At 45.6% G+C, this 144,179-nt stretch overlaps 3 protein-coding genes, 3 long non-coding RNA genes and 1 pseudogene across 45 annotated transcripts; 2 read left to right on the top strand and 5 right to left on the bottom strand.

Moving 5' to 3' along the window:
- The first annotated feature begins 9,685 nt into the window (after nucleotides 1–9,685).
- On the top strand, nucleotides 9,686–12,859 carry LOC125525127 (disease resistance protein Pik-2). Its single transcript, XM_087535341.1, has 2 exons — nucleotides 9,686–9,904; nucleotides 10,149–12,859. The coding sequence occupies exons 1-2, from the start codon at nucleotides 9,789–9,791 to the stop codon at nucleotides 12,691–12,693; spliced, it is 2,661 nt and encodes an 886-aa protein (XP_087391467.1). The 5' UTR covers nucleotides 9,686–9,788; the 3' UTR covers nucleotides 12,694–12,859.
- A 10,297-nt stretch (nucleotides 12,860–23,156) lies between these two features.
- On the bottom strand, nucleotides 23,157–24,898 carry LOC147957229 (disease resistance protein RPM1-like; annotated as a pseudogene). The gene is made up of 3 exons (XR_015610704.1): nucleotides 24,703–24,898; nucleotides 24,421–24,611; nucleotides 23,157–24,222 (listed from the first exon to the last, which is right to left on the bottom strand). The product of XR_015610704.1 is annotated as a disease resistance protein RPM1-like (transcript).
- Nucleotides 24,899–28,670: 3,772 nt separating this feature from the next.
- Nucleotides 28,671–35,026, bottom strand: LOC125530377 (putative disease resistance RPP13-like protein 3). 36 transcript variants are annotated; one of them, XM_087537919.1, is made up of 11 exons: nucleotides 34,812–35,025; nucleotides 31,374–34,319; nucleotides 31,118–31,273; nucleotides 30,892–31,001; nucleotides 30,545–30,823; nucleotides 30,302–30,438; nucleotides 29,976–30,214; nucleotides 29,644–29,718; nucleotides 29,478–29,548; nucleotides 29,322–29,409; nucleotides 28,671–29,184 (listed from the first exon to the last, which is right to left on the bottom strand). In XM_087537919.1, the coding sequence occupies exons 1-3, from the start codon at nucleotides 34,925–34,927 to the stop codon at nucleotides 31,189–31,191; spliced, it is 3,147 nt and encodes a 1,048-aa protein (XP_087394045.1). In that variant the 5' UTR covers nucleotides 34,928–35,025; the 3' UTR covers nucleotides 28,671–29,184; nucleotides 29,322–29,409; nucleotides 29,478–29,548; nucleotides 29,644–29,718; nucleotides 29,976–30,214; nucleotides 30,302–30,438; nucleotides 30,545–30,823; nucleotides 30,892–31,001; nucleotides 31,118–31,188. The 36 variants fall into 36 exon arrangements, with proteins under 36 accessions (XP_087394045.1, XP_087394051.1, XP_087394053.1 ...); XM_087537925.1 differs by having other exon boundaries at nucleotides 29,322–29,385; nucleotides 29,478–29,552; XM_087537927.1 differs by lacking the exon at nucleotides 29,478–29,548 and adding an exon at nucleotides 29,812–29,848.
- Nucleotides 35,027–43,988: 8,962 nt separating this feature from the next.
- LOC147957230 (uncharacterized) lies at nucleotides 43,989–50,453 on the top strand. Its single transcript, XR_015611577.1, has 4 exons — nucleotides 43,989–44,364; nucleotides 44,453–49,618; nucleotides 49,878–49,993; nucleotides 50,102–50,453. It is a non-coding gene; the product is annotated as an uncharacterized LOC147957230 (long non-coding RNA).
- A 5,530-nt stretch (nucleotides 50,454–55,983) lies between these two features.
- LOC125522172 (putative disease resistance RPP13-like protein 3) lies at nucleotides 55,984–61,251 on the bottom strand. 3 transcript variants are annotated; one of them, XR_015611404.1, is made up of 5 exons: nucleotides 60,967–61,251; nucleotides 57,509–60,463; nucleotides 57,201–57,323; nucleotides 56,512–56,789; nucleotides 55,984–56,358 (listed from the first exon to the last, which is right to left on the bottom strand). XR_015611404.1 is itself a non-coding variant. In XM_087536412.1 (3 exons), exons 1-3 carry the CDS (start codon nucleotides 61,080–61,082, stop codon nucleotides 57,305–57,307), a joined length of 3,090 nt encoding a protein of 1,029 aa, XP_087392538.1. In that variant the 5' UTR covers nucleotides 61,083–61,251; the 3' UTR covers nucleotides 56,838–57,304. The 3 variants fall into 3 exon arrangements, 1 of the variants encoding a protein (XP_087392538.1); XR_015611403.1 differs by having other exon boundaries at nucleotides 56,512–56,803; XM_087536412.1 differs by lacking the exons at nucleotides 55,984–56,358; nucleotides 56,512–56,789 and having other exon boundaries at nucleotides 56,838–57,323.
- A 6,839-nt stretch (nucleotides 61,252–68,090) lies between these two features.
- Nucleotides 68,091–105,324, bottom strand: LOC125522462 (uncharacterized). Of its 2 annotated transcripts, XR_015611020.1 has the most exons (4): nucleotides 105,071–105,324; nucleotides 104,845–104,928; nucleotides 104,187–104,479; nucleotides 68,091–68,252 (listed from the first exon to the last, which is right to left on the bottom strand). It is a non-coding gene; the product is annotated as an uncharacterized LOC125522462 (long non-coding RNA). The 2 variants fall into 2 exon arrangements; XR_007289770.2 differs by lacking the exon at nucleotides 68,091–68,252 and having other exon boundaries at nucleotides 103,378–104,479; nucleotides 105,071–105,321.
- Nucleotides 105,325–139,244: 33,920 nt separating this feature from the next.
- On the bottom strand, nucleotides 139,245–142,675 carry LOC147957231 (uncharacterized). Its single transcript, XR_015612021.1, has 4 exons — nucleotides 142,410–142,675; nucleotides 142,184–142,267; nucleotides 140,969–141,819; nucleotides 139,245–140,867 (listed from the first exon to the last, which is right to left on the bottom strand). It is a non-coding gene; the product is annotated as an uncharacterized LOC147957231 (long non-coding RNA).
- Between the last annotated feature and the right edge of the window lie 1,504 nt (nucleotides 142,676–144,179).

Consider the following 144,179-nt stretch of genomic DNA (forward strand, 5'->3'; position numbering starts at 1 on the left):
CGAGAGGTGTCGAGGGGAGAAAAAATATTTTATCAGGGACGAGGGTCATCGAGGGGTCGAGAGAGGGATGAGGGGTCGAGAGAACTAAATAAGAAGAAGAAGAGGAGAGGAAGAAGAGGAGAAATAAATAAGAAGAAGAAAAAAGAAGGGGAAGAAGAGGGAGAAGAAGAGGAGAGGAAGAAGAGGAAGTCTTCTCCTCTATTCTTTCTTTTCTTCTTTTTTCTTCTTCTTCTTCCTCTTTATTTTATCGGGAACGAGGGTCGTCGAGAGGTCGAGGAGCGGTAGAGGAGAAACCCTAAATAGAAAGTATCGTCGGTGTGAGATACATGTACCGTCGGTGTCAGACACTACACCCACATCCCACAAGTGGCGCGGGCTTCGACGCCCACGTCACTTGTGGGACATGGATGTAGTGTCCGACACCGAAGGCCACATGTATCTCACACCCACGAAACTTGCTAGCTATTTAGGGTTTCCTCTACCAAAAAGAAGAGGAGAAATAAATAAGAAGAAGAAAAAAGAAGAAAAAGAAGAGGAGAAGAAGAAAGGAATAGTGGAGAAGAAGAGAAAATAGAATATATTCTATTTTCTCTTTTCTCCACTATTCCTTTCTTCTTCTCCTCTTTTTTTTCTTCTTTTCTTCTTCTTATTCTTCTTCTTCTTCTTATTCTTATTAGCCGGAAGTAGAGAGAGGTTTCCTAGTGTCAAAGTATTGAAGAAATCCATGCCTTCATCATTAACCGGAAGTAACCAGGGCATGTTGGTACGAAGTTCTGCAAAGTTGTTTTGGAATGGAGTCCCGGATAGAATAATCCGCCTTTTGGTACCAATTCAGCAAAGGCCTTCCAAATAGCGATATTCGGAAGGCTCTTGCTGAACTTTGTACCAAAAGGCGGATTATCCTATCTGGGAGTCCGTTCCAGAACAACTTTGAAGAGCTTCGTACCATCATGCACATGTTACTTTCGCCTAATGATGAAGACATGGTTTTGTCGAATCCTGAGACACTACGCAACCTCCCGACCCCTCGGCGATCCTATCGAACATGAGAGGAAGAAGAGGATAAAAAAAGAAGAGGAAGAAGAAAAAAAGAGGAGAAGAAAGAATAGAGGAGATCTTCTCCTCTATTCTTTCTTCTCCTCTTATTTTTCTTCTTCTTCCTCTTTTTTTTATCCGGAACGAGGGTCGTCGAGGGACATAGATGTAGTGTCGTCGTTGTCGATATATACCCCCTCCCGATAGCTTACTATGATTAGGTAGCTAGTTCTACGTTTGGCACTAATATATCCATCTATCATGTTTGAATAATAATTGCCATCTTGTAAATATTTGTAGAAACTATGGACACCGCCCTAGACGAAGCAACAAAAGAAGCGTTGTTGAGGGACATAATCGCAGAAGGAAGTGATGCCATCTCGTTGTTTCTCAACGAAACCGATGGTCTGGAAGGAGAGGGTGAACAAGCTGGCTATGGTGACCTAATGCCGGTGCAAGAAGAAGAACATGAGGACGGCTCCGGTGACCGAACCGAGTCCGGCCAGGTATATATATTAGTTAAGCCTATGCTGACTAGCTGATTGATGCATTCATTGTTTTGGTATGTACACATATTAATTAAGTCTTTGTTCTTTTTTCTAGCCCTCCGGATCGAGCACAACTTCGGTAAAGAGACGAGGCCCGAAGAAAAAGTTGAGCTCGGATGAAAAGTTTGAGATCATAGCAATCGCGCCCGACGGCCAACCTATTGAACCCCTCCGGACAAAGAGCGCATTTGTTGCTCAGTGCGGGGTTCTGGTTAGGGACAAGATCCCGATAAGCATCCAGCAATGGTTTAAGCCGGCTACAGAAGACCCTGAGGTCTCTTATGTCAATGATATGCAGAAAAATGATCTTTGGACTGAGCTGAAGTCAAATTTCACCCTACCGCCTGAGGATAATCCAGAGAACCCAGTTAAAGAGAAATTAATCAAGTCTTTTGCTCTGAAGAGGATGGCAGAACTATTCAGGAGGTGGAAGAAAGAGCTGAATAAGTTTGTCGAAAATAATGAGACACCAGAATTTAAGGGCAGATATGAGAATATCAGAGATCACTGGCCCGCATTTGTGGCCCACAAGACATCGGAAAAGAGTAAGAAGATGTCGGCGACAAACAAGCAAAATGCTGCGAAGAAGAAGCTTCACCATCGCACGGGGTCAGGTGGCTACCTCGTAGCCTGGCCTAAGTGGTCCAAGACTGAGAATGATCTGGTTCATAAAGGGATCGAACCAGAGACAATTAACTGGCCAGACCGTTGCCGGACTTGGTTCTTCGGGGCTGGCGGAACACTGGACCCTGTAACAGGGAAGTGCATTTGGACGAACGATCAAATGGACATACCAGTCAGTAAGCTTAAGCAGTATATCGAAGCAGCGCAGGAAGGGATGTTCTTTCCAGACAGAGAGAACGACGAGCTCACAATGGCCCTCGGGAATCCTGAGCACCCTGGACGGACACGAGGCACGCCAGGCTCCATTCCGTGGAAGGTTGGGTTTCCGGACGCAGGCGGTTACAAATCCCATGAGAGGAGGAAAAAAGTGCAGCAGACCCAAATGCAGGCGCTGCAAGCAAGGGTAGACGCGATAGAGGAACGAGAAGCAAATCGCAGCAAACGTACTGCCGAAGCCTCCCCGAAGCTACCCCGCCATCTCAGCGCAGAAGCAGCGTGGCTTCCACCGAGCTGCTTCAGCCGGAGCATGACTTGACGGCTCCTGCCAGCTATCCCGTGGATGCTATAACAGAGTCTCAAAATTGCCACCTTATGACGCAATGGATGAATTTGAAGGTCAAGGCGGCTGTTGGCTCTATTTTTCCTACTGAACTCGGCGCAACTTTTCACTGCCGGCCGATTCCAGAAGGATATGCTAGGGTGATGGTGGATGAGATAACGGAGGGATTTGAGGACCTCCAGCTTGACCACCCTACCGGTGAAGGGGAGACTCGGCTGGGGTCTGCTCTGAAGACTCCATGCCTATGGCGGAAGGAGCTCATCAACCTTCCGAACTGGACGCCACCGCCTCCTCCTCCTCCAGCGAGTCAGGGCACTCCGCCTCCACCGCCTCCTCCTCCGGCGAGTGACGATCAGGGCCCTCGGCCGGCTCTTTCTCCGGCGCGCGGCGGCACTCCGCCTCCTTCTCCGCCTGCGCCGACGCGCCCGAGCAGCCAACCTCCTCCTTCTCCGCCTCGTCAGCAAGGGCGGAAGAGACCTGCCGCCGCTCCAGCTGCTCCGGCGCGTCGTAGTCCTTCTCCTCCGCCTCTTAAGCAAGTAAAGAAGACAACCGCTACGTCTGCTCGGTCGGCGTCTAGCAGTACAACCAGAGGCGGGAGGACATACAGATTCGGTCCTTCTCTGAAGACTCCAGAGAAGTTACCATACAAGAGGACCCAGGAGGAGAACGCCGAGATCGCGCGAGAAGAAGTGAAGAAATTCTTTGAAGGGGTGAAAGCAAAGAAACATCCACCTCCGGAGGAGAAGGTAGATCGGGTGAAAGTGAAGCGCACTCTGGCTGCCCTGACAAAACCACCGAAGTCTGATTCGCCGAAAGGAAACTATGACCGCATTATTGGAAAGGAATTTGCCGAAGCGGAGCGGTCGGGAAGTACTATCAGTGATCAAAGGCTGAAAGAACGACGAGCTGGGAAACAAATTGCCCAGCTCGGCGAACAAGCGAAGCAATCGTGCCCCCCGCTCAAGGTGCCTAGCCACAACGTCGATAATGATCCGAGGATGGTGCCCGGTTATAGCAATCTTGCAGATTACCTGCCTGACGAAGTACATTATGAACCCATGGATGTGCAGATACAAAGATACGAGTACGGGAAGCCTCTCGTCAAAGATGAAAGATCTCTATCAACGATGATGCAAAGATTGCATGATTGGTACTTGAAAATCTGCAGAGACTCTGGGGGGAGGAGTACTTTCTATGCGAGAGTTAAACCGGAGCATGACCTCGTTGGAATTGATCTGTTGCCTGTTCCATTTGAGGAGTTCTATCAGTTCTTCAATCAATTGGCCCTCGATAAAACAACGGTCGCCTGCTACTGTCTGTAAGTAGTACTACTTCTGTCATTAAGTTTCTCTATATAGCTTAGCTCTTTCATTGCATGTATTTATAATCATCCTCACTATATTATGCAGATTGAAGATCGTCGAATTGAAGAAAAGACAAGTCGGTGATATTGGGTTCATTAACACATATCTCATAGATGCAACTCAGGTTAAACTTCATGCCGCAGCTACCGAGGCCAGCTTGCTACGATCGTTCGTAATAAATCAAAACAAAGATATAATACTCTTTCCTTACAACTTCAGGTGAGTGTTACTGTCTTGTGCGTATTCGGTTTCCCTTATATATTAGTCAAGGTTATAGTAATGTAATTGATGAGTTATGCATGTGTGTGTAGTTACCACTATATTCTCCTAGAGATTAAGCTTGAGCAGGGAGTAGTAACCGTCTTGGACTCTAAACGAAAAGATCCCAAGGAGTATGCGGACATGACTGAAATCCTCAAGAAGTAAGTTAAATCGATCATTATCCACCATATCAGCAACTTTGTTCATTTCCTGATATCAAGTAATTGTTTTCTTTGTCCGGCAGGGTTTGGAGAAAATTCACCAAAACAGTTCCGGGACTGCCGAAGGAGCTGGAATTTAGACACCCGAAAGTAAGTACTATAGTAGCATGTTCCGCGCATCTCCTAGTGATTCAAGCGCTAGTTTCATCAATACCATTTAGCATTCTTGCTTATCAGTTTGATTGACCTCTATTTCTTGTAAAGTGGTTGTGGCAGGAACAAGGGAATGATTTTTGTGGATACTACATCTGCGAGTCCATCCGCCACACGACCTGTGAGCGGGGCGGGTACTCTAACGAACAATATGAAGTACGTAAATAACAACATTCACAATTTTATTTTATTACCATCATTTGTGTTGAGTTTCATTCATTTATATATATATATATATATGTATTGACCCCCTTCTTTAAATTAGATGTTTCGGAAGCGGGATGAACTCCTAGCACCAGCTCGCATGCGAGCAATTCAAGAGGAATTGGCGGTATTCTTTCTTGACCACGTGATCCCTGAAGACGGAGAATTCTATGTGGACCCTGAGTCCGTATGATTACATTTGTAAGAGATAATTATTGTATATATGTAGCCGGTAGTGTCAGATAGATATACGAGAACTTGTTGTTCGACCAATCTCTCGGAGAAGGAGAGGTGGTCGATATCACTTCTCTCTGTATATATGCATATATGTTCATGACGATCTTCTGTTTCCTTCGTTTGCTTACTAGCTAGCTAGCGTGTCTAGTCCTCTCTATATACGTATGTATAGTACGTAGCGTCGACCAAGCACGGACATAAGAGAGGACACTTCTCTCTATTAATTATAACTAGCTAACACAATATATGAAACACCTAAATTAACCCCGCAAAACCCCCAACCCCCCTTTAAAAAAAAACAAAAACCCCATCCACAGAAGTGCTGACGCGTGGATGCCTATTGGTCCCGGTTGGTGCCACCAACCGGGACCAAAGGGTCTCCTGACTGGGCTCTGCGCAATGCCCATGTGGAGGGCCTTTAGTCCCGGTTCTGGATTGAACCGGGACTAAAGGGGGGAGGTATTAGTACCGACACTTTAGTCCCGGTTCTGGAACCGGGACTAAAGGCCCTTACGAACCGGGACTATAGGCCCTTTTTCTACCAGTGGTCGTGCATAGCAATGACCAGATCCGCTATTGCCGCCGGGACATTTTATTTGTTTTGCGGGGAGCATATAAACTAGCAAAGCATGATGTGGAAATCCATCTCTTCACCCGAGCTTATCTGCATCCGCGCTGACGAAGAAAATCAAAACAAATACTAAAAATCTCAGCATGGTGACTCTTTCTACCGTCCTTCTGCTCAGGCCCGGACCTTCCTTCTGCTCCTGAGGGTACTCCACTAAAATCCTAAATCCGTACTAGTCTCTGTTTTGAAATGTAAACATCTAAGTTTGACAACAAATAATAGTAAACATCTCAAGATTCAAACTGAATTCACAAAACTGGAATGATTAGGAATTATTGTTCAATAGGAATCTCATGCAACCCTTGAGTATTTTTCATATATACGTAACTACAAGTTTATATATTGTACGGCCTATCAACGGAAAAACCTTAATTGGATTGTGCATATTGGTTTACATTTTGAAGTTTGAACACAACAAAAAACTACATTTCTCTTGGCTAATTACTGATCAAATCGAAGTCATGTACAGGCAAGCAGTCAATACAACTGTGCACATAGCCATTGTGTGTGACATTGCAACTGCATATAGCTACAGTTGGCTATACTATTAACCATGCTATGAGTGTGAATATGCATAGTACGTACAGTACGTAGAAACCTGGGCCAAATTAATTAGTGTTAACTACACATGGTCCTCGGGATGTTTAACGCATCTCCCCACTGCTTCCTCACACGAAGACCACGGCACTTTAGTCACACGCGGATTTGTTAAGGCTAATGTGTCAGATTGATTCCTGCCGCATACATCTCAATGTTACAAGTGGACTATTGTTTTATCTCAATGTACGAACTAGCGCGCTCTTCTGGTTAAAAAGAAAACAAGCAGCAAAGATCGTTGTAGTCTCCCATAGCAACCTTGCCTAATTATTTTTGTGCACGGGCTAGAGTAGTCTCAACACACCTAGACAGCAAATTTGCTCTGCTTACGAGAAAATTACGTGTAATTTTCATAGGATGTTATCCCAGCCCTAGAGAGAAGACAATGGATGGCAGCGTTGTACGTAGATCGTACAAAAATGTGGTAAGTGTATCAGGACTCCCTATACAGCTGAAGACTAGTGACTGAGAGCTCAACATGCATAAATGGATAATCTAGCAGACAATGGGTCCATTGACAGCTCATCGCTTTGCTTCACTTTTGTGGGAGAAGAGGCTTAGGCCGAGCTCAAGAAAATACTCGATCTATCCCGATTTTGAATTAACGAAGCCATCAACTTGCCAGGAAATTACAACCAACAATTTATAGAAATAAAAATGAGAAACAAGGAAAGATACAAAGTGTTGTGATAATAGTTTAAATGGTCCATACACACTACTCCCTTTGTTCCCAAATGTAAGTCTTTTTAGAGATTTGAGTGAATTCTGGTTTTTACCCTCTATTTTGATGTTTTTGACACTAATTACCCTATTTAGCAGGATTTCATCCATTTTACCCCATTTAGCAAAAGTTTTGCCACAATTTACCCATTTTAAAATTTTGCGAGCATTCTGATGAGCAGGTCCCAATTGTTAGGTCCACCTAGCATGCCCCATCAACAGTTTTTACCTACCTATTTTTCTCCACGTTGAACCAGTCCTCGCAGCTTCGCTCGACTGGGCTGGCCTGATATGATCGCCAGAGCAGGTCGCTCGCGTCCAACGCACAAGGCGTAAGTTGGGCCGCACCACTCTGGCATCCAATATTCATAGCACACATTGTTCGCCTTCCTTCGAATCACACACACGCTGCAAACAAAGAAAAAAAAGGATTTCAACAATATTTAAAATGGTGAAAAAACTTTAAATCAATGTACGTCAGTTATAGATGGGTGATATGTATACACGTGATCTTCTAATAAGCATTTTAATTCTGTCTGAATCAAACGCCTCACCGGCCAATGCATGAGTCAGGAAAACTTCATAATACACATATGATGGAGATGGTCAAAATCATGTGGAATGGGGTACGACGTGAGGGCTTGCTTGTTCACCAACCTCGCTGATTTGTTGGACGAGCAGCCCCCATAGATCTGCAACCGAGCACAACCTGATGGGGGCATGTACATGGACGCGCCCACGCCGACGTCGGCGAGCTTGATGGAGCCGGGTTACAGGGGGTCATTTCTTGCCTTGATGTCGCGCCCAGACGTCGGCGAGATTGACGGAGCCGGATTCCACGGGGTCATTTCTTGCCTTGATGTCACGACCATATATAACGCCGCTCGAGGAGGTATGAAATCATGCCGCTGCCGTTGCCTGACAATCCCTAACCATAAGTTCGAGCGAGCCTGGACGGGCGATGCAATCTATTAGGCGTGAGTAAGGAGCGTGGTCGACTCAGGCATTATGCGTTGGACGAGACGCAAGTGACCTCCATCGGGCCGGTCCGGTCGGGAGAAGCCGTGAGGACTGGTTCACGAGAGAGAAAAATAAGCAGGAAAAAACCATCGATGTGGCATGCCAGCTAGACTTCACAATTGGGACCTGTCTGCCAGAACACTCATGAAATTTTAAACAGGGTAAATCGTGGCAGAACTTTTGTTAAATGGGGTAAAATGGATGAAATTTCGCTAAATGGGGTAAGTAGTGTCAAAAATGTCAAAATAGGGGGTAAAAACCGGAATTCACTCTAGAGATTTCAACAAGTGACTACATACGGAGCAAAATGAGAGAATCTACACTTTAAAATATGTCTACATACATCCGTATGTTGTAGTCCATTTGAAATATCTAAAAAGACTTATATTTAGGAACGGAGGGAGTACAAGCAAAGATATGGGAACTATGTCCCTAAGCAGCTTGGAGTCAATAAAGCCCTCCAACATGAACCGCCGATCGACCAAATAGAAGGATCAGCAGGACCTCGACCTCAGGAGGCAATCAGCGGGTGCAAATGCGCTCTCGTCCGCACCAAGGGCTCTGGAATCAACTGCCTAGACCACCACCACCACATTCACGCACCAATGAACTACACTTTGAAATGTTACATGTCAGTAATGATGCTCACGATGAAACTGCTGATATCGTTGCTGCTGCGCTTCTGTCATTACTGTTGAATCTCCTCCTCTGGAAGAATTACTTGATGGTCATCTTTCTATATTAAAGTAGAAATAAACACTTGAAAAGGAACCACCTATGAGAACACCACCTACTCGACCTATGGGAACACCAGTACACCACCCTACTCTTGTCATACTCACTAAAGTTGAATTAAACTTTGCTACACCTATTAGGGAATGTGACCCTGATAATGATCCACATGCTTTTTCAAAATTGTTTGAAAGAAGACCTTTAGGAGACATGGTTTTACGTGATGATAATTTTAAGCTTCTCCTAGATATGTTAATTAAGATGATGGTTATGATTTTTCAGTGGAACCTAAAGTCATTAAAGTTTATGAATCTGTTAGCTTGCTAGGATTAGAGTCATTGCTAATTGAGATGTAGCGGATAGAGACGTTAAACATGACCTGGCTGGCCAGCTGGTGGAGCTAGTCTCTCCATAGAAATTCAAGTTTGTTATGATAATGAAGATGCTACTAGTCGGTAGCTATTGCTTCCTGGCAACGGTCATCCATAATTGAGCCACAAAATGACAAAGTTTATGTGTATTACTAATTTCATGTCGAGGGGATGCCACCTAGCTGCAAGCACGTGATATTTTTTACAGTATATCACAAGATGCTCTAGCTGTCAAAAGTTTATTGGAGTGTAAATTATTACTACTAGGGAACCGGCCTAAAGCATGTGATCAGATCCGCTTTAGTTGCCTAGTGTTGAGGTGCTAGCTAAGACCAAACTCAAGCGATCCTGTGGGTTGCCTGTGTGGTAGCAAGAAAACAGCACTGCAACCTTGCGGCACCCAGTCCTTTGTCCTCAACATCCACCTAGTGTGAGGCTGTAAGCTCAACTTTTGTGACGGTCTTTCACAAAGAAAAGGAAGAAGTCTTCTGCGAGGATCCAGCCAGAGCCGGAGATGGCGGAGACGGTGGTAAGCATGGCGAGGTCCATGCTGGGAGGCGCCATCAGCAAGGCCGCCTCTGCCACGGTCGCCGAGCTGAGCTTGGTGATGGGTGTGCAGAAGGATATCTGGTATGTACGGATGCATCCATTTACATGCTAACTCTTTCAAGTTGTTATATAGATCAACTTACTAATACCAAATCTAGGAAATTTATAGGTTTTGTCACGCATGTTTCAGATCTCACTCCCATTGTTTGATATTTTCCGTTATTCATGGATGCGGCATATTTTCTCATGCATTGTCACGCGCACGCCACCAGCTACAAAATGACAATAGTGGTTGTTCTGGATCTAAATTTAATTTGCTTGACAGGTTCATCAAAGACGAGCTAAAGACGATGCAGGCATTCTTGGCAGCCGCTGAAGCAACGAAGAACAAAGACATGCTGCTGAAGGTGTGGGCAGAGCAAGTAAGGGACCTGTCCTACAATATAGAAGATTGCCTTGATGAATTTATGGTTCATGTGAGGAGCCAAAGCCTAACAAAACGGCTGATGAAGCTCAAAGACCGTCGTCGGATTGCTATCCAAATTCGCAACCTGAAATCAAGAGTTGAAGAAGTGAGCAGCAGGAATGCACGCTACAACTTGATCAAGACTGAGGCCTCAACGACCAGTGACAAGGAGGTTTCTTACATAGAAGATGTGCGTAATCATTCAGCAAGCAACACTGATGAAGCAGAACTTGTGGGATTTACCAAGCCTAGGGAGGAGTTGATTAAGCTGATGGATGTCAACACTAGAGATGGTGATGCCAAAGTTATATGTGTCGTTGGCATGGGTGGTTTAGGCAAGACTACTCTTGCAAGAAAAACTTATGAAAGTAAGGAAGATATTCTGAAGAATTTTTCTTGCTGTGCATGGATCACAGTTTCACAGTCATTTTTCAAGATAGAAATGCTCAAGGATATGATCAGGCAACTTCTGGGTGGAGATTCACTGACGAACTTGTTGAAAGAACTTGAAGGGAAGGTGGTGCAAGTAAAGGACCTCGCCGAGTACCTCAATCAAGAGATTAAGGATAAGAGGTACCTTATTATTCTTGATGACTTGTGGACCATAGATGCATGGAGGTGGATTAAAGATATTATTTTTCCTAGTAGTAACAAGAAAGGTAGTCGGATAATAGTAACAACACGTGATGTTGGCTTAGCAAAGGAATGTACTCTTGAATCCCTTATCTACCACCTTAAAACCTTAGAGGTAGTCGAGGCCACAAATTTGCTACTAAAAAAGAGTAGGAAAGTATTTGAAGAAATGGACAAAGTTGAAAACTTCAAGAGCATAGTTGAAAAACTAGTTAAAAAGTGTGGTTATTTAACACTGGCCATACTCACAATTGGAGGGATCCTTGCCACTAAAAAGATAGTAGAGTGGGAGCGATTCTATAGCCAACTCCCGTCTGAGCTTGAGAGTAACCCAAGCCTTGAAGCTATGAAGATGATGGTTACTTTGAGTTACAACCACTTGCCATCTCATCTTAAGCCATGTTTATTATACCTAAGCATCTTTCCCGAGGATTCAGAAATCCAGATGAGGCGTCTAGTAGAAAGATGGATTGCCGAGGGGTTGATTAGGGGTGGGACTGGGGTGAACATTGATGATGTGGCAAAAGGTTACTTTAGTGAGTTAATCAACCGAAGCATGCTTCAAGCATCAAGGGTGAACATAGAAGGAGTTGTGAAGAGCTGTCGAGTCCATGATATTGTGCGTGATGTCATGATCTCAGTTTCTAGAGATGAAAATTTTGTGCATGTGGTGGGAAATAATGTAATTGGTGCTATGGAGGAGACCTTCCGACATGTAGCATACCATGGTAGCATGTGCCAAAAGATAGATATGGATTGGAGCCACGTCCGGTCAGTAACTGTGTTTGGTGTGAGATCATTGGGGCCGTCACCTTCAGTTTGTACACCTGACATGAGAATGCTCCGGGCCTTGGATCTAGAGAATGCACAGTTTCAAGTCACACAAAAGGATATCGGCAACATAGGATTGTTTCGCCACTTGAAGTATCTGAATTTTTCTGATCCTCCAGGATATTCACTTATTTATAAACTTCCTAGATCCATAGGGAGATTACAAGGCTTGCAGACTTTGAACATTAGAGACAGTTATATTACAGAACTGCCAACTGAGATTAGTAAACTCCAAAGTCTACACAGTCTCCGTTGTACCAGAAATTATTCCTGTGACTTGTTTGACATGGATGACCGAAAGGAATTCTTGCTGGCCATATCTTGTCTGCCGATGCAATTCACACCTTGGGCTGATCCTAGTGAGCGTGCTAACGTAGTTGCTGAGCTGCACATGGCCTGGTATAGCCGTTGGTTAAAATCAAGAGGTGTGATGGTGCCAAAAGGAATCAGCAAACTGAAAGTGCTGCAAATACTAGAGGTTGTGGACATCAGCCGAACTAGTCGTAAAGCAATTAAGGAGCTAGGTGAGCTTGTGCAGCTGAGAAAACTAAGTGTGGTAACAGAAGGGGCCACCAAGCAAAAATGCAAGGTACTTTGTGATGCCGTTCAGAAGCTCACTTGCCTCCGCTCCCTTGTAGTCGACGGTTCACTCGAGTGGCTGCATGTTGTTTCCTCTCCTCCTTCCCTGTTGAGGAGCCTGAACTTGGATGGATGCCTTGGAGAGGTTTCTGGCTGGGTTGGCAGTTTGATGCATTTGGTCAAGCTTTACTTAGTGGGCAGCGCAATAAAGGAAGAAGGTAATATCATGGAAGTACTAGGGCCACTTCCCAACCTCATGCAGCCACTACCGGACTCGCGGGCTATGCCTACGGCCCAGGGCCGTCGGCATAGGTCCTTTGCCGTCGGCATATATCTATGCCTACGGCTGCCGTCGGCATAGCCCCGTCGGCGTAGATCACGTCAGCGTAGATGTGTCAGACCGTCGGCGTAGTATAGCCGTCGGCATAGGTGTGTATGCCGACGGCCTCGGGATAGCCGTCGGCATAGTTTAGCCGTCGGCGTTGTTTTCCGTCTGACGGCAACGGACGGCGCCGTCAACAGCGCTGGCGATTCAGGGGACGACACGTGGCGCAGGTATGCCGACGGCCTAGCCAGCCGTCGGCATACCTGCGCCACGTGTCGTCCCCCGGCTTCTCCTGGCGGCAGGGCTATGCCTACGGCAAAGCCGTCGGCATAGATGGAAATCTATGCCGACGGCTTTGCCGTAGGCATAGCTCTGCCACGTGGCGCCTCCTTCATATGCTTTTAGTTGATTAAAAAAACAGCGTCCGGTTGGCGACCGGCGAGCAGCGTGTCGAGCGTCCGGCGTACAGCATGTCCGGCGTCCCACGTACAGCATGGTCGGAGCAACAGAGGACGACTGCGGACATGGCCGGAGCAGCAGCCGCGGATGTGCAGAGGTCCCTTGCATCCGTCCAGAACCCAAGTCGCCCCCGTGGTCATCGTGGAGGTCGTCCGCGCGGCGTCGTCGTCGAGGTCGCCACCGTGGTCGTCGAGATCTTGGGAGAGAGGCAGACGGCCTGCACGGGCTCGATGGCGCAGCTGGTGGTGCGGCGGGCCTTGACTACTGCCCCCGACTAGGAGGTGGCTGCGGGAGGAGACTGTAGGCCGCGGCAACTCCAGCGCTGCTGCTTCTCCGGCGGTGCCGCTGCTACTCCGGCGGTGCTGAACGGAGAGAGGGAGATAGAGGAAGATGGCAGAAAGAGAAGGAGGAGGTGAGATGCATGGCAGGGTCCAGCGAGGGGCGTTGAGGGCGCTGTACGTGCGCTGCTGCTGCGCTTCTGTGAGGAGAAAAAGAGATCGAGGAGTGGTTGGACTGTACGTGCACGTGGGCTGGGTTGATAGCTGGTGTGTGCGATGCGTGGTGGTGGTGGGCTGCCCCGCCACGTCATCGATCCAGGGGACACTGGTTCCAGCCAATAGGAACACATGAAATTTTTTGTGTTTGTTTAGCCTACTAATGTTGACCAAATAAACATGTTAAAATACAGTAAATGTTCTCAAAAAAAATTCATGCATTTTAGGACTCATAAAGCTGTACCACGCCAAATTTCATATTCTTTAGACCTTGTTTACATTTTCAAAAAAATTAAGAAGTTAATACAGTTATGCGTGGGCTGTGTTTTAATAGTTTATATTTTTCCTTCTTTATGTTTTTTATTTCATATAGATTTTTTAATGTCTTTTATAGTTATAATTTTTCTTTTTTATGTTTTTTAATGTATTATTATTTCATATGGATTTGTAATGTCTTTTTAACCACTCGGCCCTGTCCTCTCCGGGAACCACACAGAGGAGAGGGGAGGCGCCGAACTCGAGCAGCTTCGTCTGCCGAGGCCATGGCCTGGTCGCGGGTGTGGGAGCGCATGGCCGCCGCCTCGTCATCGATCCGTGGCACAAATGTTTCCACCAATAGGAACCAATCTCATACAATTGTGTTCTTTCTCTTTTTTTTTCTTCTAATTTCTTCTACCATCTTGGACCGATCGACGACGATCCGTGAGGGGAGAGGAGGGCGGCGAGGAGGAGATGGTGAGGTGAGGTGGGGAGGGAATGGATCGGCGAATGGTGTGTTCGGTATGACGACTATGCGGAAAATTGCAGATCTGCACGGCGGCCACCTGAAATGATGTCCAGAAGTGGTTTTGTCAAATCATATATGATGTCTTTGCGGTATGTGTAGGCCTAGTGCAACCCAAGGAGGGGCAGACCCCACCACAGGGAGGCGAATGTACCTCGGCGGCATGCCGGATCCAGCTATTAAAATCGAATAAAAATCACACGATGCAGGAAGTACTCGGGACCTGGCACGGTGTCGTCATATGGCCCTTGTAGAGTGTGGTGAAATTTTGAGCACGTTTCGCAGAAGCCTGACCGGAGGTCGCTTGTAAACTACACCATCTCCGAGGTAGTATCTGGCTATTGAGAGAGAACGTGTCCGATTCGTGAAGGAAGTGCGTTGCCCGTTGCTCCGTTGACCTCAAAACTTCTCGTGCTCTCAAAGGGGGCCATTGCATGACACGTGCCAGGACATGGCATTTCGGGCCCACCTGCAATATTTGAGACATTTACTGCATCCGTAGGGTTTCAATGCGGGAAATTGCAGATCTGCACGGCGGCCACCTGAAATGATGTCCAGAGGTGGTTTGTCAAATCATATATGATGTCTTTGAGGTATGTGTAGGCCTAGTGCAACCCAAGGAGGGGCATGCCCCACCACAGGGAGGCGAATGTACCTCGGCGGCATGTCGGATCCAGCCGTTAAAATCAAACAAAAATCACATGATGCTGGAAATACTCGGGACCTGGCACAGTGTCGTCGTATGGTCCTTGTAGGGTGTGGTGAAATTTTGAGCATGTTTTGCAGAAGATTGACTGGAGGTCGCTTGTAAACTACACCATCTTCGAGGTAGTATCTGGCTATCGAGAGAGAACGTGTCCGGTTTGTGAAGGAAGTGTGTTGCCCGTTGCTCTGTTGACCTCAAAAGTTCTCGTGCTCTCAGAGGGGGCCATTGCATGACATGTGCCAGGATATGGCATTTTTCGGGCCCGCTTGCAATATTTGAGACATTTAGTGCACCCATAGGGTTTCAATGCAAGAAATTGGAGATATGCATGGCACCACACCCCCGAGCCCCGCGCTAGGTGTTTGAAGTTGCCACCACACTTCATGGCATGTAATAGGAGCCATCACAAGATTTGGTGGCATAGCTCACCGACCACACCCGTAGACACACGAAGAACAATCTGTACATATGCAGATGTATCTATGGCCTATGTGGCATGCCAGCGTGGCCAGGGTCCACTGTCAGCCAATGTCACATTGTAGATATGCAAAGAAGCCCTTTGACCAATGGACTTCTCCACCTCGTTGTGATGGGGTCAGCCCATGTGAAGACTCTAGAACAAGGTCCGGGCCCTACCCGCCACAAGATTCCCTCTACGTCAACCCGACGGAGACGTTTCCCCCCTCCAAGTGTCGGCGGTAGCGCCGTCCGTGAAGGGGGTCACACTTCGGAGCCCCGCGCTAGGTGTTTGAAGTTGCCACCACACTTTGTGGCATGTAAGAGGACCCATCACAAGATTTGGTGGCATAGCTAGCCCCTGAAGGCCACCGACCACACTCGTAGACACGCGAAGAACAAACCGCGAAGAACAAAATGTTATTAACAATATTTCGAAATGCCTGAACATTTTTAAAATGCAACATATGTTTTTTTATTTACACAAATGTGTTTTACAATGTTTATTTTTTCAGAATCACATACTTATTTTTTGTAACACAGAAACATTTTTGGCGCTTATAATACATAAAAAACAGATTTAAATTAATCATTTTTAAAATAAAAACAATTTAAAAGATAAAAAACAGATAATATATATGCCTATGGCAAGACCGTCGGCATAGTATTGCCATGTGGCAGTTCCTGAAAAAAACCAGATAAAACATATGCCGACGGCCGTCGTGAGGGCCGTCGGCATAGATTTGACAGCATTAGGCTGCCGTCTGAGGCCGGGCCACCAGGGCCACCTATATGCCGACGGCCACACGTCACCGACGGTTGCCGTCGGTGTAGTCGGAGATATGCCGACGGCCTTTCTATGCCTACGGCTGCCGTCGGCATAGTCTGAGGTATGCCGACGACCTTTCTATGCCTACAGCTTTCCCTAGGCCGTCAGCATAGCTCCGTCTATGCCGACGGCCCCGACAAAAGGCCGTCGGCATATAATAGGCCGTCGGGGTAGCCAATTATTCCGGTAGTGAGCTTCGTCTTAGATACAACTCTTATATTGGGGAGAAGTTGGTGTTCAAAACGGGAGCATTCCCAAATCTCAAGAAGCTTGATATTTATGATCTGGCGGGACTGAGAGAGTTGAAATTTGAGGACGGCGCCTCACCCCAGCTGGCAATGATAGATATCACTGCGTGCTATTTGGCATCAGGAATTATTGGAGTCAACCAGCTTCCAAAGCTCAAGCAGATCTCACTTGGTATGTGTGGTCAAGTGGCGAAGCTTGCTATGCTGGAAAGTGAAGTGGACGCACACCCCAACAGTCCCGTGCTGCGACTGTCCAAGGAACGGAGCCACCACGACCTGGGAGGCACCGTCGCCCAATTGGGAGAAGCAACGGGGGAATCCTCATCTCTCCGTCCTGAGCCTGCAGGTGCAGGAGAGAACTCACGGTCACAAGCGGTGGGCATGGCGACGGCAAACATCAGGTCAGCTCAGCTAATTGCTTCTCTTTCGTTCAACTAGTAGCAGCTATGGAGTGCGATGTGCTAATTAGTCTGTACTCTGTTTTCCTTTTTGTGCGTAACAGCCAAGATGATGTGCTTTACACTTACAACTCGTGCTGACTGAATCGCCTCCTACTGGTACAGCTCAAATATTGCACTATTTCCTTTTCTTGGGTTGGCTCGATTTCTAGGTAGCTTGGTCTGTTCAGTTTGTGCTCAAGCATTTTAAAGCTGTGCATGCTTATATATAACGCAAGCATGATCTCAGTCACACTGTATTCAGTTTGTGAACACATATATTTTGCATGTACCCCTGTTTGTAGCATCTCAGGTTTCACATCTCAGGTTGTCGAAATAAGCTAGTGCTCTGTGTAGTGCATTCGGATTCAGCTGGGCACCCAGGAACACCACCAACCTGCATTGTCCATCCCAATGTCGACAGTTACAAGATGGGACCCAACTCCAAGAGAGGCCAGATGCTTTCTCCATACGGCCGAACATCACAGTGGCATTTCCTTCTAAAAATCAGTATGAGTACTGGTGCAAGCAACGGAGGGATCATCTCCACTTCCATGGCCTACAGCAGTGGGAGAGAGCTCGTCGCAGATGGTCATCCTCCTGCGAACGAAGAGCATTATGAGGTCAGCTAACTTCTCTTTCATTCAGCAGTAGACACTATTAAATGAGATTTTAATTTCTACTGTATGCATTTGTTTTCCCCTATCTCATCTTCATATAAAAGACACACAGATTGTGTGTTGTTGATTTTTTTTACACTTAATCTCTCTGTCTTGTAACGAGATGTCATGTTGTACACGTACAATTCAGGCTGATGATGCTAGTAGGTGGTCGTTTCCCTGACTCTGATCTTCATCTCTACCTGGCACTGGCCTCGGAGTCTCCACCATGGCGCATGTATATCTTGGAAATGCAAGCATTCTGTTTCCAGCATGTTTTAGTTTCTATGGAAAATTCTAGCTTATTCTTTGCGTCAATTTCATCTAGTTGTACAACAGATACAGTTCCCTATATGTAAGAGCTCTCTTAAGACACCCCAACGATCAAGTCTTTTGTTTGCATGGTAAACATTATTAGATGTTTTAAGGTCTGACTATATCACATCTAGATGTGAGATAATATCTCACATCTAAGATGACATCATCCTACATCATATAAAAAAAGTCTCACAAATTATATTGTTTGTTTGTTTTCTATCGTTTCTCGTTGTTTTTTTTGTTTGCCCACGGTGCAAAAATCCGCAGAACAAGAATGCGCCGCGAATGCTAAGATTCGAACTGCAGACCGCTTGTTGGTGCACGCATGCACAAACCAGGCTAGAGTAAAATCAATTTTCTGCCCTGCTAGGCTGCGCGAGTCGCTGATGCATGGTGCGATCTGATTCACAGTGCCACAGTGACTCGGTGTGGTACAGGATTTTGTGCCAGCGATGTACTAGTGCGTTTACTTCTTTTCTCAATGCACACACACGTCCAATACTAGATCACTTAACATGGTAACAAGCACTTGAATGACAGAGTAAGCATTTTCTTCTAAAAAAAGATTGGTGAATAAATTGTAGAACGAAGTGAAAGTTTTTCTAGGATGATGTGAATTTTTTTCGAAAAATATGATCAACATTTTTATAAAGTAAAAAAATTGAGCATATTATAAATATGCAATATACATTTTTCAAACTGTGGTGAATGTTTATTGAAACACACGATGAAAGACTTGCAAAACATCATGAAATGTTCTTAAAATGCAACAAACATTTCATATAACACGGTGAATATATTTTAATGCGTGGTGACCATCTTTTAGTATGCTTTGAACATATCTAAAAAAATGTGATGTACATTTTAAAACATGATGGATACTTTTGAAAAATAGACTATGAACATTTTTAAGTAAGCGTTGAGTAAAAAAACTGACAATCAAAAGGAAAAACTAAAAAATAAAATTATGAAAATAAAAATGAAATAAGATAATGATAAAAGGAAAGTAAAAATATTTTAAAAATAAAAAAATGTCTACGAATTTGGAAACAAGATCATGATTATTTTTCTAAACTACAACATGAATTAAAAAATCATAATTTTGGAAAATGTTCATAACTCTATAAAAAATAGAAAAATGACAAAATACCATGGAATATTTTTTAAATGTGGAGATGAAACTGGCTGACAACCCCTCCTCCTACTACTAATCAAAATCTCGTTGCGGGCATGCAGTTGCATGTTGAGAGGGGACTTGCAACTAAGATAAAAATGGGTCGGGCCCAGCTGCGTGTCGAGTGTGGACTTGCAACTCAGACAAAAATGGGCCGGGCCCAAGTTGCGTATCGGGCATGGAGTTGTAACTAGGATAAAAATTGGTTGCTCAACCATTGGAGGTCGATGTGAATTTGTAATTGCGTCAAAAAAACTTTGAGCCTAATTGCAAGTCGGTGGTGGACTCGCAACTCGGGCGAAGAATAAGAAGTGATGGCTTGCAAGCAAAAACTAAGGCAACAAATAAAAAAGGTCAAAAAAAGCCTTATTACAAGTAGAGGGCGGGCTTGCAACTAGGAGCAGAGAACAAAAAAATGGTCGGTGCTAGTTTTAAGCCGAGGGTTGACTTGCAAAGAGGCGGAAAAAATAACTTCGATCCCATTTACGAGTCAAGCGTGGAGATGCACTGGGGATGAAAAACAAAATGCATGCCATGTTGCAAGTTGAGGGTAGAATTGAAACTAGGAGAACTATGCAAAACTACGAGACTAGTTGCGCTTCCATGACAGACTTGTAACTGGAACAACTACGAGCCTAGTTGCGAGTGGAGGGTGGACTTAAAATTGGTATGAAGAACAAACTACATTCCTAGTTGCAAGTCAGGGATGTACCTGCAACTGGGATGAAAAACAAACTATGGGCATAGTTGTGAGTCGAGGGTGGACTTGCAACTAGGACAACTGCATAAAAATACAATACCATTTGCGAGTCAAGGGTGGACTTGCAACTGCAATGAAAACAAAACATCCTAGTTGTGAGTCAGAGGGTGAACCTGCAACTGGACAACAACAAAACTATGGTCCAAATTGCGAGTTGAGAGTGGACTTGCAACTGGGACAACTACGAAACTACGAGCCCAAATGTGAGTCAAGGCTGCACTTGCAACTGGGATGAAAACAAAATACTAGTCTAGTTGCGAGTCAAGAGCAGACTTGCAACTCGGACAATAACAAAAAAATATGATACCATTTGCGAGTCGGGAGTGGACTTGCAACTGGGATAATAACAAACTACAAGCCCAACTGCGACTCAAGGGTGAAATTGCAACTGGGATGAAAAACAAAACAGATGCCCAGTTGCGATTCAATAGTGGACTTGCAAGTGGGACAACTACGAGCCCATTTGCGAGTCGAGGGTGGACACATGAACTGGTACAACTACGAAACTACGAGCCCAGTTGTGACTCAAGGTTCGACTTGCAACTGAGAGGAACCAACTATGGGCCTAGTTGCGAGTCGGGAGTGGACTTGCAACTATGAATAAAACAAAAACATAGGCTCCAGTTGCGAGTCGAGGGTGGGCTTGCAACTCTTCAACTACAACACAAAAAAAACAGGCCACAAAAAATAGCCCACCAAAAAAGACGTGTGCGGTGGGCAACAGAAATGGAAAACAGATGAGTGACGCCAGAAGCGCGGGGCAAAACAACCCCGATCAAAGAATTGCTTCAAATTTATAGTGCCGATCAATTAAACTAAATCTTAGATGAGACATCACTAAAACTCTTCTATATGAGTTATAGCAATTCTGATACATGGTTTACGGTTCTGTGGACACGTTGCATAGATGAACACAACTCGAAACAGTGACTTGCAACATGGGCGGCTATACTACAAAGCCCCCAATTGTGAGTCAAGGGTGGACTTGCAACTGGGGCAAACTACAACTACAAAAAACCGCTCATTTGCGAGTCGGTGGTGGACTTGCAACTGGGACAACTACGCCTAAACAAAGCCCCCAGTTGCGAGTCGAGCGTGGACTTGCAACTGGGGCAACTACACGAGTACAAAGCCCCCCAATTGCGAGTCGAGAGAGGACTTGCAACTAGAGAAATTACAACTACAAAAATACCTAGTTGCGAGTCGAAGGTGAACTTGTAACTAGGGAAACTACACTACTACAAATCCCCCAGTAGCGAGTCGAGGTTGTACTTGCAACTGGGGCAACTTATACACTACTACAAAGCCCCCAGTTACAAGTCGAGGTTGGACTTGCAACTGGGGCAACTACACTACTACAAAGCCCACAGTTGCAAGTCGAGGTTGGACTTGCAACTGGTGCAACTACACTAGTACAAGCCCCCACTTGCAAGTCGATGGTGCACTTGCAACTGGAGCAACTCAAACTAAAAAAAACTAGTTGCAAGTCGATGGTGGGCTTGCAACTAGGTAACTACAATTACAAAAAAAAACAGTTGCGAGTCGATGGTGGAATTGCAACTAGGGCAACTACAACTAGCACAAGACCCTAGTTGTGAGTGAGGATGGACTTGCAATTGAGGAAGCTGCACTACTACAATCCCAATTGCGAGTCGATGGTGTACTTGCAACTCGGACAACTAAAACTACAAAAATACCCCAATTGCGAGTGAAGGGTGAGGTCCTCCAGTTACGTGTCAAGGGTGTACTTGCAACTGAGACGAAAATGGGCCAAACCCAATTGCATGTCAAGGGTGGACTTGCAACTGGGGCAAAAAATTGATCGGGCCCAGTTATGTACCAATGGTGGACTTGCAATTGGGGAAAATTGGTTGATCCACCTAGTTGCTTGTCAAGGGTGAATTTGCAGACAAAAAAAGGATTGGATCTCCAGATGCATGTCGATGGTCAACATGTAACTATAGAACAAAAATGGGTTGGACCTTAGTTGCATGTCGATGGTTGACTTGCAACTGGGACAAAAAAATGAGGCGTGCCCAGTTGCATGACACGGGTGCACTTGCAACATAATCTAAAAATGTGTCAGGCCTAGTTGCATGTCTGTGGTTGACTAGCAACCGCAACAAGAAAAATAAAAGATATGGGCTCGAGTTTGCATGTCGATTGTCGACTTGCATCTAGGACAAGAAAATAAATAGGCCGACCCAGTTGCATATCGGGAATACACTTGCAGCAGAGACCAAAGTCGGTTGGACCCAGTTGCATGTCTGTGATCGACATGCAACTAGGACAAGAAAAATAAAAAGAGACGGGCTTCTTACATATTAGGGTTAGACTTGCAAACAAAAACAAAAAATGGGTTGTTGCCCGTCATTATAGTGTTTACAAGCAGATTAATCCATGGGTCGCCTCTGCTCCAAAGACAAAGAGGAATGGGATAGAGAGAAAGAGAGAGCGAAGAACCGAATTGATGAGCCAGTGGTCAGCTTGTCTTTTTATATGAGCAACGCATCTCTTCAACTACGACACAGGAAAAAAAACATACCACAAAAAACAGCCCAACAAAAAAAGACACACGGTGCGATGGGCCGCAGAATGAACAATGGACGAGTGACACCGAGCGCGTGGGACAAAACAACCCTGATCAAAGAATTGCATGAAATTTAAAGCGACGGATCAAACGGACTGAAACTTAGATGAGACATCACTAAAATTCATCTATATGAGTTTTAGCAATTCGATACATGAATTACTGTTCCATGGACACATTGCATAGATGAACACAAATAAAAAAGGCAACAAACAAACAAACATGCATGAACGATCGTATGTATATACACGAACAAAGGAGATGCATGCACACAGCATATGATACGTGCACATCATAGCATCTCATCGGGGAGAAAAAAGAAATGAAAGACAGATAAGGAAGCTCACAAAATGCAACAACGGCTGTAGCGAGACAGTTCAAAAAGTAGACAAAAAATAAAAAATAAAAACAGAAAGACAAAGTCAGCCCGCGCTGCCACACACATGGACCAGCCCATGCTGCCACGCTGTACCCACGCCCAGTGCGGGGCTTCACGCTGCGCGAGCGCACGCAGTACGCTCGAACGCGGACACCCGCGAGCTCAGGCTGTCCGTTATTTTTAAAAACAAAACAAATACAATAGTAGAGGACTTAGATGTGAGATAGTATCTCACATCTAGATGTGAAATAGCAAATCTGATCTTAATAACTATTTCCCTCATGTCCTTATCATTTTCCATGTCTTCCTCACTTCTCCTCATCTTCCTTAGTAGTAACTTTATGGCATCAATTGTTTCTAGGGATTGATGGCGCGCGGTAGATAAGTGATCTAGAAGATTCCAAATTACACTTCTCGGCTAAGTCAACATCTTGTGTCGTTACTATTATCCGCCTACCTTCGTTGTTACTAAGAGGAAAAACAATAGATTTGATCCAAATCCAATCATCTATGTTCCGTAAGTCATCAAGAACAACAAAGTACCTCTTCTCAAGTAGCTCTGTCCTCAGGTAGCGGGCGAGGTCGTCTTCTCGCATCACCTTCCTCAAGTTGCTTCTTGAGTGCTTCATCACCGAAGAGTTTTTTTAATCATATCTTTAAGAAGCTCAATCCTACAAAATGACTGCAAGATTGTGATCCAAGCACATGAAGAAAATTTCTTCGCAATATCACTTTCATAGATCTTGGTTGCATGAGTAGTCTTGCCTACACCACACATGCCAGCAACTCCCAACAACACATATCACATTGGCTGGACCATGTTTGGCGTTGACATTCATCAGCATAATCAACTCCTGTTTAGGCTTTGAAAAGCCCACAAGTTCTTCTTCATCAAGACTATGGGAATAACTGTGGATAACTTCCATGTCAGAATTGGCCTCATCCTTGTACAATCTCCTGTCTTCCATGCTGCTAGGGGTAACGGGCTTCATCAAATGACTATAGCGTTTGATCCTGTTGCTTACTTCTCCAACTCTTACTTTCAGGCTGCGAATCTGCACAGCAATTTCATGGCGGTCTCTAAGCTTCGTCAGCCGTTGCAAGCAACCTGGATGTCCCAAATTAACCTGGAACTCGTCCAAGCAATGTTTAATGTCATAGGATAGATCCTCCACTTGCTCCGCCCAAACTTTGACAAGCTCATCTCTATCCTTCATTCTTTCAGCAGTTCTCAAGAAAGCTTGCATTATTCTTAGCTGGTCTTTGATGTACCTGTTAATTAGATCAGAAATGAAATTGATGGTCACGGTTTAATTTGTCCCATGGTTATGTGTGTCTTACCATATTTCTGGCATATTTGTTAAATGCTTTTCAAAGAAGAAGTGGGCAGCATCAAATTAAGGCCTCAGCAAAAGATGAATACAATGGATAATAAAAAATTGCAAAGAGAAACGAGTAATTGATCCTTACCATATTTCGTTCCTCACTCCCATGAGCAATGCCATCTCATCCATGGCCTCGGAGGCCGCCTTGTTTACGGCACTTCCCACCAGGGATCGCGCGACGCTTAGCGCCATCTTATTTCCTCGCCCTTTCGCAACAAGCTCTTGAAGCTCTCTACAGTATTCAACGCTGGCTCGCTGGATTGGATCTTTTCGGTGCTGGTAAAAGAAATAGAGATTAATTGTACTAGACTAGAAATCAAATTAAACATGCACAACGGAGAGTTAAGAAATGACAAAACACCAGTACATGAAAAATCGATCGGCTGCCTCTTCCTATTCCGGGCAAATTGCAGAGAAGTCCAAAGTACCGAAACTAGAAACTGAGCTCCTTCACCATGTCACCAGGTCTTTGCTTTCATGTCGTTTAATGGTGGAGTAGGTCGGAGAAAGTCGGACACTCATGTAAATCGATTGGCTGGTGTATCTTGCAGGTTGCCCTCTGCCATGTATATATAGCTATTAGGTGCAAATCTGTTAAATATTCTTTGGAAATCTATCTTAGCTATGCAGGTGCATCTACTGGGTGACCGACACGGCACGGCACGAAGCAATCTGGGTTATTCTTATGAACACGATCGACAAGGCATCAGCTTTAACAAAACTGAATGCTTTAACAAGGCATCGTGCTTTAACAAAGCTGAAAAGCGTCTCGGAAACAAAAGTAGAGCAGAGGAGAAGCCTTTGCATCGTCACCACGCAAGGCACATATCCATGGATGCCATGGTCTAAAGCAAAGCAAATAAGCATGAACGAGTATGCTTAGTTTGAGGCCAGGTTAACTCCCTTCTTAGTTACAAAGCTTGAATTGATTTGCCACGGTATGTGTTTAGTCAAATGGATTCATCAACTTTTCTTTTAATTACAGATGGTTAGCCGATGCATACCTCTAGTCTAGTACTTCCATTTGTTTATACCTTCCTCCAGTTGACTCCTTTCTGTTATACAACCTTCAGCCGGAAATCAGGTAATGCGCCGCTATAAGTCGCACTAATTGCATCATGAGCTTGATCATGCCATGCTCCAGCTTTCCCCGGGTTGAGAAATTATAATTTCCTGTAAAGGTGTGGCAATAAAAGGGTGCTCGTATTATAAAAAAACCAACAGCAAGAGGAACCCAATTGGTAATGGATGGTGAGAGTCTAAGACACCAAAATGATAGTATAAAGAACTGGTTCTGTTTCGAGATGAAAAGTAACAACTCATAGTGCATATCATACTGTTGTGGTCTAGTTTTCAGAAACAAAGTGTGATGCTTTTTATTTTCAGAGGAAATAAAAGCTAAAAGCAAAATCAAAGCAGAAAACCATGGATATAAAAATATGGTGTGGTAGGTCTCAGTCGACTGAGATTTAACCAAGTCTTAGTCAAGTGACAAAACACGCAAGAGATAAAAAGAAAAAAAACTGAAAATAAATTTTGCATGGATCTCAATGTACGATCGCACGAATATAGCATCGACTGAGACTTAGCAAGACTGTAAAAAAACATTCACCTGCAGCTGCCTGGGAAACTCTATGTTACTCCCTCAAGCTCTTTTACGGTGATTGGCGTAGTACTTTCGGTACTACCCAGTACCGACCCCTCTGGTTTTTTTAGCCATCCGATCTGGTGCGGGATTAACAATGATTAAATTTAATTTGTTTAATCCGAGAAGGGCATAATGGTCCAGGGAAATATAATGTGCTTTCAACCGATCACGTCCACGACCAGAACCACGTCAAGTCAATGTAGATCGAGGTCAAGTCGTCGTCCTCGTCCCCTTCACTGGCTCCGACGTGCCCGGCGAGAGGAAGCAATTCACCGTCGTCGGCCTCGTCCTCCAAAAAAGCCCAACTACTGTAAAACTTGTATACTACCTCTGATCGAAAATAAGTGTCATGGTTTTAGTTCAAATTTGAACTAAGACAACGACACTTATTTTGTATCACAGAGAGTATATGATACTGTGTACATGTCCAGCAAGTAAATAGGAATGCAACATCTTACAGACACTGAGATAAATAGTTGGCGGTGTGAATGAAAGAAAGTGCAACGAAGATCGCGAGAAATCAGATGGAATCATACAAATCAAAGGAAATCATCATTCATCGTGTACAAACAAGCACAGGCATAGTGGCAGCAAGAATTTGAGAGGAATTAATCTTCTTCAAGGAAACAGAGTGCTAGAAACAGAGCAAGTCTGTATTCTCTGCTCTGCTCCACGCTGCTGACTCCATGGAGTCAGAGCGTTCCCTGCCGTTCTGGAGTGGAGAGAATTCAAACAAATCTTTAAATTTGCGGAACTCAGATAACAACATATGCAATCCTCATTCTTTTATTACAAACAGGCACAAGCGTAGTGGCAGCAACAAACAGAGAGGAACTAAGCATCTCTGGAAGAACAGAGTACTACTAGAAAACAAAGGAAGTCTGTATTAAAAATTGTAGGTGTTCTCATCAGGCATTCCATTCCATGCTGTTTCCTAAGAAGCGATTTTTATCGGGGCCAACAATTGCAACTTGTGAATTCCTTCTGAGTAGCGGTGCAGCTTGCTACTACCCTCCATTATACGAAGCCCTGAGATCAATGCATTCCTCCTCCATTCACAGTGGAGAAATGCCGTGATCCCTCTCAGCTTCACCTTACACCATATCAGCGGCTGTCGTGATCCCTCTCAGCTTCACCTTACACGATATCAGAGGCCACAAGCCAGCAGAGAACTTGGAGAGCTGAACGTGATGGCCAATTGCAGCATAACAATACATGCAGCTTCATTGGTAGCAGCTTCTTGTGAGGTGTAGTCCATTGCATTTTCCACGAGTTCTCCTCAGCTAAAATGCGATTACAATGCATACATTAGTTTTATTTCATCGGGAATTTTATTTTAGATTCACAAGTTCAAAACAACAAACGAATTGCAAGTATATATGAAAAAATGTAACATGATAACTACAAAAAAAAAAACTGACCAGTTATCAGCATGAACACTTCACGGTTCACGTTCAGAGGCACTTTGACTGTTGAGCAGGGCCGGCTCTGGGGGTAGGCCACCTTGGCCTGGGCCAAGGGCCCCGGTCTGGGGAGGGGGGGCATCATCAGATACATATAAGACTATACATCTATTTTGCTGAAAAAAAATGAATCAGTACAGGCCCAGCCCAACTACGGGAGAGGAAAAGGCACGATGCCTGGCATACTACATCGATCGATTCGATCGATTGAATCGCATCTCGGCATCTGCGTCTGGTCCTGGTCGCCTCGGGGGCTCGTCCGCCTCCGCCTGCTGCTCTCTCTGTCTCTCGAAGACTCGCACGGACGCCCGGCCGGCCGGCCGCCGGCTGCTGCAATCAGGTGGTCCTTTAATCCTTGATTCCGTGATTCCCGTCTTGATTTTTTTGGTACGGTTGATTTTCTTGCTTTCTTGGCATAAACGTATTTATCTTTTCAGTTTTATCATCTTTCTAGTCGTATTGATCTATTGATTTTTTTGCAGCTTTAGGATTTAGGTGTTACAATGACGAAACCTAAGTCCGGTTACCCGAAGAAGTTTTTTCGTGAAGAATTGAAGCATTATTGTCTATGAATTAGAATTTGGATCTATTTAAGGTAATCAAACTAGCAGGGAATATTGTTTCTCATATTTAATATTTTGCTACTTTATTAGTCTTCCTTTCCTGATATGACATAGTCTGCGTGATTATCAATTTTTTATATGTTATACGTCTCAGAATAACAAAATATGATCGGATATGCGTACATACATATTACCTATAAGGGCCCTTTTTTCAACTTGGCCAAGGGCCCCGAAAAACATAGAGCCGGCCCTGCTGTTGAGGCACCGCGAACTAGCTCTCTCCTGGGTCGGAAATGAAATTCAAGCTTCAGATTCACTCGAGATCATTCCTTGGCAGAAGAAGATGTTAGGACGTTTGTTCACTCCAGGTCAAGGATCTGCCACCAAAATCCCAGTCTGTATCATAGTCGGTCTGCTGACTGCTCAGTTCGGCCTCCAGGCTCCCGGCAGTCTATGAAACTGCTGACAGTGTGCAAACATGGTCACTGACTATGGATGGAAAATACTGCACATTCCAAAATAAAATTGTGGATGTTCGATACAGTCGCAAGGCCTTTTTGCTGGCAAACTGTAGTTTGCAAAACCAGTCCGATGAAAATCGCAGAGTTAATACCTTATGTAGCAGGGCAGCAGGCGTATTGTTTCATCAACTCAAATTCGGTTGGAAAATGGAAAACCACAGATGCAATCATCATTATTTGTTTACAACCAAGCACAAACATTGTGGTACCAACAAGCGGAGAGTAATAAACTATCTCTACGAAAACAGAGTACTAATCAGAAAACAGAGCAAGTCTGTTTTCGAAATTGAAGGTCTTTTCATCAGGTTGATCATCTATTCCATTGCATGGTGTTCCCCATGAACCCAATTTTCCATCTGGGCTAACAGTCTCAACTTGTAAATTAACCTACTGAGATATCAGAATGGTGTCGCCGCATGCTTCTCCACTTCGTTACATTGAAGCCCCAATATCAATGCACTCATCTTCCATCGCAGCTGCGAAATGTCAGGATCCCTCTCAGCTGCACCATATTAGGGGCCGCCAGCCAGCAGAGAGAACCTAGATAGCTGAATGTGATGGCCAATTGCAGCTTAACAGTACGTACATGCAGCTTCGTTGGTAGCAGCAGCTTCTGGGGTGTAGTCCATTGCACTTTCAACGTCTTCTCCCCAGCTGAAATGCATTTACAGAGCATGCATTAGTTTTATTTCGTCGGCAAATGTATTATGCGTTCGCACTTGAAAACAATGTAACAAAATTGCAAGGATTTGAAGAACACGTAACATGATAACTACAAATAAATAACTTGCCAGTTATCAGCATGATTACTTCATGGTACACGTTTGGAGGCAGTCTGACTGTCCAGGCTCTCTCCTGGCTCGGAAATGGAGTCCCAGGCTACAGATTCAGTGTCATTGGAGGCAGAAGATGTAAGGATGTTTGTTCACTACAGATTGAGGAGCTACCTGGAACAAAGTTTTTTTTTCGAAAAGGAGGAATACCCCCGGCCTCTGCATCTGGACGATGCATACGGCCACTACCTGGAACAAAGTGGATTATACGAAATAAATGCTTGATGAAAAATCGACGCAGAAGACCATGACAAAGTTTACAGTATAAGATAGACCTTACATGTCCATTAGATAGGTGGAAACAGATGGTCGTATCATCATCAACAACAAGTGCAAACGAGCCGAGCAACATCTCCTGTTATAGAGAGACAAACATGGTCAGAAACCCAAACTGAATCAACTAATCAAAGCATGCAACCAAGGTGTTCCAGTTAAGGCTCCTGGTGACCTGAGTGTATGGCAGAACAGGCCAGCATGCGGCAGAGCTCAATTGAGGCGAGCAAAGAACAGAACAATGGAACATAGAAGAGATCGATCATCAACTACTACTAGACACTCATCTTTGCTGTTATAGAAGGCAATAACGCAGAAGAGAATAGAAATGTATTGTACCAGTTGATAGTTACATGCAGGTATATGGTGAACTGAGTAAACAAAAGACCAATTGAAGGAGCCATCCTCCAGCATTTGTATGCTGTGAGAAGATCAGAGAATGCAGGTTGCGTTTCTTCATGATGCATGAGTTGATTGATAATGTCAACTTCCAGACCAGGTTGAGAAAGAGGGGCTATATAACTGAGCCCTGGTGGTGATGGAGAGATTCCATGAGAGCACAGTGCTACATCAAGTTCCTGTCAGAAATAACTGATAAGCGGAAAAAAAAACAATTTACCAACATTGCGGATTGAAAGAAACAAAGAGGGATGTTCGATCTGTACCAGAGAGTCTGTACCGGGAGCAGTAGGAGCGGCAACAATGGAGCTGAAGAAAGAAACGAGCAGCATCGATCGATCATCAAGCATCGTAGTCATCGTCAGAAATGCAGGAGCAAAAATCATCTTCAGAATCTTGGATGCTACAACAATAACAGGAGAGCAGGAGCATGTTCAGTTGTGCTAAGTGTATATAGGACATCATCAGTTCAGTGAGAAATTAGCTGAATGAAAGAGAGATTAGCTAACCTGTCGCTCCGCTTGATTACAAGATTCCGGGGAATGGAAGCTGTTGAGATTTGACATCAAGTTGATCCTCTCCATGGTAAAAAAAAATGGATACGATTGCCCTCTAGGCGAGGGAATCAAGGCAGCAACTCCAGCTTGCAAACGCAGTGTGAGTTTGCTCCATCGCTTCGGCATGAACTTACGAGTGTGTGTGTGTGTGATCCATGTAGCACATCAGAGCCACAGAACTGGCAAGGTTGAGGTGCCAGTGTCGAGCACCACAGCAAGCATCATCAGTGCCTGAAAGGTTGCACATATATCATAATCATCATCACCTTATAATACTTATTAAAGGAGAACTAACCTACCAGGTTGAAGGTTGCCCAGCTCCACACATGCTGAGACAGAGCTTAAGTAGTAATGGCGAGATTTCACCAGGGCAGACTGAGACAGCAAGTTTCTGGTTCGGAGGCTCCAACTGCATGCAACAAATATTATAGACTACGCCGGAAATAATGTATAAGCCAAGGAAAAGTAATATTGAGATAAACAAAGGGCATCTGTACGACTGTACGTACTAACAAAGGTGTAGACCTGTGCGGGAGACTTGAAATTAGCACCAGGAGCAGTAGGAGCGGCAGAAACGGAGCTGAATCGATCATCGATCATCGAGCATCATCATTGTCGTCACCGGAATTGCAAGAGCAAAAGTCATCGTCGTCAACAACCCAGTTAGGACGGCCTTGGCTGCTATAGCAACAACGGGAGAGCATCAGCATGCATGTTCAGTTATATTATCAGGTGGTAATTAGCTACTGCTACTGAAGGAAAGATAAATTAGGTAGCTGACCTGTCGCTCCCCGACTGCATGACCACCACCGGCGAGGAGGAGGTCTCTCCCGTTGTTGCAGGGTCAGGATGAAGACATAATGATTCCTCCCCCTCCCCCGTTGCTTCCTCCACTTGTACTGCAGAAGTGGAGCCTTGGGCGACGTCACCCAGGTCGTGGTCGCTCGGGTCCTCCTCCAGTCGCAGCACGGGATTGTTCGGGTGCGCGTCCACCTCACCTTGAAGCGCACCAAGCCTCGCCACTTGACCACCGTCAAAAAGGACAATCACGGTGAGCTTGGGAAGATATGTGATGCCAGTAATCCCTGATTCCAACCTGCTTTTTGTGATTGCTACCGTTTCTAACAGGGGCAAGGTGCCCTCCTCAAATATCAACTCCGTCAGTTGCTTCAGGCGATAAATATGAAGTCTCCTGAGACTTGGGAATGTTTCTGCTCTGAAAACCAGTTTCTCCTTAACATAACAATTCTCACCAAGACGAAGGAGCATGAGCTTGGGTAGTGTGCCTAATAGTTTCATGCTTTTATCTCCATCCTTCAGATTGCTCGACCATAAGAGAATCTCCACCAAATTTACCAGATCCCCAAACCAATCAGGCATCTCCCAAAGATCACCAAACAAATGCAGCTTCCTCAGGAGCGGGGGAGGGGAGGAAATAGACTGCAAACAATTGAGTGAAACACCGCTTCTCTGAGAAGTGTAGTTCACAGAGAGACAAAGAGATGTGAGGGAAGTGAGCTTCTCAAGGGATGTGCAGAGTATCTTGCTTTTTTGCTTGCTTGACCCTACTGCGACACTCAACTTTCTTAGCTTTATAAGCTCCCCGAGCTCTTTAACTGCTTTTCTGCTTGTCCGTTCAATATCCACAATCTCTAGTATCTCTAACTCCTTTAGGTTGCTGATCCCTTTGGGCACCCTCACACCTCCAGAGTTGGTCAAACGACCAGTCCAGGCCATGTGAAACGACATCATCATTTCTAGACGATCTTCCAGACTAAATAAAGGAGTGAACAGAATAGGCATACATAATGTGGACAGGATCAAGATCATGGGGTAATGTGAGCATAAATATCCCATGGTCATCCACTTGTTGCTGCATCGGAGGCTACGAAGGCTTTGCAGTTTAGTGATCTCAGTTGGCAGCGATGTCACATAACTTTGTCCTATGTCCAAAGTCTCTAAGGCTTGTAGTTTCCCTATTGATCTAGGGATCTTGTAAATATATGTTTCACCTTTATACGAAGACCCAATATGGACATATTTCAAATGACATAACGACCCTATGGTGGTTATGTCTTTTTGTCTAATTGCAAAATGGGCATCATGTAGATCCAAGACTCTAAGCATCCTAAAGTCAGGCGAACAAAGTGAAGGTGCTGGCTTCATGGGTCTCTCACCAAACACAGTCAATGAACGGACATGGGTCCAGTCCAAGCTTTTATTTGGGCACCAACTGCCTTGGTATGCTACATGACGAAAGTTATCTCCTGCAATCCCTGTTATATTGTCCCATGCCGAGCATGCAAAATTTTCATCCCTTGATATTGCGACCATAACATCGCGAACAATATCATGGACTCGACAACTCTTCACAGTTCCTTCTATGTTCCATGTTGAGGGTAGAATCATGCTTCGGTTGATTAGTTCATTAAAGTAACTATTCCCAACATCCTCAACATTTACCTCAACCCTCGTGATAACAAACCCCTCGGCTATCCATCTTCCTATTAGACGTCTTCTTTTGATATCAAAATCCTCAGGAAATATGCTTAAATACAAGAAACACGACTTAAGATGAGAAGGCAAGTGGTTGTAGCTTAGGGTAACCATCCTCCTCATTACTTCAAGGCTACAGTTGTTCTCTATCTCTGAGGGGAGTTGGTTATAAATACTTTGCCACTCACTGACCACTCTGGTGGCAAGCATGCCTCCTATTGCGAGTATTGCTAGAGGTAACCCTCCAGACTTCTTTACTATCTTAATGACTATATTCCTCATATGCTCATCAGTTTTCATGTCTTCCTCACTTTTCCTTGTCTTCCTTAGTAACAAATTTATGGCATCATTTGGTTCTAGGGGTACATGGTGGTAGATATGTGATCCAAAAGATTCAAAAATGCACTTCTCAGCTAAGCCAACATCTCGTGTTGTTACCATAATCTGGCTACCTTTGTTGTTACTACTTGGTAAAGCAATAGTTTTGATCCACTTCCAATCATCTATGTTCCATAAGTCATCAAAAACAACAAAGTACCTCTTCTCAAGTAGTTCTTGCCTGAGGTAGTCGGCGAGTTTCTCTTCTCGGACCTCCTTCTTTGTAAGTTTCTTCAATTCATCTTCGCTAATAAGCTCTTTGATCATGTCTTTGAGAACCTTCATCCTGGAAAATGACTGCGAGATAGTGGTCCAAGCACAATGATATGTATTTTTCATACTTTCATAAACCTTCCTTGTAAGAGTAGTCTTACCCAAACCACCCATGCCAACCACGCATACTACCCGAGTAGGGCCATTGTCAGCATGGATATCTACAAGGTTCATCAGCTTTTCTTTGGGCTTGTAAAACCCTACAAATTCAGCTTCATCAATGTTGCTAGCTGATTGGTTGCGAATATCTTCCATGCAAGAATACCTCTCATCAATAGCTCTAGTGATTTGATTCATCTCAATCAGATTGTAGCGAATATTCCTGTTGCTTACTTCTTCAACTCTTGATTTGAGATCACGGATCTGCATAGCAATTCGATGGCGGTCTTTGAGCTCTATAAGCTTCTGTGACAAGCTTTGACTTGCTACATGCACCATGAATTCACCAAGGCAATCTTCAATATTGTATGACAGGTCCCTTACTTGCTTCACCCACACCTTCAGTAGCTTGTCTCTCTCCTTCATTGCTTCAGCAGTCTCCAGGAAAGCATGCATCGTCTCTAGCTCATCTTTGATGAACCTGCCAAAAGGCCACCACAAATATTCTTAGAACAAAAATTGGTGACCCTGATAGTACATAATATGTAAAAGTAAATCACGGAATTTGATTGCTTCATTTTTTTTCTTTTAACTCGCTTAGGTATAGCTTTGGTCTTATGTGACTTTGCTATTTACCATCGTGTTTTTTTATGTGTGCATTAGTGTTGGCTCTGTGCATCCTATCTGTGTAGATGATGGGTGTGTACTCATTGTGTTTATATCATCTTGATGCTCCCTTTTAAGTGAATAAATCCAACTAGTGAAAGATGTAATGATGAAGTTATAGGAGAAGAAAAAACATTGATTTTGATTGGTAATCTTGAGTTGTCATCTTTTGAAAGAGAGAATAACTTGCTGATGGAGAGCAACTGGTAGAATAGAGTTCATAACAGCGTTGAACTCGTTTCATAAAATAAAAAAATGGCCTGAACACAAGAAGCACGGGGAAGTTAGTAATTGTGAACTTAGTTACCAGATATCCTTGCGCACACCCATGAGGAGACTCATCTCGGCCGCAGCCGCAGATGCGGCCATGCTGATGGCGCCTCCCAGCATAGACCTCGCCATGCTCAGCACCGTCCCGGCCATTATCTCCGGCTGGTTCCTCTTCTTGCTCCTGCTCAAGTTGGAACAGTTGCTTGCAGTTAGCTGGTTGGTTGCAGCTAAAGTTGGTTGATTGATTGAGTAGAAGTGGGCTCTACTTATAGCAGCTGATTGATTGACTGAGCGCTGGCTGTGAACCAAGTCGTGTGAATGATACAAACGTTATTTTTCTTAGCGGGGGAATGATACAAACGTTCTATCCCACTGCAGTTAATGCGTTTGGAATTCTCGCAAGAAAAGACCAAGAAAATTTTGAGCTTGGACAGCAACACATGAGATGTGTGTTTCCAGTGCATTTGGTTCCTTGTGAAATTTTGTTTTGAAATTCTTTCATGGAATTATTATGGCCCTTGTTTCCCTTGCAAAATAACCAAGCATCTTCTCTTGCTGACCAGAACAACGGGAGCCAAGCAAATTACCTTGACTTCTACTCTTCTAGTGGCCATACGACGATAATGGTATTTTGGAAATTAAACAGCAAAAATAAATATAGATATTTTGGAAGCAACAGACCGAGAATAGTCCGCTCCAAGAAAAAAAACAGAGTGGAGAGTACAACGAACAAAGGAATCCTGTAGTGACAATTGCACGCCTTATCAAGACAGGTCGGTTGAACATCCATACCTTGCTGTTTCCGAAGAATCTATCATCCTTTACACCTTTGATTCCTCGCCTATGCTATATTGAAGCCCCCAAGTCATTTGCAGTCACCCTGGGTCGCCCCCGCGCGGCGACCAGGGGGAACCCTAGTGCCGCCAAGTTCTCGACTCCCTCTTCCACCTCTCCTGCCCGCCGCCGCCGGGCAAAGCCCGGTTGGCGTCGGCGGCGGCGGGACCTCTCCTCCCCGCAGCAGTCGGATCTGGCGCGGGTGGCGTTCGGCGGCGGTTGGCGGCACGTTGGTGGCGGGGCGCGCCGGCGAGGACTCAGGGGGCGACGGCCGGAGCTGCAACGCGCGCTCGTGACTCCCCTTGGTGGTCGCGTGGGGGGCCGTTCGGGGTGCTCCTATGGTGGCCGGTAGTCGATCTCTTTCAGATCTGCCCGCCGGTGCCTCAGGCGGCGCGGGGATCTCGGGGTAGCAGCCTGGATCGGTGGCGCGCGGTGCGGCCTGCCTGGCGGGCGGCACCCGTGGGTGCAGATGGGGGGTCTTCCATGGCTGCGTGGGCGAAGTGGAGGCGGCGACGCTACGACGGCTCCTCGATGGCCGACCGCAGTTCCATGGGAGGCGTCGTCTCCTACTCGATCTACTCCGGTTCGTGCTGGCTACGGTAGCGACTACGATCGACGCCAATACTGACTGGACGGATCTGGCGGGTGAGCATGGATCCGGGGGAAAACTCTAGGCTGGCATGGCGGCCGCACCAAAGTCGATGCCCACGGCGCCGATTCCCTTCATGGAGGCTTCGGTGTGGATCATACGCCCCCCACCTCTGTCATGAGCGCAGGCAAAAGCCTCTGTTCCTCTGTTTGGGCGACGATGGCACTTTGGTGCCGTGTTCTTTCCTGAAGGCGTCAGCCGGGGACTGCTAAGGGTGGTGGAGTTGTGATAGTTCGGAGTCGACGCGAGATGCCATGTGGGTGGAGCAGTGTGGCATCACCCGTATCGTCAACGGTGGGTCTCGGCGGCATGGCGCAGTGGAGACTCAGCGACTGATGCACGAAGATGGACTCACGCGGGAGGAGGAAGCTGTCTGGCGTCATTGTGGCGTTGATGGCAGAGAGGCCTGGCAAGGTCGGTGCATCATTCTGCTCTGAGGATGGGCCGATGGAAGATGGAGGTGACGGCCCTTGCAGCGTGCGGTGCTCACTGGGAGTGTGTCAGATCGGTGTGGGACCCATTCTAGGTAGTGGCTTGGATGGGACACCCGGCTTTAGATGTTACGTTTTGGTGTGATGTCTGTTTGGTATTAGGCCTGGACATTCGGCACACCTTCATCAAGGGGATAGGAGTAGCAACAGCGTTGCCAAGTTGTTGGCTTCAGGCTTATTGATGTATCACCTTGTATGGTCTTCATGAATAATTAATATTACTAGCAGAGTGCCCGTGCGTTGCTACAGGCTATGATGTATATAAATGAATTAAACAAATGATTAGGATCGTCTCCAAGTCCGACGCTCATTTCTCTCTCGTACGCCCGACCATGTTTGGACGTGAAACGGTTGCCTAGCGGGCTTCTCAAAATTCAACTGTCTGGACAGTCCATGCTACCCCAAATCCAGAGCATATGTGTGAGAGGAATATGGTGGTCCGCCATGTTATCTTCAACCCACTGGCCCAACACAAAAAAAAACCATCCAACGATTGGCCCTTCTCTTTTTTTGGGGACCCTCCTCTTCCTGCTTGGTATCCCGCCGTAGCGGGACATTGCTCGCTAGAACCCTCTCCTTTAAAACCAAACAATGCCCATACCATCTTCCCCATGACACCCTATCTCCTTCACGCCATATTTCGCCATGGACCGCCAAGGAGCAGTATCCCTCCAACCACCACGCTCTCTGCCCTGATCCCCCCTGCCCCTATTCGTGTCGATCCACCACCGCCTGTTAGGTCTATATGCACCCATCTTTTAGAAATGCATGTCAAATGCATTTTTAAATGTTATAAATAATTCCAAAAAATTCTGTCTACATCTCTGCAAACATATGTGCGTGACACAAACTTTTGTAAAAATACATCATTTTATTTTGCCTCCACAGAAAAGACAAATTTCAATGGTTGAATAGTGTTCCATGAGACAGTTTTTTGTCTTTTTTGCACACACACAAAAAATCCTTCGAAACTTTTGGCGCACACATAGAATGTGAAGCTATACATGTGCAATAATTTTCAGATTTTTTTAACTTAAAAAGGTGTCTTTCGAAGTGGGTGCAGATGTACTTGGGTTCATCCATGTATTTTCCCGTCCAGAGCTAGCAGCATACAACTCATTTTGACCGTTCCCATAAAAAAATAGACAAGCTACCAGCCACACAGAAAATCAGACCACCAACGATGCTGTAAGGACCAGGCCACCTGAAATCTCCCACAAACTACAGTTCTTTCGCCGGGCGCGGCGGAGCACGCCACCATGTCTAGTTATAATTAAACGTCCACATTTGCATCTAATCAAGCTATAAAAAGGAAGACACCATCTAGCATATATTGTGAGCGCATCACATATAACACAAGTATGCATACAATCAAGGCATCCAAGAAATGTGTTGCATTTTGAGACCAACATAATTCATCCGTGTGTACTAATCAATAGTTAAAAAATAGCTAGAAATTATTTAGTCTAGCGGATAACTGGAAGTCCAGTCTACCAGGAAGCTAATCACAAAAACATGATAAAAATCAAAACCATAGTCTTTCTATTCCTGGCAATTGATCATCCTATACAGGAAGATATAGTTCATATACCATTAGCGAATAATCTAGGCATATAGGTACAGAAGAGCCACAAGACTGATCCGAGTTTCAGCGTAACATCAACCAATTGCTTACAGTCCAGAATAGAGTCGCAAAATTGCATCAAGAACAGGATCTGACACTTGCATTGTGGTGTTTTCCCACTGTATATCTGACACACACACTACATGCACTCTGCAGATATGTATCCAACCGGCTATACTCTACGCGAGCTGGATTTTGCGGACTTCTTGGCCATGTTAGGTAAAGAAGCTCCGTAAGTGTTATTTCGTAGAAAGATTACAGCCACTCCTGCCTCCTCCTATATGTAGTACTTGAAACCTTCACATGAAGACTGTCATTAAGAAAATGGTTGTATCAAAGTGAATCTTGTGAAGAGAGTCAATTCAGCTTTTGTGTTCAATGTCACAATGTCATGAAGCAAGCAATAATAATTCAGTTATATGATCAAGCCCTCAACCGGAACCCGCGACATGCCCCGACGCTCGGTCCCCATCCCGCACTGTTGTGGACATCCCCGAGGTGTCCCCAAGCCGACGCGTGATCTTGCTGCAGCGACCAGGCACGTCCATCGATCGGGATCTTGGCAGCGCCAGTGGGTCCCTTCAACACCGCCGCCCTCCGGAAATTTCTCACTCAAGAGAAATGGAAACTTCTCACTGAAGTGAAATTTTCATTTGAAACTAAATAATATAGACTAAATTACTAACAGGATCAATGTTCTGACCATGAGATAGTTACAGTGCCCTCCATAGAAAAAAAGAACTTGAATCGGAGATCGGTATAAGTTATAGCTCTTTCACCGTCGTTGAAGAAAAATATAACTATTGCACCAAGCTAGGCACACAGATAAACCCAAACATATTGTATATTTATAGAAACTTCCACAATATAAGAAAATCTAGGGATCAAATGGTAAACTGTTTTAGGATCTTGCACAAGAAATCAGTAAAACTTGCAAAGTGCAATTGCAGATCCTGTCCTACTATTCTCAAAATTCAGAGATGTCATAAACTGAAGCCACTTCTGTTTAGGCTAAAACAGAGTGTCGTGATGTTTGTTTTGGGCGAATTTCTTTTGGCAAACTCAGTGATGCTGTAAAAAAACCATAAACAAAGCAAATGCATGCTGTCTGTTCACTTCACCTTTTATGTAGGATCTGCTGAACTGATGAGTTCAATAATTGTATTTGGAATATGATATCATATATAGTAACTCATTGCCTGCTACCAATACAAGAAACCTCACATGAAGCATATGACAAGGTTTATCAAACAAGCAAGTAGGATTAACCTCCAGAAAATTACATCAAGATGGAAGCTTTCTATTTAGTAGACAGGTAATTGATGGGATGTTACCTGCAGGACCTTGGTCTTTTCTTCTCCGAGATGAGCTGTGCCGCCATGACGGGCAGTCCTTCCAGTTCCACACGCTTGGACGGCAAGTGACATCGAACAGCAGGTGGCGTAGTGGAGGCATGGGTGATCTGCACACGCACACACATCTTCTAGGTCAAGCGCCAAGGGAGGTGGAGTAGACCGACAAAGAACTCGCCAGAGACGCTTAAATCTGCAGTTCACCAAAAGATTTCTACCTAATATCCTTCTCCCAAATACAAAGATTTTTTTTTCAAAATAAGAGTTATATTAGCACGGGCACCAAGAGGAATGATATTGTATCATCTTCACGGCATGCCTCACGGAAAGCAATTTCTACATCAGACAGGAACAGACGCATTGGACGACATCACTTTGATATGGAATAATGAAGAACAAACATGAGGCAGTTACACAATTTAACAAGAACTTGTAGAAATTTGGGAAGCAAGACTTGAAGTGTACATGATAAAATGAAAACTCAGTAAAGATTTATATACAAGCAGCAATACATATACTTTACACCATTGATGTTCACAACCATGAGATCAGTAAAAATATCAAAGTCCATGAATACAAAATCGGCCCATTTTGGTGCATCATCAAAGCAATTCATGGTGATAGACGTCTCACAACGCACGGGCATCTCCCTGTTTACATCATCTCCACCTCTCCTTCTAAGTAGCTGAAACACACACGATATTTATAGGACAAAATCTATAAGATTGTCTTGAAGGCCCTTTCCATATATATGGTGCTTGTGAGAAATTTTACACTATATAAATGTCGTGTATTTCAAAGTAAAAAGGTGTATGCTCCAAAAAGTAGATCAAGGATGCAGTTGTGTGAATGTTTCATGTATCATTTATATATAAGAAAATTTTAGCATGATTCGTTCTACTGACAGATATATCATACAAAAAAACAAAATTGAAAGCACAACAAGAAACATAGCAAACTCCTATGATCTGCAAATGAGAAGTAACAGAGCCTAGGGATAAATTGAAATACTGACCTCCTCTATGACACGAAACAACATCAAGCTTTGATGATTTAAAGCGCTGTCTGGGAGGTATACTGGAGCAACCAATGAACTCAGCCATACAAACTTGGGATGACCATCTGTCGTGTGGTTACCAGTATGCTCAAGGCATTGCGCCTGTCACCTCCATGATTGCCTCTCTTCCGCTACCACCGAACTGGAGCAGAGCTCATTCATTATTTATTTTCTTAAGATACGGTGTTAAATCCTAATCATGCAATCAGCTAAGAACCATACTAATTGATAGGGAAAGGAAAATAAGAAGTTAAAGAATCAAACATTCATTAGTGCATCGTCCTAACTCGAGAGCACGACACGAAGTAGACGAATAACCTTGAGGCCAGAGCAGAGTGAGGATCCTACCGGGCTCAAAACCAGGGTGCATACCGACATCTCCACGAGTGCGTCCATGCAGCCACCACTCTCGCAACTAGTCGGGTCGACACGGCCCCACAACCCCCACTCCATCCCATCTCCCAAACGCTCGGGTCGTTGCGGCCGCCGGTACTTGTTTCCTCTCCTCTCAGTCGTCGCTCCTCGTGACCATGGTGCGGTGACTCGTTCCTCTCAAGAAACTAAAAGAAAAAATTTAAGAGAATTTTATGCCATACAGACTCAGAACATGAAACTTCATTGAAAGAACAGTAACACTTTCCTTCTCCACATCTCTACAAAATTGTAGTATAGTAAATCAGGCAATGGCGGGCGGAGCGTGGCGTTGGGTAACGGCGGCAACAGGCACGGCCGATGCTACAAGTGCGGCGAGTGCGGGCATTTCAAGAGGGAGTGCCCACTGCTGCGCAAGGAGCCGGCGGCGGAGTCAACATGAGGTGGCAACCAGTGGTTGGGTTCAGGATCAAGTGGCGTGGCACCCTTATTAGGGAACAGGTTTGATTTTTCTTTTCTTCTGTCCTCAGTCCCAGTGCACTGTTGTAGTTCATTTTCGTATATCTAATAAAGAAATTAACTGAACAGACAAAGTCATGTATTTTTGCAAGAAAGTTCATGTAGAAAATGAACCGATATTATGTCTTCTATATTAAAATCTAATAACATTCGAGAAAATTCCTGCCCCAAATAAAAAGTTTTCTGTTTGTAAATTGCTACTTATCAGAATGATCAGCGATGTACCTTTAATTATTCATTTGTGCTATGCACACATGCATGTCGATCTTTGGAACATAATTCTATGTTTTACGTACATAAGATATTGCACCATTGTGCTCTAAAGGAGTACGATTGGTACCCGACTAACTTATATAACATGCACATATTAATCTGTTTTTCTAATAAGTGTATGTGGATGCATACAAATAGTTGAGGAGCAATTGCTATTCTCTATTTCTTTAGTGAGTATATGTGGATGCGTAGAAACTGTTCTCTACTTTTTCACGAATATATGTTGATGCATGGAAAAATGTATATGGTGCACTTCATTTTTGCTTATCCTGATCTAACTAAGCTGGCCCCGTGGATTTGAGATTGGCGTGCCTGTCAGGTTTGGACATGTCCTTATTTGTACTAAATCACTAAACTAAACTGTATAAATAAAATAGACCCCCTCCTTTCCAACAACTTATTTATTATTAGACTGAGCAGCGGCATGTTATCATACTCTTTCTTGTGAGCCGTGCTTCAGTTTAGATTGACATATACTCTTTGGTAGCATTTTTGCCTACCTCTTGCCTATTTTTCATAGATAGATGGTTTGCTTTGGAGAGGGATTAGATAAGGAAGGGAATCCTACACAGTGAAGAATTTGGATCCAAACCAAACACGCTTCATCGGATGTGAGGTACTGGGATCCCTGTGACGAGAGGGGTCTGTGGGCGAGACGGCCGTGGACTCCGTGAGGAAATAGAATTGGGAAGAACGAAGGGATTGGGGCGTGGTGTTTTTCCAACGTAACTTGTGGTGTATAGATTCTTTTAAATCTCAGTCGTCAATCTTTATGCATATATAAAATTAACGAATATAAAGGAATGACGTATAGAGAGCTATAAAAGCCTCCGTCATTTAATATTAGGTAAAGATAAAGATAAAGGTATATCATTGTTTCTTGTCAAATATGTCTATTTGCTTGTTGACGATGTCCGCATACGGGGAGCCACTAGTTAACGAGCGCTCCTTCGGGAGCCTCGCAACGATCAGCGCCACTTGGCGCGCTCTCAGTCATTCGCCACGAGTCACGCTCTCGGCGCTCCCTCCGGATTTTGTTTTTTATTTTATTTTTCCGCACGCGTATTTTGCTATTTAAACAGGCTTTTTTTTCCGGTTTTGGTTTTCCACTAGCCTTCCTTAGCCTTTCGACAAAAAAATTTCTTAAAAAAATCTTTTTTTGCATGAAAAACAGTTTTTTTTTCTTTCGCGAGAGTCACGGTTTTGCTTCCGCGAGAGGCATGGTTTTGCGCGAGAGTCACGACCGTGCCTCTCGGAAACGGGAAAAAACGCGTTTTCTATTCTTTTTCCTTTCGCGAGAGTCATGGTTTTTGCTTCCGTGAGAGGCACGGTTGTGCTTTCGCGAGAGTCACGGCCGTGCCTCTCGGAAACCCAAAAAAAACATTTTTTCCTTTCGCGATAATCAAGACCGTGCCTCTCGGAAACGAAAAAAAATATTTTTTTCCTTTCTGAAGATTACCTGCAAGAAGTTAATCATATAAAGTCTGTTTAGAAATCATATCTTTCCTGCAGTTCCATATAGCCTAAAGAAGTGTGCATATTCCAATCCTTATACTAGACGCAATCTCAGGATTAACTCCATTTAGCCATGTCCCAAACAACGCGTCAATACTAGCTGGAGGAATAATATTAAAAGCGATATGAACGAACCATGCCTCTCATGACCGTTTTGACCGTGAACTCTCCATTACCCGTTAGCTTTCACCTCACACTACTAGAGAAAAGCTTATAGGCAGACGCTTACTAGCTAGTAGAGCAGGTTTATACCCCTCGCTACTACTACATACTAGTAGCGCGGGTTTTTACCCTTCGCTACTAATAAGTTGATACTAGTAGCATGGGTTTTTACCCCTCGCTACTACTAAGCGGTCTCTACCGTGCCTTCCCGGGACATGCCATAATAGTAGCGAGGGATACAAACCCGCGCTACTACTAAGTTGATAGTAGTAGCGCGGTTTTATACCCCGCTACTACTAAGTATGAGGGAGGTGAAATCCCATATCCTCGCACTGCTGCGCGACCCACCCCCGATCACTCCCACGTCCCACCCCACCAAACACTCTCTCTCTCTCTCTCTCTCTCTCGTGAACCTGCAAAAAAAACTCTCTCGTGCGAATCCCTCAAAAAAACTCTCTCGTGCGAACCCCCACCCCTCTCGGTCGACCCTCCTCTCCCCCACGATCTCCTCACCGCCGCCAACACCCACGTCGTCCGGTTCCGGCGAGCTCCGGCCGCGCGCAACACTCCCCCAAGCTCCCCAAGCTCCAGCCGTCCCTCCCCTCCGTCCAGATCCGTGCCTCAATGCTGCACCCTTGCCCACGGTTAGGGTTTCGGGCGCCTCCCGTGTTCTTGCCGGAATCCACCACAATCGGCGATGGCGAGGCCGGAGCTTGCGGGATCCGTCATCGGTGTTTCCCAGGTAGGCCCTTCCCCTCCTTCCTTGCTGAGGTCCACCCTCTTCTCTCTTCTCCTCACCTCACCTTCTCCTCCTATCCCCTTTTCCGCAGGTCACCATGGCGCGGAGACAACAATGACGGCAAGAGAGCAGGCCCGGCCCTGACGCGGGGGGGGGGGGGGGGGGGGGGGGGGGGGCATCCCGGGCCCCCAGCCAGGTACGTGCGAGGCTGAAAGCAACCACCCGATCTGCCCTGAGGCGCCATTAGAGCACTAGCTGTTCTGCACTTCTGTCTCCACGAAGAAGTTATCTCCTTTAGCAAATTGGGCCTTGGGCCTCTCTGTTCTTTCACTTCTCATCCAGTTGAAAATAAGTTACTTTGAGCTCCTTCTTCATCTAGAATAACACTTAGGCTCTCAGTATGATAATCGCTACGTTAATTGGCTTGGCACACCAATTTTGGTGCAGAACAGCCGGCGTGCCTGCTCTGCATCGGAATTCAGAAAGAAGCACTAATGCAACAGTAGGGCCAGTTTGCAACTTGTGCAGCACAGAATTGCGAAGCAGTCAGCCGTTCACCTAGGCTGCATCGCTGTCTCCACGGAATTGGGCCTTTCTCATATTTCCTTTTGCAGTTTTGCTTCGGAAAAACAGCACTTGTGTGTTATGTCATGTCGACCTCTTACAATCACGTGAGCTCAATCCCTGACCATGAGATGGGAAACCACGGCCTGTAGTTGCTTTAGTGCTTTACTGAACCTTCTACACACCACCATGGCATGAAGCACCATGGTTTAGTAATTAGGTGTTTGTTCCCTAAAAAAAAGTAATTAGCTGTTTGTAGCCTTGATTCTAAAAAAAGGTGTTTGTTGCTTGCGGAGATAGAAAACAGTGGCTCAACCTAACAAACTAATATCTCTAAAAAAAGGTGTTTGTTGCTTGCGTAGATAGAAAACAGATATCTATATTTTCGGGTATCTTACTTTGGTCTTAATATGCTTATATTGGTGAATGTAGTTGTTGTGTCGTAGAACTTTAACTTTATCTTTGTGCAATCAGAAAACGTAGTTTGCCCTTCGCCACCTCGCGCCGCCGCAATTGGCTTGATCCCCCTTGTGATTCCCCTTGCTATGGTCGTCTAATAGAGAGAGACTAGAAATACCAATTCTTAAAAGCAAAATGCTCAGAAAAATATAGGACAGGGACGTACCATGGCACTGCTCTGCAAGCACAGATAGTCCATCATATCTTTAGTCCACAATCAGCATGCAGTCACATCGCGTTGCCCTCAAGAATGGTCTAAGACTTGTCCGTTGGGTTCCACTGAACTGTTATTTTTGTTCTGAAAAATCATTTCTCAACCAGTCAATTTCGTCGGACTCTACTTGCCCTCCCTCCTCCGCAGTATTTGTCTTTGCATACTACGTAGCCCACACAATTTAATCACCATATCTTATCGCCTACCATTCCAAGGTGCATCGTCCACGCAATTCAATCAGCATATCTATCTCCTACCGTTCCGATGTGCCTTAATAGCCTGCGGTTGTCGCTGTTTCGGATTTCTAACCTTACAATTCACATACTTTAACTTTGTAAACCAGTAAACATTCTAGAGGAACCTGCAAATAAAAAAACAATCCAACAAAGACACCCCTGTTGACGTATAAATGTATTGCTTAATTTCTTTCATCAGATCGGTCTGTTGGTTACATTGGCTAGAGCATGCACTTCTACATGGTATCGGAGCCAAGAGGTCTTAAATTCAAGACCAGGGTGATGTAATTAAATTGCAGCCCACTTCCGGTCCACGTTTAGGCCTGAGGAAGAGTGTTACTCCCTCCATTTTTATATACAAGGCCACAAACTCAAATTACAGGTACCAAGACAATAATTAATGTGTGCTTTACAAGCTAATTTGTTTTCTCGTTTACCGGATTAATTAATAGGGTGCATGCACATTAGAGGAAACTGAGTGGCCGTGGGAGAGGAAGTAGGTGAGTGTGTCATTATCATCCACTACATGAATGCTAGTAATTAAGTCATGGGTTACTAGTACGAGAAAACATCATTAATATTTGCCTCGATTATTGTTAGTGGCCTTGTATAGATGCAAAATGTGTTTTTCATAGTGGCCTTGTATATAAAAATGGAGGGAGTACTATAAAATTATTGTCTTTTCTCTTTCATCAGATCGATCTTTTGGTTGCATTGACTAGAGCATGCACTTCTACACTAGGCAATACATTTATACGTCAACAATACCGTCGACGGGTGAATGAAATTGACTGATATGTTGTGGGAAAAAGAAAAAAATTTAAAGAAAGACTGACGTGAGACTGATTCCACGCAAAACAGCAAAGTTTTGACAAAGTAACGAATTCGTTATTTTCACATTGTCAAGGTTTAGTCCACCCAGTCACATTGCATCGCACTCCTTTGGCTGCGTCTTTTTCGTTCTGGTGGACGATTGTCTCTTTTGAAAGTTCGATCTGCTGCTGAACAATCAACAATCCATCAAAGTCTTTCATTTCCCCGTTTATTTGTATTGGTATATCATCCATGCAATTCATCGCCAGATCTCAAATGTCTCCATCTAACTTGTTGCTTCCGTTGTGTGTATGTTTCGCTCGCATCGCAGCCACTAGACCACCGTTTTTGAGTCGAACGAGTAGTCGCGACTAGTCGTCGACGGGTCGTAACTGAAGGTCGACTCGAATCATTGGCTGAGTCAAGCGACTCGATCGACTAGTCCAGGTTATTGAGTTGAACGACTAAAAGTTGGCCCTGTCTATCATATTTTTTTCTATTTGGTCCCCCCCCCCCCCCCCCCCCCGACCCAAACCTATCATGCGACCCTCTCCCCATTGCCCCTTGGCCACCCCCCCAGAATCCTGCCGGCCGGCGCCGCATATACTAAGGTAATTTTATTGCACCTATTGCTTAACTCATGTCGACTAGTCGTTCATGAGACTAGTCAAAAGTTGCTACCCCAGAATGACTCGTCGACTCGAAAACATTGTATTAGACCAGGTGTGCAAGCACAAGAAGGCTACAAACCTGGGCGATGTGGCAACCTGACAATCTCTTCTCTGTTCAGGCTCGTCTCCAGGTTAGAGTAGAACAGATGATCAGGAGCATTTTGTGAGGAAAAGTCCTTTGTAAAGCAAGCATTTTGCCAGGAATTTGGTAGCTTGAGCTGGAGCCACTCATAACTGTTTTCTGGGTCTTCCCTTGCCCCGTCAATGGTGTGCTCAGGAAATTCACATGTTAGACGTACAACAATCGCCAAGGATTCCATTGCCTTCTCTTTCTTGTTGCAACAAACCTCAAGGCTTATTCTCCGATGCCTACCCGCTGCCGAGGCCTATCAGATGTCTTCATCTGGGTTTGGTGGTTTTGGTGGTTGCAACTGGTGCTTGTGGTGGCTGACGAGCAGCAAGGAGATGTCTGCTCGGCAAAGAGGTGTGGCAACCTCACCATCTCCGACCCATTCCATTTCACTGACCTCTGACGCAGAAGGTTCGTGTGCTTTCCTTGGATTTTGAGGTCAGTTGCTTAAATGAAAGCCCTCAGTTCTTTAGAGTTCTGCATCCCTAGGCTTTGCAATCATGGACATCTCGGCGGCTCGTCGGAACGGAGAGCTGGCGCAGACAAGAGTGAGCTGCAGGAACAAGTGGGCGGTGCTTGCACGCACGGGAATGCCTCCGACGCGACCGGGAAGTACGCCGGCTACGCTTTGGAGGGCTGTGATGCTTCCGTCGTGCCTGTGCTGGGCTCATCAGCAGGGGTGAAAGCGAGCGACTATGAGTTACTCATAGTTGATCAATTCAAGGGCCTTCCCAGTTTGGACAATGAAATGTGTTCACAAATGACATCCACATTGGTCGTACTAGGTCTAGCACGTTGGTTGAGATTCAAGTTGATCTGTGCTAGTTCTAGGCTAATCAAAATTTATGTTTATTTATGAAAAAGTATCTGTCTGATATAGACGTGATTACTGTGTAGAAGAGTACCACTGTTTCTTGTTCAGTGCACTGTTTCTCTGCTTACCTACTGTCAATGCCGAGCAACATTTTCATCTTTACTTTTCAGTCATACTCATGCGAGTTCCGTTCATGTGCATGTGTTTATTTTGTGGTGACTGACAGGGAGCGCACCGTTGGTTACCAATCACTGCACAATCGTCCAAATTTTTTCCGCTTAATGTTCATTGCCCAACAGGCTAGAGCGCACACTGAGCCTTGTTTTGCCTACCACTTATTGCTGTGGTGCTGGAGGAACCAAGCTAAGCTCCAGCAGAACCTCATGTACCACATGTACATATAGTCCAAAAGAATTCTAAAAGGGGGTCTTGGGGTTTCGTTACCATTTATTTGGTGTGTCTGCCATTTGGGTTTGTATCTTGGGTCTTGGTTTTGTAGACCATGTGTGGTTGTGTGTGTCTTGTTCTTTGGGTTTTGGTTTTTGGTTTTGGGGGGTTCGATACATTGTGCGTCAACATACACTGCTAGCTTCCCGTGGAGATCAGCACTAATGAATAAACAAATCCTGGTTGTTTTTTCATTTATGATGCTTATGCCGTCGAGATCAATGAGCATGGAATAGCAGCTCGAGACAGAGGCGCGTTTGATTGGGAACTTATTCCGGTGTGTGCATTATCATGAGGGCCCCAAAACTCCCTTGTTCTGTATGAAATATTGTCTCTTAGGTACCAATTTCAAACATATATTATTGACCAGGTTGACATTCCTTCTGGTAGAGGCAGACCACCAGTTTTTGTTGCAAGGATGAAAGTCTTGCAAAGGTAGTCCTGCAATATAGTGCTTCCTTTAAACATTGTAGCATAATTAATATGCAGCCAGAGTCTAGTATGATATCACAATCTTGAGTAAAGCATTTGAATTTAAGCTAGTAGATATTGATCTCTGTGATTGAAGTGTGTCTGTTTAATACCTCTAAAATCAACAATTGATACTTCTTAGTGCAGCATTGTAGCTTTACTTTTACACGATCAGATTACCTTTGGTACAGTGGTAAATGTATCATCTTAAGAGTGTACTGAAGCTATATTACTTTGTAGCTCGAATTTTAGGCTTTCTCCATGGTTAATATAAGTTATGTAAAGCAATGTTTACCTAGAAGTGCAACTGTAGTGCCATTCTTATCTTTTAATGTACAACGACGGTGCCGCTGCACTTGTGTTAGTCAGTGGGGAGAAAGCTAAAAACCTTGGTCTTCAAGTTCTTGAAGGGCCAGAGGGTATGCTGATGCTGCTCAGGTAAATCTTACATGCCTCATCATTAATCATTGTTGGTGAAACAAATGACACTTGAGAAATCTCAGCCCATTGTTCTTATTAATGAATATTGTTACCAACATTATCCTTTCCTGTGTCTCAAAACTGTCAACCTGACTCATATAATGATCTTTTTCTTTAGGATTCACGGCTTTTTTTTCCTTTTTTTTGTTATTATGCATCACTATGAGTTCATTGTATTAAGATTCCTTACAACTCCAAGCACCTGGGCTATTTACAGAAGGAGGGGACCCGACCTTCTTCACATCTCGCGGCAGTGTTTTCCTTTGATTCGTTCATGTAACAAGGAGGGGACCCGGCCTTCTTCATGTCTCGTGCAACAAGGACTAGCCTCCGGTTGTTACTATTGATTCATGTGCATGTGCTAAAAAGAAAGAAAATACCCTACAGGATTTGAATGCTGACGCGTACTAACAAGTTTTCACTTTCCCGACGTGGCCGCAGGGGTGATCGACGCTGACTACCGCAGCCCGGTGGGTGTCGTGCTCTTCAACCACTCGGAGGTGGACTTCGCCGTGAAGCCCGACGACCGCGTCGCACGGATGATCGTCCATGTGATCACGACGCCGGAGGTCGCCGAGGTGGAGGACCTCGATGCCATCGTTCGGGGTGAGGGAGGATTCGGGTCCGCCAGCATCTGAACTCCGAGCCTTGGTAGATACATGTAGAGAACTGGTCTATTTAGGCTGGTGGTGGAACACTAGGGAAGATACCTACCTTTGGTTGTGTGCGTTTATTTTATTTTGCATTGGACGTGTCTCTGATTTCTATCTATAAATAATGCATTTAATTATTATTTTTAATTTCTAATTTGTTAGTAGTAGCGTGGGGAAAAATTACACGCTACTAGTATTTAGCATAGTAGTAGCGCCGGGTATTCTAGACGCGCTACTACTATTTTGTTAGTAATAGCGCGGTTTTAAATAGTAGTAGCGTGGATGACACCCGCGCTACTACTAACTTTATAGTAGTTACGCGGGTGTCACCCCCGCTCCTACTAACTTTTAGCTGTAGTGCTATTATCACGGTGACCCGCACTACCACTAACAAAAAAACCCACGCTACTAGTAGCATTTTTCCTAGTTGTGTCAAAGTGTCTCCTTGATCTGATAGTTGAACGTCCATCAACTTTCTCACTGTATAACCAGGAATTCCATTGATCTCCTACTAAAGACCACCTGAATTGGATATTCAAAGGTACCGTCTACAAAACCGTTGCTACGTAATCCTCCTTACGTTGAGCAATATGATACAGGGAAGGATACTGGAGAGCTAGCGGTGTGTTACCTAACCAAGTATCCTTCCAAAACCATCTTGTTGTACCATCCCCAACAATGAACTTCACCCTATGGAAGAAGGTTTCTTTCACTCCCATGAGTCCCTTCCAGAATGGGAATCATTAGGTCTAACGGTAACCTGAGCAAGGGTTTCAGAGTGCAATTATTTATTTCTCAGGATTTGTGCCCACATACCCTCTGATTCCTGTGATAGCCCATATAACCACTTGCTGAACAAGCATTTATTTTTAATCTCAAGGTTCTCTATCCCAAGACCCCCTGGTCTTTTGGACGACAAATAATATTCCATCTTGCCTGGTGATACTTTGTCTTAATCTCGTCTGACCGCTAGAAAAAACGAGATCGATAGAAATCTAGTCTCTTTCGTACCCCTTTAGGCACCTCAAAGAAAGAAGAAACATTGGCATACTCATAAGTACCAAATTTATCAATACTAGCCGTCCTCCATATGACATAAGCTTACCCTTCCAGCAGCTTAGTTTCTTCTCGAATCGATCCTCGATACATTTCCACTCCTTACTAGTTAATTTCCTATGATGGATAGGAATGCCTAGAGAGTTGAACGGTAATGAACCCAGATCACAACCGAACAATTGCCTATAGCTGTCTTGTTCATCTTTGGCCCTACCAAAGCAGAACAATTCACTCTTGTGGAAGTTTATCTTTAGACCAGACAGTTGTTCAAACAGACACAACACTAGTTTCATATGCCTCGCCTTAGCAAGATCATGCTCCATGAAGACAATAGTGTCATCCGCATATTGTAGGATAGAGACACCCCCCCTCCACCAGATCGAGCAAAGAACTATCCCTCAATAATGCTATGTCCTGTTCCCCTTGCATAAGGCTTTGTGTTTGCCGAACTTTAACAGTGGCATGCCTCTATACAAGTCACTTTGGAACACGAGTGTGAGTGCGCGCTTTATTTTCAATAGTTTAAAAATCATATTTCGAAGCTTCAACACATGCAATGTTTTATGACAAAATAAATTGACATGTCGCAAATGTGTGGATTTTTAGTGGTGAACAGTGTGCGTACTGTTCATGTTTTCGGAATCATGTATTGCTTTTCAGACGAAGTGCCTTTTCTAAATCAATCATGAGTTGTTTTTCAGACGAACTGCCTTTTGAAAATCATGAACTGTTTTTCAGACGAAGTGAATGTTCTGTATCTCAAATTGTAAAAATAAGATACTGTATCTTACTGATAGAAGAGCAAGGGTATGATGAGATCACTTGTGCGAGCGCAATCCACTAGTGATCTGTACTGACGTGACATATAGGTCCTGTATGGTCCTGTTCAAATAATTGCGGTGTCCCAGCTGGCTGATGTATCATTAGTCTGGTTGTTGGGATCCAGCCATCGCCCATCGATTGCAATTTGGAAACCATGCAAAAGGAGATGTGGTGCAGATAGGATCCAGCGATCACGCATGGCATTACGCGTCGTCCTCCGCCTAGGGCGACTCGGGCAGCTAGAAACCTAGCCGCTACCGCCGTAAACTCCCTTCTCCTCTTCCTCCGCCGCCGGGCTAAGCTCGGGGGCCGACGGCGGTGGCGGGGATCTCCTCTCTCGCGCGTCTCCGGGGTGGGGCGGACCCTAAGACGTGTGGTGGCACAATCGATCTGGGATCTGCGGCGCGGCGGAAGGCTACAGGCGGCAGGAGGCCGGCCCGTCCTCGGACGGCGACGGCTTGGCGTGGCGGAGGCCAGGGCTGCGGGCGCTGCGGATGGCCCTTCTGGCGGCGGCGGCGGCCGGCTTGGCTGCGTTGGCATGCATGCTGCCTTCAGATCGGCGACGGCGGCGTGGAGAGCCTAGTGGTCTCGTCGGCGGTACCTCCGATCAGATCTGTTCTGACCGGTGCAGCCGGCGGTGGTGGTCATCTCTTTCGTCAGAGGTGGTCGGCCTGAGGCTGGGTCTTCGGATCTCGGGATCTGTCATCTGGCACCAGCTGCGAGTCGGGGAGACGTAGTTGCCAGTGAAAACCGAGCGGACAGCGGGCGATGGCGGCGTTCCACGTCGTTACCTTGATGAAGGCATCGTCATGTGACTACCGTCGACCCACTCGTATTGCTCTGGGGAAAACCCTAGGATCTGGTGTTCCAGACCGGACGATGGCGGCACTGCGGTGTCGTTTCTCTCTCGGGAACATCGTTTTGTGGAGCAGCGCTAGAAGTCAGAGGCAGGAGGTGGAGCGGCTTCGTCTTGCACGGAGGTTCGGTGGAGATGTCAAGTCATGCCTGACCGACAGGTGCTAGACTTGGTCATGCCTGGTCGGCAGGTGCTACGCATGACAGATCCTCTAAGGGCTTCAAGCTGTGTCGGCTGGTGGTACTTGGCAGCATGGCGCTGAGGTGTATCAGTGGCGACCGCGACATGTTCAGCTGTTTGCGCACAGGGAGGAGGTGCCGTTGGGCGCCATGGTGGCGTCGAGGTTAGCTGGAGTGAGCAAGGTTGATGCATCAATACAGTTCTGAAGATGGAGCGGTGGCAGTTGGCGGCGGCAGCCTCTGAGGGCACGCCGGACCAGTGTGTGCCCCAGACCCGGTAAGTGGCTAGATGTTAGGCTTGGCTGCGATGTCTGTTTGGTATTAGGCTCAGACTATCTGCGCCCCTTCATCAACTGGATAGATGTAGCGACAATTTGTTGCTTAGACGGCGGCTTTAGTCTTACTGTTGTATGACTTTATAAGGTTTTATGAGAATAATAAATAAAGTGGTCGTATGCATCGTCTAGATGCAGAGGCCGAGGTCATCCTCCTTTTTTTTTAAAATAAAATAAAATAACGCATGGCATGACGCTCCGTGCATGACGTCGTGTGTCTTTGGACTTGGGACATGCAGCTGAATAGCTGTGCACAAGTTCTACCAGCAAGTTTTCAGTAGTCATCAATCAATAGTAGGGCTACAGTTGTTCATATCTATCTTGTCAAATTCAAGTGTTTCTCACATGCATTTCAAAATGCATGAGCTGTTTCTCATTTCCAGAGACAGCTCATTCACATGGAAATACATGCGAGTATAAGACAAATCGGTGTTCGTTCAAAAACGATGTGTCCAAAACAATTAATGGACTCGTGAGTCTGAAGGAAACTGAGCATCTACTTCTGTGACTCCAGACCTTCAACGATCAATCCTGCTTTCTGATGAACAATAGTATTTGTCCAACAGTGTACGTACTCAGTCAAGAGGTGTTTCCATGAGCAGAGCATAGCAGAGAAGCAGGTGAACGCAGCAGTTCAATTGTAAACTCTATATATACATACTCAGTCCACTTATCCTGCAGACTCCTGGCCGGTCTATGAAACCGCCCACAGTTGGAATCAGGAAACATGGCTAGCATACATGTATACCGAAAAAGGCTTTCGCCCCGCTTTATATATAAAGCACCGATCAACAAGCATCCAGTACAAACGCACCCCATAACTACACACGCACACACCCAAGGCAGGATACAAAGGCGCTGAGCGCAGCAACACCACCTCTAGCACTATCACTACGAAGAGATGAAGCTACATATGACGATCCATGAGCTTCAAGGCGGCGCCTTCAGGAAGGGTACGACACCGGCGCGCCGCCACCGCCCGATCCAAGGATCAGAGTTTCCCCTGGGGCTGCATGATGGGCAATGAGAGCCGCGACGATGCCTTCAAGAAGGGAAGATCTTCGCCACCGCCGGTCCGTCCGAAGATAGAACAAGTTTTCACCTCGGCCAACACTCACCGCCACCGAACGCCACACCCCGGCTACCACGCCGTCCACACGGCCATGGCGAGCGGGCAGTACCAAGCAACGGGCTCTGCCCAAGAGCACCGCGCTACCACCACCAGGGCCGCCGCCCCGACATCCAAGACCTTGACACCACCTCACCTAAGACCCGTCGCTACCCCAACCAAAGAGACGAGCAGAAAGGTCCCACCTTTCGCACCCCTGGGCAACCCCCATCATCGAGACCCGATAGGTCGGCCAGAACTGGCATCCATCAGCCCGTCATGCAGCCCCGAGCGCGAGACGAACTCGATCCTATAGCACCGTGAGGGGGACGAGGTCAGTCCTGCTGCACTGTGCGCGAGACGAGCTCGGTCCTGCCACACCGGACGCGAGACGAGCGATGGACCGCGGCTGGGAGAGGGCCAGCCCTTCGATGGAAGTAGTGCCCGGACGACGAGGAGATGGGGCGAAGGTCAAGACGGTCCGAACGCGGACGAGCCGACGCCGGAGAAGCCGGCCGTCGCCGCAGTCAGAGCCGCCGAGCCACCATGAAGCCGCCACGACACCGAGAGGCCACCACCAACGCCGGACCTCCCGCGCCGCCGCCCACGGCCAGAGCAACGGCCACGCCCGGCCGCTGCCCACCCGCGCTGCCCGACAAGCTCCAAGCGTCGGAGCAGCCGGGCACGCACCACCGAAGCCACACGCCGGAGCGCCAGCCACCACCACAGAGCATGCGCATCCACGCCCTGGCCAACACCACCGGAAGCCCCACCACCCCACCGGAGAAGCACAGCCACCAGCAGCACCACCACCACCTTAGCAGGGCCGCCAGCCGTCCCCCGCCGCCACCAACCCCCAACACCAACCAGATCTGGGCAGAGCCACCCAGATCCGCCGCCAGAGCTACTCGCCTCCTCGGATCCCCACAAGCCGCCGCTGGAGGGGGGAGGGAGGAGAGGGGGGCACTCCTGCGGGCCAGCACGACGCCGGAGAGGGGAGGGAGCCGGAGCAGAGGAGAGCCGCCGCTCGACGCCGACGGGCAGGAGGGGGCGCCCCGCGACGCCGGCCACCTGCGCGCGGGAGGAGACGCCCCGCCGCCGCCTGTGCCACGCGGCCTTTGGCCGGTGACGCCGCCGGCGGCGGCGAGGGAGGAGAGGCTGAGGCGAGTGGCTGGGGCGGCGGCGCTAGGGAAGCCGCCCGGAGTCGCCCGCGGGAGCGACTCGGAGCGACTCGGTTCCATTGGGGTGATACCAGCATACATGTATAACAACTCAAACTTGTGGAAGTTGGATAACAACACACAAAACCGTCATTCTTTGTTTACAAACAGCTACAACACATGGAGATTAATAAATAATACTATATCTAAAGAAAACAGAGAGAGTGCTAGTGAACATAGTGAGTCCGTATTCACAATTAATCGCACATCTTCAACTCCGGTTGATCCATTATGTGGTGTTCCACGACAACTGATTGTCATCTGGACCACTTCTAATCTCTTCCTGAGATCTCTAAATGGCATGGTAGCATGCTTCATGACATCCGTTATAGAGCAATGCACTCCTTTGCCCAGATGTACATCTTCACTTTGCGGCATATATATAGAGCAATGAAAAACATATGCAGCTTTTCTAGTAGCAGCATCTTGTGTGGTGGGGTCCATTGCATTTTCCATGTCTTCTCTCGAACTGAAATGCATACACAAAGCACGCATTAGTGTGTTTAATCAGAAAATGTATTTTGTGTTTGCAAGGTGAAAACGACACGGGAAATTGCAAGTATACGAAAGAGCATGTGACATGACAACTACAAAAGGAGGAGTTGGTGCTTGTTGAACTGACCAGTTATCAGGATGATGACTTCATGTTTCATGTTGAGAGGCACTTGGACTGTCGAGACAGTGACAGGGAGAACTCTTTCCTGGATCAGTAAAAGATCCAACGACTTCCAATTTCACTCGAGATTATTCAGTGTCCTTGGTAGCACAGGATTGCTGGGATGTTTGTTCACTTCGGTCTTCGGGTAAAGGAGCTCGGTGCTCACATCGCATCTAGCAAGCAGAGTTGCTCCAGTTCCTCCTAGATATCAACATTTCTGACAGCTTTAAGATACTTCCATTCTGAAAAGTGAACACTGAAGAAGGTGTTTATCTCACAAACAAGCAACAAATTTTTTCTGCTACGAAATGGATTACAGGATAATTGAAGAAGAGATATAAATCCACTTCAGCTTATCAGGTAGGCTTCGCATGTCCAGCAGGTAAATAGCAGTGGAACTAATTGCAGGTAATTATATTGAACTAGGCATTGGGATAAGCAAATAACGAACTGCACGCAGGTCATCAAATGTGCGTCTAAAAGACAATTCTTTTCAATTTTAAATTCAGTAGCACAGACATAACTTGTTACACACTTTGTTTTTGCGAATATAACTTCTTAAAGACGTTGAGACAAATAGTTTGTGTGCGTGAAAGAGAGTCTGACAAACATCATGAGAAATCTGCTGGAACCATACAAAATTTGAGCGGTACCAACAATGGCGTCAGAAGATGACAGCGGCGGCAGTCGAAGAAGTGAAGGAGAAGAAACGGGCAAGGAAGTGCAGCATCCAGCAGGGGTCAACCGAAACTCGTCTTCACCGCAGATCATCTTCGCTGTTAAACGGCAAGAAAACAGAAGAGAAGGGAGATAGATTGTAAGTGCCTAGTAACTAACATCAACAGGAAGATAGATTGTACAGTACTCCCTCCGTAAACTTAGTGATCTAAACTCTCTTATATTAGTTTACGGAGGAAGTACTGTACTTGCTACTGAACGAAAGATAAAGTAGCTAGCTGACCTATCGCTCCCCGTCGTCACCACCGCCACCTGGGGGGAGGAGCTCTCTCCCGCTGCTGCAGGGTCAGGATGGAGAGATGATTCCTGTCCCTCCGTTGGTTCCTCCACTTGTACTACAGTAGTGGATCCTTGGAAGATGTCACCCAGGTCGTGGTGGCTCCAGCACTCGAGGAGTCGCAGAACAGGATGGTTGGGGTGCACGCCCAGATCACCTTGCAGCGCACCAAGCCTCCCCACTTTACCGTAGCTTCCAAGTGAAATCTCGGTGAGCTTCGGAAGGTGCTTGACACCAATGATCCCTAATGGCAACCTGCAATGGGCAAATTGTATCTTTTCCATGTGGGGCGAGGTGCCCTCCTCAAATATCACTTCTTTCACTTCACTACAGGCACTAAAATCAAGTTTTCTGAGATTTTGGAATGCTCCCTCTCCGAAGACTAGCTTACCTCCAACATAAGCATTCTTGCGAAAACCAAGAAGCTTGAGGTTCGGCAGTGTCCCTAATAAGTCCATGGTTTTACTTTTACCTCCCATCAGTTTGCTCCTCTTCAGGTAAATCTTCACCAAATGCATCAAACTTCTAATCCAGTCTGGCATCTCTCCAAGAAATCCATTCAGCTTGAGGCTCTTCAGGAGTGGGGGAGGAGAGGAAACAGAATGCAGCCAATCAAGTTTTCCAAACGAGCAAACCCAGTTCCAGCTATCAGCATCCACATGAAGAGAGCGGAGGGAAGATAGCTTCTTGATAGCCTCGCGGAGTACCTTGCACTTCTGCTCGGTGGCACCAGCTGTTCCCACTCGTAGCTTCCTAAGCCGCATAAGCTCTCCCAACTCTTTAACTGCCTTGCTGCTGGTTCGTTTCACATCCACAACCTCTAGTACTTGTAAGACATTAAGATTGCTGAACCCTTTCGGGATCCTCACACCCACTGACACAGAACAACAGCTAGAACAGGCCATGTGTAGCTCTGCAATTTTCTCGGCGTGCTCATCAGGATCAACAAACGGTGTGAACGTCATGGGCAAGCAGAGTGTGTGCATCAAGCAATCTTTGGGGCTATGTAGATCGAAATAGGAGTACTCATGTTTTCTTGTACACCGGAGGCTAAGGAGGCACTCAAGTTTACTAATCTCATTTGGTAGGGTTGATATATGAGTGTTCCTTATGTCCAATGTCTGCAAGAAGTGTAATTTTCCTATGGATCTTGGAAGCTTATAAATATTTGTATACCCTTTATCGTAGAATAGATTCACATATTTCAAGTGACGCAACAACCTTATATTATTGATATCTATCTGTGTGGCTCCAAAATGTGCATCCTCTAGATCCAAGGCTCTTAGAATCCTCCAGTCACGTGAACAAAGTGAAGGTGATGACTCCACAGGTCTGTCACCAAACATGGTTATTGACCGCACATGGCTCCAATCAATGCCTATATCTTGGCACTTGCTACCATGGTATGCTACATGGCGAAAGTTGCCCTCCACGGCACTGGTTACATCATCTCCCACCAAGTACACAAAATTTTCCTCTCTAGCAATTGAGGCCATGACATCACGCATGATATCATGGATTCGGCAACTCTTAATGTCCCCTTCTATGCTCACTTTTGAGGGTTGAATCATGCTACGGTTGATAAGCTCAGTGAAATAACTTATTCCAACATCATGTAAGTGTATCCCATCCTTGGCTCTGACAAGTCCCTCAGCTATCCATCTCTCTACCAGACGCCTCCTTTTTATTTCAGAATCCTCAGGAAAAATGCTCAAATAGAGAAAGCATGATTTGAGATGAGATGGCAGGTGGTTGTAACTGAGAGTCACTATCGACCTCATTGCTTCGAGGCTAGGGTTGATCTCGAGCTCTGAGGGAATTTGCTTATAAATACTTTCCCACTCTGACAGTTTTTGGGTGGCAAGCATGCCTCCTATAGTGAGTACAGCCAGTGGTAGACCACCACACTTCTTTACTATTTTAGCGACCACGGTCTTCATGGTCTCATCATTTTCAATGTCTTTCTGCGTTTTCCTACTCTTTCTTAGTAGCAAATTTGTGGCATCATCTGCTTGCAGGTGCTTAAGATGGTAGATAAGCGATTCAGAAGTGCATTGCTCAGCCAATCCCACATCTCGTGTTGTTACTATTATTCGGCTACCTCTATTGTTTCTAATAGGAAAAGCAAAATTTGTGATCCAATTCCAAGCATCGATGGACCACAAATCATCAAGAACAATAAAGTACCTCTTCTCCTCTAGCTCTTTCCTGAGGTACATGCCGAGATCATCTACTTGCACTGCCTTCCCTTCAAGATCTTTCAAGCATTTCCTCAGAGAGTTGGTACCCAAAAGTTGCCTAATCATGTCCTTGAGCATCTCTATCTTGGAAAAGGACTGTGAGACGGTGACCCATGCACAACAAGAAAATTTATTCGCAATGTCTTCCTTACTTTCATAAGCCTTCCTTGCAAGAGTAGTCTTGCCTAAACCGCCCATGCCAACGACACATATCACCTTGCAAAGACCATCACTGGAGTTGACATCCACCATCGCAATCAACTCTTGTTTAGCCTTAGCAAAGCCCACAAACTCTGCCTCATCAATGTTGCTAGCTGAGTGGGTGCGAATATCTTCCGTGTAGGAATTCACCTCATCAATGCTGCTGGAGGCATCAGCGGTGATCAAGTTATAGCGTGTGTTCCTGTTGCTCACTTCTTCAACTCTTGCTTTGAGATCACGGATTTGGCTGGCAATCCGATGGCGGTCTTTCAGCTTGAGCAGCCGTCGAGACCGGCTGTGGCTTCCCACATGCACCATAAATTCATCAAGGCAATCCTCAATACCATAGGCTAGGTCCCTCACTTGCTTAGCCCACACCTGCAGTAGCCTATTATTTTCCTTGGTTGCTTCGGCGGTCACCAGAAACGCATGCATCGTCTCTAGCTCGTCTTTCATAAACCTGCCCAACAAATTAAGTTCATTAGAACAACTCTACAGCTGGTGAGAACACATGCAACAGAAGTATGCAACAGGAAATGAAGCATGACATAAGTTAGTCACATTTCTTCCTTTATTATCAGGAAATGAAGCATGCAAGTATGCAACAGAGCAGAACACATGCAACGTCTATGAGGCGAGAGCACACATCACAAACAAAAAGACCAACAAAGGATGCATAAGGATTTGATTATTTTTCTGGTCCCATATACTTCTTTTTGAGGGATTGTTAAAACCTTTTTTTTGTCGCCTCTCAAATCGTAACTTATGCGTGCTGATGGATGCATGATTTGTCATTCCCAGAAACAAAAAGGGCTGAGCAATTTCTACCAGAATATATACTAGCTAACCATAGAGAAAAAAGGTATTACGGGTAACAAGTAGCAACTTCATGTGCGGTGAATGGATCCAAGGAAACAGAGCAGGCCAGAGAAGAGTAGTGAGTGTGTGGGTGTTTTGACATACCAGATGTCCTTGCGGACGCCCATGAGAAGGCTCATCTCGGTGGCCGCGGCGGAGGCGGCCACGGTGATGACAGCGCCCAGCATGGATCTCGCCATGCTCACCACCGTGCTCGCCATGATCTCCGGCCGGCGTTGCTATCTCCGGCAGACTGCAGAGTCGAGTGCGCTGGATCGGAGAGGGGAAGAGAAGAGATAGCTACGAGCGTTTACTTGACTCTCGACCTCTCCGGTCTCCCCCGCTCCTGATCCAATAATTGAATCGCACTGCATTCCCTGCAAAATAGTGCCCCCATTGGGGCTCGTGCATGAACTGGACGGGCAGCAACAGTGAGTGCACTAGTGCAGTTGCTCAGTCAGTCCCACGCGGTGCCTTGCATTTCCAGCTAATTGCAGACTATGTTTTGATTCCTTCTCTTTCTCCTTTTTTTTCGATAAAGGTCGATTTTATTATCTCAAAATATAGCATCAAGTGGATACAAAACATTAAGAGTAACATCCGGTCTCTGCATAACTAAGATGCACACAGCCAAAATCAAAAGTCTAACAAAAAAAATCATGAAATACAAATCGATAAATCGGCAACAGTAGAGTCCTATAAACCGACACTATGCCTATGTCGAAGAAGGTGGTGGACCAATCCGTACGTTATGGTTGCAAGTTCAAATGATAGCTGTTCCTTTTACAATTTTGTCTCGTCCTGCAACCCCATACAAAATAACAACAATATTTGCTTCAAATAACAATAATATTACTTACATACTGTTGTTCTTTTTTGAAAAATAAATTAAGTATTTTGGGGCAAAAAGGAAAAACAAACAAGCATAGAGCATAGTGCGAATCTTACTGTTTTACTCGTGACCATACACAGAGGGGCAATAATGATCTGAACCTCTCTGGCCCAGCTCAGACTAACTAGCTTCCAGTTTTACTTCAGATCAACTTTATTCATAGCACGGGAATACCGGACGGCGGACGCATGATTGGGGTGCTTGTTCCAAGAAAAATATCCGTTCAAGAGGCCGGCCATTCGTTACATAATACTTGTCGTGGTTTTAATAGTTGTGTTGAGATGATGATCTAGCTTGCCTGATTCGTTGTGAACTATGAATATGAATATATGAGTGAGGGAGTTATTTTGGCTCCCATGCATACTCCAGGTTCTTGTACTAATTTGTGTGCATACTAGTAAGAATTAGATGAGTCTAGACTTAGAAACGGATATTCGAATTAGATTAGTTTCTTTCTTTGTGTGTAGAGTAGTTTTCATGTTTTTATATACCTTGGGTTCTGCACATCGTTAACATCGGGCTAAGGAAATGTTCGTCTTTTTCTTTTACGGCATATATGTGTTTATTATTTAGTCTAATTTTTTTATTTTTTTAGAAAAGGAGAATGACCCCCGGCCTCTGCATCTGGGAGATGCATGCGGCCATTTTATTGATTATTCTCGAGGACCTTACAAAATAGTACAACAATATGCCTGAATCCACCATCTTGGCAACTTCTGCCGCTACTCCAATCCATATGATGAAGGGGTGCAAGCTGGGCCAAATACCCAGACCTCTCACCTAAGCCTAACATCTAAAGACTGGAGGCCCCGACCGAGCCACATACCTGGTCCGGGGCACAAACCTCACATGTGTCGTCGCCGCCATCTTCCACTAGTCCATCTTCAGAGCAGATTGAGGTGCCAACCTTGGCAGGTGCCTCCACCATCGACGCCACCATGACGCCAAATGACGACCTCCACCTACGCGAGTCCATCTCCAAGCAACGGACGCAGATCCATGCTAGGATAGGGCCACACCACCGCCGTCGCCCACCACCCACAAGCGTCACCCAACCCCAAGGTTCCTAAAGCGGCGCCTTCAAGAAGGGAACGGCGCCGTGAGCGCCGTCGCCGCCCAACAAAGTTAGGGCTTTCGCCCGGGAGACCTAGGGGAAGGGGAAGCGAGGGGATCAATCCATACCGACGCCTCCAAGGAGGGGAAGAACGGCGCCCTCGGGCGTCGCCGTCGACGCGGCCGGCCATGGCCGATCAGGGATTTCTCCCGAACTAGATCCCCGCCACCAGCAGCGCCTCCTGTACAGAACCGACGACCCAAGGAAGCACGGCCCGACGAGGTTGGCCCGCACGCCAAACAGGGGAGGAGGGGAGGCGCCAGATCGCGCGCACCGGCCACCGCAGAAACCGCCTCCGGCCGCCAACGACCACCGGATCCCGCCTCCCGCGCGGCCGAGACGCCAGATCCACCGCCCGCACGGCCGCTAGCCGGCCGTGCCTTGCCAATGAAGCCGCCGCTCCAGATCCGGGGTTCCTCACGCAGAGGCAGGGCAACCGAGGCCCCGCCGCCACCATCCTTGGTGCCCCGGGCTTGCCCGGCGGCTGCCTCAGGCGGCGGCGAGGAAGGGAAGAAGAGGAGGGGCGGCTAGGGTTGGGAGGGAGGAGGAGGAGGGGCGGCTAGGTTAGTCTAACTTAATTTCAAAAATTCAACAACCTGAAATTGTGAACCATGTGTTTCGTAGAATACAAGAACAATCACAAATATCTTCCAAATTTTGATAAAAACCACATCTCACTCAAACTTAGAATAAATTGACACTTGCTTCCAAAATTTATAATATTAGTCTTGATGTAGCTTTTCTTTCCTCTCTCGCAAGGCGACTAGGGAAAGTGTTCCTTACCTTGATTTCCGCCGACAAGCCTGTGGATTCGCCTCCCCTCCTCATGCCGCTCCAGCAGCCGATGGCGAGTAGAAGAGTATTGGTGCCTCGGCTCTGGCAAGTAGATATATAGGTAGGGTTTTAGTCCTCGCAGGAGCGATGTTCAAACTGATGGCGGCAATTGTTCTTCCAGTCAGTCTTCCAGGCTCCAATCCAACTCAAGTTCATCCATCAGCACAGACTAGACAGGTATCCGACATAGTTCCTTCCAGCCCCTCTGGGCGGCGAGGTTAGGGGTGTCGAGTTCTTTAGATCGATAAAAGGAGTCTACATTGATGATTGCTACTCTAAGGCGTTGGTCCTTAGGGGCACGTGCATGAAGACTTTCATGTGGCAGCGAACCACGGTGTCGGGGATTGAATCCCTCCTCGCCCATAGCCTTCCACAGGATGAGTGCCTTTACTTTCCCCCTGAGGGTAGGAAAATGGGAGCAATGTCGCATGGAGGTGGAAGGCCTACAGGTCGTCAACTTCTTTCTCGGAGAAGGAACAATGACGACATCTGAGGAATAAGCATTGACTAACTCTGTGCGAGCAGCCACGGCAAGTGGCTATCATCGACAGGGTCGACGAATCATCTCTGGTATTGGAGCGACGACGCCGGCTCGTTCAGGCGGCGACATTGATCGTTCGGTGGTCCATGGAACTTGATGTATTTCATTATGTTTGATGTGATTTGTATTTTTGATGGATCTTTATATTAGATACGATCCTTTTCGCAAAAAATAAAATAAAATATATAATATTAACTATAATATTAACAAAATTCGGCATTAAGAAATTGAACAACATATGGTTGTCGAGTTTGTCCAAATCCACCGGTAAATTCGGCATCGAGCAACTCATAAGCAACTCAAGAAAGATCTTATTGAGCATCTGTGGCGGTTAAAGGGAACATACGTGTCAATTGAATTCAAGTTTGAACTATTTTATTTCCAAACATGGTTGTATTGTAATATTTACATTTGAATCACTGTCGCATTTTAATATTTTCCCTACACAAAGATTTGATATGCTATTGCTTTTAGTGGTTCGCACTTAAAGGGAAAAAATTAGGACATGGTTGGATGATCGGTTCCCGTACTTGATGAATAGTTTGGAAGTTTTCTCAAAAAAAAATGTTAACCATTTCTTTGCGTAAACTAAGGGCATCTTCAACGGCGGAAGTTTTCTCAAAAAGCAAATTAAGTACAGTATTGTAGTGCAAAAAAAAACAGCCTGGCGTAGTGGGAATCTTACTGTTTTACTCGTGACCAAACAAAGAGGAGCGATCATGAACTGAACTGGCCCAGCTCAGATTGGCTAATATGAATAGCTTCCAACTTTACTTCACATCAACTTTACTTCAGTGTCTGTGAGTTCACACGGACTCACAGACGTACGTATATAGGCGGGATTACCGGACGCATGATTGGGGTGCTTGTTTACTTGGATCGGTACGGTATATAGGCGTATAGCCAAGAAAAATATCCGTTAGAGAGGCGCCTGGCCTACTCAAAAATCACATTTTGTAGTTGCGTTGGAATGATCCAGCTTGACACCCGCAAAAAAAAAAAAAATCCAGCTTGCATGATTCTTTGTAAGTTCTGATATTTTGGGTCCAATGCGTATTCCAAGTTCTGATATTAATTTCGGTATGTGAACTTAGCGAACCAAAAACTATTGAAAAAAATCGTACTGATACTAATATGTGCAATTCTAGTAAGAACTACGGTGGTTTCTTTCTATGTGGAGAGAGTTTTTTTTTCGAAAAGGAGGATTTTCCCCGGCCTCTGCATCTGGGCGATGCATGTAGTCATTTTATTAATTATTCAAAAGACCTAAAGTACTACATCAATTTGTCCGAAGCCACCATCTTAGTAACAACTGTCACTACTCCTAACCACTTGATGAAGGGGTGCCGATAGTCCGAGCCTAATGCCAAACAGACATCACACCAAAGCTTAACATCACACCGGTCCAACACACTCTCATGTATCGTCGCCGCCGTCTTCAACCAATCCATCTTCAGAGCCGAAACTAAGACACCGACCTTGCCAGTCCTCCCTGCCATCGACGCCACCATGACGTCAGACAACATCCTCCTCCTGCGCGAGTCCATCTACACGCATCAGACACTGAGTCTCTAATGCGCCATGCCGCCGCTGCCATCAATGAGTAAGATGAAGCACCGCTCCACCAAAGAAGCCGTCCACTGATCCCTCGAGCCTGTGTACACCTTCAAGAATGACGTCCCCAAGGAGGAAACGACACCAGAGCGCCACCATCATCCGATCTACTGATCTAGGGTTTCCCCCAGAGGTAGCGAATAGAGCTCCGGAGCTTCTCCACTGCAATGCCTTCAAGAAGGTAACGACACAAAAAAGATGCTGCCATCGCCGGTCTTGGCAACAAGCCGAGAATGAGGTTTTCACCCAGATCCGCTCGACGAACCTCCGTCTCGCATAGTTCGTATGGACCACCACCGATCTCCGTCGCCGTGGAGCGAGCAAGCCACTCTGGCCAGAACAAATCCGACCGGAGGGCCAACCATACCCGCAGCAGACCAGCCCACCAAAGCCCTCCATGCCGCCGCCGATCCGAGATGTCGTAGCGCCGCGGCCGGATGCAGCAACTCCACCACTCACTACAAGAAATATGGCAACTTGCAACCATGAATATTGGTCACTGAATGATCATTGTGTTTCATTTGCGACCTTTTTGTAGAAATATGGCTAGGTTTCTTACTTGCACTGCCCACACCTTCAGTTTTATCAGTAGCATGTTTTTGTTCTCGTTTTCTCAGCAGCCACTAGGAATGCTTCATGCTTGCATCGTCTTGAGCTCATCGCCAAACAAAGGAAGTTCATTAGAAGAACTCATGCAACATAGCAGAGCACATATTTTTTTTTTCATATTTCTTGTTTATTACATCAGTTAAGGAAGGGCCAGATATAGAGGCTAGAGCACAAACCACAAACAAGAACCCCAACAAGATGCAAAAGATACCCCGCAAAAAAAAACAGGATGCAAAAAGATTCGATTATATTTCTGGTCCGATAAACTATTTCTTGGGTGATTTTTGAATTTCATTTTTGCTGCCTCACAAATCACAACTTATCTATGCTGATGGGTGCATGTTTTTCACATTCCCATTAACAAGAATAACCAAGCAACTTCTACCCGAATACTAGCGAACCACACAGAGAAACCAACGAGGAATGAGAACTGCAAGAACTATAAAGTTCCTATCTGGTGAATCGATCGAAAACAGGAGCAGAGTGTAGTCAAGCGGGAAAGAAGTGAGTGCATGGGTGTTTCTCTGTGGCGGACGCCGATAAGGAGGCTCATCTCGGTGGCGGCTTCAAGATGATGGCGTCCTCAAGCATGAACCTCGCCATGCTCACCACCGTCTTCGCCATGATCTCCGGCGGGCCCGCAGGCGAAATCAACCGGTGGAGACAGCTCACAGCAAGGCCGCCGTCGCTATCTCGTACTCTCTCCGTAAAGAAATATAAGAGCGTTTAGCTCACTAAAGTAGTGAGCTAAACGCTCTTATATTTGTTTATAGAGGGAATACACCAGATTAGATTGTGTATATTGCAGATTTCTCTCGATTGCGAGAAGAGAAGGGATGGCTACGGCCGTTTAGGCTTTGCTTGAGTATCCGGTCTCCCCTGCTCCTGCTCAGTAATTGGATCGCACTGCATTGCTTTCGGTTGCAAAATACTGTTCTTATTGGAGCTTGTGTGCAAGGACGGACATCAACTAGTGCAGCTGCTCAGTAGTCAGTCCCACGCTGCCACGCGCGTGTCCTCTGCATTTGCATCCAGTTGCTTTGTTTTGTTTTCCTTCTCTTTTCGCTTTTCTTCTTGCAAACTCAAATGGTAGCCGTTGGTTTTACTGGGAATCTTACTCTATTACTCGTGACGTTACAGAGAGTGGCAATAATGATCTGAACCTGTGTCTCTGGCTCAGCTCAGACTAGCTAGCTTTCAACTTTGCTTCAGTGTCCTTGGTTCACACGGTCTGCCACCATTCACAGCACAGGAATACCGGACGCGTGATTGAGGTGCTTGCTAAACTTTTTCTTAACATAGTACAATATACTCACTCATATATGAATGCCCACACACACCTTGCCCTATGAGCATCTTCGAGAGACTGAGCCGGTATATCGTCTTTAGATTGACAAAGTCATCATACTGGTCCTTAGGGGCACGTGCATGAAGACTTTCATGTGGCAGCGAACCACGGTGTCGGGGATTGAATCCCCCCTCGCCCAATGCTCCAAGATCGTGGGAACATTTTAAGGTCAGAGACGAATCCTGCACGAAAGATTGCACACGTGTTAGTGCCATCGTCACTGAATTCTTTGTATGGCTTCAACTGATTAAACAGTCTAACTCTGAGGTTAAAAAGACAAACCTACTGGAAAATTCCGCACATAAAGAAACCATCTGGCTCTCTTGCAGTGGTGACCAATCTTATAATTATGGACAGTAGGATGAGCATTGCAGCTTAGGCCTCAGTGATGCATCATCTGTACTCTGTTGGATCTTCCTCCTCTTCTGCCCAGCTGAATCTGCTTACGTACAAGAGCATTAGTTTATTTCATTCATGTTAGATGTCAAACTCTGTCACATAGGAGATGCTTAAGGTTTTTGTGGAGCAGCGCTGGAAGTCAGAGGCAGGAGGTGGAGCGGCTTCGTCTTGCACGGAGGTTCGGTGGAGATGTCAAGTCATGCCTGACCGACAGGTGCTACGCTTGGTCATGCCTGCTCGGCAGGTGCTACGCGCGACAGATCCTCCAAGGGCTTCAAGCTGTGTCGGCTAGTGGTACGTGGCAGCATGGAGCTGAGGTGCATCAGTGGCGACCGCGACGTGTACAGCTGTTTGTGCGCAGGGAGGAGGTGCCGTTGGGCGCCGTGGTGGCGTCGACGATAGGTGGACCGAGCAAAATTGATGCATCAGTACAGTTCTGAAGATGGAGCGGTGGCAGTTGGCGGCGGCGGCCTCTGAGAGCACGCCGGACCAGTGTGTGCCCCAGACCCGGCAAGTGGCTAGGTTGGGGTATCAGGTCTTAGATGTTAGGCTTGGCTGCGATGTCTGTTTGCTATTAGGCCCAGGCTATCTGCGCCCCTTCATCAACTGGATAGGTGTAGCGACAGTTTGTTGCTTAGACGACGGCTTTAGTCTTACTGTTGTATGACTTTATAAGGTCTTGTGAGAATAATTAATAAAGTGGTCGTATGCATCGCCTAGATGCAGAGGCCAGGGGTCATCCTCCTTTTCTAAAAAAAGAGATGCTTAAGGAACTCTTGATATAAACAGGGTTGTAAATATATGTGTCCATAAGCTGAAAGCATTTTCACGAACTGTAACAGTCTGACTGTAACGCCCGGATAATTATGCTACAGTAATCTCATGCTAATGATGTCACGTCATCGCGATTCCTGTTGTTAACCCCATGATGATTCAATCACGTTCGATTTCAAAATTTAATATTAAGTCAAACGACAAGAGTAAATAAAAGAAAAGGGGAGAACCAAAAAAAAGGAAACCCACCCCCGCGGGGCCGACTGGCCCAACTAGCCACAAGGCCAGCTAACCGGGCCTCAGCCCAGCTGCCTCCTGGCTTAACTAGCCCGCACCTGCACTGAAACCCTAATCCCTCTCCCTATGATCCCCATTCCCCGCCCCCATCGCGCGATCTGGATTGGGAGCGCCCCAGCGCTCAGCGCCCCGATCCCATCGCCCCCGTCGGCCTCGTCCCGACCCCGCCGCCTCTTCCCGGCGACCGCGCCGCCCCACTCCTCGACGCCGGCGCCCATCCTCGGCGCCGCCTCGCATCGCCGGATTGCCTCGTCCCCGTCGCCGTCGTTCGCCTCGTCCTCTCCCTCGTCGGACCACCCCAAGCCGCCTCGAGCCCACTGCCCCTCCCTACAGCTTCGCGTTGAGCCACCGTGTCGGTTGCGCCTCCCCTCTCCTTCCCCTTCTCTACTCCCGTACTCCCCCGTGGTCGCCGCTCGTGCCGCGCGACCCGGCCACGCCCCTCGCGCTGCCCCGCGCACGCTCGCCTCTGCGTCCCGCAGGACTGCGGTACCGAGCGCCCCCTGCAACTGCCGCTGGGCATTGTCGTCCTCGACGCGCTCGGCCACCCCCGCGCCTCCCTTCATCGCCCCTGGACGCGGCTCAACCCCACGTTCGGACGCGGCCAACCACGTGCGGTTTGGCCACCGGACGGCGAGTCCCGAACACCGCCGTCGTCTTCTGTGCTCGCCGGCGGCCACGCGCGCACGCACGTTTAGCCAGTGGGTTGACCCACTAACGCATGGGCCCGACCGGTTTAACTAACCGCTAAACGCTAGTTAAAAAGAACAATTAATTTCAGTTAACTAATCTTTGTTAAGTTAATGACTCCATGACAGAAGGGCCCCACTGTAAATTAAACAAAAATGGTTAATCTAATAAAGCTAGAGATAATGACAAGTGGGACCCAAACACTATTCCCCTTTTGACCAGTCAACTTTTGACCGGGTCAACTCAGTCAATGACCCCACCTGTCAGCCGGATAAGCAACATTCTGAGTGCATTTCCTGTGTACCCATAGCTTTTAATCTTTTATTTTCGAATTAAAGGAATTCCAGAAAATTAGGAAATCATTTAAATCTTCGAAAAATCATATAAAATAATCTGTAACTCACATGAAAATAATTTATACATGAAAGTTGCTCGGAACGACGAGACGTATCCTTATACGTGGTCTGTTCGTCTGCCACACGTCCCTAGCATAGAGAACATGCAACTGTCCCCTCTCTTTCATTTGTCCGGAAAATGCCAAACTTCAGAAAAACATTCCCGGATGTTTTTCTGCCTTCGCCGGTATCGCGTAGTACTGCGTTAGAACACGCCTAGTGCTGCTTATTGTCATGTCATGCATCTGTGTGCCTTATATTTACTGTTTCTGAAAGTGCGTTATATCGACTAGAGGGGGGGTGAATAGGCGATTTTTATGAAAGTCTTCAAAACGTGAGAGTTGTGAAGACAAACAGTGAAGATCATGCCTATTACTATGCAGCGGAAGTTAGATTACACTAGGCCAGCCATGGTCATGTATTCAATAGAGTGAAAGCGCAATGACAAACAGCTTCAGTGTAATAAGGATCAGGTAGGAATAAGTTATGAGGCCGAACAGATCATACATTCGTGTTGTGAAGACAAAAGATAAAGCAAGCATGCAATGGCTTCACAATGAATAACTGTAAGCGAAAGGAAGTGAAGATGAAACCAGTGACACGTTGAAGACAATGATTTGTTGGACCAGTTCCAGTTGCTGTGACAACTGTACATCTGGTTGGAGCGGCTAGGTATTTAAACCAAAGGACACACAGTCCCGGACACCCAGTCAAGGACACTTAGTCCAAGACACCCAGTCCTCACCGTTTTCTCCTTGAGCTAAGGTCACATAGACCTCGCCCAATCACTCAGGTAAGTCTTCAAGGTAGACTCCCAAACCTTCACAGACTTCGTTCACTGACAATCCACAATTTCTCTTGGATGCTCAGAACGCGACGCCTAACCGTCTGGAGGATGCACAGTTCTCAAGTGTAATAAGTCTTCAAATCACACAGACACGAAGACTTAAGTGATGCCCAATTTACTCTGGCTCTGGGTGGTTAGGGCTTTTCTCCTCACTGGGAATTTTTCTTTCAAAGGCTTCGAGGTGGGTTGCTCTCAAACGACAAAAGCCGTGCACTGAAATGTGAGCAGCCAACCGTTTATGGTTGTGGGGGGTGGACTATTTATAGCCACTTGGCAACCCGACCTGATCTGTCCGAAATGACCCTGGGTCACTAAGAAACTGACACGTGTACCAACGGTCGAATTTTGAACTCACACGGCAACTTTACTTGGGCTACAAGTAAAGCTGACTTGTCTGACTCTGGACAAGATTTTCTCTCATAGGCTTCGCTCGAAGACATAGGATTTGAATTAGGCATCACTTCAGTCATCCTGACTGGTTCTCTTCGACCCCACTTAACAGTACGGTGGTTCCTATGACACAACATGAATGAAATAAAACTACGAAGGATCTAGGTCTTCGAGTTTCAAAAGCTTCATAGGGAGTCTTCTCATGTCATTGTCTTCAATATGAATATCTTCATAAACCACCATTGTCTTCAATGTCTTCGTACATTTTTAGGGGTCATCTCTGGTAGTAAAACCGAATCAATGAGGGACTTCTACCTGTGTTTTCCTGCAATTCTCACAAACACATTAGTCCCTCAACTAGGTTTGACGTCAATACTCCAAAACCAACTAGGGGTGGCACTAGATGCACTTACAATCTCCCCCTTTTTGGTGATTGATGACAAACTAGTTGAAGTTTTCAACGGGAAACATAATTTGTGAAATTGTAAAAGAATTGTCTTCATAAGTTGCAAGGGCTCCCCCTGAAGATGTGCATATAAGTAATTTGCTTCTTGAATGCAAATGCACATGGCAGGTTGTACTTGTGGAGATCCACTTCAACTTATGACAATCCACTATGCATGTGAAAGTATATGAAGATAATGACATGCATAATGGAAAATGGATGTCTGCAGAATGAGATGAGTGCGGAATTTATCTTCGCAAAACGGAGTGACAAACAGGTAGCAGACGACCATCAAGGCTAAGTGTTACAACTCAATGAAGCAAATGTAGCAAAAAAAATGGGAGTTGTAAGCACGAAGCAAAATGTAGCAAAAATATGAAGGCACCCGCCCATCGTGACCCGCTTGAAGACTATAACCATCATATGCTTCTCCCCCTTTTGTCAGTGATGACCAAAAAGGTTTGAAGACATAGAGGTTTCTACGCGTTCCCAGGCGCAGCAGGGTCGGTGGAGTTGTTTGGCGGTGGTGCAGACGAGCTTGGTGCAGATTCGACGCGCGTTGAAGCAGGTGGAGATGATGTCGCGTCGTCTTCTTCTTCAATAATCCGGGCAGACACGGTGGCAGCAGAAGAAGAGAACTCTGACTCTTCAAGTGATGGTGTGCTGCGCATCACCACTCTTCTTGGAGGCGTGGAGTCAAATTTGAAGTGCTCTGTGAAGCCATCCTCATGCAGTTCAGCTTCAGGGCACATCATGGTGAGGCCCTTCCAAGTGCGGCGACAGGTCTCGTGTGTGACAAATGCATTCTTGGTTGCCATATTTCTGATGCGATTGACGTCTTGCATGATGCTTCTCATCTGCCTCTTGAGCCAGTCGTGATGCCTATCTTGCTTTTGGTGAAGAGCCACAAGAAGCTCTCTGTCATTGAGTGCACGAGCGCGCTTCTTGGGTCTCTTTGCAGCTGTGCTGTTGGTGGCTTCAGTTGATGCAGGGGCACGTGTGGTGCCAGCCATTGGATACACTCGGGAGAGAGCTTCAACACCTTCAATATTTTGAGTGAAGCTCTGGTGTTCTGCATTCTGAAGACTTAGTGGTTGCTTGGCCGGCTCTGGATATATTGCTTCAGCAGATGTGTCCACATCTGGCAAAAATATCCTATGATTGCGGGCTGAGGGTTGATAGGAGATTGCAGAGTGAAGCTTGATCAGCCTCATAACCCAAGGAGCATAAAACTTTAATCCAAACAGTTCTGAAGCAGACGCTGCAAATTGACGGATGAAGAGATCCTGTGTATTGAAGCATTTGCCGTGAAGAATGCAGAAGATGAGAGTCTTCATTGCACCATCAATCATTGCATATCGAGAGTGTCCCTTGACTGGCCAGAGAGTCCGCCTTATGATGTGATATATTGTTCTGGGCAGGTACTCTAAGTCTTCAACGAAGAAACTAGTTGGATAGGGTGCATTTGGAGGAAATGGCTTCATCATTGAGAGCATCTGACTCATATCTGGCTCAGGACACTGAAATATGCTCTCAATTGCTTCAGCATGGAGTTGGCACCCTTCTTCAAAGAATTCGCCAGGAGTGGGAAGGCCGGTAAGCTCAATTAGGTTGAAAGCATTGGCTTCATGATGGATATTGCCTGTCATCCACTCCAGGATCCATGTCTTCGGATCTCTGTTATAGCCTTTGATATGCAAAGTGGCATAGAACTGGAGCAGAAGCTCTTCGTTCCAGTGCTCTTCGTCAGTGATAAATGGCAGCAAACCCACTTGCTTGAAGCAATCCAGTGCTTCTTCCAGACCAGGCAGACCGGCAACAGCTTCAACCTCAAGGCGCTTGTGAGGAAAGATGCGGCCTTGGTTGTAGAGGATGCATGAATAATAGCTGCGCTGTTGATGGCTCCAGAACCTATCTGATACAATCCGTTCCCTTGAATAAGGGTTCTTGGAGCGGTCGAAAAACGTGTTATCTACCCTGAAGCCGTTGATGTTGAAGGAACCAGGAGCTGATGCAGGACCTGGGAACCTTGGTAGTCGTGGGATCGGCTTCTGGACCTGGGGCCTGTGCGCAATATGATAGTTGAATTGTGGTCCGGCAGCAGACTCAGGCACAGAATGTTCAGGAGCAGTAGCTTCGGTGTCTTCTGAAGCTGTTGTTGGGGAGGGCTCCACATTTGCTTCGGCGTTGTTTGTGGCAGCCTCAACATTTTCAGCTTCAGGCACGTTCTCCTTGAGAACTGCTTCTTGTTGGTGCGGGGGAGTTGGAGCTTGTGGTATTTCTGCTTGCTCTTCGGCTGATGCAGCCGGAATGTCTTCAGCAGCCTGAGCCCTTGGCCCTTTGCGAAGCCTACGGAGTGTAGGCGCCGGTGGAGTTGCAGTGGGTTGGGGCTCATCTTCCTCCTGTGGGCGGTCTGCCCACGACGCATCTTGTGTGATTGGCGTCAATGGACGACCAATACTGATCTGTTCGCTTGTCTCAAGCTGAGGAAGGGCTGCATCACCTTGCACATTGTCTTGGGGACCAATGTCTTCAGCAGTATTGGGGTTGGCTGCTGGAATGTCTTCAGCGTGCGGAGCCTCTATGTAAGCAGGCTCATGCACTGTCAACTGACGATCTGCGTCAGGATAGCAGACGCAGAGGGGTTCAACTATCAGGGGCTCTGTGGGAGCAGCCCGAGATTTCTTGGTCTTGCGCTTCTTGATGATGGGTTCAGAAGGAGAGGCTTCAGAATGTTTTCTCTTCTTAGCTTCAGCCTCTGCAGTCCGTGTCTTCTTGTGCTGTGAGGCGGTTGATCGACTCTTTGGCTTCGAGCCAGTCGTTGCAGCGGGGAAGACAAGCGGAGCAGTTTCTGACCTTGGCGCTTCAGGTTCGGGCACAGCCGCCTTCTTTTTCTTCTTCGCGGCCATCCTGGGGTCAATGCCGGGACGCCCAAGTGCCTTGTGCTTTTCTGCCTCATTGTAGGCTTGCACGCAGCGATCCGCCATTGTCTTCATGCGTTCTCGCGAGCCTTGAGCTTCGGCACGCGTCTTCAGGAAGTTTTCTTTCAGCTCGTGCAACATGATCTTGAAGTTTTTCACTTCTTGCACACTGAGCTTGGCCACGTGCTTCTTGAACTGAGCCTTTTCATGATCAATTTTCTGCTTCAGTTCTACAATTCGCTGTGCTATTGCAAGTTCTGAAGCGATTGCACCTTGAAAGGCAACGCTGAGGCCTATGGGTAGCTGCAGATCATTGAAGCTTATGTCTGGTGTGTCAAACCATTCATCGATGAAGTTGTGGATGATGGTGACATCAAACAGAGGCAGATTGTTGAAGATTTCAGCCTCCTCCTTGCTCTTGATGAGCTGCTCAAGAGCATCATCTCCAAGATCTTCATCGCTTGAGAGATCAATGGCTTCGCAGCGCAGAATGTCAGCAGCTGTGAGCTCTTTGCCTGTGTGTGGCTGAGGCTTCTTGGCTTCTTGGGGCTTGGACACTCGTGATAAGCCTTCTGACTGCACACTGGCTTCAGGAGGTGCAGTTGCTAAAGGCTTCACTCTTGCGATCTTGGAAGAAGTGGCTGGCTTTGAAGCTTTTGGAGCTTTTGGCTTCCTCTGCTTTGGCTTCGGAGCAGGAGGGGCGTCATCTGACTCAGTATCTGCTGGAGGGTCATTCACAGCAGTCCCTTGGACTAGGATGCGAGTGATGAGGCCTGCAAGATTGGCATACGGCCCGATGATATTGGGATCGGCGTTGCGTGTGCCATCTGCCCTTGGTGAGGAGGGACCAGGGTTGAAGTCAAGCCCAAATTTCTTCTTGTTTATCTTCGCTGACTGTTGTGCAAACTGAAAGTTGCGCTTGAAGAGATTATCATCGCGACACCAGAGAAGTGATGACGGATGTGCCTCAGCTGGCTGTGGTCCTCTCACCATGCATGGATAGAAGCCTTGAGCAATGGCTTCGTCTCTGGACCTGGGTACGAGATTTTTGTATAATACATCTCCCCACGGTCTCTTGATGGCGCACTTCTCCGCATATTCCTGAGTGACGAAGCGGTAGTGGAACCATTGCTCTGCCCAATATTTTCGAATCCATTGGATTCGTGTCTTGCGCTGACCATAGCTTTCTTCAGGATCAGTTTTGTACATCTCTGCCAATTCATCAGGCAGATCTTTGGACGTTCCACCACGTCGCTGTCTGCCTCCCTTCCTTGCTGCTGTTTCTGAATCCATGAATAACTTGGAAGGCTTCAAGATGTTCAAAGGCTTCAAAGGCTTCCTTTTGCAAGAACTGGCTTCAGGCGAGTTGATGTGATGCTGCAAGTACTCTGCAAATGAATGCAGACTATGAGAACCAAAGGATTCTCCCACGGACATGTACCTGTGACAGCATTAAGGTGCGAGGGAAGGGTAAGAGGTCATATGCATTCTCAGAAGATTTTGAAGATAAATCGGTTTAGAAGACATTGACCTCATTATGCGAAGACATTCACTTGTAGATAAGAAGTTGGTTCCAGATTTGTACGAACCCATAGATCAGTACAAGTGAGGAATCTAACTACTTTATGAAGCACAAGTGAATATACTAGGCATGTTATGAGATGCAGCGAGAGATTTAACTTGTGTGAAGAGAAACTTCTTATGGCAGAAAGTGACTGAACTGTAGGATCAAAAGAAGCTGTAAAAAGAGGTTTTATTTACCACACTTGGAACTGCTAGACGAAGTGAGAGTTGAGGCCGAGCAGTTCGATCCTCCGTGCCCTAACTTGGCGACGGAAGACACCTACGGCGACGGCGGAGAGAGCGATGTCCGCTGTCGGCGTGAAAACGGCGTCGGAGAGGTTGCGGCAGTGAAGCGCTTCGTCGCCGGCGTCGTCGAGTGCTAGCGGTGGCGCTAGGGTTCGTGCGAGGGTGAAAGAAGGAGATAATGACCGCAGTGAATCGTGTATTTATAGGGATAGAGGCGGCACTGCGCTATTACGCAGGTACCCCTGGCGGTTCGCATTTGAGGCACGCGTGGCCAGTTAGAGGAAGATTGGGATTTGTTCCATGTCCCACGCACGCCTAAATTGTCGGGCGGTCGTTCCTTCTTCTCCGGATCTTATGTGAAGGAATGAGCATTAAAAACGGACTTTTATGGTTGTCTCAATGTCTTCGGCTGACAAGGACACAGTGAAGACATTCGACAGTTTCAACAGAATGCATATGACTTGGAGAGATAGAGTTTGAGATAGAAAGCATAGAGAGGTTAGGGTCCGATCACATTCACTTAGTTCAAAAGATTCACCCAAGAAGACATAGCTATAAGTGAATGCTGTAGAGGACAGAACATCAGTACATATATATCCGTATAATCAACGCAGTGAAGATAATCGTGAAGACATATTGAGAATGAAACCAAACTAATTGTGAAGACATTGAGAGGTAACGCCATGAGAGAAACACTTCAAAATGGAACGTTTGGTGGTGGCGTTACCCACCGTATAGGAAGTATTAGACCCAGACACGGCGCACAGTTATCGTGGCGCTCCAAAGTCAAATTCCACATTAATGTATTCACACTTAGAATGTATGTCTTCATTGTTTGAAGATATATGCTACTTCGTGTGTTGCACATCTAAGTCATCAATATGCATAAGTGTTAGGATGTGTGCCTGATCACAGGACATTTTAGGATTCCAAGATATTTAGCTCACACCGTAACTTGCAAAATCTCTTCTCATCCAAGGGCTTGGTGAAGATATCTGCCAATTGCTCTTCAGTATTGACGTGTATGATATCAATGTCTTCCTGAGCCCTTTGGATACCATAATCCTAGAGTTGGGGTGTGAGCCAAATATCGAAGAATTCGCTTCACAACTAAGTGATGCGACTCCTTTGGTGCCGCTTGAAATCGAGCACACATGCAAACACTAAGCATGATATCTGGCCTAGATGCACATAAATAAAGCAAAGACCCAATCATGGAGCGGTATACCTTTTGATCGAACTCTTTACCATTGTCGTCGGGACCCAGATGATGCTTGGCTGGCATTGGTGTTGTGAAGCCTTTGCAGTCTTGCATACCGAACTTCTTCAGGCACTCTTTAAGATATTTCTCTTGTGATATGAAGATGCCGTTGCGTTGTTGCCGTATTTGAAGACCGAGGAAGAACTTCAGCTCACCCATCATGGACATCTGATATTGCTCTTGCATCATATATCCAAACTCTTCACTATACTTCTGATTGGTGCAGCCGAAGATAATGTCATCCACATATATTTGGCACACAAACAGTTTGCCATCATATGTCTTCGTGAAAAGAGTGGGATCCAGGGAACCAGGTATGAAGCCTTTTCTCTTCAGAAAGTACTTGAGTGTATCATACCAGGCCCTGGGGGCTTGTTTGAGGCCATACAGTGCCTTGTTGAGCTTGTATACCATATCAGGATGTTTTGGATTTTCAAAGCCAGGTGGTTGTGCAACATACACTTCTTCTTCGATCTTGCCATTGAGAAAGGCACTTTTCACATCCATTTGATATAGAAGTATGTTATGATGATTTGCATAGGCCAGCAGTATGCGTATGGCTTCAAGCCTAGCCATAGGAGCAAATGTTTCATCGAAGTCAATGCCCTCCACTTGAGTATATCCTTAAGCAACTAGACGTGCTTTGTTTCTGACAACTTGACCATGCTCATCTTGCTTGTTGCGGTATATCCATTTGGTGCCTATTATGTTGTGCTTCCGTGGATCAGGACGCTTAACCAGTTCCCATACATTATTCAGCTCAAACTGGTGAAGCTGTTCTTGCATAGCTTGAATCCATTCAGGTTCCATGAAGGCTTCTTCAACTTTCTTGGGTTCTGATATTGAGACGAATGCGAAATGCCCACAGAAGTTTGTTAGCTGTGTTGCCCTTGAACGAGTGAGTGGATCAGGTGCATTTATGCTGTCCAGTATTTTGTCAATTTGTACTTCATTTGCAACACGAGGGTGTGTGGGGCGAAGACTTTGCTCTGGCTGGTCTATGTGGTCATTTGAAGGTATATCTTCAGGCTGAGCATTGTCTTCATGTGGATCAGGTGCTGAGATGATAAGTTCTTCTTCAGGTTGAGCTTCAGAAGGTACAATTTCTCCAGTTCCCATAAGCTTGATTGATTCATTTGCTGGAACTTCATCTAGCACATTCGGCAATTGCTCTCTTTGTGATCCATTGGTTTCATCAAACCGCACATCCACTGTTTCAACCACTTTGTAGTGGAAGAGATTGAAGACTCTGTAGGAGTGCGAATCCTTTCCATATCCAAGCATGAAGCCCTCATGTGCTTTTGGTGCAAACTTTGAGGTGTGGTGTGGGTCCTTGATCCAGCATTTTGCGCCAAATACTCTGAAGTAACTGACATTTGGCTTCTTGCCAGTTAGGAGTTCATAAGATGTCTTGTTCAGAAGCTTGTGAAGATAAACACGAGTGATTGTATGGCATGCAGTATCAATGGCTTCAGTCCAGAATTTTCTTGGAGTCTTGTATTCATCTAGCATTGTTCTGGCCATCTCAATGAGTGTTCTGTTCTTGCGTTCGACGACGCTATTCTGCTGTGGCGTGTATGGAGCTGAGAATTCATGTGTGATGCCCAAGGTATCCAGATATGTATCAAGGCCAGTGTTCTTGAATTCAGTGTCATTGTCACTTCTGATGTGCTCGATTTGCGAAGCGTCTGAAGACATCCTGCACTTCAGTCTTGTAAAGGATTATGTGCACCCAAGTATATCTAGAATAATCATCAACAATTACGAAGCCATAGAGGCATGCAGAAGTAGTAAAAGTTGAGTAGTGAGTGGGACCGAAAAGATCCATGTGAAGCAGGTCGAAGGGTTGAGTAGTGGTCATCATCGTCTTCGAAGGATGTTTTGCCCTTGTCATCTTCCCTGCTTCACAGGCACCGCATAAGTGATCTTTCTTGAACTTAACGCCTTCGATGCCTATGACGTGCTTTTTCTTCGCAAGGGTGTGGAGGTTCCTCATGCCAGCATGCCCAAGCCTTCGATGCCAAAGCCAGCATTCTGAAGCTTTTGCAAGAAGACATACTGCAAGTTGTGGTCCTGCTGAGAAATCTACCACATACAAATCACCTTTCCTATACCCTTCAAACACTAGAGATTTGTCAGATTCCATTAGCACCAGGCAGCGATATTTGCCAAACATTACAATCATATTCAAATCGCAAAGCATTGAGACAGACATTAAGTTGAAGCCAAGGGATTCAACAAGCATGACTTTATCCATGTGTTGATCCTTTGAGATTGCAACTCTACCTAGACCCAATACCTTACTTTTACCAGTGTCAGCGAATGTAATGTGGCTCTTGTCGGATGGACGTAAAGTTGAGTCCATAAGAAGGCTTCTTCTGCCAGTCATGTGATTTGTACACCCACTGTCAATAATCCATTCTGAAGACTTTGAAGTAGCTGGTATCGTACCCTACAGTGCAGTTAGGGGGATAGGCTTCACGAAGAGTGTTGTGAAGCATAAACATTTGATGAACCAGTGGGTTATGAAAACTTAGATCCAGATTAGGACTAATGGGGAGAGTAGCATGCGATTCAGGAACGAAGTTCATAATGATGCCATTTGGGCAGTTTATCTTGCGCCCCACAAGATTTTTATGGTCCCCAGCAATAGCATCAGAAGATTTTGTTTTTGTGCTGGAGACCTTTCCCTGCAAAGGAGAGTTAAGCTTTCTTAACCACCCACATCTTCAAGGGTGGCTTAGAAGCTATAAGTCTAAGTGCAGCATCTGAGAATTTTGGCTTTGAAACCTTAGCAAACAGTCTAGCAGGTGGACAATAATACTCATAGGAATAAGCAGAATAATTTTTGGTCATATGAACATGACGGTTCGATGAACCACTCTCATATTCATATGCCTGAGTATGGTTCCCCTGCAAAACATTTGCGTTAGTGCGACTCAGGTGAGTCCCCTGTTTGTATGAAGCATTTGGACCATATGAAGCCTTTGGTCTGAGGTTTGTCTTCTTCAAGTGAGGTGTCATGAAGACATTCACAGGAAGATTTTCCAGACATGTTTTCGGAACCCAGATCTTCTTCATAGGCGGTCCATTCCTGCAGTTAGTACCAATGTACCTGGCAAACACTTCATCATTCTGATTCTTAAACAGTTTATAGTTTGCATCAAAGGATTCATCAATGATAATTGGGTTAGCACAAGTGAAGCCAGACAGATTGGATGGATCTGCTGAGGATTCCTTTGCAGCAACCCATGTGGTTTTGGGGTACTGCTCAGGTTTCCAGTAAGACCCATCTGCATTAATTTTCCTCACGAACCCAACACCCTCTTTCCTAGGGTTTCGGTTCAGAATCTGCTTCTTAAGGACATCACATAATGTCTGATGCCCTTTCAGACTTTTGTACATCCCTGTTTCAAGCAATGTCTTCAACCTAGCATTCTCATCAGCAATAGCAGTGGTATCCTCAGCAGAGGGGTTAGTTACCACATCAACAGTTGAAGATATTGAAACAGTAGTAGCAGTGGAACATTCAGCAACAGAAGCAGCATTATCACGCTCAATGCATTTAAGACATGGTGGTTCAAATCCTTCCTGAGCGGGTCTGATCTGTTCAGCGCGAAGTGACTCGTTTTCCTTTTGAAGATCTTCATGAGCCACCCTCAATTTCTCAAGTTCTTGCTTCCTTTGAAGATAATCATAGGAAAGCTTTTCATGAGTTGTTGAGAGAGTATCATAACGATCTTCAAGTTCCTGATACTTAACGTGAAGGTTTTTTATGTCTTCAATTAAGGATTCAGATCGAGTCATTTCAGCACCCAACAGATCATCGCTTCTGTCTAACAATTTTTGAATATGTTCCATAGCTTTCTGTTGTTCAGTTGCAATTTTAGCAAGTGTTTTGTAGCTAGGTTTTGAATCACATTCAGAGTCATCGTCACTAGATGTTTCATAGCGAGTTGTGCGTGTGTTTACCTTGGCACCGCGTGCCATGAAGCAGTAGGTAGGAGTGGAGTCGTTCTTGTCATTTGCGTCGGTGTCGGTGATGCAGTCATTGTCTCCAGTATTGAAGACGGACTTGGCGACGTATGCTGTAGCCAGACTCGCAATGCCAGAATCAGACTCCTCCTCAGACTCCACCTCTGCCTCCTCAGATGCGGACTCCTCCTCTGAATCCATCTCCTTTCCAACAAACGCACGTGCCTTGCCAGATGAGCTCTTCTTGTGTGATGAAGACCTTGATGAAGTTTTGGAAGAAGACTTTGAGTATTTCTTCTTCTTCTTGTCGTCAGAATCATATTCCTTGCTCTTCTTCTTCCTTCTGTTCTCATTGTCCCACTGTGGACACTCAGAGATGAAGTGTCCAGTTTTCTTGCATTTGTGACATGTTTTCTTCTTGTAGTCATGAGCAGAAGCTTCATCATTCCTTGAGCTTGATCGTGAAGATTTCCTGAAGCCTTTCTTCTTCGTGAATTTTTGGAACTTCTTCACTAGCATTGCAAGTTCTCTTCCAATGTCTTCAGGATCATCAGAACTGCAGTCAGATTCTTCTTCAGATGAGGAGACAGCTTTTGCCTTCAAGGCACGAGTTCGCCCATAGTTTGGGCCGTAGATATCTCTTTTCTCAGAAAGTTGAAACTCATGTGTGTTGAGCCTCTCAAGTATGTCAGACGGATCGAGTGTCTTGAAATCAGGACGTTCTTGAATCATCAGGGCCAGGATGTCAAACAAACTATCAAGTGATCTCAACAGCGTCTTGACGATTTCATGTTTGGTGATCTCAGTGGCGCCGAGGGCTTGAAGCTCATTTGTGATGTCAGTGAGCCGGTCAAATGTGTGCTGGACATTCTCATTGTCATTTCGCTTGAAGCGGTTGAAGAGGTTGCGAAGAACACTGATTCTTTGATCTCTCTGGGTTGAGATGCCTTCATTGACCTTTGAGAGCCAGTCCCAGACTAGCTTGGATGTCTTCAAAGCACTCACACGGCCATACTGTCCTTTGGTCAGATGACCACATATGATATTCTTGGCAGTGGAGTCCAGTTGAGTGAACTTCTTGACATCAGCAGCAGTGACACCTTCTCCAGCCTTGGGAACGCCGTTCTCGACGACATACCATAGGTCGATGTCAATGGCTTCAAGATGCATGCGCATCTTATTCTTCCAGTAGGGATATTCAGTTCCGTCGAAGACGGGGCAAGCAGCGGAGACTTTGATTATCCCTGCAGTCGACATAACTAAAACTCCAGGTGGTTAAACCGAATCACACAGAACAAGGGAGCACCTTGCTCTGATACCAATTGAAAGTGCGTTATATTGACTAGAGGGGGGGGTGAATAGGCGATTTTTATGAAAGTCTTCAAAACGTGAGAGTTGTGAAGACAAACAGTGAAGATCATGCCTATTACTATGCAGCGGAAGTTAGATTACACTAGGCCAGCCATGGTCATGTATTCAATAGAGTGAAAGCGCAATGACAAACAGCTTCAGTGTAATAAGGATCAGGTAGGAAGAAGTTATGAGGCCGAACAGATCATACATTCGTGTTGTGAAGACAAAAGATAAAGCAAGCATGCAATGGCTTCACAATGAATAACTGTAAGTGAAAGGAAGTGAAGATGAAACCAGTGACACGTTGAAGACAATGATTTGTTGGACCAGTTCCAGTTGCTGTGACAACTGTACATCTGGTTGGAGCGGCTAGGTATTTAAACCAAAGGACACACAGTCCCGGACACCCAGTCAAGGACACTTAGTCCAAGACACCCAGTCCTCACCGTTTTCTCCTTGAGCTAAGGTCACATAGACCTCGCCCAATCACTCAGGTAAGTCTTCAAGGTAGACTCCCAAACCTTCACAGACTTCGTTCACTGACAATCCACAATTTCTCTTGGATGCTCAGAACGCGACGCCTAACCGTCTGGAGGATGCACAGTCCTCAAGTGTAATAAGTCTTCAAATCACACAGACACGAAGACTTAAGTGATGCCCAATTTACTCTGGCTCTGGGTGGTTAGGGCTTTTCTCCTCACTGGGAATTTTTCTTTCAAAGGCTTCGAGGTGGGTTGCTCTACAACGACAAAAGCCGTGCACTGAAATCTGAGCAGCCAACCGTTTATGGTTGTGGGGGGTGGACTATTTATAGCCACTTGGCAACCCGACCTGATCTGTCCGAAATGACCCTGGGTCACTAAGGAACTGACACGTGTACCAACGGTCGAATTTTGAACTCACACGGCAACTTTACTTGGGCTACAAGTAAAGCTGACTTGTCTGACTCTGGACAAGATTTTCTCTCATAGGCTTCGCTCGAAGACATAGGATTTGAATTAGGCATCACTTCAGTCATCCTGACTGGTTCTCTTCGACCCCACTTAACAGTACGGTGGTTCCTATGACACAACATGAATGAAATAAAACTACGAAGGATCTAGGTCTTCGAGTTTCAAAAGCTTCATAGGGAGTCTTCTCATGTCATTGTCCTCAATATGAATATCTTCATAAACCACCATTGTCTTCAATGTCTTCGTACATTTTTAGGGGTCATCTCTGGTAGTAAAACCGAATCAATGACGGACTTCTACCTGTGTTTTCCTGCAATTCTCACAAACACATTAGTCCCTCAACTAGGTTCGACGTCAATACTCCAAAACCAACTAGGGGTGGCACTAGATGCACTTACAGTTTCTTCCCCCTCTTCTTCTCCGGTAGACCCTGAGACCGCTGTTGATGCCCCTGTGATCGACTACGTCGATGACGAACCCTCTTCCCTTTCAGTGGAGCTTCCAGGCAAGCCCCCCCTTTGATCATCCCGATATCGTCCATTCCATTCTCTCATGCTTGCATTAGATTTTGCTATTGTTATTGTTTGCTCCTATTCTGATGCATAGCCTTATTTTGTAACCTGCTGTTGTACCTTACCTACTTATCCTAAACTGCTTAGTATAGGTTGGTTAGTGATCCATAAGTGACCCTCACCTTGTCTTTGTTGCCCCTGCTTCATCATCGACGACTCGGTCAACGTGATCGATGACCAGAGCCTGACACCTCACATCACATCACGCCCCTTTATTTGCTCGACTCTGCAGAGTTACTATTGAAGGAAATATGCCCTAGAGGCAATAATAAAGTTATTATTTATTTACTTATAATCATGATAAATGTTTATTATTCATGCTAGAATTGTATTAACCGGAAACATAATACATGTGTGAATACATAGACAAACAGAGTGTCACTAGTATGCCTCTACTTGACTAGCTCGTTAATCAAAGATGGTTATGTTTCCTAACCATGAACAAAGAGTTGTTATTTGATTAACGAGGTCACATCATTAGTTGAATGATCTGATTGACATGACCCATTCCATTAGCTTAGCACCCGATCGTTTAGTATGTTGCTATTGCTTTCTTCATGACTTATACATGTTCCTATGACTATGAGATTATGCAACTCCCGTTTGCCGGAGGAACACTTTGTGTGCTACCAAACATCACAACGTAAATGGGTGATTATAAAGGAGCTCTACAGGTGTCTCCAAAGGTAGATGTTGGGTTGGCGTATTTCGAGATTAGGATTTGTCACTCCGATTGTCGGAGAGTTATCTCTGGGCCCTCTCGGTAATACACATCACATAAGCCTTGCAAGCATTACAACTAATATGTTAGTTGTGAGATGATGTATTACAGAACGAGTAAAGAGACTTGCCGGTAACGAGATTGAACTAGGTATTGGATACCGACGATCGAATCTCGGGCAAGTAACATACCGATGACAAAGGGAACAACGTATGTTGTTATGCGGTCTGACCGATAAAGATCTTCGTAGAATATGTAGGAGCCAATATGGGCATCGAGGTCTCGCTATTGGTTATTGACCGGAGACGTGTCTCGGTCATGTCTACATTGTTCTCGAACCCATAGGGTCCGCACGCTTAAGGTTACGATGACAGTTTCATTATGAGTTTATGCATTTTGATGTACCGAAGGTTGTTCGGAGTCCCGGATGTGATCACGGACATGACGAGGAGTCTCGAAATGGTCGAGACGTAAAGATTGATATATTGGAAGCCTATGTTTGGACATCGGAAGTGTTCCGGGTGAAATCGGGATTTTACCGGGTTACCGGGAGGTTACCGGAACCCCCCGGGAGCCATATGGGCCTTCATGGGCCTTAGTGGAAAGGTGAAAGGGCTGCCCACAAGGGCTGCGCGCCTCCCCCCTTCCCCTAGTCCTATTAGGACTAGGAGAGGTGGCCGGCCACCCTTCTCCCCCTTTCCCCCTTGGGAATCCTAGTTGGAATAGGATTGGGGGGGGGAGTCCTACTCCCGGAAGGAGTAGGACTCCTCCTGTGCCTCTCTCCCTGGCCGGCGCCCCCCTCCCCCCTTGGCTCCTTTATATACTGAGGTAGAGGCACCCTAGAACACACAAGTTGATCCACGTGATCTTTTCCTTAGCCGTGTGCGGTGCCCCCTGCCACCATATACCTCGATAATACTGTAGCGGAGTTTAGGCGAAGCCCTGTTGCTGTAGTTCATCAAGATCGTCACCACGCCGTCGTGCTGACGGAACTCTTCCCTAACACTTTGCTGGATCGGAGTCCGGGGATCGTCATCGAGCTGAACGTGTGCTCGAACTCGGAGGTGCCGTAGTTTCGGTGCTTGATCGGTTGGATCGTGAAGACGTACGACGACTTCCTCTACGTCGTGTCATCGCTTCCGCATTCGGTCTGCATTGGGTACGTAGACAACACTCTCCCCCTCGTTGCTATGCATCACATGATCTTGCGTGTGCGTAGGAATTTTTTTGAAATTACTACGAAACCCAACAGTGGCATCCGAGCCTAGGTTATTTATGTTGATGTTATATGCACGAGTAGAACACAAGTGAGTTGTGGACGATACAAGTCATACTGCCTACCAGCATGTCATACTTTGGTTCGGCGGTATTGTTGGACGAGACGACCCGGACCAACCTTACGCGTACGCTTACGCGAGACCGGTTCCCTCGACGTGCTTTGCACAGAGATGGCTTGCGGGCGACTGTCTCCCCAACTTTAGTTGAACCAAGTATGGCTACGCCCGGTCCTTGAGAAGGTTAAAACAGAGTTTGACAAACTATCGTTGTGGTTTTGATGCGTAGGTGAGATTGGTTCTTACTTAAGCCCGTAGCAGCCACGTAAAACTTGCAACAACAAAGTAGAGGACGTCTAACTTGTTTTTGCAGGGCATGTTGTGATGTGATATGGTCAAGGCATGATGCTGAATTTTATTGTATGAGATGATCATGTTTTGTAACCAAGTTATCGGCAACTGGCAGGAGCCATATAGTTGTCGCTTTATTGTATGCAATGCAATCGCAATGTAATGCTTTACTATATTACTAAACGGTAGTGATATTCGTGGAAGCATAAGATTGGCGAGACGACAACGATGCTACGATGGAGATCAAGGTGTCACGCCGGTGACGATGGTGATCATGACGGTGCTTCGGAGATGGAGATCACAAGCACAAGATGATGATGGCCATATCATATCACTTATATTGATTGCATGTGATGTTTATCTTTTTATGCATCTTATCTTGCTTTGATTGACGGTAGCATTATAAGATGATCTCTCAGTAAATTATCAAGAAGTGTTCTCCCTGAGTATGCACCGTTGCCAAAGTTCGTCGTGCCCAGACACCACGTGATGATCGGGTGTGATAAGCTATACGTCCATCTACAACGGGTGCAAGCCAGTTTTGCACACGCAGAATACTCAGGTTAAACTTGACGAGCCTAGCATATGCTGATATGGCCTCAGAACACGGAGACCGAAAGGTTGAGCGTGAATCATATAGTAGATATGATCAACATAAACGATGTTCACCATTGAAAACTACTCCATCTCACGTGATGATCGGTTATTGTTTAGTTGATTTGGATCACGTAATCACTTAGAAGATTAGAGGGATGTCTATCTAAGTGGGAGTTCTTAAGTAATATGATTAATTGAACTTAAATTTATCATGAACTTAGTACCTGATAGTATCTTGCTTGTTTATGTTGATTGTAGATAGATGGCTCTTGCTGTTGTTCCGTTGAATTTTAATGCGTTCCTTGAGAAGGCAAAGTTGAAAGATGATGGTAGCAATTACACGGACTGGGTCCGTAACTTGAGGATTATCCTCATTGCTGCACAGAAGAATTACGTCCTGGAAGCACCGCTAGGTGCCAGGCCTGCTGCTGGAGCAACACCAGATGTTATGAACGTCTGGCAAAGCAAAGCTGATGACTACTCGATAGTTCAGTGTGCCATGCTTTACGGCTTAGAATCGGGACTTCAACGACGTTTTGAACGTCATGGAGCATATGAGATGTTCCAGGAGTTGAAGTTAATATTTCAAGCAAATGCCCGAATTGAGAGATATGAAGTCTCAATAAGTTCTATAGCTGCAAGATGGAGGAGAACAGTTCTGTCAGTGAGCATATACTCAAAATGTCTGGGTATAATAATCACTTGATTCAATTGGGAGTTAATCTTCCAGATGATTGCGTCATTGACAGAATTCTCCAATCACTGCCACCAAGCTACAAGAGCTTCGTGATGAACTATAATATGCAAGGGATGAACAAGACTATTCCCGAGCTCTTCGCAATGCTGAAAGCTGCGGAGGTAGAAATCAAAAAGGAGCATCAAGTGTTGATGGTTAACAAAACCACTAGTTTCAAGAAAAAGGGCAAAGGGAAAAAGAAGGGGAACTTCAAGAAGAACGGCAAACAAGTTGCTGCTCAGGAGAAGAAACCCAAGTCTGGACCTAAGCCTGAAACTGAGTGCTTCTACTGCAAGCAGACTGGTCACTGGAAGCGGAACTGCCCCAAGTATTTGGCGGATAAGAAGGATGGCAAGGTGAACAAAGGTATATGTGATATACATGTTATTGATGTGTACCTTACTAGAGCTCGCAGTAGCACCTGGGTATTTGATACTGGTTCTGTTGCTAATATTTGCAACTCGAAACAGGGACTACGGAATAAGCGGGCACTGGCAAAGGACGAGGTGACGATGCGCGTGGGAAACGGTTCCAAAGTCGATGTGATCGCGGTCGGCACGCTACCTCTACATCTACCTTTGGGATTAATATTAGACCTAAATAATTGTTATTTGGTGCCATCGTTGAGTATGAACATTATATCTGGATCTTGTTTAATGCGAGACAGTTATTCATTTAAATCAGAGAATAATGGTTGTTCTATTTATATGAGTAATATCTTTTATGGTCATGCACCCTTGAAGAGTGGTCTATTCTTATTGAATCTCGATAGTAGTAATAAACATATTCATAATGTTGAAGCCAAAAGATGCAGAGTTGATAATGAAAGTGCAACTTATTTGTGGCACTGTCGTTTAGGTCATATCGGTATAAAGCGCATGAAGAAACTCCATACTGATGGACTTTTGGAACCACTTGATTATGAATCACTTGGTACTTGCGAACCGTGCCTCATGGGCAAGATGACTAAAACACCGTTCTCCGGTACTATGGAGAGAGCAACAGATTTGTTGGAAATCATACATACCGATGTATGTGGTCCGATGAATATTGAGGCTCGTGGCGTATATCGTTATTTTCTCACCTTCACAGATGATTTAAGCAGATATGGGTATATCTACTTAATGAAACATAAATCTGAAACATTTGAAAAGTTCAAAGAATTTCAGAGTGAAGTTGAAAATCATCGTAACAAGAAAATAAAGTTTCTACGATCTGATCGTGGAGGAGAATATTTGAGTTACGAGTTTGGTGTACATTTGAAAAACTGTGGAATAGTTTCGCAACTCACGCCACCCGGAACACCACAGCGTAATGGTGTGTCCGAACGTCGTAATCGTACTTTACTAGATATGGTGCGATCTATGATGTCTCTTACTGATTTACCGCTATCGTTTTGGGGTTATGCTCTAGAGACGGCCGCATTCACGTTAAATAGGACACCATCAAAATCCGTTGAGACGACGCCTTATGAACTGTGGTTTGGCAAGAAACCAAAGTTGTCATTTCTTAAAGTTTGGGGCTGCGATGCTTATGTGAAAAAGCTTCAACCTGATAAGCTCGAACCCAAATCGGAGAAATGTGTCTTCATAGGATACCCAAAGGAAACTGTTGGGTACACCTTCTATCACAGATCCGAAGGCAAGACATTCGTTGCTAAGAATGGATCCTTTCTAGAGAAGGAGTTTCTCTTGAAAGAAGTGAGTGGGAGGAAAGTAGAACTTGACGAGGTAACTGTACCTGCTCCCTTACTGGAAAGTAGTTCATCACAGAAAACTGTTTCAGTGACACCTACACCAGTTAGTGAGGAAGCCAATGATAATGATCATGAAACTTCAGATCAAGATACTACTGAACCTCGTAGATCAACCAGAGTAAGATCCGCACCAGAGTGGTACGGTAATCCTGTTCTGCAAGTCATGCTACTAGATCATGATGAACCTACGAACTATGAAGAAGCGATGGTGAGCCCAGATTCCGCAAAGTGGCTTGAAGCCATGAAATCTGAGATGGGATCCATGTATGAGAACAAAGTATGGACTTTGGTTGACTTGCCCGATGATCGACAAGAAATTGAAAATAAATGGATCTTTAAGAAGAAGACTGACGCTGATGGTAATGTTACTGTCTACAAAGCTCGACTTGTCGCAAAAGGTTTTCGGCAAGTTCAAGGGATTGACTACGATGAGACCTTCTCACCCGTAGCGATGCTTAAGTCCGTCCGAATCATGTTAGCGATTGCCGCATTTTATGATTATGAAATTTGGCAGATGGATGTCAAAACTGCATTCCTGAATGGATTTCTAGAAGAAGAGTTGTATATGATGCAGCCGGAAGGTTTTGTCGATCCAAAGGGAGCTAACAAAGTGTGCAAGCTCTAGCGATCCATTTATGGACTGGTGCAAGCCTCTCGGAGTTGGAATAAACGTTTTGATAGTGTGATCAAAGCATTTGGTTTTATACAGACTTTCGGAGAAGCCTGTATTTACAAGAAAGTGAGTGGGAGCTCTATAGCATTTCTGATATTATATGTGGATGACATATTGCTAATTGGAAATGATATAGAATTTCTGGATAGCATAAAGGGATACTTGAATAAAAGTTTTTCAATGAAAGACCTCGGTGAAGCTGCTTACATATTAGGCATTAAGATCTATAGAGATAGATCAAGACTCTTAATTGGACTTTCACAAAGCACATACCTTGACAAAATTTTGAAGAAGTTCAAAATGGATCAAGCAAACAAAGGGTTCTTGCCTGTGTTACAAGGTGTGAAGTTGAGTAAGACTCAATGCCCGACCACTGCAGAAGGTAGAGAGAATATGAAAGATGTTCCCTATGCATCAGCCATAGGATCTATCATGTATGCAATGCTGTGTACCAGACCTGATGTGTGCCTTGCTATAAGTTTAGCAGGGAGGTACCAAAGTAATCCAGGAGTGGATCACTGGACAGCGGTCAAGAACATCCTGAAATACCTGAAAAGGACTAAGGATATGTTTCTCGTATATGGAGGTGACAAAGAGCTCACCGTAAAAGGTTACGTTGATGCAAGCTTTGACACTAATCCGGACGATTCTAAATCGCAAACCGGATACGTGTTTACATTAAACGGAGGAGCTGTCAGTTGGTGCAGTTCTAAACAAAGCGTCGTAGCGGGATCTACATGTGAAACGAAGGAGTCTGGATGAAGGAGTTCATATCCGATCTAGGTGTCATACCTAATGCATCGGGTCCCATGAAAATCTTTTGTGACAATACTGGTGCAATTGCCTTGGCAAAGGAATCCATATTTCACAAAAGGACCAAACACATCAAGAGACGCTTCAACTCCATCCGGGATCTAGTCCAGCTGGGAGACATAGAGATTTGCAAGATACATACGGATCTGAATGTTGCAGACCCGTTGACTAAGCCTCTTCCACGAGCAAAACATGATCAGCACCAAAGCTCCATGGGTGTTAGAATCATTACAGTGTAATCTAGATTATTGACTCTAGTGCAAGTGGGAGACTGAAGGAAATATGCCCTAGAGGCAATAATAAAGTTATTATTTATTTCCTTATAATCATGATAAATGTTTATTATTCATGCTATAATTGTATCAACCGGAAACATAATACATGTGTGAATACATAGACAAACAGAGTGTCACTAGTATGCCTCTACTTGACTAGCTCGTTAATCAAAGATGGTTATGTTTCCTAACCATGAACAAAGAGTTGTTATTTGATTAACGAGGTCACATCATTAGTTGAATGATCTGATTGACATGACCCATTCCATTAGCTTAGCACCCGATCGTTTAGTATGTTGCTATTGCTTTCTTCATGACTTATACATGTTCCTATGACTATGAGATTATGCAACTCCTGTTTGCCGGAGGAACACTTTGTGTGCTACCAAACGTCACAACGTAAATGGGTGATTATAAAGGAGCTCTACAGGTGTCTCCAAAGGTAGATGTTGGGTTGGCGTATTTCGAGATTAGGATTTGTCACTCCGATTGTCGGAGAGGTATCTCTGGGCCCTCTCGGTAAAACACATCACATAAGCCTTGCAAGCATTACAACTAATATGTTAGTTGTGAGATGATGTATTACAGAACGAGTAAAGAGACTTGCCGGTAACGAGATTGAACTAGGTATTGGATACCGACGATCGAATCTCGGGCAAGTAACATACCGATGACAAAGGGAACAACGTATCTTGTTATGCGGTCTGACCGATAAAGATCTTCGTAGAATATGTAGGAGCCAATATGGGCATCGAGGTCCCGTTATTGGTTATTGACCGGAGACGTGTCTCGGTCATGTCTACATTGTTCTCGAACCCGTAGGGTCCGCACGCTTAAGGTTACGATGACAGTTTCATTATGAGTTTATGCATTTTGATGTACCGAAGGTTGTTCGGAGTCCCGGATGTGATCACGGACATGACGAGGAGTCTCGAAATGGTCGAGACGTAAAGATTGATATATTGGAAGCCTATGTTTGGACATCGGAAGTGTTCCGGGTGAAATCGGGATTTTACCGGGTTACCGGGAGGTTACCGGAACCCCCTGGGTGCCATATGGGCCTTCATGGGCCTTAGTGGAAAGGTGAAAGGGCTGCCCACAAGGGCTGCGCGCCTCCCCCCTTCCCCTAGTCCTATTAGGACTAGGAGAGGTGGCCGGCCACCCTTCTCCCCCTTTCCCCCTTGGGAATCCTAGTTGGAATAGGATTGGGGGGGGGGGGGGGAGTCCTACTCCCGGAAGGAGTAGGACTCCTCCTGCGCCTCTCTCCCTGGCCGGCGCCCCCCTCCCCCCTTGGCTCCTTTATATACTGAGGTAGAGGCACCCTAGAACACACAAGTTGATCCACGTGATCTATTCCTTAGCCGTGTGCGGTGCCCCCTGCCACCATATACCTCGATAATACTGTAGCGGAGTTTAGGCGAAGCCCTGCTGCTGTAGTTCATCAAGATCGTCACCACGCCGTCGTGCTGACGGAACTCTTCCCCGACACTTTGCTGGATCGGAGTCTGGGGATCGTCATCGAGCTGAACGTGTGCTCGAACTCGGAGGTGTCGTAGTTTCGGTGCTTGATCGGTTGGATCGTGAAGACGTACGACTACTTCCTCTACGTCGTGTCATCGCTTCCGCAGTCGGTCTGCGTTGGGTACGTAGACAACACTCTCCCCCTCATTGCTATGCATCACATGATCTTGCGTGTGCGTAGGAAATTTTTTGAAATTACTACGAAACCCAACAACTATCGAGTGCCGAGGGTGATCCCTCATAACGCACTCTTGATGACAATTCTGTAGTGTAGCTATTCGGTCATGGTTGACGAGGGTGGATCCTCTTTCACCATTCCTGATATGGCTCTATCGTGCAACACCTCAAGTGTGAACCTCGAGGGTGGATCCTCTTACGTTCACCTTGATGATTACATCGAGTGGAATCCTCCATCGGTGATTCCCCGGGTTTTCCCCTTGATGTTTGGACACACGGTTACCTTGATTTTACTTGAGACCATTGTTGACGTCGGGGCGGCCCCGAGGGGTACCCGCGAGTTGATGTGAAAGTCTGGCGGGCCCGTAGAGCACCCGCGAGTTTTCTACGTGGCACGGCCGGGCAGTCTGGGCCCTTGTCGTAAGTCCATGAGACGGGGCGACGGGGTCACATTATCGTGAGTCTCTGCTCGTCTCCGTGAGCCCCCAATGCACTAACAGGTTTGGGTATTTGTTCTGACTTGGCCTCTGGCCTTTACGCACTAACCACCACGCGAGAATAGATATTGGCCTCGACGTTGCAGTATCAGCCGAAGCTATGTCAGACGTCTAGTTCAGCACTGTGGTACGGTCGGATCCTGCTGGCCATCCGAGGCGGTGCTGGTATCCACCCTGCTCGCAACGACCCGGAGTGCAAAGGGCGACAGGCCCAAGACCCAGGGGCACTTAGGATGTAGACCGGCGGGGACCTCTCTGCTGAGCCTAGGTAGGGCTGCGATGTGTTGATCTTCCGAGGCCGGGCATTGACCCTAGAAAGGTGTGTTCGTCCAGAGTGATCGAGCGTGTCGGGTAACGTGGTGCACCCCTGTAGGGAAGATATATATTCGAATACCGTGTCCACGGTTATGGACGTTCAGACTTGTATCCGGATCTTATATAACTAGAAATGGATACTTGAGATTGTGATGGATATGTGGCTCCGGGATTGCTTTCTCGTAGGGAGTCGAGGAAGGATCTCTGGGCGTTAATGCTACAACATGTTTGTTAGTTATAAACTACTATTCTTTACTCTTCCACATGCTGTAAGATGCTTGGAGCTGCTTGAAGATGCTAGTCTTCGATAGGCTAGGCCTTCCACTCTATTCTGGCATTCTGTAGTACAGTCCATAGATACAACCCTTCCATTTGATACCAATGCATACTTAGTATAGATCTGATGCTTGCGAGTACTTTGGATGAGTACCCACGGTTGCTTTGCTACCCCTTTTCCCCCTTCCTTCTTCTTTTCGGTTGATGCAACCAGATGGTGGATCCCTGGAGTCAGATGCCATTGCCGACGGATACTGCTACTTGGAGACCGCCGCCGACAAGGAGTAGTTAGGAGGTCCCAGGCAGGAGGCCTTGCCTCTTCGATCGTGTTGCTTTTGTGCTAGCTTTCTTAAGGCATCCTTGTTTAACTTATGTCTGTACGCAGATATTGTTGCTTCCGCTGACTCTTGTGTATCGAGCTTGTATTCGAGCCCTCGAGGCCCCTAGCTTGTAATATGAAGATTGTATCTTGTCAATTTGTGTTTAGAGTTGTGTTGTGATATCTTCCCGTGAGTCCCTGACCTTGATCGTACACGTTTGCGTGTATGATTAGTGTACGATTGAATCGGGGGCGTCACAAGTTGGTATCAGAGCTGACTGCCTATAGGAATCCCCCTTTCCAACTCCTTGGCCGAAGTTGAGTCTAGTATTTGAAAAACTGATTTACTAACATGGTTGTGAGGCTTACGGGCCCACATCGCCAATTGGGTGGTATTAGGATCTTTTATTCCTCGTCTATACTCTGGGACTCTGATCTCTCTTCTATTCGGGTTAAATGATTTTGCTAACTCTATCCTAGGTTCTCGTGATCACATCCATCCGGAGATTTGTAATACGCCTTTCTTGAATTGGAGCCAGGATCTGCTTCACATTGTTCAAGGACCGCAGGATCCTTTTATCGAGGGCACCCTGCGTTGTCCCCTGCAGATTCCTTGCTCTAGTGGTTTTCTCCGACGTTGATGTAGCCTTTTCTATGTCCCATTGTTGTATCCCTCCATCGCGTGCCAGCGTGCCGCCTAGTATGTCTAGGATGATTCTTTTGTCCGAACTCATACTAACAACATGTAAATGGCTCTGTATATGTATATGTATGTCTTTAATGACTACTGCTTTGTACATACCGCGCCTTTGCTCATTGTTCAAGTTACATCATGAATGACTCCATACACCTGCTCCAACCTCTTGTTAAAACTGCTCCCTGATGTTCTTAGCAGGATGGCTGACGATCCTCCACCTCCACCTTATATTGCCGCAATGATGCAGCAGTTTGAGCTGAATCGTGAGTTTATGACTGGAGTAATGGCTCGGTTTCCAAACCAGAATGCTCATCAACAGCCTGCCCCAATAACACTGCCAGAATTTGTGCGCCTCAACCCGTCCATTTTCCGCAACTCCACCAATCCTATGGATACTGATGATTGGCTTCGTGACATCTTGTTTGAGATGGAGTCAACTATTGTTGCTCCTGCCAGTTACATCACCTTTGGGACATTCCACTTGAAGGGTCCAGCTGCTCAATGGTGGGAAAGCCACAAGGGTATGCTTCCTGCAGAGACTGTAACCACTTGGCAGGAATTTCAGTTAGCCTTCCGTGCACGGCACATTCCTCAAGGTCTGATGGACCAGAAGAAGAAGGAGTTTCGCAAACTCTCACAGGGCACAATGACTGTGGATGAATATCAGAGGAAGTTCCTTGAATTATCTCGCTATGCTGCGGATGATGTCTGCACTGACGCTCGCAAGCAAGAGAAATTCCGTGAAGCACTGCGTCCCGATATAAAGCTCGCACTTGTTGCTCATGATTGCGCAGACTTTGCGACGCTTGTCAGCCAAGCTTTCCGAGCTGAAACTGGTCTGACTGAGTACCAGGAATCGCTCAAGCGTACTCGAGATGTTGGCTCATCCTCGAGTCAGCCTGCTCAGAAACGTCGAGTCTGGATCCCACAAAATGTTCATCATCGACCTGCTCCAACACCAAGGTCGTCTTATGTTGCACCTCGCCTGCCTCCGCCGCCGAGACAACTAATGATTCAGGGTGGACAGTCAGGACACCTTACCCTCGATTGTCACCAGGGTCAGTCTTAGGATGCACCACACCCTCCTGTTAGTCGTAAAAAGAGTTGTCGAAACCGCCGATTCAGAAACCGTAATGTCATACCGGCTGCTATTGTACTTGGCCATGCCAATCATGTCGATGCTGAAAAGGCTCAGGAGGAACCGACTATCATGCTGGGAACTCTCTCTGTTAATTCAATACCAGCCTCAGTTATCTTTGATTCAGGGGCTTCGCATGCCTTTGTGTCCCAACAATTTGCTCAAATGCACGGGCTAGGCATGGAAGCATTACCCACTCCTCTAACAGTTCAATCCCTGGGATCCAAGTGGCAAACCACAATGGTAAGCCCTCACAACCAAATCGAGATTGGAGGTCTACTTTTTCCGGCTTCTCTCATTGTACTTGGACCTTCCAACATAGACATCATTCTTGGTATGGATTGGTTGACCACCCATAATGCTAAGATCGACTGTGCCGCCAAGACACTACAGCTCACTCATCCTTGTAGACAGTTGATCAACTACTCAACTCAGATGGTCCAGGATGCCGAGAATCAGATATATGTTCTAAATGCATTGAATGCTTCACCTCTTGAAGGAACAGAGAACATTCCAGTCGTTTGTGATTTCGAAGATGTCTTTCCTGAAGAACTTCCAAGAATACCCCCTGCTAGAGCTCTTGAATTCATCATAGACTTGAAGCCAGGCACTACTACTCCTATTGCCAATCGGCCATACAAGATGCCGCCACATGAACTCCTTGAACTTAAGGAGGAAATCGACAAATCTCTTCATAAGGGATTCATTCGTCCTAGTTCATCTGCTTGGGGAGCACCTTCTCTCTTTGTCAAGAAGAAGGATGGTACGAATCGTTTGGTCCAAGATTACCGACCTATCAACCAGGCAACAATTCAGAACAAGTATCCGCTTCCCAGAATCAACGACCTGTATGATCAACTTGCTGGTTCTTCAGTATTCTCTAAACTTGATTTGAGGTTGGGTTACCACAAGATTCGGGTTCATGGAGAGGATATTCCCAAGACCGCCTTCGTTACTCGCTATGGTTCATACGAGTACACCGTCATGTCTTTCGGCATGACCAATGCCCTAGCGACATTCTCCCGTCTGATGAACTATATATTCATGGAATACCTCGACAAGTTCATCGTGGTTTATCTGGATGATATCCTTGTATATTCCAAGAATAAAGAAGAACATGCTAAACACCTTCGACTTGTTCTGGAAAAGCTTCGAGAACATCAACTATATGCTAAGTATTCCAAGTGTGAATTCTGCCTACCCGAAGTGACCTACCTTGGGCATGTCATCTCCAAGGATGGTATTGCCGTCAACCTAGAGTGAGTTCAGGCTATTCTCGATTGGACTCCTACGAAGAATGTCAAACAAGTCAGAAGTTTTCTCGGACTGGCCAGCTATCGCCGTCGATTTGTCGAGAACTTCTCCAAGATTGCCAAGCCCCTGACTTGTCTGCTTCACAAAGGCGTCAAGTTCGATTGGACAGAAAAGTGTCAGGAAGGTTTCCAAGCACTCAAAGACAAGCTGACTTCTGCCCCATTGCTTTCTCCTCCAGATACTAAGAAGGATTTCGTCATTTACTGCGATGCTTCACGTCAAGGATTAGGCTATGTTCTAATGCAAGAGCGCAGAGTGATTGCATATGCATCTCGCCAGTTGCGCCCTCACGAAGAGAACTACCCAGTTCACGACCTCGAGCTTGCTGCCATTATACATGCACTGAAACAGTGGCGACATTACCTTCTCGGTAATCGTTGCGAGATCTTCCCCAACCACCAAAGTCTGAAGTACCTGTTTACCCAGCTAGACCTGAACCTCCGTTAGCAGAGATGGATGGAGACAGTAGAAAATTTTGACTTGGGTATTTCTTACACACCAGGTAAGGCTAATGTAATGGCTGATGACTTGAGCCGCAAGTCCTATTGCAACCACCTCTAGGTTCACAAAGTTCAGCCCTCGCTTGTTGAAGAATTCAAAAAGCTGAACCTCCATATTGTTCCACCTGGTGCACTCGCTCCCCCTCCTCCAGATTTCGGCAAGATGAACCTCCCTGTTTTCCTCAGGGTTCCCTCAATACCCTGGTTGTCGAATCAGATCTCATGGAGAGCATCAAGAGACTATAGAAGTATGACTCTCAAGTTGAGAAGAATAAGTGCTACCTCGCAGAAGGAAGGCCCTCGTTCTTCATTGTTGAAGATGATGGCACTTTGTTCTTTGAAGGTCGCCTAGTGGTTCCTTCAAAAGACAACCTGGATATGACTCGGGAAGTTATGAAAGAAGCTCATGACACTCCGTTGTCTATTCATCCTGGTAGTACCAAGATGTACCAAGACATTCGAGAGAGATTCTGGTGGTCAAATATGAAGCAAGACATTGCTCGTTATGTTGCTGAATGTGACGTTTTCCATCGTATCAAAGCAGAACATCAGCGGCCTGCTGGGACTCTGCAACCTATCTCTATTCCTGAATGGAAATGGGACCATGTCGAAATGGACTTTGTCACCGGTTTTCCCAAATTGCAGAAAGGTAATGATGCTATTCTTGTCGTCATTGACCGGCTTTCTAAAGTTGCACACTTTCTGGCCGTTAAAGAAAACATCACTGCTAGTCAGTTGGCAACTCTCTATATGTCCAGAATTGTTTCACTTCACGGTATTCCGCTGGTAATCAACTCAGACCGTGGCAGCTTATTCACTTCAAGATTCTGGGAAAGTTTCCAAGAAGCTATAGGAACTCATCTGTCTTTCAGCACTGCTTTTCACCCCTAGTCGCAGGGACAAGTTGAACGCGTCAATCAAGTTCTCAAAGACATGCTTCGAGCTTGTGTTATTTCCTTCGACAAGAAATGGGAGGAATCTCTCCTGTATGCTGAGTTCTCCCTCAACAATAGCTATCAAGCTAGTCTGAAGATGGCTCCCTTCGAAGTGTTGTATGGACGAAAGTGCCAACCCCCTCTAAACTGGTCAGAAACTGGGGAATGTCCACTCTTCGGTCCGGATATTATCCAACACGTCGAAGAGCAAGTCCGCGTCACTTGCGAAAATCTCAAGACTGCTCAGTCATGCCAAAAGAGTAATTATGACTGTCATCATAAAGACATGGTCTATCAACCTGGCGAAAAGGCTTATCTTCGAGTCACACCAATGAAGGGTGCTCACCACTTCGGAATCAAGGGCAAGCTAGCTCCTCGCTATATTGGTCCATTCACTATTCTCGAAAGGCGTGGAAAAGTGGCATACCAGTTGGAACTACCGTCGAACCATTCTTAGGTTCACGATGTGTTCCACGTGTCACAACTCCGCTGTTGCTTTAAGGACCCAATCCGAGCAGTGGATCATGAAGTGCTCAAGTTACAACAAGACCTCTCCTATAAAGAGCATCCGGTCTGCATTCTCGACCAAGCTGAACGCCGCACACGTCAGAAGGCGATCAAGTTCCTCAAGGTCCAGTGGTCGCATCACTCTAAAGATGAAGCCACTTGGGAACGCGAGGATCGCCTGCGTGAAGAATACCCCGCTTTGTTTCCTTCTACCTCCTAAATCTCGAGACGAGATTTCTTGTAGTGGAGGAGAATTGTAATGCCCGGATAATTATGCTACAGTAATCTCATGCTAATGATGCCACATCATCGCGATTCTTGTTGTTAACCCCGCGATGATTCAATCACGTTCGATTTCAAAATTTAATATTAAGTCAAACGACAAGAGTAAATAAAAGAAAAGGGGAGATCCAAAAAAGGAAACCCACCCCCACAGGACCGACTGACCCAACTAGCCATAAGGCCAGCTAACCGGGCCTCAGCCCAGCTGCCTCCTGGCTTAACTAGCCCGCACCTGCACTGAAGCCCTAACCCCTCTCCCCACGATCCCCATTCCCCCCATCGCGCGATCTGGATCGGGAGCGCCCAGCGCTCAGCGCCCCGATCCCATCGCCCCCGCCGGCCTCGTCCCGACCCCGCCGCCTCTCCTCGGCGACCGCGCCGCCCCACTCCTCGATGCCGGCGCCCGTCTTCGGAGCTGCCTCGCATCGCCGGACTGCCTCGTCCCCATCGCCGTCGTCCGCCTCGTCCTCTCCCTCGCCGGACCACCCCAAGCCGCCTCGAGCCCACTGCCCTTCCCTACTGCTTTGCGGTGAGCCGCCGCGTCGGTTGCGCCTCCCCTCTCCTTCCCCTCCTCTGCTCCCATACTCCCCCGTGGTCGTTGCTCGCGCCGCGCGACCCTGCCACGCCCCTCGCGCAGCCCCGCGCACGCTCGCATCTGCGTCCAGCAGGACTGCGGTACCGAGCGCCGCCTACAACTGCTGCTGGGTGTTGTCGTCCTCGACACGCTCGGCCACCTCCGCGCCTCCCTTCATCGCCCCTGGACGCGGCTCGACCCCACGTTCGGACGCGGCCAACCGCGTGCGGTTTGGCCACCGGACGGCGAGTCCCGAACACCGCCGCCGTCTTCTGTGCTCGCCGGCGGCCACGCGCGCACGCACGTTTAGCCAGTGGGTTGACCCACTGATGCGTGGGCCCGACCTGTTTAACTAACCGCTAAATGCTAGTTAAAAAGAACAATTAATTTCAGTTAACTAATATCTGTTAAGTTAATGACTCCATGACAGAAGGGCCCCACTGTAAATTAAACAAAAATGGTTAATCTAATAAAGCTAGAGACAATGACAAATGGGACCCAAACACTATTCCCCTTTTGACCAGTAAACTTTTGACCGGGTCAACTCAGTCAATGACCCCACCTGTCAGCCGGATAAGCAACATTCTAAGTACATTTCTTGTGTACCCATAGCTTTTAATCTTTTATTTTCGAATTAAAGGAATTCCAGAAAATTAGGAAATCATTTAAATATTCGAAAAATCATATAAAATAATTTGTAACTCGCATGAAAATAATTTATACATGAAAGTTGCTTAGAACGACGAGACGTATCCGTATACGTGGTCCGTTCATCTGCCATACGTCTGTAGCATAGAGAACGTGCAACTGTCCCCTCTCTTTCATTTGTCCGGAAAATGCCAAACTTCGGGAAAACATTCCCGGATGTTTTTCCGCCTTCGCCGGTATCGCATAGTACTGCGTTAGAACACGCCTAGTGCTGCTTATTGTCATGTCATGCATCTGTGTGCCTCATATTTACTATTTCTTCCCCCTCTTCTTCTCCGGTAGACCCCGAGACCGATGTTGATGCCCCTGTGATCGACTACGTCGACGACGAACCTTCTTCCCTTTCAGTGGAGCTTCCAGGCAAGCCCCCCCTTTGATCATCCCGATATCGCCCATTCCATTCTCTCATGCTTGCATTAGATTTTGCTATTGTTATTGTTTGCTCATATTCTGATGCATAGCCTGCTTTTGTAACCTGCTGTTGTACCTTACCTGCTTATCCTAAACTCCTTAGTATAGGTTGGTTAGTGATCCATAAGTGACCCCCACCTTGTCTTTGTTGCCCCTGCTTCATCATCGACGACTCGATCAACGTGATCGATGACCAGAGCCTGACACCTCACATCACATCACGCCCCTTTAGTTGCTCGACTCTACAGAGCTACTATCGAGTGCCGAGGGTGATCCCTCATAACGCACTCCTGATGACAATTCTGTAGTGTAGCTATTCGGTCGTGGTCGACGAGGGTGGATCCTCTTTCACCATTCCCGATACGGCTCTGTCGTGCAACACCTCAAGTGTGAACCTCGAGGGTGGATCCTCTTACGTTCACCTTGATGATTACATCGAGTGGAATCCTCCGTGGGTGATTCCTCGGGTTTTCCCCTTGATGTTTGGACACATGGTTACCTTGACTTTACTTGAGACCATTGTTGAAGTCGGGTCGGCCCGAGGGGTACCCGCGAGTTGATGAGAAAGTCGGGCGGGCCCGTAGAGCACCCGCGAGTTTTCTACGTGGCACGGCCGAGTAGTCTGGGCCCTTGTCGTAAGTCCATGAGACGGGGCGACGGGGTCACATTATCGTGAGTCTCTGCTCGTCTCCGTGAGCCCCCAATGCACTAACAGGTTTGGGTATTTGTTCTGAGTTGGCCTCTGGCCTTTACGCACTAACCACCACGCGAGAATAGATATTGGCCTCGACGTCGCTGTATCAGCCAAAGCTTTGTCAGACGTCTAGTTCAGCAACGCGGTACGGTCGGATCCTGCTGGCCATCCGAGGCGGTGCTGGTATCCACCCTGCTCGCAACGACCCGGAGTGCAATGGGCGACGGGCCCAAGACCCGGGGCACTTAGGATGTAGACCGGCGGGGACCTCTCTGCTGAGCCTAGGTAGGGCTGCGACGTGTTGATCTTCCGAGGCCGGGCATTGACCCGAGAAAGGTGTGTCCGACCAGAGTGATCGAGCGTGTTGGGTAACGTGGTGCACCCCTGCAGGAAAGATATATATTCGAATACCGTGTCCACGGCTATGGATGTTCAAACTTGTATCCGGATCTTATATAACTAGAAATGGATACTTGAGATTGTGATGGATACGTGGCTCCAGGATTGCTTTCTCGTAGGGAGTCGAGGAAGGATCTTGGGCGTTAATGCTACAACATGTTTGTTAGTTATAAACTACTATTCTTTACTCTTCCACATGCTGCAAAATGCTTGGAGCTGTTTGAAGATGCTAGTCTTCGATAGGCTAGGTCTTCCCCTCTATTCTGGCATTCTACAGTTCAGTCCACAGATACAGCCCTTCCATTTGATACCAATGCATATTTAGTATATATATGATGCTTGCGAGTACTTTGGATGAGTACCCACTGTTGCTTTGCTACCCCTTTTCCCCCTTCCTTCTTATTTGTGGTTGATGCAACCAGATGGTGGATCCCTGGAGTCAGATGCCACTGCCGACGGATACTGCTACTTGGAGACCGCCGACGACCAGGAGTAGTTAGGAGGTCCCAGGCAGGAGGCCTTACCTCTTCGATTGTGTTGCTTTTGTGCTAGCCTTCTTAAGGCATCCTTGTTTAATTTATGTCTGTACTCAGATATTGTTGCTTCCGCTGACTCTTGTGTATCGAGCTTGTATTCGAGCCCTCGAGGCCCCTGGCTTGTAATACGAAGCTTGTATCTTTTCAATTTGTGTTTAGATTTGTGTTGTGATATCTTCCCGTGAGTCCCTGACCTCGATCGTACATGTTTGCGTGTATGATTAGTGTACAATTGAATCGGGGGCGTCAGACTAACATGGTGACAAAAAAAATGAGATGCTGGATGTTGCTGAACCGACCATTTTATCAGTACGAGCCCTTCACAGTTGACACTTTAGACGTGCGTGGACTGTGAGGCATTGCGAACTCGAATGGGATTCCTCAGCTTCCAGCTTCACTTGAGATCACTACATCACGGTCAGTTCAGGACTAGAGTCTTACTCCATTCACAACAGGGTCTGATTGGGATGTTCACTCCTCCAGCTTCATAGCTCATCGTGCCCTGCTCAAATCTCATAGTTGCTCCAGCTTGAACAGTAAAAATTTCTCCTAGTTGTCCAGCTTGAACTGTAAAAATACTTCATAGTTGCTCCTGGACACCAAGATTCGGAATCAACATTTGTTTCAGAATATTAACCATGCAATTGGTGCTCCAGCTTGTCTTAGGTTGAAAATATCTAATGTTTACAGTGCAAAAAAAGACTAGGTTGGAGCATCTTAAAACGAGCATTTTACATACAGGAAAACGTATTGTTGTGCAACTACATGTTAACACGAAGAAGAAATTGAAACTTTGCATATATACTAAAACATGCTCGAAATAGAATGATAACGTTTCCAAACTACTGAATACGCCAACTCTCCTCTGACAGAAATTCTGGCAGACAAAAACGGTAACCGACATTTCACAAACCAGATGGAATCAAACAAACAGAGGTGGAGCTGAGCAAGCTATACCGGCGGCATGGTGGAGACTCAGAGGCCAGTGCCTGGTAGAGATGAAGATCAGAGCCAGGGAAACGACCAGCGACTAGCATCAGCCTGAATTTTACGTGCACCATACATCATCTTGTTAAAAGACAGAGAGAGATTAAGTGTAAATGTATATGGTAGAAATTAACATCTCATTTAATGGTGTCTGCTGCTGAACGAAAGTGAAGTTAGATGACCTCTTAATGCTCACCTTCCAGGGTTGACGGCATCACTCATGCCGAGGTCGAGCATCCAAGAGGCTACATGGAACGACGACCTTCTGCCAGCCATTGATTCTGCCTCAGCTTGCACATGTGTCCGTACTCAGTGCCACCATCACTGAATTTCTGGAATGAATTCAGACCATTAAACAGTCTACCACTGGTTTTTTGAAGTGATGTTCGGCCGAATGGAGAAACCATCTAGCCTCTATTGAAGTCGGGTGAACGTATGTGTCCTAACAATCAAATAATTGCAGTGTCCCGTCATCTTTCTGTTTGGTTGGTGCATTACAATTAATCTGGTTGTTGCAATGTAGCCATCACCCGTACAAAAGGAAAAGGAGACGAGTAATTGAGAGCACATCTGCACATGGCCTGCCGGCCATACGCACAGGACCAAATAACACGTACGGCATCCATCCACATGTTCATCTCTAGCGCCGACGGTGAGTATCCAGTGATACCACACCCTAGCTACATGATTTCATGATACCATTTCAAAAAATTCGATTTTAAACATTTCAAAAAATTCCAAAAATTTTGTGGATGTTCACATCACGTGAGTGTGAAATCCCTACAAAATTCAAAATACACACTGAAATACAAAAAAGACAAATCCAACATGAATGTTTTGCAGAAAACCATCCGAACATTCCCGAATGACGGTTTGATCGACATCGTGTGATGCTGCCCGATGGACCATGATCCAACGGCCGAGCTCACATCAGAGCACTGGATATTCTCCCCTAGCGCCGATCGACCGATCGAGATGAGAGCAAGTTTAATTAACTAACCAAAGCAGAGAGACCAACGTTCACACTTTTGACTGTCCTAGATAAAAGACCCTAACTAGTTAGGATTATGGAGCAAATGGGGGTTGAAATTCTGGAAGATGCTGGGGTGTGGTCCGATTCTGGGAGAATCGAGCAAAAGAACTAGCCCTTGATAGTGTTATGTCATGTTCCCCTTGCATAAGGCTCTGTGTTTGTGAAACTTCAACAGTGGCATGCATCGATACAAAAAGTCACGTTGGAACCTGGGTGTGAGTGCGCGCTTTATTTTAAACAGTTTAAAAACCATATTCCGAAGCTCCAGAAAATGGTGAAACAAATTCTACATGGTAATATGGATGTGTACTGCCACACGTGCAATGTTTTATGATGAAATAAGTTAAAATGTCGCAAACGTGTGGATTTTTAGTGGTGAACAGTGTGCATACTGTTCATCTTCTTCAAATCATGAATTGTTATTCAGACGAAGTGCCTTTTCTAAATCAATCATGAGTTTTATTTTTCAGACGAAGTGCCTTTTGAAAATCATGAACGTTTTTCACACGAAGTGAATGTTCTGTATTTCAAATTTAGGACAGTAAAACTGAGCCTAAACCGAGCCCTCTCACGACCTGGCAGTTTCTGGCTGTCCGTTTGATTGATCTGGCCGATTAGAGCCGTTAGATGGGCTGTGAATGAGGTCTTCCATCGCAGTTTTTTCTATGTGGGCCGACTGTCCTAGATGTCTGATTTTACTCATATACATCCGATAGTGAAGGCCGTGAAGTTTGAACAGCCTCATTTAACCCTGGTTTGGTAACGGCAAAGGGGATAGCCTTGCTTTTGAACATTCATGTGCATATATTTTCATTAGATGTGCAATCGAAATCAGTAGGAGAGAAACTTTCATCCCTATATTTCCACTGAAATAGTTTGTTCAGCCCGGACTTTAAAGTAGTCTCCCCCGTTGACCTTCTTTTTTTAGATAGAATCCTCAATGAGTTGAAAGGACTCCCAAACTTGCTCCGGAGAAGTTCCTATATGAATCTTTGGCGGGCTATCAAGAGATTTATGTCCTCTATCTGATAGTGGTAAATAGAAACCGTGGGAATTTCTCCCATCTATTGTTATAGCAAGATCATCAGATCATGGGTGAAGCAATAGATCATCAAAAAGTTCTCTATCAGACGGCGTAAAGCGTGGTAATTCATTCATTTCATCGGAAAAGGATCGAACAGGAGTCACTATTCCAGAAGAAAAAACGGAGATCTCTGGTTGCATAGGCCTTTTCTACCGGCCCATTTATCTACAGTCCACGCGAGATACAACAGACAGCCAACCGGATCGCTGCAAGAGAGACGAAGGGAACCCTCAAAAGAAAAAGAAAAAGGCGAAGGGGATCAATGCGAGGCAGAGAGACGAGGGCACGCCCGATCCAGCCGACAGGAGCGATTGGTCTGCTAGGGAGAAACTGCCGCTGGTGATTCAGGACGACGCCTCGTCTCATCGAAACTACTTCCCGAGATTCGGAGGCAATCATTCTTCAGTTTCTCTTCAGACATTCACCTAGACCCCGAAGCATATATGCCCATCCTTTCGGCTGCTTCGGAGTCTAGGTGCGTGTATATATGCTGCCTCTCCTACCGCTCTACTCACCCTTTCCGCTCCGGTAGCAAAATCTCTTTCAGCATCCCAAAAATTGTTGATGTTCATGCTGGGGATTCCAAAGTTCTCACCAGGGAGACCCTCTGTATGTCCACGCTCGAGACAGTATCAATTCTCTGGCTATTAATAAGAAGACTTCTTTTGCTAGCTCAAGTCGTGGTTCATTGTGCTCTGTTTACCTGTCATGTGTAATGTGATTACAGCGGCACTGGGTGGTCAGCCTTTTCGTGCAGTTAGCAAGAGTGGGGTCAAAGCGTTTGTACGAGCTGTTCAAGTAATCAGCAATGTTGTGATACATGATGGGCAGATTAACAAGGTTATGGATAAAATCCTATCTCCTTAAAAGTAAAAAATATTGTTGCTCTGTCTGTACGACGGCTACCGCGTTGTGATGCTTGTGTGTTGACATGGCGCATGAGGAATTCCAGCTGGCGCTTCTCAACATCAGTAAGACTGAGGCTGTTTGCTGATCGTGTAAGTCCACATTGCACGTGTGTACACGAATTGGCTGTTTGTATTGTACAATGAAAGTGTCTTTCTGTTTTGTTTAGTTTACTGAGGGAGTAATTACTGTGGAGTCATTCTCACTCTCATTTTTGCCATATTACTGGGACCTTCTAGATAAAGAATACACTGTTTAACATTTTGCAGGAATCATTTGCGGTGGACTAGAGGAATCATTGTACTCAACAATCAACATTTTTTTCCTGTGTGTAAGGAGCATAATATGGACTCACTATAGCAGGTGGCATTAACATCCATAGTTCATCGTTGCAACTGGTCTTCTTGTGAAGCTTACGATACAACATATATTTCAGGTATAAATTTGTTGGCTCAAGTACCATCAGAAGTTTCGTAGGACTATTTTTGTCTCGATGTTTATCTATTAAACATCCAACATGTATGTGCTCTCTTTATTGGTTTGATAATCCAATTAACTAAGAGGGCATCTCTCTTTTTGCTAGGCTCTTAACAATGTTAATAGTATTATTGGCCAACACTAATTGGAAAGGTATGTATCTCAGCTTTTCAAGTAACATACTTTAATTTGTGAGTTTTGATTTTGACATTGCGCTAACATAAACTTTATTTCCCATTTTAACACTGCGCTAACATAAAAGATAACTTGCTTAATTACTATGACCTATGTTGGATTCAGTTGTGCATTTTTCACCTTGATAAGTTCATAGTTGAACAACTTGATATGGCTGGTGCAACCAAAGGACTCCATCCATCTCTGTGCCGCCATCAAAGACATCCAGGTACTCTCCTCTTATTTGTCATGATCTATTCTCCTCCTATGCCTTGTTGTCTGCGTTCTCCATAATATTATTAGACAAAACCTGTCATGCACCACTGTTCTGAATTGGAATTTTCTCTGATGCTGCATGATTTGAATCTGATTTAGACCGAAGTGTTGGTAAATCTTATCATCCGCCCTCATGTATCATCTGTATGTGTCTTGCTTCAACAAATCCATCATCTATAAAAAGCAGAGATCCTTGTAGTAACCTGATTTTTTGTGGTTTAGGTCTGGTTGCTTTTTGTAGAGATATACTAATTTTTAGTATGAATTTACGCTTAGCGTGACACTAGCATGTTTTTGTAGAAAGATATAAATTTGTTAAGAAATGGTAGCATCTGCTGTTATCTGCCATTTAAATTATAGCTTTTGCTCTTCTTATTTTACATGTTACTTTCCATCCTATACATTTCAAATTTGATTCAATGTGCATGAACCTAGGGACGCAAGCGGGGCAGGGTCTTGGACAATACCACCGTACAAATGTATTGTTACTATTACAGCCAGTACATGATTAGTTAGTTGATGAGTGTTGCGTATAAACCGGGACCTTCCCTTCGATCGCACACGAAGCTGAATGCAGTCATCACTTTGGCTGGAAGGTCTTTCTTTTTAATCTATTGGACCAACAGATAACATTGTATAATTCCATGCCTGGATGCTTTTGGGAAGCTTCATGTTGTGTTATTACTTAGGCTTAGAATGTATTACCTCCGCTAGGAAATACATGACGTGGTTTTAGTTCTGAAACCACGTCATGTATTTCCGAACGGAGGGAGTAGATTTGTATGCAAATGTTGTTGTAAACCAGTTGTTGAGTGACTTCATTTTCGCTAAGCTCTTAACATGTTGTTATGCAATTTCATGGTACTGTGTTATAAGTATTAAATTAGTTGTTAAATTAGTTGTGTCGTTTGTCTAGACTTCGTTTATTATTATTTCTTGCTCATGTGCTTCTCCATGCCTCGCTAGGACATTCTATTGCGTCTACTGGAAACAGTGACTCAAGTAACCATTCTCTTCTTCCACATACCAATTGAACAAATGAAGCATACTTAACTTTTCTTAATTTAGTTATCTACCCCGTCAGCTGTAAACTGTCCTTCCACCAGTTGAAGCCCATTATTAGTTCAATGAAAAGACCATGCACCGCCAAACTACACATATTTTCTTTACAAACCAATTAAATTCACTCTTCACCTCTCTTCTGCTAACAAACAAATGCTTCATAGCTGCAAATGCAATTATAGTTGAAGATTCATGTCTTTCAATATTTAAGAAAATTCCAAATAGATGGGCGCAGCATCGCGCGCCAGCAATGATCTAGTATGTATGATGAGCTCACTTGCACGAACGCACTCCAATAGTGATCTGTACTGAGGTGACATGCAGGTCCTGTATGGTCCTGATCAAATAATTGCGGTGTCCCAGCTGGTTGGTGTCTCGTTAATCTGGTTGTTGAGATGCATCTATCACCCATCAATTGCAATTTTCAAATGAGCGCACCGTCCTGACCATGCAAAAGAAAAGGGAACCGACAAGATCCATCGATCACGCATGGCATGACGCTCCGTGCATGACGCCGTGTATCTTTGGACTTGGACAAGCAGCTGAATAGCCGTGCACATGTTCTACCGGCAAGTTTTCAGTAGTCATCAATCAACCATATAGTAGGACTGCAGTTCGGAAATTCATATATATCTCACCAAATTCAAGTGCTTCTTCTCACATAGGGGTGGCACCTTTGTTTCCACTTATCTGGATAACCCCTGCGTCGCTCGCAGAGGCGACCTGGGGGCACCTTAGACACACCGGCCGCAATTGTACGAACGCACTCCACCAGTGATCTGTACTGAGGTGATATACAGGTCCTGTATGGTCCTAATCAAATAATTGTTGTTTCCCAGCAAGGTTTTGGTTACCGAATGGGAGATTTTTACCGTGGGGACTGGTAAACGTGGTTACCACAAAATTTCGAGCAAATTTCGAACAAAATTTATAATTCAATTTTGAATTAAAATTCTTTCAAAATAGATATAGATAGCACTTGAACTTATATTATCATAAAAGAGCTACTAGCTCAGTGGAACGTTGTCTACGTGAGTGCAGGTGCTGCCATACTTTGCTATACATTGAGCGTTTGAATTCAACAAAGTCAAAATATTCAATTTCTTTGCTCGAAATGACCATTTACCGAGGGGGACCGAAATATGTGGTAACCATGGTTAATCTTGAAATTTCGAGCGGTAACCAAAACCCTAGTCCCAGCTGGTTACTTTATCATTAATCTGGTTGTTGGGATGCAGCCATCACCCATGGATTACAATTTGGAAACGAGCACACCCGCTCCTGGCCATGCAAAGGAGATGTGGAGCAAACAGGATCCATGGATCACGCATGGCATGATGCTCCATGCATGACGTCGTGTGTCTTTGAACTTGGACAGGCAGCTGAACAGACTCTTAGTTCTACCGGCAAGCTTTCAATAGTCATCAACATCGATCAACCATATAGTAGGACTGCAGTTGTTCATATCTATCTCGTCAAATTCAAGTGTTTCTCACATGTATTTCAAAATGCATGGGCTGTCACTAATTTCCAGAGACAGCCCATGCATTTGGAAATACATGCGAGTATAAGACAGGGCGGAGTTCGTTGATACACGATGTGTAAAAAAAAATTAATGCACTCGAGAGTCTGAAGTTAATTGAGCATCTACTTCTATGACTCCAGACATTCAACGATCGATCCTGCTTTCTGATGAATACTTACACTAGTATTTGTCCAACAATATACATACTTAGTCAGCAGGCGTTTCCATGAACAGAGCATAGCAGAGAAGCGGGCGATTGCAGCAGTTCAATTGTAAACTCCCTCTTATGCAGACAACTTATCCTGCAGACTCCTAGCCGGTCTAGGAAACCGCCGACAGTTGGTATCAGGACGTGTATGGTCATCATGTTTCACTACCAGCTGACTTGAAATGCATAACAATATATGGAGCTTTCTTGGTAGCAGCATCTTCTATGGTGGAGTCCATTGCATTTTCAATGTCTTTTCCCCAACTGAAATGCATATACAGAGCACATTAGTTCATTTCATCAGCAGATGTATTTTGTGTTCGCAAGCTGAAAACAACATGAGAAATTGCAAGTATATGAAGAGCATGTGACATGCAACCCACAAAAAAAAGAGGAGTCGGTGCTCATTGAACCGACCAGTTATCAGGATGATCACTTCATGGTTTACTATTATGTCACTAGTCCGTCTTGTGCATACATTCTTCTTGTGCTAAACTACATTGCTAACTATGTTACTTATATGTTATTCAACAGAAGCTCCCATCAGAGTGTGTGCCTCATATGATGTCTTTGGAAGGTGACGTGAGAATTCTTAGCTTACGGCCAAATCTGCCGGTGGCTTGGTACTGTCCATACAAGATTAATAGAAGACATGAAAGCCTCAAAATAATGAAACGATGGACAAATGTAATGAAAGGGCATAGGGAACTACTTGGCGGCAATATGGTGCGCAGGCCACAAGTTGGAGACATGTTGATCTGTATTCTCCATAATGGAGATGGAGAAACTCTCCTGTTTTATGCTATTTTAGCTCAAAGTGAGGAGTAGGTGTCCTAGATAGCTAGTACTTCTCGTGTGCAAGAATGATGATGAGTTATTGTTATTGTTGGTGTTGGTTATACTTATGATCATGTGTACTATATTCTTAAATGACTACTATGATGATGAGGAGGCGGCCTTAATTACGTTGTTATGTGCTACATGATGATGAGTTATTATATATATGATTATGGATGATGAGTTGTTATATTATTGGGGTCGAAGAAACAGATCTAATTGAGCAAGTTGAATTAGTACGTAGGACGATACGATGATGTTGTATCATCCTACTAATTCAAGTTGCTCACTTGGCTCCATCTGCTTTAATCTAATCTATGCTTCTTCCACAACCTCTACATTTGATAATGTATAAAAAATATAATGGTGTATAAATAGAGCATAAATGTAAATAAAATAAAAGAAATATGCAATGGTAGCAGCAGCGCGGGGAGAAGCTGGGCGCTACTGATATTTAGTAGCAGCGCGGGCGAAAAACACGTTGCTTATAATGCCAGTTAGCAGTAGCGCTGGTTAATACATGCTACTGCTAAAAGTTAGCTGTAGCACCTTCCCCCGCGCTACTGATAGGCCTTTTGCACGCGCTACTACTAGGGTGTTCCCTAGTAGTGTTATGTAGGACTTCATTGAACTCGCCGATACAGATCGATGGCAGAGGGTTAACACTAACTATGGATTTTAGCATACACCAAGTTTTGTACCTCTCTCCAACTTGTGCCTCACAATAGACACATGTAAGTCTCCACTCGGCATGGTTGGGCATCGCCACTTTTTCATCCACATTATACTCGGAATACCCGAACACATCCAATTTTAATCCATCATTCCAAAATAGACCAATGCCACAACTGCGGCCAGAGCTACTAACAGCATAAGCGTGATTAAAACCTAAAGTACTAGCAAGACTCTCGACCCGTTCTTTTGAAATTTGAGTTTCTACGATACATAGCACGGTCGGGGGAAATTGCTTCGCTAGATGGCGAAGCTCTCGAATTGCCGCGGATTTGCCCGCACCGCGACAATTCCAACATAGGAGATTCATTGTGCCCGGCGATCCTCTGCACGGGATGTCGCCGATCATGCATCAAATTGTTTCTTTGGAGCAGCGCCCTTCTTCAGGTTGTTCTTGTCTGGATTGACACACGTTCTCTTCGGATCTTGCCTTGATGATGGACTAGCCGGCACCGTCAGAGGGACAACGGCCAAAGTGTTTTCTAAAGTCGGTGAAGAGCCAGAATGACACCTCCCTTCTATTCGCCAGAAGCTCTCTTCCTATTATCTCCTACATCGTCCATGACTACATCTGGGTCAGCACCGTCAGGGTTTTCATTTTCAACACCTTCGGGATGGTCAGGAGCCATGCCACGTCCAGCTGATCAGCCACCACGGCGTCCACCGTGGCACCTCCTTCAACGTCCAGGCCCTGCTCCCACACGCATGTTCAAAGAGGCCCTGAGCTCCTTAAAGTATAGTGTAGAGGGCGGGTGAATACCATCACCATGCTCCTTGTATACATGCCCAAGATGCTGTCGGGGAACGTAGTAATTTTAAAAAAATTCCTACGCACACGAAAGATCAAGGTGATGCATAACAACGAGCGGGAGAGTGTTGTCCACGTACCCTCGTAGACCGTAAGCGGAAGCGTTATATCAACGCAGTTGATGTAGTCGTACGTTTTCACGATCCGACCGATCCAAGTACCGAACGCACGACACCTCCGAGTTCAGCACACGTTCAGCTCGATGACGTCCCACGAACTCACGATCCAGCAGAGTGTCGAGGAAGAGTTTCGTCAGCACGACGGCATGGTGACGGTGATGATGAAGCTACAGGCGCAGGACTTCGCCTAAGCACTGCAACGATATGACCAAGGTGGATTATAGTGGAGGCGAGCACCGCACACGGCTAAGAGATCAATGATCAACTTGTGTGTCTATGGGGTGCCCCCCTCCCCCGTATATAAAGGAGTGGAGGAGGGGGGAGGGCCGTCCCTCTATGGCGCGCCCTGGAGGAGTCCTACTCCCACCAGGAGTAGGATTCCCCCTCCCTAGTTGGACTAGGAGAGAAGGAAGGGGGAGAGAGGGAGGAAGGAAAAGGGGGGCGTCGTCCCCCTCCTAGTCCAATTCAGACCAGAGGGAGAGGGGGCGCGCGGCCTGCCCTGGTCTCCACTCTCTCTCTCCACTATGGCCCAATAAGGCCCATACACTTACCGGGGGGTTCCGGTAACCTCCCGGTACTCCGGTAAAATCCCGATTTCACCCGGAACTATTCCGATGTCCAAATATAGGCTTCCAATATATCGATCTTTATGTCTCAACCATTTCGAGACTCCTCGTCATGTCCGTGATCATATCCGGGACTACGAACTACCTTTGGTACATCAAAACACACAAACTCATAATACCGATCGTCACCGAACGTTAAGCGTGCGAACCCTAAGGGTTCGAGAACTATGTAGACATGACCGAGACACGTTTCCGGTCAATAACCAATAGCGGAAACTGGATGCTCATATTGGCTCCCACATATTCTACGAAGATCTTTATCGGTCAAACCGCATAACAACATATGTTGTTCCCTTTGTCATCGGTATGTTACTTGCCCAAGATTCGATCGTTGGTATCTCAATACCTAGTTCAATCTCGTTACCGGAAAGTCTCTTTACTCGTTTCGTAGTGCATCATCCCGTACTAACTCATTAGTCACATTGCTTGCAAGGCTTGTAGTGATGTGCATTACTGAGAGGGCCCAGAGATACCTCTCCAACAATCGGAGTGACAAATCCTAATCTCGATCTATGCCAACTCAACAAACACCATTGGAGACACCTGTAGAGCACCTTTATAATCACCCAGTTACGTTGTGACGTTTGGTAGCGCACAAAATGTTCCTCCGGTATTCGGGAGTTGCATAACCTCATAGTCATAGGAACATGTATAAGTCATGAAGAAAGCAATTGCAACATACTAAATGATCAAGTGCTAAGCTAACGGAATGGGTCAAGTCAATCACATCATTCTCTAATGATGTGATCCCGTTCATCAAATGACAACTCATGTCTATTGGTAGGAAACTTAACCATCTTTGATTAACGAGCTAGTCAAGTAGAGGCATACTAGTGACACTCTGTTTGTCTATGTATCCACACATGTACTAAGTTTCTAGTTAATACTATTCTAGCATGAATAATAAACATTTATCATGATATAAGGAAATATAAATAACAACTTTATTATTGCCTCTAGGGCATATTTCCTTCAGTTTCCCACTTGCACTAGAGTCAATAATCTAGATTACACAGTAATGATTCTAACACCCATGGAGTCTTGGTGCTGATCATGTTTTGCTCATGAGAGAGGCTTAGTCAACGGGTCTGCAACATTCAGATCCGTATGTATCTTGCAAATCTCTATCTCTCCCTCCTTGACTAGATCGCAGATGGAATTGAAGAATCTCTTGATGTGCTTGGTTCTCTTGTGAAATCTGGATTTCTTTGCCAAGGCAATTGCACCAGTATTGTCACAAAAGATTTTCATTGGACCCGATGCACTAGGTATGACACATAGATCGGATATGAACTCCTTCATCTAGACTCCTTCATTTGCTGCTTCCAAAGCAGCTATATACTCCGCTTCAGACGTAGATCCCGCCATTTGCTTAGAACTGCACCAACTTACAGCTCCACCGTTCAATATAAATACGTATCCGGTTTATGACTTAGAGTCATCCGGATCAGTGTCAAAGCTTGCATCGACGTAACCATTTACGACGAGCTCTTTGTCACCTCCATAAACAAGAAACATATCCTTAGTCCTTTTCAGGTATTTCAGGATGTTCTTGACCGCTATCCAGTGATCCACTCCTGGATTACTTTGGTACCTCCCTACTAAACTTATAGCAAGGCACACATCAGGTCTGGTACACAACATTGCATACATGATAGAGCCTATGGCTGAAGCATAGGGAACATCTTTCATTCTCTCTCTGTATCTTCTTCAGTGGTCGGGCATTGAGTCTGACTCAACTTCACACCTTGTAATACTGGCAAGAACCCTTTCTTTGCTTGATCCATTTTGAACTTCTTCAAAACTTTATCAAGGTATGTGCTTTGTGAAAGTCCAATGAAGCGTCTCGATCTATCTCTATAGATCTTGATGCCCAATATGTAAGCAGCTTCACCGAGGTCTTTCATTGAAAAACTCTTGTTCAAGTATCCTTTTATGCTATCCAGAAATTCTATATAATTTCCAATCAACAATATGTCATACAAATATAATATTAGAAATGCTACAGAGATCACACTCACTTTCTTGTGAATACAGGCTTCTCCAAAAGTCTGTACAAAACCATATGCTTTGATCACACTATCAAAACATTATTCCAACTCCAAGAGGCTTGCACCAGTCCATAAATGGATCGCTGGAGTTTGCACACTTTGTTAGCACTCTTTGGATCGATAAAACCTTCAGGTTGCATCATATACAACTCTTCTTCCAGAAATCCATCCAGGAATTCAGTCTTTACCTCCATTTGCCAAATTTTATAATCATAAACTGCAGCAATAACTAACATGATTCAGACAGACTTAAGCATCGCTACGGGTGAGAAGGTCTCATCGTAGTCAACTCCTTGAACTTGTCGAAAACCTTTCGCGACAAGTCGAGCTTTGTAGACAGTAATGTTACCGTCAGTGTCAGTCTTCTTCTTGAAGATCCATTTATTCTCTATGGCTTGCCGATCATCGGGCAAGTCAACCAAAGTCCATACTTTGTTCTCATACATGGATCCCATCTCAGATTTCATGGCTTCAAGCCATTTCGCGGAATCTGGGCTCATCATCGCTTCCTCATAGTTCGTAGGTTCGTCATGGTCAAGTAACATGACCTCCAGAACAGGATTACCATACCACTCTAGTGCAAATCTTACTCTGTTTGACCTACAAGGTTCTGTAGTAACTTGATCTGAAGTTTCATGATCATTATCATTAGCTTCCTCACTAATTGGTGTAGGAATCACATGAACTGATTTCTGTGATGAACTACCTTCCAATAAGGGAGCAGGTACAGTTACCTCATCAAGTTCTACTTTCTTCCCACTCACTTCTTTCGAGAGAAACTCCTTCTCTAGAAAGGATCCATTCTTAGCAACGAATGTTTTGCCTTCGGATGTGTGATAGAAGGTGTACCCAACAGTCTCCTTTGGGTATCCTATGACGACACATTTCTCCGATTTGGGTTCGAGCTTATCAGGTTGAAGCTTTTTCACATAAGCATCGCAGCCCCAAACTTTAAGAAACGACAACTTTGGTTTCTTGCCAAACCACAGTTCATAAGCCGTCGTCTCAATGGATTTAGATGGTGCCCTATTTAATGTGAATGTAGCGGTAAATCAGTAAGAGACATCATAGATCGCACCATATCTAATAAAGTGTGGTTACGACATTCGGACACACCATTACGCTGTGGTGTTCCGGGTGGCGTGAGTTGCGAAACTATTCCGCATTGTTTCATATGAAGACTAAACTCGTAACTCAAATATTCACCTCCACGATCAGATCGTAGAAACTTTATTTTCTTGTTACGATGATTTTCCACTTCACTCTGATATTCTTTGAACTTTTCAAATGTTTCGGACTTATGTTTCATCAAGTAGATATACCCATATCTGCTCAAATCATCTGTGAAGGTGAGAAAATAATGATACCCGCCGCGAGCATCAATATTCATTGGACCACATACATCAATATGTATGATTTCCAATAAATCTATTGCTCGCTCCATTGTTCCGGAGAATAGAGTTTTAGTCATCTTGCCCATGAGGCATGGTTCGCAAGTACCAAGTGATTCATAATCAAGTGATTCCAAAAGTCCATCAGAATGGAGTTTCTTCATGCGCTTTACACCAATATGATCCAAACGGCAGTGCCACAAATAAGTTGCATTATCATTATCAACTCTACATCTTTTGGCTTCAATATTATGAATATGTGTATCACTACTATCGAGATTTAATAAAAATAGACCACTCTTCAAGGGTGCATGACCATAAAAGATATTACTCATATAAATAGAACAACCATTATTCTCAGATTTAAATGAATAACCGTCTCTCATCAAACAAGATCCAGATATAATGTTCATGCTCAACGCTGGCACCAAATTACAATTATTCATGTCTAAAACTAATCCCGAAGGTAGATGTAGAGGTAGCGTGCCGACGGTGATCACATCGACTTTGGAACCATTTCCCACGTGCATCGTCACGTCGTCCTTAGCCAATATTCGCTTAATACATAGCCCCTGTTTCGAGTTGCAAATATTAGCAACAGAACCAGTATCAAATACCCAGGTGCTACTGCGAGCATTAGTAAGGTACACATCAATAACATGTATATCACATATACCTTTGTTCACCTTGCCATCCTTCTTATCCGCCAAATACTTGTGGCAGTTCCGCTTCCAGTGACCAGTCTGTTTGCAGTAGAAGCACTCAATCTCAGTCTTAGGTCTAGACTTGGTCTTCTTCACTTGAGCAGCAGCTTGCTTTCCGTTCTTCTTGAAGTTCCCCTTCTTCCCTTTACCCTTTTTCTTGAAACTGGTGGTCTTGTTGACCATCAACACTTAATGCTCCTTCTTGATTTCTACCTCTGCAGCCTTTAGCATCGCGAAGAGCTCAGGAATTGTCTTATCCATCCCTTGCATGTTATAGTTCATCACGAAGCTCTTGTAGCTTGGTGGCAATGATTGAAGAATTCTGTCAATGACACTATCATCAGGAAGATTAACTCCCAGTTGAATCAAGTGATTGTTATACCCAGACATTTTGAGTATATGTTCACTGACAGAACTATTCTCCTCCATCTTGCAGCTGTAGAACTTATTGGAGACTTCATATCTCTCAATCCGGGCATTTGCTTGAAATATTAAATTCAACTTCTGGAACATCTCATATGCTCCATGACTTTCAAAACGTCGATGAAGTCCCGGTTTTAAGCCGTAAAGCATGGCACACTGAACTATCGAGTAGTCATCAGCTTTGCTTTGCCAGACGTTCTTAACGTCGTCAGTTGCATCTGCAGCAGGCCTGGCACCTAGCGGTGCTTTTAGGACGTAATTCTTCTATGCAGCAATGATGATAATCCTCAAGTTACGGACCCAGTCCGTGTAATTGCTACCATCATCTTTCAACTTAGCTTTCTCAAGGAACACATTAAATTTCAAAGGAACAGTAGCATGGGCCATTGATCTACAACAACATAGACATGCAAAAATACTATTAGGTACTAAGTTCATCTAAGTGATCATATTACTTACGAACTCCCACTTAGATAGACATCCCTCTAATCATCTAAGTGATCACGTGATCCAAATCAACTAAACCATGTCCGATCATCATGTGAGATGGAGTAATGGTGAACATCACTATGTTCATATCTACTATATGATTCGCGCTCGACCTTTCGGTCTCAGTGTTCCGAGGCCATATCTGCATATGCTAGGCTTTTCAAGTTTAACCTAAGTATTCTGCGTGTGCAAAACTGGCTTGCACCCGTTGTATGTGAACGTAGAGCTTATCACACCCGATCATCATGTGGTGTCTCGGCACGACGAACTTCCGCAACGGTACATACTCAGGGAGAACACTTATACCTTGAAATTTAGTGAGAGATCATCTTATAATGCTACCGTCAATCAATGAAAAATAAGATGCATAAAAGATAAACATTGATAATCCCCAAGTGCAGGGAATCATCGTAGCACTTTCCAAAGGTGGAAGTGATAAGTATGGAGTGTCGAACCCACAAGGAGCTAAAGGTAAGATCAATATTCTCTCAAGCCCTATCTGCCACTGATACGACTCTATGTGCACCGAACGTTTACTTCCAACTAGCAACAAGAAATAAAACTATGTTGTGGGTATGAAGAGGATAACTTTGTATGGTATCGGAGAGCTAAAACATAAAAGTAGGTGCTGTTATCTTAAAGTTAGAATATATTACTAAGTATTATAAATAGCGAGTGTGGAATAATGGTGGATCGATGTGTGGAATTGTCCTAGGCAATTGTTAACAAGACCGGTGATCACTATTGCAGTTTCATATGAGGGAGAGGCATAAGCTAACGTACTTTCTCTACTTGGATCATATGCACTTACGATTGGAACTCTAGCAAGCATCCGCAACTACTAAAGATCATTAAGGTAAAACCCAACCATAGCACTAAAGCATCAAGTCCTCTTTATTCCCATACACAACAATCCCTCTTACTCGGGTTTGTGTTTCAGTCACTCACCAACCCACTATAAGCGAATCATGAACGTATTGCAACACCCTACAGCGGGAATCCCTCACGCTTGCGCGACACGGAGGGCACCATAGGACAGCACCAAAGTAAAACATACAACTCATACCAATCTAGATCATCAATCAACCCAAAGACAAAAGATATCTACTCAAAACATCATAGGATGGCAACACATCATTGGATCATAATATGTGGCATAAAGCACCATGTTCAAGTAGGGATTACAGTGGGGTGCCGGAGAGTGGACCGTGTAAAAGAGATGAGGATGGTGATGATGATGGTGATGTTGATGAAGACGATCACCGTGGCGATAATTCCCCTCCCGATGGCACTTCGGCGCCACCGGAAGAGAGGAGGAGAGGTTCTCCCCCTTGTGCTTCCTCCTCCATGGCCTCCACCCTCTGGTCCTTGGCCTTCATGGTGATGATGGCCCCTCCGGGATACTCCTCCATGGCCACCGGTGATGATGGCCCCCTCCGGCAGGGTACCAGAGAGGGCCTAGATTGACTTCTCGTGGCTACAGAGGCTTGCGGCGGCGGAACTTCCGATCTAGGTTTCTTTCTGGAAGTTTGGGTATATATAGAAGAGTTTTGCGTTGATTTCACGTCGGGGGGGGGGGGGGGGGGGGTCTCCGAGCTGTCCACGAGGCAGGGGGCGCGCCCTAGGGGGTGGGCGCGCCCCCCACCCTCGTGGGCAGCCCAGGACTCTTCTGGCCTGCTTCTTGTACTCCGTGGGCTTCTTCTGGTCCAAAAATGATCTCCGTCAAGTGGCACGTCAATTGGACTCTATTTAGTCTTCCTTTTCTGCAATACTCTAAAACAAGGAGAAAACAAAAACTTGTACTGGGCTCTAGGTTAATAGGTTAGTACCAAAAATCATATAAAATATCATATAAATGCATATAAAATATCCTAGAAGGATAGTATAATAGCATGATTACTTCATAAATTATAGATACGTTGGAGACGTATCAGCATCCCCAAGGTTAATTCCTGCTCGTCCTTGAGTAGGTAAATGATAAAAGAAATAATTTATGAAGTGTGAATGCTAGCAAGTGCTTAAATTTGATCAATGATAATTCCAATCATTTTTTCTAGCATCATTACATGTCATAACAGTAGCTCATCTCATAAAACTTCTCATGATAAAGTAACAAGCTAATCACATGTTAAAGTACAAATCATAAACTTTCTTGAAAACTAACAAACAATATTCTCAGTCATCAAACAATTGCAATTCATCTTATTTTCAGGAAGAGTCTATGTCAGAGCTTTGATGTAGCAAACTTCACATACTCTACTATCATTTAGTCTTTCACAATTGCTAACACTCACGCAATACTTGTGGTTATGGAGTTTTAATCGGACACAGAGAAAGATAGGGGCTTATAGTTTCGCCTCCCAACCTTTTACCTCAAGGGTAATGTCAACAATAATAGCTCATGCTAACTTACATCTAATTGATATATATATCAGGATCTTTCCAACACCCTGTGCTTGCCAAAGGATAAAATGTAAAAAGGAAAGGTGAAGATCACCATGACTCTTGCATAAGGTAGAAGATAATAATAAAAGATAGGCCCTTCGCAGAGGGTAGCATAGGTTGCCATGCGCTTTCAGGGTTGGATGCACAAAATCTTAATGCGAAAGAACGTCACTTTATATTGCCACTTGTGATATGAACCTTTATTATGAAGTCCGTCGCTTTTATTTCTTCCACATCACAAGATCGTATAAAGCTTATTTCCTCCACACCAATCAATCATACATATTTAGAGAGCAATTTTTATTGCTTGCACTGATGACAACTTACTTGAAGGATCTTACTCAATCCATAGGTAGATATGGTGGACTCTCATGGCAAAACTGGTTTAAGGGTTTTGGGAAGCACAAGTAGTATCTCTACTTGGTGCAAAAAATTTGGCTAGCATGAGGGGGAAAGGTAAGCTCAACATGTTGGATGATCCATGAAAATATACTTTATTTCAGATATAAGAAAACATAACCCATTACGTTGTCTTCCTTGTCCAACATCAAATCTTTAGCATGTCATATTTTAATGAGTGCTCCCAATCATAAAAGATGTCCAGGATAGTATATTTATGTGTGAAACCTCTCTTCCTTCAATATTCTTTCATGAATTGTTCAAGTGACCAATTCTACGTTTGCTAACTTTCAATAAGTTTACTACCTATACTTATTATGTGTGAAGTCATTACTCCCCATGTTATAAGCATATGAAAAATATATAAATTCAGGTTTATGACATTCAATTTATTCAACCATTTACTCATAGTATATACGTGAAGCACATGAGTAAATGACAAACTACTCCAAAAGATATGAGTGAAGAACACTGAGTAGTCAAATAATTAACTAGCCATGGGAGGATTCTTTTTCATTCAATATTTCAGATCCAATGATTTTATTCAAACAGCAAGTAAAACCGAAAACACGCTCCAAGCAAAGCACATATCATGTGATAAATAAAAATATAGCTCCGGGTAAGGTATACCGATAGTTTTGAAGACGAAAGAGGGGATGCCTTCAGGAGCATCCCCAAGCTTAAGCACTTGAGTCTTCCTTGAATATTACCTTGGGGTGCCCTGGGCATCCCCAAGCATAGGGTCTTTCCACTCCTTATTCTCCTCATATCGATATCTCACCCAAAAGTTGAAAACTTCAATCACACAAAACATAACCAAACTTCGTGAGATAGGTTAGTATGATAAAGAGCAAACCATTCACTTTGGTACTGTCAAAGACAAGTTTCATAATTGTTCTCACACAATGCCTACTGTACCATATCATCTCTACAATTTATATTGAGGAATATAAGCCATAGAAACTAGAAAACAAGCAAACTATGCAATGAAAACAGAATCTGTCAGAAACAAAACAGTCTGTAATGATCTGAACATAAAACCATACTTCTGCTACTCCAAAAATTATGAAACAAATTTATGGACGTGAGGAATTTGTCTATTGATCTTCTTCAAAAAGAATCGACTCAAAAGCACTCTTCTGTAAAAAAATTACATCTATTCTCGTGAGCGCAAAGTTTCTGTTTTTTACAGCAAGATCACATTAACTTTCACCCAAGTCTTCTCAAAGGTCTTACTTGGCACTTTATTGAATCCTCAGGTCAGCCTGCTCAGAAACGTCGAGTCTGGATCCCACAAAATGTTCATCATCGACCTGCTCCAACACCAAGGTCGTCTTATGTTGCACCTCGCCTGCCTCCGCCGCCGAGACAACTAATGATTCAGGGTGGACAGTCAGGACACCTTACCCTCGATTGTCACTAGGTTCAGTCTCAGGATGCACCACACCCTCCTGTTAGTCGTAAAAAGAGTTTTCGAAACAGTCGATTCAGAAACCGTAATGTCATACCGGCTGCTATTGTACTTGGCCATGCCAATCATGTCGATGCTGAAAAGGCTTAGGAGGAACCGACTATCATGCTGGGAACTCTCTCTGTTAATTCAATACCAGCCTCAGTTATCTTTGATTCAGGGGCTTTGCATGCCTTTGTGTCCCAACAATTTGCTCAAATGCACGGGCTAGGCATAGAAGCATTACCCACTCCTCTAACAGTTCAATCCCAGGGGTCCAAGTGGCAAACCACAATGGTAAGCCCTCACAACCAAATCGAGATTGGAGGTCTACTTTTTCCGGCTTCTCTCATTGTACTCGGACCTTCCAACATAGACATCATTCTTGGTATGGATTGGTTGACCGACCATAATGCTAAGATCGACTGTGCCGCCAAGACAGTACAGCTCACTCATCCTTGTAGACAGTTGATCAACTACTCAACTCAGATGGTCCAGGATGCCGAGAATCAGATATATGTTCTAAATGCATTGAATGCTTCACCTCTTGAAGGAACAGAGAACATTCCAGTCGTTTGTGATTTCGAAGATGTCTTTCCTGAAGAACTTCCAAGAATACCCCCTGCTAGAGCTGTTGAATTCATCATAGACTTGAAGCCAGGCACTACTACTCCTATTGCCAATCGGCCATACAAGATGCCGCCACATGAACTCCTTGAACTTAAGGAGGAAATCGAAAAATCTCTTCATAAGGGATTCATTCGTCCTCGTTCATCTGCTTGGGGTGCACCTTCTCTCATTGTCAAGAAGAAGGATGGTACGAATCGTTTGGTCCAAGATTACCGACCTATCAACCAGGCAACAATTCAGAACAAGTATCCGCTTCCCAGAATCAACGACCTGTATGATAAACTTGCTGGTTCTTCAGTATTCTCTAAACTTGATTTGAGGTTGGGTTACCACAAGATTCGGGTTCATGGAGAGGATATTCCCAAGACCGCCTTCGTTACTCGCTATGGTTCATACGAGTACACCGTCATGTCTTTCGGCTTGACCAATGCCCTAGCGACATTCTCTCGTCTGATGAACTATATATTCATGGAATACCTCGACAAGTTCGTCGTGGTTTATCTGGATGATATCCTTGTATATTCCAAGAATAAAGAAGAACATGCGAAACACCTTCGACTTGTTCTGGAAAAGCTTTGAGAACATCAACTATATGCTAAGTATTCCAAGTGTGAATTCTGGCTACCCGAAGTGACCTACCTTGGGCATGTCATCTCCAAGGATGGTATTGCTGTCAACCCAGAGTGAGTTCAGGCTATTCTCGATTGGACTCCTCCGAAGAATGTCAAACAAGTCAGAAGTTTTCTCGGACTCGCCAGCTATCGCCGTCGATTTGTCGAGAACTTCTCCAAGATTGCCAAGCACCTGACTTGTCTGCTTCACAAAGGCGTCAAGTTCGATTGGACAGAAAAGTGTCAGGAAGGTTTCCAAGCACTCAAAGACAAGCTGACTTCTGCCCCAGTGCTTTCTCCTCCAGATACTAAGAAGGATTTCATCATTTACTGCGATGCTTCACGTCAAGGATTAGGCTGTGTTCTAATGCAAGAGTGCAGAGTGATTGCATATGCATCTCGCCAGTTGCGCCCTCACGAAGAGAACTACCCAGTTCACGACCTCGAGCTTGCTGCCATTATACATGCACTGAAACAGTGGCGACATTACCTTCTCGGTAATCGTTGCGAGATCTTCCCCGACCACCAAAGTCTGAAGTACCTATTTACCCAGCCAGACCTGAACCTCCGTTAGCAGAGATGGATGGAGAGAGTAGCAAATTTTGACTTTGGTATTTCTTATACACCAGGTAAGGCTAATGTAATGGCTGATGCCTTGAGCTGCAAGTCCTATTGCAACCACCTCTAGGTTCACAAAGTTCAGCCCTCGCTTGTTGAAGAATTCAAAAAGCTGAACCTCCATATTGTTCCACCTGGTGCACTCGCTCACCCTCCTCCAGAGTTCCGCAAGATGAACCTCCCTGTTTTCCTCAGGGTTCCCTCAATACCCTGGTTGTCGAACCAGATCTCGTGGAGAGCATCAAGAGACTATAGAAGTATGACTCTCAAGTTGAGAAGAATAAGTGCTACCTCGCAGAAGGAAGGCCCTCGTTCTTCATTGTTGAAGATGATGGCACTTTGTTCTTTGAAGGTCGCCTAGTGGTTCCTTCAAAAGACAACGTGGATATGACTCAGGAAGTTATGAAAGAAGCTCATGACACTTCGTTGTCTATTCATCCTGGTAGTACCAAGATGTACCAAGACATTCGAGATAGATTCTGGTGGTCAAATATGAAGCAAGACATTGCTCGTTATGTTGCTAAATGTGACGTTTTCCGTCGTATCAAAGCAGAACATCAAAGGCCTGCTGGGACTCTGCAACCTATCTCTATTCCTGAATGGAAATGGGACCATGTCGAAATGGACTTTGTCACCGGTTTTCCCAAATCGCAGAAAGGTAATGATGCTATTCTTGTCGTCATTGACTGGCTTTCTAAAGTTGCACACTTTCTGGCCGTCAAAGAAAACATCACTGCTAGTCAGTTGGCAACTCTCTATATGTCCAGAATTGTTTCACTTCACGGTATTCCGCTGGTAATCAGCTCAGACCGTGGCAGCTTATTCACTTCAAGATTCTGGGAAAGTTTCCAAGAAGCTATAGGAACTCATCTGTCTTTCAGCACTGCTTTTCACCCCTAGTTGCAGGGACAAGTTGAACGCGTCAATCAAGTTCTCGAAGACATGCTTCGAGCTTGTGTTATTTCCTTCGATAAGAAATGAGAGGAATCTCTCCCGTATGCTGAGTTCTCCCTCAACAATAGCTATCAAGCTAGTCTGAAGATGGCTCCCTTCGAAGTGTTGTATGGACGAAAGTGCCAAACCCCTCTGAACTGCTCAGAAACTGGGGAATGTCCACTCTTCGGTCCGGATATTATCCAACACGCCGAAGAGCAAGTCCGCGTCACTTGCGAAAATCTCAAGACTGCTCAGTCATGCCAAAAGAGTAATTATGACCGTCATCATAAAGACATGGTCTATCGACCTGGCGAAAAGGCTTATCTTCGAGTCACACCAATGAAGGGTGCTCACCGCTTCGGGATCAAGGGCAAGCTAGCTCCTCGCTATATTGGTCCATTCACTATTCTCGAAAGGCGTGGAAAAGTGGCATACCAGTTGGAACTACCGTTGAACCATTCTTAGGTTCACGATGTGTTCCACGTGTCACAACTCCGCTGTTGCTTCAAGGACCCAATCCGAGCAGTGGATCATGAAGTGCTCAAGTTGCAACAAGACCTCTCCTATAAAGAGCATCCGGTCCGCATTCTCGACCAAGCTGAACGCCGCACACGTCAGAAGGCGACCAAGTTCCTCAAGGTCCAGTGGTCGCATCACTCTAAAGACGAAGCCACTTGGGAACGCGAGGATCGCCTGCGTGAAGAATACCCCGCTTTGTTTCCTTCTACCTCCTAAATCTCGAGACGAGATTTCTTGTAGTGGAGGAGAATTGTAACGCCCAGATAATTATGCTACAGTAATCTCATGCTAATGATGCCACATCATCGCAATTTCTGTTGTTAACCCCGCGATGATTCAATCACGTTCGATATCAAAATTTAATATTAAGTCAAACGACAAGAGTAAATAAAAGAAAAGGGGAGATCCAAAAAAAGGAAACCCACCCCCACAGGGCCGACTGACCCAACTAGCCATAAGGCCAGCTAACCGGGCCTCAGCCCAGCTGCCTCCTGGCTTAACTAGCCCGCACCTGCACTGAAGCCCTAACCCCTCTCCCCACGATCCCCATTCCCCCCATCGCGCGATCTGGATCGGGAGCGCCCCGATCCCATCACCCCCGCCGGCCTCGTCCCGACCCCGCCGCCTCTCCTCGGCGATCGCGCCGCCCCACTCCTCGATGCCGACGCCCATCCTCGGCGCTGCCTCGTATCGCCAGACTGCCTCGTCCCCATCGCCGTCGTCCGCCTCGTCCTCTCCCTCGCCGGACCACCCTAAGCCGCCTCGAGCCCACTGCTCTTCCCTACAGCTGAGCCGCCGCGTCGGTTGCGCCTCCCCTCTCCTTCCCCTCCTCTGCTCCCGTACTCCCCCGTGGTCGCCGCTCGCGCCGCGCGACCCTGCCACGCCCCTCGCGCAGCCCCGCGCACGTTCGCCTCTGCGTCCAGCAGGACTGCGGTACCGAGCGCCGCCTACAACTGCTGCTGGGCGTTGTCGTCCTCGACACGCTCGGCCACCCCCGCGCCTGTTGGGGAACGTAGTAATTTCAAAAAATTTCCTACGCACACGCAAGATCATGGTGATGCATAGCAACGAGAGGGGAGAGTATGATCTACGTACCCTTGTAGATCGCAACGGAAGCGTTGACACAACGTAGAGGAAGTAGTCGTACGTCTTCCCGATCCGACCGATCCAAGCACCGTTACTCCGGCACCTCCGAGTTCTTAGCACACGTACAGCTCGATGACGCTCCCCGGGCTCCGATCCAGCAAAGCTTCAGGGATGAGTTCCGTCAGCACAACGGCGTGGTGACGATGATGATGTTCTACCGACGCAGGGCTTCGCCTAAGCACTACAACGATATGACCGAGGTGGAATATGGTGGCAGGGGGCACCGCACACGGCTAAGGAACGATCACGAGGATCAACTTGTGTGTTCTAGGGTACCCCCTGCCTCCGTATTTAAAGGAGCCAAGGGGAGGGGTGGCCGGCCAAGGTGGGGCGTGCAAAGGGGGAGTCCTACTCCCACCGGGAGTAGGACTCCTAGTTGGACAAGGAGAGAGGGGGGAAAGAGGAGGAAGAGAGGAAGGAAAGGGGGGGGGGGGCGCCGCCCCCCTTCCCTTGTCCTATTCGGACTAGGAAGGGGAGGGGCGCGCGGCCACCTCCTGCCTCCTTCTCTCTTCTCCCTCAAGGCCCATGTAGCCCCAATAAACCCCCGAGGGGGTTCCGGTAACCCCCCGGTACTCCGGAAAAATGCCGATTTCACCCAGAACGATTCCGATGTCCAAATATAGGCTTCCAATATATCAATCTTTATGTCTCGACCATTTCGAGACTCCTCGTCATGTCCGTGATCACATTCGGGACTCCGAACAAACTTCGGTACATCAAAATGCATAAAACTCATAACAACTGTCATCGTAACTTTAAGCGTGCGGACCCTACGGTTCGAGAACAATGTAGACATGACCGAGACACGTCTCTGGTCAATAACCAATAGCGGGACCTGGATGCCCATATTGGCTCCTACATGTTCTACGAAGATCTTTATCGGTCAGACCGCATAACAACATACGTTGTTCCCTTTGTCATCGGTATGTTACATGCCCGAGATTCGATCGTCGGTATCCAATACCTAGTTCAATCTCGTTACCGGCAAGTCTCTTTACTCGTTCCGTAATACATCATCTCACAACTAACATATTAGTTGTAATGCTTGCAAGGCTTATGTGATGTGCATTACCGAGAGGGCCCAGAGATACCTCTCCGACAATCGGAGTGACAAATCCTAATCTCGAAATACGCCAACCCAACATCTACCTTTGGAGACACCTGTAGTGCTCCTTTATAATCACCCAGTTACATTGTGACGTTTGGTAGCACCCAAAGTGTTCCTCCGGCAAACGGGAGTTGCATAATCTCATAGTTATAGGAACATGTATAAGTCATGAATGAAGCAATAGCAACATACTAAACGATCGGGTGCTAAGCTAATGGAATGGGTCATGTCAATCAGATCATTCAACTAATGATGTGATCCCGTTAATCAAATAACAACTCCTTGGTTTATGGTTAGGAAACATAACCATCTTTATTAAAGAGCTAGTCAAGTAGAGGCATACTAGTGACACTCTGTTTGTCTGTATTCACACATGTATTATGTTTCCGGTTAATACAATTCTAGCATGAATAATAAACATTTATCATGAAATAAGGAAATAAGTAATAACTTTATTATTGCCTCTAGGGTATATTTCCTTCAGTCTCCCACTTGCACTAGAGTCAATAATCTAGATTACACAGTAATGATTCTTACACCCATGGAGTCTTGGTGCTGATCATGTTTTGCTCGTGGAAGAGGCTTAGTCAACAGGTCTGCAACGTTCAGATCCGTATGTATCTTGCAAATCTCTATGTCTCCCACCTGGACTAGATCCCGGATGGAATTGAAGCGTCTCTTGATGTGTTTGGTTCTCTTGTGAAATCTAGATTCCTTTGCCAAGGCAATAGCACCAGTATTGTCACAAAAGATTTTCATTGGACCCGATGCACTAGGTATGACACCTAGATCGGTTATGAACTCCTTCATCCAGACTCCTTCATTTGCTGCTTCTGAAGCAGCTATGTACTCCGATTCACATGTAGATCCTGCTACGACGCTTTGCTTAGAACTGCACCAACTGACAGCTCCACCGTTTAATGTAAACACGTATCCGTTTTGCGATTTAGAATCGTCCGGATCAGTGTCAAAGCTTGCATCAACGTAACCGTTTACGATGAGCTCTTTGTCACCTCCATATACGAGAAACATATCCTTAGTCCTTTTCAGGTACTTCAGGATGTTCTTGACCGCTGTCCAGTGATCCACTCCTAGATTACTTTGGTACCTCCCTGCTAAACTTATAGCAAGGCACACATTAGGTCTGGTACATAGCATTGCATACATGATAGAGCCTATGGCTGAAGCATAGGGAGCATCTTTCATGTTCTCTCTATCTTCTGCAGTGGTCGGGCATTGAGTCTTACTGAACTTCACACCTTGCAATACAGGCAAGAATCCTTTCTTTGCTTGATCCATTTTGAATTTCTTCAAAATCTTGTCAAGGTATGTGCTTTGTGAAAGTCCAATTAAGCGTCTTGATCTATCTCTATAGATCTTTATTCCTAATATGTAAGCAGCTTCACCGAGGTCTTTCATTGAAAAACTTTTATTCAAGTATCCCTTTATGCTATCCAGAAATTCTATATCATTTTCAATTAGTAATATGTCATCCACATATAATATCAGAAATGCTACAGAGCTCCTACTCACTTTCTTGTAAATACAGGCTTCTTCAAAAGTCTGTATAAAACCAAATGCTTTGATCACACCATCAAAGCGTTTATTCCAACTCCGAGAGGCTTGCACCAGTCCATAAATGGATCGCTGGAGCTTGCACACTTTGTTAGTTCCCTTTTGAATCGACAAAACCTTCTAGTTGCATCATATACAACTCTTCTTCCAGAAATCCATTCAGGAATGCAGTTTTGACATACATCTGCCAAATTTCATAATCATAAAATGCGGCAATTGCTAACACGATTCGGACAGACTTAAGCATCGCTAAGGGTGAGAAGGTCTCATCGTAGTCAATCCCTTGAACTTGCCGAAAACCTTTTGCGACAAGTCAAGCTTTGTAGACAGTAATATTACCGTCAGCGTCAGTCTTCTTCTTGAAGATCCATTTATTCTCAATTGCTTGCCGATCAGCGGGCAAGTCAACCAAAGTCCATACTTTGTTCTCATACATGGATCCCATCTCAGATTTCATGGCTTCAAGCCATTTTGCGGAATCTGGGCTCACCATCGCTTCTTCATAGTTCGTAGGTTCATCATGATCTAGTAGCATGACTTCCAGAACAGGATTACCGTACCACTCTGGTGCAGATCTCACTCTAGTTGATCTACGAGGTTCAGTAGTATCTTGATCTAAAGTTTCATCATCATCATCATTAGCTTCCTCACTAATTGGTGTAGGTGTCACTGAAACAGTTCTGTGATGTACTACTTTCCAATAAGGGAGCAGGTACAGTTACCTCGTCAAGTTCTACTTTCCTCCCACTCACTTCTTTCTAGAGAAACTCCTTCTCCAGAAAGTTTCCGAATTTAGCAACAAAAGTCCTGCCTTCGGATCTGTGATAGAAGGTGTATCCAATAGTTTCCTTGGATATCCTACGAAGACACATTTCTCCGATTTGGGTTCGAGCTTATCAGGTTGAAGCTTTTTCACATAAGCATCGCAACCCCCAAACTTTCAGAAACGACAACTTTGGTTTCTTGCCAAACCACAGTTCATAAGGCGTCGTCTCAACGGATTTTGATGGTGCCCTATTTAACGTGAATACGGCCGTCTCTAGAGCGTATCCCCAAAACGATAGCGGTAAATCAGTAAGAGACATCATAGATCGCACCATATCAAGTAAAGTACGATTACGACGTTCAGACACACCATTACGCTGTGGTGTTCCGGGTGGCGTGAGTTGCGAAACTATTCCGCATTGTTTCAAATGTACACCAAACTCGTAACTCAAATATTCTCGTCCACGATCAGATCGTAGAAACTTTATTTTCTTGTTACGATGATTTTCCACTTCACTCTGAAATTCTTTGAACTTTTCAAATGTTTCAGACTTATGTTTCATTAAGTAGATATACCCGTATCTGCTTAAATCATCTGTGAAGGTGAGAAAATAACGATATCCGCCACGAGCCTCAATATTCATCGGACCACATACATCTATATGTATGATTTCCAACAAATCTGTTGCTCTCTCCATATTACCGGAGAATGGTGTTTTAGTCATCTTGCCCATGATGCACGGTTCGCAAGTACCAAGTGATTCATAATCAAGTGGTTCCAAAAGCCCATCAGTATGGAGTTTCTTCATGCGCTTTACACCGATATGACCTAAACGGCAGTGCCACAAATAAGTTGCGCTATCATTATCAACTCTCCATCTTTTGGCTTCAACACTATGAATATGTGTATTACTATCGAGATTCAAAAAGAATAGACCACTCCGCAAGGGTGCATGACCATAAAAGATATTACTCATATAAATAGAACAACCATTATTCTCTAATTTAAATGAATAACCGTCTCGCATTAAACAAGATCCAGATATAATGTTCATGCTCAACGCTGGCACCAAATAACAATTATTTAGGTCTAATACTAATCCCGAAGGTAGATGTAGAGGTAGTGTGCCGACCGCGATCACATCGACTTTGGAACCGTTTCCCACGCGCATCGTCACCTCGTCCTTAGTCAATCTTCGCTTAATCCGTAGTCCCTGTTTCGAGTGGCAAATATTAGCAACAAAACCAGTATCAAATACCCAGGTGCTACTGCGAGCATTAGTAAGGTACACATCAATAACATGTATATCGCATATACCTTTGTTCACCTTGCCATCCTTCTTATCCGCCAAATACTTGGGGCAGTTCCGCTTCCAGTGACCAGTCTGCTTGCAGTAGAAGCACTCAGTTTCAGGCTTAGGTCCAGACTTGGGTTTCTTCTCTTGAGCAGCAACTTGCTTGCTGTTCTTCTTGAAGTTCCCCTTCTTCTTCCCCTTGCCCTTTTTCTTGAAACTAGTGGTCTTGTTGACCATCAACACTTGATGCTCCTTTTTGATTTCTACCTCCGCAGCTTTCAGCATTGCGAAGAGCTCGGGAGTAGTCTTATTCATCCCTTGCATATTATAGTTCATCACGAAGCTCTTGTAGCTTGGTGGCAGTGATTGGAGAATTCTGTCAATGACGCAATCATCTGGAAAATTAACTCCCAATTGAATCAAGTGATTATTATACCCAGACATTTTGAGTATATGCTCACTGACAGAACTGTTCTCCTCCAGCTTGCAGCTATAGAACTTATTGGAGACTTCATATCTCTCAATCCGGGAATTTTCTTGAAATATTAACTTCAACTCCTGGAACATCTCATATGCTCCATGACGTTCAAAACGTCGTTGAAGTCCTGATTCTAAGCCGTAAAGCATGGCACACTGGACTATCGAGTAGTCATCAGCTTTGCTCTGCCAGACGTTCATAACATCTGGTGTTGCTCCAGCAGCAGGCCTGGCACCCAGCGGTGCTTCCAGGACGTAATTCTTCTGTGCAGCAATGAGGATAATCCTCAAGTTACGGACCCAGTCCTTGTAATTGCTACCATCATCTTTCAACTTCGCTTTCTCAATGAACGCATTAAAATTCAACGGAACAACAGCACGAGCCATCTATCTACAATCAACATAAACAAGCAAGATACTATCAGGGACTAAGTTCATGATAAATTTAAGTTCAATTAACCATATTACTTAAGAACTCCCACTTATATAGACATCCCTCTAATCTTCGAAGTGATCACGTGATCCAAATCAACTAAACCATGTCCGATCATCACGTGAGATGGAGTAGTTTCATCGGTGAACATTACTATGTTGATCATATCTACTATATGATTCACGCTCGACCTTTCGGTCTCCGTGTTCCGAGGCCATATCTGTATATGCTTGGCTCGTCAAGTATAACCTGAGTATTCCGCGTGTGCAACTGTTTTGCACCCGTTGTATTTGAACGTAGAGCCTATCACACCCGATCGTCACGTGGTGTCTCAGCACGAAGAACTTTCGCAATGGTGCATATTCAGGGAGAACACTTCTTGATAATTAGTGAGAGATCATCTTATAATGCTACCGTCAATCAAAGCAAGATAAGATGCATAAAGGATAAACATCACATGCAATCAATATAAGTGATATGATATGGCCATCATCATCTCGTGCTTGTGATCTCCATCTTCGAAGCACCGTCGTGATCACCATCGTCACCGGCGCGACACCTTGATCTCCATCGTAGCATCGTTGTTGTCTCGCCAATCTTATGCTTCCACGACTATCGCTACCGTTTAGTGATGAAGTAAAGCATTACATCGCGATTGCATTGCATACAATAAAGCGACAACCATATGGCTCCTGCCAGTTGCCGATAACTCGGTTACAAAACATGATCATCTCATACAATAAAATTCAGCATCATGTCTTGACCATATCACATCACAACATGCCCTGCAAAAACAAGTTAGACGTCCTCTACTTTGTTGTTGCAAGTTTTACGTGGCTGCTACGGGCTTAAGCAAGAACCAATCTTACCCTACGCATCGGAACCACAATGATAGTTTGTCAAGTTGGTGATGTTTTAACCTTCGCAAGGACCGGGCGTAGCCACACTCGGTTCAACTAAAGTTGGAGAGACTGTCGCCCGCAAGCCACCTATGTGCAAAGCACGTCGGGAGAACCGGTCTCGCGTAAGTGTACGCGTAATGTCAGTCCGGGTCGTCTCGTCCAACAATACCGCCGAATCAAAGTATGACATGCTGGTAAGCAGTATGACTTATATCGCCCACAACTCACTTGTGTTCTACTCGTGCATATGACATTAACATATAAAACCTAGGCTCGGATGCCACTGTTGGGGAACGTAGTAATTTCAAAAAATTTCCTACGCACACGCAAGATCATGGTGATGCATAGCAACGAGAGGGGAGAGTATGATCTACGTACCCTTGTAGACCGCAACGGAAGCGTTGACACAACGTAGAGGAAGTAGTCGTACGTCTTCCCGATCCGACCGATCCAAGCACCGTTACTCCGGCACCTCCGAGTTCTTAGCACACGTACAGCTCGATGACGCTCCCCGGGCTCCGATCCAGCAAAGCTTCGGGGATTAGTTCCGTCAGCACAACGGCGTGGTGACGATGATGATGTTCTACCGACGCAGGGCTTCGCCTAAGCACTACAACGATATGACCGAGGTGGAATATGGTGGCAGGGGGCACCGCACACGGCTAAGGAACGATCACGAGGATCAACTTGTGTGTTCTAGGGTGCCCCCTACCTCCGTATATAAAGGAGCCAAGGGGAGGGGTGGCCGGCCAAGGTGGGGCGCGCGAAGGGGGAGTCCTACTCCCACCGGGAGTAGGACTCCTAGTTGGACAAGGAGAGAGGGGGGAAAGAGGAGGAAGAGAGGAAGGAAAGGGGGGGGGGCGCCCCCCCCTTCCCTTGTCCTATTCGGACTAGGAAGGGGAGGGGCGCGCGGCCACCTCCTGCCTCCTTCTCTCTTCTCCCTCAAGGCCCATGTAGGCCCAATAAACCCCCGGGGGGGTTCCGATAACCCCCCGGTACTCCGAAAAAATGCCGATTTCACCCGGAACGATTCCGATGTCCAAATATAGGCTTCCAATATATCAATCTTTATGTCTCGACCATTTCGAGACTCCTCGTCATGTCCGTGATCACATCCGGGACTCCGAACAAACTTCGGTACATCAAAATGCATAAAACTCATAACAACTGTCATCGTAACTTTAAGCGTCCGGACCATACGGTTCGAGAACAATGTAGACATGACCGAGACACGTCTCCGGTCAATAACCAATAGCGGGACCTGGATGCCCATATTGGTCCTACATGTTCTACGAAGATCTTTATCGGTCAGACCGCATAACAACATACGTTGTTCCCTTTGTCATCGGTATGTTACTTGCCCGAGATTCGATCGTCGGTATCCAATACCTAGTTCAATCTCGTTACCGACAAGTCTCTTTACTCATTCCGTAATACATCATCTCACAACTAACATATTAATTGTAATGCTTGCAAGGCTTATGTGATGTGCATTACCGAGAGGGCCCAGAGATACCTCTCCGACAATCGGAGTGACAAATCCTAATCTCGAAATATGCCAACCCAACATCTACCTTTGGAGACACCTGTAGTGCTCCTTTATAATCACCCAGTTACGTTGTGATGTTTGGTAGCACCCAAAGTGTTCCTCCGGCAAATGGGAGTTGCATAATCTCATAGTTATAGGAACATGTATAAGTCATGAAGAAAGCAATAGCAACACACTAAACGATCGGGTGCTAAGCTAATGGAATGGGTCATGTCAATCAGATCATTCAACTAATGATGTGATCCCGTTAATCAAATAACAACTCCTTTGTTTATGGTTAGGAAACATAACCATCTTTGATTAACGAGCTAGTCAAGTAGAGGCATACTAGTGACACTCTGTTTGTCTATGTATTCACACATGTATTATGTTTCCGGTTAATACAATTCTAGCATGAATAATAAACATTTATCATGAAATAAGGAAATAAATAATAACTTTATTATTGCCTCTAGGGCATATTTCCTTCAACGCCTCCCTTCATCGCCCCTGGACGTGGCTTGACCCCACGTTCGGACGCGGCCAACCGCGTGCGGTTTGGCCACCGGACGGTGAGTCCCGAACACCGCCGCCGTCTTCTGTGCTCGCCGGCGGCCACGCGCGCATGCACGTTTAGCCAGTGGGTTGACCCACTGACACGTGGGCCTGACCGGTTTAACTAACCGCTAAATGCTAGTTAAAAAGAACAATTAATTTCAGTTAACTAATATCTGTTAAGTTAATGACTCCATGACAGAAGGGCCCCACTGTAAATTAAACAAAAATGGTTAATCTAATAAAGCTAGATACAATGACAAGTGGGACCCAAACACTATTCCCCTTTTGACCAATAAACTTTTGACCGGGTCAACTCAGCCAGTGAGCCCACCTGTCAGCCAGATAAGCAACATTCTGGGTACATTTCCTGTGTACCCATAGCTTTTAATCTTTTATTTTCGAATTAAAGGAATTCCAAAAAATTAGGAAATCATTTAAATCTTCGAAAAATCATATAAAATAATTTGTAACTTGCATGAAAATAATTTATACATGAAAGTTGCTTAGAACGACGAGACGTATCCGTATACGTGGTCCGTTCGTCTGCCATACGTCTGTAGCATAGAGAACGTGCAACTGCCCCCTCTCTTTCATTTGTCCGGAAAATGCCAAACTTCGGGAAAACATTCCCGGATGTTTTTCCGCCTTCGCCGGCATCGCGTAGTACAGCGTTAGAACACGCCTAGTGCTGCTTATTGTCATGTCATGCATCTGTGTGCCTTATATTTACTGTTTCTTCCCCCTCTTCTTCTCCGGTAGACCCCGAGACCGATGTTGATGCCCCTGTGATCGACTACGTCGACGACGAACCTTCTTCCCTTTCAGTGGAGCTTCCAGGCAAGCCCCCCCTTTGATCATCCCGATATCGCCCATTCCATTCTCTCATGCTTGCATTAGATTTTGCTATTGTTATTGTTTGCTCCTATTCTGATGCATAGCCTGCTTTTGTAACTTGCTGTTGTACCTTACCTGCTTATCATAAACTGCTTAGTATAGGTTGGTTAGTGATCCATAAGTGACCCCCACCTTGTCTTTGTTGCCCCTGCTTCATCATCGACGACTCGATCAACGTGATCGATGACCAGAGCCTGACACCTCACATCACATCACGCCCCTTTAGTTGCTCGACTTTGCAGAGCTACTATCGAGTGCCGAGGGTGATCCCTCATAACGCACTCCTGATGACAATTCTGTAGTGTAGCTATTCGGTCGTGGTCGACGAGGGTGGATCCTCTTTCACCATTCCCGATACGGCTCTGTCGTGCAACACCTCAAGTGTGAACCTCGAGGGTGGATCCTCTTACGTTCACCTTGATGATTACATCGAGTGGAATCCTCCGTGGGTGATTCCTCGGTTTTTCCCCTTGATGTTTGGACACATGGTTACCTTGACTTTACTTGAGACCATTGTTGAAGTCGGGTCGGCCCCGAGGGGTACCCGTGAGTTGATGAGAAAGTCGGGCGGGCCCGTAGAGCACCCGCGAGTTTTCTACGTGGCACGGCCGGGTAGTCTGGGCCCTTGTCGTAAGTCCATGAGACGGGGCGACGGGGTCACATTATCGTGAGTCTCTGCTCGTCTCCGCGAGCCCCCAATGCGCTAACAGGTTTGGGTATTTGTTCTGAGTTGGCCTCTGGCCTTTACGCACCAACCACCACGCGAGAATAGATATTGGCCTCGACGTCGCAGTATCAACCGAAGCTTTGTCAGACGTCTAGTTCAGCACTGCGGTACGGTCGGATCGTGCTGGCCATCCGAGGCGGTGCTGGTATCCACCCTGCTCGCAACGACCCGGAGTGCAATGGGCGACGGGCCCAAGACCCGGGGCACTTAGGATGTAGACCGGCGGGGACCTCTCTGCTGAGCCTAGGTAGGGCTGCGACGTGTTGATCTTCCGAGGCCGGGCATTGACCCGAGAAAGGTGTGTCCGACCAGAGTGATCGAGCGTGTTGGGTAACGTGGTGCACCACTGCAGGAAAGATATATATTCAAATACCGTGTCCACGGTTATGGATGTTCAAACTTGTATCCGGATCTTATATAACTAGAAATGGATACTTGAGATTGTGATGGATACGTGGCTCCAGGATTGCTTTCTCGTAGGGAGTCGAGGAAGGATCTTGGGCGTTAATGCTACAACATGTTTGTTAGTTATAAACTACTATTCTTTACTCTTCCACATGCTGCAAAATGCTTGGAGCTGTTTGAAGATGCTAGTCTTCGATAGGCTAGGTCTTCCCCTCTATTCTGGCATTCTACAGTTCAGTCCACAGATACAGCCCTTCCATTTGATACCAATGCATACTTAGTATATATCTGATGCTTGCGAGTACTTTGGATGAGTACCCATTGTTGCTTTGCTACCCCTTTTCCCCCTTCCGTCTTATTTGTGGTTGATGCAACCAGATGGTGGATCCCTGGAGTCAGAAGCCACTGCCGACGGATACTGCTACTTGGAGACCGCCGACGACCAGGAGTAGTTAGGAGGTCCCAGGCAGGAGGCCTTACCTCTTCGATTGTGTTGCTTTTGTGCTAGCCTTCTTAAGGCATCCTTGTTTAATTTATGTCTGGACTCATATATTGTTGCTTCCGCTGACTCTTGTGTATCGAGTGTGTATTCGAACCCTCGAGGCCCCTGGCTTGTAATATGAAGCTTGTATCTTTTCAATTTGTGTTTAGAGTTGTGTTGTGATATCTTCCCGTGAGTCCCTGACCTCGATCGTACATGTTTGCGTGTATAATTAGTGTACAATTGAATCGGGGGCGTCAGACTAACATGGTGACAAAAAAAATGAGATGCTGGATGTTGCTGAACTGACCATTTTATCAGTACGAGCCCTTCACAGTTGAAACTTTAGACGTGCGTGGACTGTGAGGCATTGCGAACTCGAATGGGATTCCTCAGCTTCCAGCTTCACTTGAGATCACTACATCACGGTCAGTTCAGGACTAGAGTCTTAGAGCATTCCTAGTAGTACCTCTAAACCCTTAAATCTGTAAAAATAACTGTTTTTTTACAGTTTGGACAGAAAAAGTGCGTAGACTAGACACCTTTAACCCTTAGACCTTCAAATTTTTTTAGAGGCCCAACCCGGAAACACATCTCCAACCTGTAGAAGTGAGAGTTTGGGAGGAAAACAGGGGTCGACCTGCAATCCTAGCAGCGACGCGCCGGAGGGAAGTTTCATCCTCCCCAACCTCCGCGCCGCCGCCGCCGCCGCGCGGATCCGGCCGCCCGCCGCCGTCCCCGCCGTCCCGCCGGCGCCTCACGCCTCGGCCGCGTCCATCCCCGGCCCCGGACGGCCGCGCCTCCTCCTCTCCGCGCGGATCGCCGCCCCTGCCCGCCCTCCACCGCCGGAGGTGATGCGCTGCGCCGTCCCTCCGTCACCGTCGCGGCCCGCAGCGAGCAGGGCGAGGCGAGTGGCCGCGCGCGGCTCAGCGTGAGGAGGGCGCGGACGTCGGCCACGGTAGCAGGCACTCAGCAAGCCGTTCGAGCCACGCGTTACCCTTGGGTTGCTGTACGAGCCTCAGTTCAGCGTTGGTCTTGGACGAGCACGATGGCGTTGGCGTTGGCCTCCCTCCGCCGCCGCTTCCTCGCCCGCCGCAGGATCTCCAGCGCCTCCCCCTCCCCATCGCTCGTCGCCTCCTCCTCCACCACCTCATCACCCGGACACCCTGCACCATACACGCACACACAGGATCAGCATGCATGCATGAGAGGCACCAGCACGCAGAGGGAGAAAGGAAATTCAGTTCAGTTCCGCGGCCAGCTCTACCTGCTTCCAGCTTCAGGATCACGCAAGAGGCACCACTCCAGTCGCTGTCACCCCCCCTCAGCGTCGTCGTTATCCGAGTCCATGAGAATGCCCAGCATCTCCTGCATCTTATTCCGACATCCGCAACAAACCAAGCATGATCATCAGTAACCAACCTTCCAAGAACAACTTCGCAGCGGTTTAACCTACCGTTTCACTTGCTTAATTAACAAGCACAAACCACAGAGAATTTATGAAGCAGCGGCACCAAAGTGTGCTCAAGTAAATTCAGTCATGTTCTTCTTTCAGGACAAGTGATATAATTCATCAGTGATGTTCTTCTTTCAGGACAAATGACTCAGTTAATATAATTCAGTGATGTTGGTCTTGAGCCATTAGCTAGCTAGCAACATTGCCTTAGATGATCTCATCTATGCTAACATTTACACTCCTTCAGCCGAGCTAGAAAATGTGATGGAATTTGTGATATGTCATATGATGAATGTGTGATATGTGAAATGACAGTTTTAAAGGTTGGGGTTGAGGCAAAGACTAGAACCCTCAAATCCAACCCTTAAAGCAGTTTAAGGGTTGGGTTTGAGGGTTCTAGTATTTGCCCCTGTTTTTCAACCCTTAAAAGTGTCAAAAAGTGGCACTTCTCAACCCTTAAAACTGCTTTAAGGATTTGAGGGTTTGAGGGTTCTACTAGTAATGCTCTTACTCCATTCACAACAGGGTCTGATTGGGATGTTCACTCCTCCAGCTTCATAGTTCATCGTGCCCTGCTCAAATCTCATAGTTGCTCCAGCTTGAACAGTAGAAATTTCTCCTAGTTGTCCAACTTGAACTGTAAAAATACTTCATAGTTGCTCCTGGACACCAAGATTCGGAATCAACATTTGTTTCAGAATATTAACCATGCAATTGGTGCTCCAGCTTGTCTTAGGTTGAAAATATCTAATGTTTACAGTGCAAAAAAAGACTAGGTTGGAGCATCTTAAACGAGCATTTTACATACAGGAAAACGTATTGTTGTGCAACTACATGTTAACACGAAGAAGAAATTGAAACTTTGCATATATACTAAAACATGCTGGAAATAGAATTATAACGTTTCCAAACTACTGAATACGCCAACTCTCCTCTGACAGAAATTCTGGCAGATAAAAACGGTAACCGACATTTCACAAACCAGATGGAATCAAACAAACAGAGGTGGAGCTGAGCAAGCTATACCGGTGGCATGGTGGAGACTCAGAGGCCAGTGCCTGGTAGAGATGAAGATCAGAGCCAGGGAAACGACCAGCGACTAGCATCAGCCTGAATTTTACATGCACCATACATCATCTTGTTAAAAGACAGAGAGAGATTAAGTGTAAATGTATATGGTAGAAATTAACATCTCATTTAATGGTGTCTGCTGCTGAACGAAAGTGAAGTCAGATGACCTCTTAATGCTCACCTTCCAGGGTTGACGGCATCACTCATGCCGAGGTTGAGCATCCAAGAGGCTACATGGAACGACGACCTTCTGCCAGCCATTGATTCTGCCTCAGCTTGCACATGTGTCCGTACTCAGTGCCACCATCACTGAATTTCTGGAATGAATTCAGACCATTAAACAGTCTACCACTGGTTTTTTGAAGTGATGTTCGGCCGAATGGAGAAACCATCTAGCCTCTATTGAAGTCGGGTGAACGTATGTGTCCTAACAATCAAATAATTGCAGTGTCCTGTCATCTTTCTGTTTGGTTGGTGCATTACAATTAATCTGGTTGTTGCAATGTAGCCATCACCCGTACAAAAGGAAAAGGAGACGAGTAATTGAGAGCACATCTGCACATGGCCTGCCGGCCATACGCACAGGACCAAATAACACGTACGGCATCCATCCACATGTTCATCTCTAGCGCCGACGGTGAGTATCCAGTGATACCACACCCTAGCTACATGATTTCATGATACCATTTCAAAAAATTCGATTTTAAACATTTCAAAAAATTCCAAAAATTTTGTGGATGTTCACATCACGTGAGTGTGAAATCCCTACAAAATTCAAAATACACACTGAAATACAAAAAAGACAAATCCAACATGAATGTTTTGCAGAAAACCATCCGAACATTCCCGAATGACGGTTTGATCGACATCGTGTGATGCTGCCCGATGGACCATGATCCAACGGCCGAGCTCACATCAGAGCACTGGATATTCTCCCCTAGCGCCGATCGACCGATCGAGATGAGAGCAAGTTTAATTAACTAACCAAAGCAGAGAGACCAACGTTCACACTTTTGACTGTCCTAGATAAAAGACCCTAACTAGTTAGGATTATGGAGCAAATGGGGGTTGAAATTCTGGAAGATGCTGGGGTGTGGTCCGATTCTGGGAGAATCGAGCAAAAGAACTAGCCCTTGATAGTGTTATGTCATGTTCCCCTTGCATAAGGCTCTGTGTTTGTGAAACTTCAACAGTGGCATGCATCGATACAAAAAGTCACGTTGGAACCTGGGTGTGAGTGCGCGCTTTATTTTAAACAGTTTAAAAACCATATTCCGAAGCTCCAGAAAATGGTGAAACAAATTCTACATGGTAATATGGATGTGTACTGCCACACGTGCAATGTTTTATGATGAAATAAGTTAAAATGTCGCAAACGTGTGGATTTTTAGTGGTGAACAGTGTGCATACTGTTCATCTTCTTCAAATCATGAATTGTTATTCAGACGAAGTGCCTTTTCTAAATCAATCATGAGTTTTATTTTTCAGACGAAGTGCCTTTTGAAAATCATGAACGTTTTTCACACGAAGTGAATGTTCTGTATTTCAAATTTAGGACAGTAAAACTGAGCCTAAACCGAGCCCTCTCACGACCTGGCAGTTTCTGGCTGTCCGTTTGATTGATCTGGCCGATTAGAGCCGTTAGATGGGCTGTGAATGAGGTCTTCCATCGCAGTTTTTTCTATGTGGGCCGACTGTCCTAGATGTCTGATTTTACTCATATACATCCGATAGTGAAGGCCGTGAAGTTTGAACAGCCTCATTTAACCCTGGTTTGGTAACGGCAAAGGGGATAGCCTTGCTTTTGAACATTCATGTGCATATATTTTCATTAGATGTGCAATCGAAATCAGTAGGAGAGAAACTTTCATCCCTATATTTCCACTGAAATAGTTTGTTCAGCCCGGACTTTAAAGTAGTCTCCCCCGTTGACCTTCTTTTTTTAGATAGA

The sequence above is a fragment of the Triticum urartu genome, chromosome 7A (genome assembly GCF_056163025.1).
Source record: "Triticum urartu cultivar PI428250 chromosome 7A, HENAU_Tu73, whole genome shotgun sequence".
In the NCBI taxonomy this organism is placed as follows: domain Eukaryota; kingdom Viridiplantae; phylum Streptophyta; class Magnoliopsida; order Poales; family Poaceae; genus Triticum; species Triticum urartu.

Bases quoted from the DNA above. Each gene is read 5' to 3' on its own strand.
- LOC125525127 (XM_087535341.1), top strand. From the start codon at position 9,789: ATGGCGGAGACGGTGGTAAGCATGGCGAGGTCCATGCTGGGAGGCGCC. The intron at 9,905-10,148 runs GTATGTACGGAT...TTTGCTTGACAG, and splicing joins GGTGTGCAGAAGGATATCTG to GTTCATCAAAGACGAGCTAA.
- LOC125530377 (XM_087537933.1), bottom strand. From the start codon at position 34,927: ATGGCCGGGACGGTGCTGAGCATGGCGAGGTCTATGCTGGGAGGCGCC. The intron at 34,320-34,811 runs GTAACTAAGTTC...GCCTTTTGGCAG, and splicing joins GGTGTGCGCAAGGATATCTG to GTTCATCAAAGATGAGCTAG. The intron at 31,274-31,373 runs GTCAGCTACCTA...TTGTTGCTATAG, and splicing joins ATGCAGTCGGGGAGCGACAG to CAGCCAAGGCCGTCCTAACT.
- LOC125522172 (XM_087536412.1), bottom strand. From the start codon at position 61,082: ATGGCGAGCACGGTGGTGAGCATGGCGAGATCCATGCTGGGCGCTGTC. The intron at 60,464-60,966 runs GTATGTCAAAAC...TTTGTTGGGCAG, and splicing joins GGCGTCCGCAAGGACATCTG to GTTTATGAAAGACGAGCTAG.